The sequence below is a fragment of the Maylandia zebra genome, linkage group LG22, assembly GCF_041146795.1.
Source record: "Maylandia zebra isolate NMK-2024a linkage group LG22, Mzebra_GT3a, whole genome shotgun sequence".
Lineage (NCBI taxonomy): Eukaryota > Metazoa > Chordata > Actinopteri > Cichliformes > Cichlidae > Maylandia > Maylandia zebra.
Genome location: NC_135187.1, coordinates 7,522,289 through 7,657,055, shown reverse-complemented (window position 1 = coordinate 7,657,055; position 134,767 = coordinate 7,522,289). Strand labels below are relative to the sequence as shown.

The window sequence follows — 134,767 nt, the reverse complement described above, 5'->3', positions numbered from 1 at the left end:
AAAACAGTTAGTGTTCATTTTCACTCCTTTTATTCCCTCAGGCTCTGAATGAAGAGATCTTGAGCAGGAAGAAAACCGTGGACCAGGCCATCAAGAACGGACAAGCTCTACTCAAACAGACCACAGGTGATCGCTCACGTCTTTGTGAATCTTCTCAGGAGTTTCTTCCTTTTTCGGCTTGTACTTAAAAGTGTTGGTCTGGTGTCGGGTTGTGCATTAAATCTGCCAAAGGATAAAGAAACTCTTAAATCAGTGTTTTTTACGGATGCAGAAAGTCCAGGCTTGGGGAGAGACTCGCATCCAAACCACATATTTTTTGATCAGCAGTGAACCAGACTGTAACATCTGGTTTTTGTTTATCTTGGTATATCTTGATATTAGCCATGCTGACTGTTTCCCCTTTAGTGAGTTGATTGTTGGTCTACCCATGACTGCATTTTGTGTTTTTATTGTCATATTTAGGCCGTTAGACAAATGTTGTGGCCATAAAAGGAGCGCCAAGCTGTCAAACTGAGGATCCTGTGAGATTTTACAGAATATATCGATATTTTTTTTTTAGATTGAACAAGTTTGTGTGCCTCACTAAAGATTCTGCAGAGATAATATGCTCTGCTGGAATGAAGGAGATCATATTTTTATACACTCTGCACATGGTTTGTTGACGTATCCTGGTTGAACCCAGTTACCTGACCTCTGCGTCGTCCTGCAGGTGAGGAGGTCCTCCTGATCCAGGAGAAGCTCGACGGCATCAAGTCTCGCTACGCCGAGATGACGGCCGGCAGCAGTAAAGCCCTCCGTACCCTGGAGCAGGCCCTGCAGCTGTCCACGCGATTCGCCAGCGCCCACGACGACCTCAACCAGTGGCTGGACGGTGTGGAGACGGAGCTTAACACTGTTGAGCCCGACGCCTCACCCGCCTACCAGGAGAGACAAAAGGTGGGAGGAGTCGGGTGTAGTTACGATTCTTATTCTTTTAAAAACAGACTTTCAGATTTAAACGGCAGCATTTTTCTTTTTTGTTAATTGTGTTTTTGTGGATGTTGTAAACTGTTTCCATTTAGCCAAAATAACACAAAAATAATCGTGTGCAAACATGAAGACCGCAGAAGGAATTAAAGGCAGCTTAACTGGATTTCTTAAGTTAAATATTTAGACACGATGATCTAATGTTTGTGCTCCAGTTTTTCACACGAGAATCACAGGTTCCTCGTGTATTTGTTCCTCTGCCAATAAGCGAGTGGGTCAAAAATTTGTGTTTGGAGTATCGCTGTAACACTGCATGCATCAGTTGCAGGCATTCTTATGTGCACACTGATTTTCAGTTTCTCCAGAATCTCCTTTAAAACAGGCTACGATGAAGCATCGTCATCTTTTTTTACTACACGATCAGCTTTTGCGCTTTTTAGTAACCAGTGCACTGCTCAGTCAACCACATTTTACAGCTTTTAAAGATCATTTTTTAACATTTTCATAATAAAGAAATTGTACAAAATGTCTGAAAAGCTCATTTAACTCCCGTCTATAATGACATTTTCAGCCTTTCCAATCTCAACCTACCCACAGCTGAGTTACCATAGAAACATTGATTTCTGGGAGCTCCATAACAGTTTGTAAAAGCTATTGAAAGGATTATTGCCATTTAATTTGTTCCAGTTTTTTCACTCTTCGGTGACATTTTCGGTGTTCTCATTTTGACTCAAGCAGCAGAAAAAAAACAGATGATACACTCGATGCCATTTAGACAAGTTTATTTCAGCTTTACGTTGATGCATGTGGTCATATTAAAGAATTGATATAGGAAATATTTCTGCTTTTTCGCAGATTGTGCTCTATAAAACTAAAAGTTTCACTGTTGCAGGAGTTGAAGAAAGTGTCAGCAGAGAAGCGTCTGGTGTTGGATACAGTGAACGAGGTGGGCAGCGCTCTGCTGGATTTAGTGCCTTGGCGAGCCCGGGAAGGCCTGGACCGCCTCGTCGCAGACGCCAACCAGCGCTACCGACAGTCTGATGAAACCATCACTCAGCGGGTTCAACTGGTACAAGCTGCCATCCAGAGGTCGCAGCAGGTACTGCAAGTAGTTTAATAAGTCTAAATTTTCATTCTATTTTTTACTTTGATTGGTTAAAATGGCTGAACGCTAACTCCTCCCTTCAGTATGAAGAGGCTGTGGATGCAGAGCTGGCCTGGGTTGGGGAGACGGAGCGCAAACTGGCATCTCTGGGGCCGCTGAGTCTGGAGCCTGACGTGACCGTGGCCCAACTGCAAGTGCAGAGGGCGTTCAACATTGACATCATCCGACACAAAGACACAGTAGATCAGCTCCTCAGCACCAGAGACGACATCTTAGAAGCATGCAGTGATGCTCAGAAGGATGCACTCATGGTAAGATGCTCACAGACACAGTTCTGGGCGTATTGAGTGAACGGGAAGGAAAGTGAGAACCTTCAAGAAAGTGCAACAGAAATAATCTCTTATATCTGAATCGTCATCCTCTTCCTCAGCTCAAGACGGGCTCTTTGAGCGCTCGTTATGATGCAGTGAGTCAGAGCCACAGCGAGCGGTTCTCAGCTCTGGAGCAGGCCCAGGTTCTTGTGGCTCGGTTCTGGGAAACCTGCGAGGAACTGGAGCCGTGGCTGGGTGAAACTGAGACCCTCATCGCCCAGCTTCCACCACCAGCTATTGACACAGATGCTCTCCGGCTGCAGCAGGACCAGATGAGAGTAAGCGAAGACCTTGAATATCATAACCTGGTTGTGCTTTTCTGATTAAAATAAATGCTCACTATCCGTGTTTTTAATTTCCTCTCCAGCTGCTCAGGGAGTCCATAGCAGAACACAAGCCACACATCGACAAGCTGCTGAAAATCGGACCTCAGCTGGCCGAGCTCAGCCTGCAGGAGGGTGCGAGTGTGACGCAGCGCTACGCAGATGCCGAGAAACGGTACCAGGCCATCAAAGAGGAGGTCAAAGGTCGTGCTACAGCACTAGATGAGGCGGTGTCCCAGTCTGCACAGGTAGGGAGGATAAACTAAATGTTTGGACATTTTTGCCTCAGCTGCAGACCTGGGTCTAATAATTTTAGTAAACTGTGCCAAATTTGTGTAGCTACACCAGTGTGGCCGTCAGCACAGATAAAAGAAGTGCTTTTGAGCCCAGGTCTGTTTAGAGCTTTAATGCAGTGTCTGCAGCCCACAACTAAATGAGTACGTCTGACATGATAACAGCATGAGATGTATGCAAGTGTGTTTTTGTGTCTAATGCCTGCTCTACACTAGATGATACACGATTTGATGGAGATACATTTACATTTACTTACACGTGCAGTTAAAGCTACATTTTATTTTAGTCGTTTTCAGATTTTGAATTTTTTTTGTTGTTTAGCCAAAGTGGCCTCATGTAACTGTGTTTCATCATACGTTCATAGCAAAACATAATTTTTTGTGCCATATTTCATCTTCTTATCAAGTAATCTTCTTTACAGACGTTTAACTTTTTCTTTGCATTTCATTTCACGAGACATCACTGAATCACGGGTGTTGCTGCCCTCGATGTATCAGTTTGTACCGTTTGCATGACTCTGATTTAACTCATTGCATTGTTTCTCCACCCTCTTCAAACCAATCCACATGTGGCTCCCCTCTCTCCCTCCACCCGCACTGTCCACCACTTTCTTCTCATCCCTCACTCCAAACTACACCACCTCGTCTCTCCCTCTTTAATCCTTAACCTTATGTTCACCTCTCATCCTTGCAACCCCCATCCCTTCCTCCATCCCTTGTTCATTGTGGATGTGCTGTGCGTGTTGCCCCTCACCACCATTTTCTCCACGGTCACTGCTCACTGCAATCACCCAGCTGGTAGAGGTAAGACCCCTGACTGACATGAAACCGACACTCAGGGTGTGTTTGGGCCACATGATTGGATCAAATAACAAAAAATGAATCAATACTAAAGCAATAAAACTTTCACAAATCAAGTGCTAATCATTGGGCTTTCTTTTTATTTCACATTTGCAGGATGAAAGCTGTTATCGATTTTTTTTTAAATAAATGATTAAAGTTCAGTATTGAAAGTAATCGTTTATTCACTGGAAAATTAACTTGAATTGATTTGTGTCAGCTACAGTTTTATTGATTGAAACATTCATAAGAATCATGTTGTTTCTCACCCTGAGTGACCAAAACATTGAATCAGATCGGTCCCTTTGGTTTATGATTGCAAGCTTGAATAAAGCGTCTACACCAGGCTTGATTCAAGTCCTAGAGGTCCTTCTGTATCATGTAGCGCTCTCCTCGTGGTTAGATGAGATTTGTTTTGTCATAATCAAGCAGTTTGATTTCCCTCTAGAAAGATTATCCTCTTAGGAATTGAACCACGAGTTCTTTCTTCTGTAACACGTCTGCTACATTTATAGTTCCCTTTTGTGTGGTAGGTTTGAGTCCCGCGTTGTCATAGTTACATAACCTGGCTGGCTTGTTGAAAGTGAAGAAGTGATATTTTATTACATTTTCTCTTGAAATCTGAAATGAAATTATAATAAAAATTATAATTAAAAAAAAGTTTGAGCAGTCTGCCACAGATGGCTGCCCACCTACGCGATATCTCAGTATTTTCCCGCTTTCAACATGTCGCCCAGCTATCGAACTCTATCAAATTCTCTCCTCCGTCAAAACGTCCTCTTACACGTCTCCTTATGCCCTCAGTTTCACGACAAGATGGACCCACTGTTGGAGACTCTGGAGGGGGCGGTGCAGCGGCTTCGGCAGCCTCCCCCCGTGGCTGCAGAGGTGGAGAAGATCAGGGAGCAGCTGGCAGAGCACCGAGCCCAGGGACTAGAGCTGGACAAACTGCTGCCAAGCTTCTCCGCCCTCTGCGCCCGCGGCGAGGAGCTCATCGGCCGAGCGGCTCATGACGACCCTGCTGCTCAGGGTGAGTGACTCGAGGATGAAGCTGTCTGTCAGTGACAGCTTCACAATGTGTAGACATAAAAGAAGCAGGCAGGTCACAAAGTTGTATTTGTCGCATATTCTGCATCCAGCGATGAGGGGCTGGATTAACTGATCTCATGACATCTTGTTTATGGAGGACTAAAACTGCCAAAATCATAAATAAACGATCAATTCACACACAAAATTTTTTTTATAGATAGATAGATATAGATATATGATATGAATTGAATTGAATAAATAAAAAGTTTTTTATAGAGAGAGGGAGAGAGAGAGCGATCTATATATGATTTGAATTGAATAAATAAAAAGACTGAAATGTAATTTAATTAATTCAGAAAAAATGATCAGTTTGACATTTCAGAAATCAACAAATGCCTATATTTTAATTCAATTATAATTGCATTATTAAGGATTTAATGTCATATTAATGATTATACTGAATTAGTCATTTAGTTTTAATTTGGCAGTGTCAGTCCTCCGTATAACTGGCTTATAAACAAGCTACAAACTGAACAGTGCAGCTCTGACACCTTTTACTGGAAATGGAAAATTCAGGCTCTGACTGGAACAAAACATTTCCCTGTCTAAGAGTACAGGGCATCAAAATTCGGAGTGGTTCAGAATAAAGAGGCTTCTGTAACCTTTGTAAAAACCATTACGATCTTATTGTGGGCTCCAGTCCAGTAAGTTCACTAGCTGAAGAGAGTGGGTCTCTAATTGTCACCAGGTCAGTTCGCAAATCTTAAAAAGAAAAGGAAAAGAGGAGAACCAGCAGTGAAGTTCTGCTCAGCACATTGTGAGACAGAACACACACATCTTTGTTGTGTTGGCCTTTCTGCTTTGATGCCCTGCAGCCCTCCTCAACATGAAAGGCCTCACTGTGCACTGGTAGTGGGAGTGAATAGACCAAACATACCAGTGCAGTACATGAGATGTCAGGATCCAAACTAATATGACATATGAAACTGATACCAGACTGCATTGTGTGACCTAAGAAGTGTTTCCCAGTCTGACCAGCAGCGTTTCTATATGAACCTCTTTAAAATGTCACTTCCCTCTTTTCCTGTTTTCATGCAGCTGTCCGTTCCCGCCTCCTCCGCCTGCGCTCTCTATGGGATGAGATCCGGCAACGTGCTGAAGAGCGAGAGGGGAAACTCAATGATGTCTTGGACCTGGCTGGGAAATTCTGGGCCGACGTGGCGGCGCTACTGAGCACGCTCCGAGACTCCCAAGATATCGTGAAAGACCTGGAGGACCCCGGAGTGGACCCATCGCTCATCAAACAACAGATTGAGGCTGCTGAGGTATGGAGGAGGCAGAAACATGCTTCGTGAAGACGAAAGAGTTCATCAACAGCTGAAATGTTTGTTTTTGTCTTTGTCCTCCACATTTTTATGCTAAACGAGTCATTATGATGTCCCTCTGTGCATGTGCTAGGCCATCAAGGCGGAGACGGATGGCCTGAGGGAAGAGCTGGAGTTTGTCAGGACCCTCGGAGCTGACCTCATCTTCGCTTGTGGAGAAACTGAGAAGCCTGAAGTCAAGAAGACCATAGATGAGGTTAGAAATCACAATTTCCTCTGAGATTAATAAAGTATATCTGATTCTTAAACCAGGATCACGTTGTTGTGAAAAAGTGACCACTTCCTTCTGAAACGTTTTACTAAACGGTGACTCTTTTTATCGCTCTCTCAGATGAATGCTGCTTGGGAGGGACTGAACCGAACATGGAGAGAGAGGATGGAGAGACTGGAGGAAGCCATGACTGCCTCAGTTCAGTATCAGGATGCACTGCAGGTTTGTGCCCTTTCTTGATACAGCTGTATAGCAGTGCTACCATAAAAAGCTCAGTTGTTTTTGTACCAGTTTAACTGTGGCGATCAGGACGTTCCCGTGGATTACTGTTGGAATAATTTCTGTGTAATTTTTCCAGTCCATGTTTGACTATCTGGACAACGCAGTGATCAAGCTGTGTGAAATGTCAACTGTGGGAACTGACCTGGGAACTGTCAAACAACAGATTGAGGAGCTTAAGGTTGGAATGATAGTTGGATTTTTCACTAGTTGTGTATAAAATCTAGATATCTTACAAACACTTTTTAAAGTCAGATGTATATCAGTGCCTAACAACAAGCTGTTCTCTGTCTTATTTCGCACCTCGCTCTTCTACTTGCGCCTCCACTGACCTGAGCAGCAGTACAAGGTGGAGGTTTACCAGCAGCAGATTGACATGGAGAAGCTGAGCCACCAGGGGGAGCTGCTGTTAAAGAAAGTGTCAGACCAGACCGACAGAGACATGATCCAGGAGCCGCTGACCGAACTCCGACACCTGTGGGAAAACCTGGGGGATAAAATCACCCAACGACAGGTGATGAAAGCACATCTTAACATTTAAAATCTGAAATTTGTTCTTCGTCTCAGCTCTTCTGTTTCTCCCGAGGAAGCTGTTGATATTGTTCTTTTTGTTGGTATCCTGTAGAATTGCGTGTATTTGACTGTCTTTCTTCTACCACAGCACAAACTGGAGGCTGCCCTGCTGGCTCTGGGTCAGTTCCAGCATGCCTTGTCTGAGCTGCAGGCCTGGCTGACCCACACACACACCACTCTGGACACACAGCGACCCGTCAGCTCTGACCCCAAGGCCATCGAAATTGAGCTGGCTAAACACCATGTATGTCCTGTTATTACCTGCAGGAAGTGTATCTCTGTAATCAGTTTTAACTTTCTGAAGAGCACTTATGCGTATATTTTTCCATCCCAGCATTCAAATCTTTCTTCCTCTTTCCTTCCCAGGTTTTACGTAATGATGTGCTGTCCCATCATGCCACAGTGGACACTGTGAACAACGCTGCCGCTGAGCTGCTGGAGTCCTCTCCTGGCGATGAGGCGGGCAACCTGAGGGATCAGCTCGATCAGCTCAACCAGAGCTGGGGGAGTCTACTGCTCAAAACCCAGGAGCGACAAAAACTGCTGGAGGCCGCCCTGCAGCAGGTACTGCAAAGAAGCAGAAAATTAGATCTGTGCTTGCTTTAGTTAGATTTAACTTGACTGGTAATTAACAAAATATATATTTCATAGTGATTGTTTAGATTGTTTTTGAGCTAGATGTAGATCTTATATCATCTGAATGGTTGTGAAGTGTTGATTGTGATGCTCTGTCATTAATTTCATCATAATAGGTCTATTTGATTGTTTCATGACATGATTTTCAGTTTAGGTTCAACTTGTTCATGCTTGTTGGTGTCTCACTGGTGTCTTTGTAGGCTGAAGGTTTCCATGGGGAGTTGGAGGAGTTCCTCCAGTGGCTGAGGAGGACCGAGAGCCAGCTGTCTGCCGCCAAGCCAACAGGCGGTCTCCCTGAAACCGCCAGGGAGCAGTTACAGCAACACATGGTAACGTTACACCTTCATACTCACATCATCAGGGACAATACACAGGCACACGTCACAGCCCACAGTGGTTAGACACATTGGTGTTATAACTCTGAAAAAGGGAAAAAAAATACTTTATAGAATAAAAAATAAATAAACATTGAAGTACAGACTGGGATGTCTATGTGACGTGTTATCATGCTATCAGATATTGAGATTGGGCCATAACATCCACGTCACGGTAATAAAAACCAAAGTGAAACTAGCTGAATTCGATCTGCCGCGTGACTGAATTGTTAGAATTTATCAACGTTGCCAATTTACACCATTTAAAGTCTCTCTTGCATGTTTCTGAAGTGTTTTACGTCTCACATGTTGGAGTATTTTTGGTGCCTCTGTGAACAAAATAATTAACTGCTTAAAAACATTCATGTGTAGAGGAAGCATTTTAGGGTTTGTGTGACATTATGCACGTGTGCATTAGTTGTTGTTACTGCAGCTGAGGAATGCTTTCCTATCGCAGATCACAAACGAATGTTGCAAAAAAGTCTTCTGCACATATCTAATTCAGTGTTAGGACGGGATTCTGTAACAGTGCCGGAGTGCTTGGACTCCAAAATTTGTGCAGCTGCAGAGTATCGACTTACAAACGCACTCTTCATTTCACACAGAGAGACACTTGGCATATGGAGGCTATAAAAGTTTAATAGCTTGTATTGTTCTATAACGGCCTGTTAGACACGATGAAGCTCACCTTTTCATCATCTTCTGTTTGTGCTCTCGCTGTCTGCAGGAGCTCCAAGCCCAGGTGACTCTACGTGGAGAGCAGTACAATCGCCTGCTGGATCAGGGAGAGTCCATGCTGCTGGCTCGTGGAGGAGAAGAAGCAGGACCTGGTACCACCCAGACCCAGCAGAACCTGGCCATGCTGCAGAACAAGTGGGGCAGCCTCAACACCAAGATGGACGACCGCAGGGTAAATCTTTACGAATAAACCTCTCTTTGTTTTGCTCATGTGTTCTGCAGCTCTTTCGTTAACTCTGAACTCTCGAAACTTTCCAGGCAAAACTGGACGAGGCCGTTTCTTTGGCCACGGGTTTTCAGACTTCTCTGCAGGACACCATCAACTGGCTGACCCAGGCTGAGCAGACCCTGAACATGGCCCAGCCCCCCAGCCTCATACTAGACACCGTCCTCTTCCAGATTGATGAGCACAAGGTAGCAACATTAAAAATACTTATCTTAGATCGCTTACTTTTCAGATCCTGTTTGTTTCTCGATATTGTCATGAACATGCTGTTTGCGTTGCGTGTAACTCTTTCCACCCTTTGTGTCTGTCCAGGTCTTTGTCAATGAGGTGAACACCCACAGAGAGCAGGTCCTGGCTCTGGAGAAGGCCGGCTCTCAGCTTCGCTTTGCCAGCCTGAAGCAGGACGTGGTTCTGATCAAGAACCTGCTGCTCAGCGTCCAGGCCCGCTGGGACAAGCTGGTCCAGAGGTCACTGGACCGAGGCCGACACCTGGATGAGGCCCGCAAAAGAGCCAAACAGGTAGAAACAGGCTCTTTAAAGATGGTTTGTTGCGGCTACATGAAGACTATTTAAACTTTTGTGTCAGTCTGAGGATTGTTTCAGCGCTGTGGTTTTCTCTCTTATATTGACTTTGACTAAAACTTCAGAAAAAAGTGCATTAAAACAAGTTTTCATCAAATTGTTTTCTTTAGTTCCACGAGGCCTGGAGGAAGCTGACAGACTGGTTAGAAGAAGCCGAGAAAAGGCTGGACTCAGAGCTGGAGATCTCCAACGAGCCGGATAAGATCAAAGTACAGCTGACAAAGCACAAGGTACAAGAAGAAAAATGCATCATCAAATATTCAGTTTTCTTTACTGCTCCATTTCCTGCTACAGTCTTTTCTCTCCCATCATTTTTCCGCCTCTCCAGGAGTTTCAGAAAGCACTGGGATCAAAACAGCCCGTCTACGACACCACGGTGAGGTCGGGGAAGGCCATGAGGGACAAAGCTCAGCTGCCTGCAGACACGCAGAAACTGGATAACCTTTTGGGAGAAGTTCGTGACAAATGGGACACCGTCTGCGGCAAGAGCGTGGAGAGGTAACGAGAAGATGAACACTGAAACTGGTGTGCTCGGCTTCACCGGACAGGTTTGCATTACTGTGAAAAATAAAATCTGTTGAGTAATAGCTGTCATCTTCTTTTCTCCATCAAGACAACACAAGCTGGAGGAGGCTCTGCTGTTCTCTGGTCAGTTTGCTGAAGCTCTTCAGGCTTTGGTGGACTGGCTGTACCGAGTGGAGCCTCAGCTAGCAGAAGACCAGCCCGTCCACGGGGACCTGGATTTGGTGTCCAACCTCATGGACTCGCATAAGGTGTGTATATTAGAACAAACAGAACTATACTGTTATGTGAACATGTGTGCTATGTTCACTCATGACTGGTAACTTTCCCACTTACAGGCTTTCCAAAAAGAACTGGGGAAGAGAACCAGCAGCGTTCAGGCTCTGAAGCGTTCGGCCCGTGACCTGATGGAGACCGGCCGCGATGACACAGCGTGGGTCAAAGTTCAGCTTCAGGAGCTCAGCAACCGCTGGGACACAGTCTGTGCCCTATCAGTCACCAAGCAGACGCGCCTGCAGCAGGCGCTCAAACAGGTCAGAAAGGCGGCTGCACAGCTGCTTTCACTGTCAAACTTTTCGCCACATTTTTCCGTAATCAGACAATCGCAGATCCATAAAAAAATGCTCTGTGTGCCTGTCAGGCGGAGGACTTTCGCACAGCGGTGCAGCTGCTCCTGGAGTGGCTCTCAGAGGCGGAGCAGACGCTTCGTTTCCGCGGCGTCCTCCCCGAAGAGGCGGAGACTCTGCAGGCGCTGCTCCACACACACCGGGACTTCATGGGCACAGTGGAGGAGAAGAGGACTGACGTGAACAAGGCTGCTGGCATGGGAGAGGGCATCCTGACCGTGTGTCACCCCGACTCCATCACCACCATCAAACACTGGATCACTATCATCAGGGCACGCTTCGAGGAGGTGACGAAGAAATAAATCAATATTTGTCACAAGTATTGCTTTGTTGTTGAGATTTCTGACTAATTAATAACCGTTTTCAATCTGCAGGTGCTGACTTGGGCTAAACAGCACGAGCAGCGGCTGGAAACGGCTCTGACCGAAGTGCTCAACAATGCCAACCTGCTGGAGGAGCTCCTGTCATGGCTACAGTGGGCTGAGACCACACTGGTCCAAAGAGACACTGAACCACTGCCTCAGGACATCCCACAACTCAAAAACCTCATCACAGAGCATCAGGTGAGTCCTTCAGTAGCCTCAGTGACTCATCAGTTGTTTGTCTTTTTACTAAACTCGCAGACGTAGTATTTTAATGTATTACACTCTAAGACTGACTATGTTTGGACGCACATTTGAGTTACTGTCTGTTGCTGTTTGCTGTACTCAGATGTTTATGGAGGAGATGACGAGGAAGCAGCCGGATGTCGACAAAGTGACAAAAACCTACAAAAGAAAGCCAGCCGAGCCTCCCAGCAGCCTGGCGGAGAGGAGAGGCGCTCGTAAGTCTCCTGTGTTTACCTCTCAGCGAACAAATATTATCATCTCCCACGTCTGTTTCACACTGACGCTAGTGAATGTGGTCGAAAGGTGCAGGTGCCGTTTCGTTTAGCTTTACCTGTTCTCTGCAGGAAAACACCAGCAGCAGCAACAGCAGCAGGCGGCCATGCAGGTTTCTGGGGGAAACCCACGACTCAACCAGCTGTGTGCCAGGTGGCAGCAGGTGTGGCTGCTAGCTCTCGACCGGCAGCGCAAACTCAACGATGCTCTGGACAGGCTGGAGGAGGTACATTAAATTTGGTCAAGCAAAGCTACCCACACTCACTAAACATTAAACTTTATGTATTTTTTTTATTATTGTTGTTAATTAATTTTATTTGAAAAGGGACCATGCAGAGCATTAGGCAAGGCAAGGCAAGTTTATTTTTATAGCACAATTCAACAACAAGGTGATTCAAAGTGCTTTACAGAGACATTAGAAACAAGAACAAATAAAAAGCATGATTTAAAATTGAATAAAACAAGCAAATAAACTAACTAACTAATTAACAAACAAACAAACAACAGTATATAAAATCAAAACAGATAAAATCAGAACAGTAGATAAAATCAGTAGTTAAATGTAAGTTTTGAAATTTAAGCTTAAAGTGTGGATTTGGTGCTTTATTCAAATGCAGCTGAGAACAGGTGAGTCTTCAACCTGGATTTAAATAAACTGAGTGTTTCAGCTGATCTGAGGCTTTCTGGGAGTTTGTTCCAGATATAAGGAGCATAAAAGCTGAATGCAGCTTCTCCGTGTCTGGTTCTGACTCTGGGATTAACATAAATATTGCCATTAAATGCTTTGTAGCAGAGTTAGCTTAAGCTAATTTGCATCTGTTGTGTACTTTGAATCCTAATTAATGCCACTGTTGTCCATTTTCAGCTCAAGGAGTTTGCCAACTTTGACTTTGACGTGTGGAGGAAGAAGTACATGCGCTGGATGAACCACAAGAAGTCCCGCGTCATGGATTTCTTCAGACGCATCGACAAAGACCAGGATGGAAAGATCACACGGCAGGAGTTCATTGACGGCATCTTGGCCTCGAGTACGAAGCTGCAGTGGTTTTGTTTTGTGTTTATATTGTTGTTTTGTTTTATATTTCAAAGACGGTAAATATCATGTCTAATATCCTCAGAATTTCCAACCAGTAAGCTGGAGATGACGGCCGTGGCAGACATCTTTGACAGGGATGGAGACGGTTACATAGACTACTACGAGTTTGTTGCTGCTCTGCACCCCAACAAGGATGCCTACAGGCCGACCACTGACGCCGACAAGATCGAGGATGAGGTAAGAGGGAGCTTAGAAAAACGTCTCGCTATAAATTTAGCTCAAAACATGTCAGTTATTTACGTCTTGTCTGGTCTGTGGTTGTGCAGGTGACGCGGCAGGTAGCCCAGTGTAAATGTGCCAAGAGGTTCCAGGTGGAGCAGATAGGCGAGAACAAATACCGGGTAAGTTCAGCTTTATTTATCGATCTACTGTTAGAGATAAAATAAAGATTCAAATAATAACTTTTGGAAAAAAGATATTTTAACAGGAATTGTTTTAAAAAAACTGGGTCAAAGGGGATTTACTTTGATTGTGTAGCAGTATGCAACCTTTTGAGGTGCATATGAGGTCGAAGTAGTATAAACAAACACTCAGGTTCAAATTTACACCTAACACAAGAGTGGGTGTGACAGCACCCAAAATCAATGTTTAAACAAAGATTATTTTAATGTGTGAAGCGAACGAAGAGAAGGAAGTAGAAATCTAAGCATGACTGCTAAGATTTACCCGTGAATCCCATTTGACTCTGTTCTGATTGGTTCATTATTCATTACTGACTGTGACTGCACTTCATTAACTTCTCAACTTAACTTCACAGCATTTCACGCACGTGTGTCCATCTCACATCATGATAATCATGGTGTATTTAAGTGTTTACGCTGTCGCTGTCATAATATGTCATAACATCGATAGAACATGTTTATAACAACTGCGGGATGGCTGTCTTTTTCATCACAAAGCATTAATAATCCTGTAAATGCGACAGCACAGATACACACAGCAGGGTGGGAATTAGGAGCTGTAACTGAATTACTGTTGGACTGTAAAACCTGGTTCTCTGCAGGAAAAATGTGGAGTGAATCTTAAACTAGTTAACAGAGTTTTTGATGATGTCGTTCTAAATTTTATGTCACTGAAATACATTTTTGTTTAATTGTTGGGGATATTTAAATTCTGGGTTGTGAGGAGTAAAGTTTATTCAGTGTCTGAGAACCGCTGATATGGACCCGGAGCCAAAGTGTTTTCCTGTATTTGTTTTTATGAACGCCATAAAGATGAAAGACTTTAAAGACTGTGCTGTGGGAGATCATTGGCTGTATTGTAATCCTTTACCCTTTTGGAGGTAACAGCCAGTATTTTGGTACACCCAAGCATGCATGAATATTTTTTTATAAACCTTTACATTCATAGATCACCAGTAACCTGGTTAAAATCTGCCTTCTTATGTGGAAGATGTGTTTTCTTGGCATAAACACAGTAAAACCTTATTGAACCAAAAGCAAAAATACCTGTAAGAACTCAGTTTAAACAGTAATTTCTTCTAGTTTCAGAAACTATGCTTGCTTGGCTTGAAACTAAAATAAAATCTAAATAGAGGAGTAGATGTGAACCTAACTGTACGGGTCACCAAAAAACTGGACCAACATGAACAGATTAAGTGAAAAATGACTGAATATATTTAATTTTAATCCAAAATCTAACTACAGAGGAGGTGCCTTGTTACTGCACCTTTTAGGAAAATTCTCCGGATGTTGGTGTAGGGGTTAGCACTGGTTATTGATGAATTTAAATTGGCTGTAGTTATGAGGTAGATGAGGCGCTCTATGGTTAAATGTGTCTTGCAATATAAGCTGCTTGGTCAGTAAGACTAGAAAGTCATATAAATGTGAGTGCACTTGCATTATCTGTAGACTGAACTTCACACAACGTGGCAGACAGCAGCAGTCTGTGTGTGTCTGTGCAGCATTATACAGCAGACCTCAGCTCTGACCGTTTTCAGCAGCATTTCCTGGATCGGCCATCACTACCACTGCTACAGTTTGTGTCCACTCCATCATTACCCAGTGGGTAATGACATCCAGCGTCAGACTGCAGGACGCTGGGGATACTAATCGTCACAGTGTTTGTCTCTCTGCTCCTCTGTGTGTGTCTGGCTTCTCTTTTCTTCTCTGTCTTTGACTCCATCTCCTGTCTCGACTTCATCGTCACCCATTTTCACATCGCTGACGTAACTGCCGCACACGGCTTCTTTTTGCTTTCACCACTAATTGTGAGCCCAAGTTTGAGTTTTCCGAAAACACTGCACACAGATAAATGGTGTCCTTTCATACATCACAGATTCAAGTTGTCGGTATTTGTTGTTTCATTCTCTCTTTCTCTTCCCTTTGTCTTCCTCTGCTCCGTGTCTTCTGGATTTATTGTAGTTCTTCCTCGGAAACCAGGTAAAGTGACGTCCGCTGCTGCGAGTGGACGTGTGAAAGCTGCTTCCCCGTTCTCCACTGAAGGAGTGCACCGCTTCCTGTTTCCGTATACTTGAAGAAAATACCGTTATGATACAGTAAATCTGTATTTATTTAATTTTACGTTTTCAAGGAAGAAGCACTCCTTTGTGGCTTTGCAACGTGTAAGCGGGTTTCACCGTCCGCTCGTGTTTCTGCTGTGATTTGTTTGGTGTTGAGAGTGACAAATTGCACAATGCGAAGCTGGCGACAGTGACATGGCTGAAGGGGTAATTAGTGGTTCGGTGATATATAGTGTGCTTGGGACTGAAGCTGGGAAACAAATCAAGCTGCTTGGAGAGAGATCCAGAAAATTCCTTCTGTGCTGGTATCGCTTGGAGGTCTGCTTCGCTGGGCGGTTTGAAAAACAATAACACGTTAGAAAACTTCAAAGACTGAATATAAATACATGATTGATTTATATTGTGTGTGACGATGCGTGGATATGAGTGGCTGGGTGAACTGGGCTGAGATCTGTAACTTCTGTCAGTGCATGGTTTTTCTGTCAGTGCATGGAGTAGAAACGATGCTCAGATTTGGTACTTGGGCTTCTTGGTGTGATGGTTGTAAATCTTTAGAAACCAAATAGTTGTTTTTACTCATTAATTTTTTTCCCCCTGATTCCCTCTTCTGTTTCCACTCTTTTTGGCCCTTCTTCCCTCCGTTTTTATGTCACCTGCCCCAGTTTGGAGACTCTCAGCAGCTGCGTTTGGTGAGGATTTTGCGCAGCACGGTGATGGTGAGAGTCGGAGGAGGTTGGATGGCTCTAGACGAGTTTCTGGTCAAGAACGATCCATGCAGAGGTGAGCAAAGTGGGCACACAAACAGATCAGCCTCCTCTCATTTATACACACACACACGAGCCTGACCGATACTGGATTACAATGGGGCTTTTTTTTAGGCATATCAGCACAATTTCAATTTGACACATGCATTTTTGATTGGAAAAAAGTAAAAATAAATAATAAAAAGTAAATAATTAGCTGTGAAAAATAATTATATTGATTAGTGTATACACTGGAAATAATTCTGACATAATAATTCTACATTTTCACCTCAATTAAACTTAAATTAGATCTGCTTTGTTATTAGCATATATCTTATTCTTAGCTTTTATAATCAGAATTTGTTTGTTGGCAAACTTTTAAATTTATATGATTAACTTTCAGTTAGCACTCTACTAAACAACTTTTCATTATGTGTAGTGACGATTTTCAACATTTTATTTTTAGCTAAAACTTTTAATACACTATCTATACTTTAGCTTTGTGGCTAAGAATTTTAACTGCAAATCGTGCTTTTAGCTAATAACTTTTATAACTTTTTATTCCTGATTTTATTTAGAAACGTGTCAGTTATGATTAATACAATTTTTGATTCTTATATATTTTAAGCTAACTCAAACCATTAACTATAACTTTCAAGTTAGTAATTATGAACTTTTTAGCTTTAGCTAGCATTAGCATTAGTAAACTGTTAGCTCGTACGTTAAGCTGATATTTTCCAGCTTCTCATTCCTACTTAAATCTTTTTGTAACTGTTTATCTCTTAACAGTTAACTCCTAACCACATGTGTTAATTAGTTTTTTAATTTAATTCTTTTTCAAATGTTTATCTGTTATGTTTAAGCAACAGTTTAAACTTCCATTATGATTAGCTAACATTTTCCAACTTTATATTGATACTTTTATCTCTTTTAGTCATTTGTCTGTCAGGTTTAGTTGACAATTTATTTTATCTCATGATTCTAACTGCTTTTACATATATATTTTTTTTATTTTTAAAAAACTTTTTAAAATCTGATTAGATCATTTATGCAGTTTTATTATTACTAAGTATCAGTTCTTTTTAGTTTAGCTTTAGTTGTAGGCTTTAGGTCTGAAAAGGATCTTTAAAAAAGCCTCATCATTAAAACTTGAAGCCATTTATGGGGACTAAGATGCTTTTTTAAATGAATGGGGCACCATCTTGAGAAAAAATATCCAGTGGTATATATCGGTCAGGCACAAGCACTTAAGACACCATCACACCAAAGCAAACAAACCCTCAAAGATGTTTCTCAACATGTTTACAACGCCGAACACAAGTGGCTGAACGCAAACGGAGACAAAACACGAAATAAAGGACAAAACACACAAACCGACTCAAGTTTCTTTAGTTTTTCTGTCAGCAGGTGATGCAGTGAAGCGCACCGTCTCATTTTTCTATCCAGTGTTTTCTTCCAGTGACGTCGGTGTAATTGTTGTGCTCCTCGGAGTGGTGTTTCTCTCTCCCTGTCTCCATCTCTCTTCCCCAATCTGTCATTTCCCTCCGAGCCCATCCTCTGTCGATCCCAAAGGACTCAATCTTCATCATCATCTTATCTCGTCACGTTTTATTTCTGTATACACACACGTCCTCTCCTCGGCCTCTCTCTGTTCATTCTTTCTTAAATAAAAAACGTAGTATTGCATGGTGCATGATCCTCAGTTTCTCTTTATTCCCTTTCTTTTTTTTCCCTCTCTCCCTTTTTTCTCTCTTCTCAGTGCAACATCCAGGAATAAAGATTCTCCGCTCCGATTCGAGTAGCTCCATCTCATCTCGTATAGGTTGGATTTCTCCTCTCTCTCTCACGCTTTCTCTTAGCTGCCTGTGTTTCCTCCGTCTGGTTTGGTTTTGATTGTTTTTTTGTGTTCCCCTGGGCTTCCACCTTTCTTTTTTTCTCTTCTTCTTCATTCTTTTTTTGTTGCTCTTATCTTTATCGTTCTCCCCTTTCTCTTCTTCTTCCTTGGTTTGGTGGTTTGGCCTTATTGCTGTGCCTTGCTGACTGTGATCACCTGACTAACATTATGTCTCCCCACTGTTCCTCCCCTACTGTTGCTGCTGGCTCCAGCCCTGAAATCCTGATCTGTTCCCTTTTTCCAACACCTTTCAGGGGTCTCCGACACTCGTCCGGACCCCAAGAGTTCAGCTGTGTGTGTGTTTGTGTGTGTTTAGGGCTCGTGTGTATCTAAAGCTGTTTTTTAACAGATTGGTTAAACGGTCTTAGGATTGTGTGTGTGTGTGTGAGAGAGAGACTTTCTTCATTCCACTTCCAGCATGCAGTTATTTCACGTTGTCTCTTGTGTCTCTTAGTGACAGTCACTCCTGGCTATTTCTGCTGCCGAGGTATCTACACTTCCTCTCTGTCTCTCACTCACCATCCATCCATCCATCCATCCATTCATCTCCATCTTTAACCACAGCTGTCCTCTGTGTGTCTATATATGTGTGTGTACACGTGTGTGTGCTCTTTATAACCGTGGTCAGGTTTGTGCGTTGAAGGCATTCATGTCAGTCCCGTCTGTGTGGCACATGTTTGCGTCATGCTTTCCTCACTCACAGTAAAAAGCAGGATTTGGCCAACCCCCTGGTCTTTAGATGTAACTCGAGGTTTGCTGATTTTTACAAAGTAAATCCGTAAATAAGACATTATTGAGACAAGAAGAGAGCGTGTGTAAAACTAAATGAATAAACACAGAAAAAAAATACAGCGGTCACTATGAGTACTAAGTAAAGACAGAGCTGCTCTTTTGTCTGCTTCGTAGAGAAGAACGTAAAAACTCTTGATTTGTAGGAGAAAAATATTGGTGTCTTAGACCTGGGCGTGGCCAGCCTGGGTTTCTAATAACGCTGGCTTTCCAACGCGGCTCCTTTAAATGTGATGGCTGGTTGGTGGGAGACACAATTACAGGGTGCACCTGGCTGGCTGGCTTTGAGGGGGGACATAATTACAGGGTGCACCCGTTTAATTGACTGGCCTTGCTATTCAGTTGCTCGGGACGAGCTAGCTGCAGCCCTCCTCTCCTTCTTCTTCTTTTTAAGATTTTTTCCACTCTTTTCTTTCACTCCATTTCTCCTCCACTCTGAATCTGTGTCCTCTCTCCCTCTCTCTTTCTTTCTGTATTTATTTGTTCTCTCTTGAACCCTCCCGTTGTCCTCAGTCTCTCCACTCTCTCTTTTTGTGGCTGGCTTCTCCAGGCTTGCTGTTGTCTGCTGGGGCTGCTGCACCACTTTTTGTCCAAGAATGCCGCTGAGTGTTTTTTGAAGACGGGAGAAACCCTGAATCTCTGGGTTCTCTCCTGCTAAGCATAAACCAGGCATGACCCCCACATGTATTTATACACAATCTGTGTGTATACAGCAGAGCTGAGATGCTCCTTTGCAGCAAGAAGTGAAAAACTACTTGAGATCTTGTTGACAAACAGCATAAGAGCAGCTGCACTTTGCTTCCAGCGCGCTCAGACGATTTTAAGCAGATACGCAACGAAAGTGTGGCACTCAGTCACAATTTGCAGATTATGAGAGCAGAGACGCGTGCTGTTGCTTAAGGAGTTATTTAAGGAGGAGTCTTTCACTTTTATATGTGATCTATAGAATAGTCTATCAGTCTTATTTCTCTGTTTACAGCATCAGGAAGCAGCGAGTGGGCTGCTGTCAGTACCTGTAAAGTTTGCTCATACAGGTGTTACGAAGCATGCATGGTGGCCTGCTTCTTAGCCACACAATTAAACTACCTGTTTATTCAGTTTTATTTTTTTGGCATAAACATTACATTTCCAATAATATTGATAGTTTCCCTTTATTTCATAAATGATGTATCAAACTGATTTGCAATGTGGCCCCCTGCTGGGTGAGAACAGTACTGCAGGTGGGCCTCAAGAAGTTATTTACAATAAAGGAAAATAAGTTTGAAATAACCACCAAGTTTTATAGTCTTTCTCTGAAGCAATGGCATTGTGTCTCCGAACTCGTGTCCACCAGTGTCGATGACTAGCTGACTTTCGTTGCGTATCGCAGTAATTAATTTGCTCCCACCTTTGCACTCAAACAAAACACGCCCCTCGCTCGCCTCCCACCTTAAAAATGACTCAACCGAAGTGCACTTAACAGTCCCTCAGTCCCCGAAACCCCACCCGACCAAACACCTGCTCTGCTCACGCGCACTCTCAAAGAAACATGCACCGACTCTGACGTCTGCAGCCAAGGAAGCACTGACTTTCTCCCTCACTCTGCTCGCTCCCTCTGCCGCCCCCTGCTGGAGGAAACCTCCGAGCCGACTCGAACCCAGACTCATTGTTCCCTTCCCTGTCCGTCTCTTTATGTCCAGCTCGAGGTCGCACCAACCTGGAGCTAAGGGAGAAGTTCATCCTTCCTGAAGGAGCGTCTCAGGGTCTGGCCGCCTTCCGGTCCCGGGGCCGTCGCTCCAAGCCGGGCTCTCGGAACGCCTCGCCCACCCGCTCCTCTTCCTCGGCCTCCCACAGTGGAGCTTCCCTCCCCTCTGCTCCCTCTGCCCCAGCCACCCCGACGGCCTCTGCATCATCCAGGGTAAGGTTTTTCCCTCGAGTCATTACACAGCATTAATGACAGAGCAGGGATATAAGCACTGAGTAATAAACATTTACAGTAAATTTTGAACTAATAGTGGTTTAAAAGTTGGTTTTGTAACACTTTTAAGTAATATTCAAAATACTAGAAAATATGGTTAAACACACATCTGATACTATCATAGGAAATGAAACTTCTTATTACTTGATCAAGTTATCTACCCAAAACATTAAAAGCCTTGAATTCCACTGCACAGGCTGAAATGTGCTTGTTACTTAAAAGCAAACATTCTGCATGAAGTGTAGAAGTGCCCTCGACCTAAAGATATAAAAGATGGCCTTGGCAGTATGAAGTTAGTTTTCAGACGTAATAAACGTAGCGTTGATCTTACTGAGAAATCAGGGAACGCTGTCAGACACGCCTTAAAGCATGCCCTACTTTAACCACCTGTTTTATTCTGGTTAGGGAATGTCAAGAAAAACAAATGTAATTTTTGCTATATATTACTTAATAACTTTGGTGTAATATGAAAGGGGGAGCTCTTTGTCAGTAGGAAAGTCCAAAATTTATGCTTTTAAATTTTCCAGAGCTGGCTGATCGGCCTTTCCAAGGAGTCTCCCCCTAGAGCGAGGGTGGGGAACTCCAGGCCTCAAGGGCTGTGTCCTCCAGGTTTTAAATATCCGCCTGTGTCAACTCACCTGAATCAAATGATTAGCTCATTATCAGCTCTGGAGAACTTCAAGACATGTTGAGGAGGTATTTTAAATCAGCTGTGTTCAAGCTGTGATCAAGGATGCATCTAAAACCTGCAGGACACTGGGCCTTGAGGCCTGGAGTTCCCTGACCCTTCCCTAGGGTCCCTAGATTTTTGTAGCTCTCTCACACACACACACACACACACACACACACACACACACACACACACACACACACACACAGTCTTTCATGCTCATCTTCTGTTGTGTGTTGGAGTGTTTGTTAAATGGAAACATCGTCATTGTCAGGACAAACAGACCATTGTTATTTCTTAGTGTCGTCATCTGATGTCAGTGATGTTTCTGTTTGTCATGTGAACGCTGTGTGTGTGCGAGGTGGTGCACATTTGTAACTGTGTTTTTATGCATTGTAACATAGTTGATTTGTTGTCATCCTCCTGTTGTTTGTCAGAAATCACCGCATCCCTAACTGTGAAATTTTATGTTTTGTTCTTTTTTCTTTCATCTTTTTGCCTTTTCCCCACGTTCCTCTTATTCAACCCTGCTAACCTCGCTGCAAACGTGTCCTTCCTGCATTGATGCGGTCTCTCTTTATGGGAAAAAAAATGAATGATCCACTCTTACACATTAATCTGCTGCGCTGAACTGTCCATCCAATGCCCCCACACCTCCTCCCCACACCCCCTCCTTCATTTGCTTCTTCCCTACGCTGCTTTGCTCTCCTCCACCCTTCCTTCCTTCCTTGCTTCCCTTCCTCCCTTCAGTCGTCCCATACTCACTCGCGTGACTATGCCAAGCCCTGGCTGGCACACAGTAAAACTCCAACGCCAACCAAGTGCCACTGCTGCCCAGATCTCGGTCACAGCCACACCACTCCTGGGCACGAGGTAACACACCCACCCACCCAACCAACTCCCCTGCCCCACCCAACCCCACTCCACTGAACGCGCTAATGCACTAATGCACACTTGCAGGTGCTCTCACATGGGAAGCTTTACTTTGGCTGGGGTGATTTTGAGCTTTGCTTGAATTGTTTTGGTTTTTTTTGTGTCAAAATAGGAGAATAAGGATAAAACCTGCACAGTTTAGTGCATTTATTTATCATTTCTCAGCTGAGTCGCTTCATTTCTTTAACTGAAATGACAGTAAAATTATTATTTTGTGGCTTTTAACTCTTGATTAGATAAAAGCAAGTTGATGAGATATCCTCTGTATTAAAAAAAGAGCAAATAATAAAGAAAAAAAATTAAAGGACTAATCAGCAGATTTATTACATATAGTTTCATGTGGTCACATAGTTTTATAAACACATACCTTCACAATTAATAGTAGTGTTTAATATAGTGTTCATATGTTGTTGGTGTTTTTGTGTTTAACACGTTTCTTTGTGTTGTTTATTATTTATTTGTAGATCTGTTTTTGTTCATGTCCATGTGGATGTGATATGTTGTGTTAAATCCCCTGTGTGTGTGTGTGTCTGTGTGCGTGTCTAAAGTGATAACAATGAAATTATCCTCAGCTGACGTCTGCCATGTGCTCCTGCAGGGGGCGCCATCTGGGTCCAAGTTAAAGAGACCGACCTTCCACTCGAGCCGAGGCTCGCTAACCGGGGAGAACGGTGGAACGACGCACACCAGCAAACCATCGCGGACGGGTGAGACACCAGCCATGTGTCCTGGCTACTTATCTACTTCATTAAGGAAGACCTGCTAATTGCAAGCTCTATATTTTTATTCATTAACTCTACTAGATTAGCTTTGCAGGACTCACAGTTCAAAGTAAGCCCCTGTCCCTGCTAAGACCAGACTTACCAGGAGGTTTGATTGTAAAGTGGGTGGGGCTTCTCTCCTTGAATGCAGGGCAGGTTTTAAAATTCCTACTTCTGTGACCAACAGACGTCAGCGAATGTGTTAATTCACAGCCAATTCACAGCATTGTTGCTGCTGAGATATTTACTCTCAGATAACTGAATTCAGTTCTACTCATAAATTTGTGTCAACATCTGAGACTAAAACGTAAAAATGCCAAAAACTGCAGTTCCTCTAACGGCCACTTGGAGGCTGTCCCCTGAAGTGAGTTAGCCTCCATGCACTCCAGGGTTAAAATGTCCAGCGTTACAGCAGAAAGAAACATGAGTCATAGTTTTCCCCTTCATGGCAGCTGTTCACTGAGTGATTTCTGTTGTGAAGTCACCTGTTGATGTTGTAGTAGACTAATTATTTCGGTAACTTCTGCAGCATTTTAACGCGGTTATATGTCAAATAATAATAGCTTAATTGCACTAATAGGCCATGTCCAAAAGGTTTATGCACAGGTTGTTACTGAGAGTGAAATACTAGTATTTTATTTGCTTGTTAAGATTCATTATTGGGTGTCTGTGTCTAGTCCATAAATTAAGCTTACAAACCAGGCTAGCTACTGTTAGCCAACAGTCTGCAGCAGTCTGCCCTTTTCGTACAAATATGGCTACTCTGACCCCACAAAAAGCCAAGATGATGACAGCTGTGGTTGAAGATCAAAGAAAATTCACAAACCACTGGGTGACATCAAAGAGGCTGCGTCTATCTTGTATATGCAGTCTGTGGTCTCGGCCAACCCACAGACATGGCAGCCTCCACAGCCACAGTGCTGCAAACTAAATGTGAATCTGCACAAATGCATGCTCTGCTTTTGTCAGCACATTTTTACTGTCTTTTTTTTTCTCATTTCCCTCTTTTCTCCTGTTAGATCCCAAGCGAGGGGGGTCCACAGCCAGCGGTCCCACCAGCCGAGCCGGCAGCCGAGCCGGCAGCAGGGCCAGCAGTCGCCGTGGCAGCGACGCCTCAGACGCATCAGAGCTCCAGGACGCTCGGTCCGTCTGCTCCGACACTTCAGATACCCCACGACGACCGGGCGGTGGGGCCAAACCCTCCAAGATCCCCACCATCTCCAAGAAGACCCCCAGCCCAAAAACCCCGGGATCTGCGAAGAAATAAACCCACCCACAGAGAAACTGGAGGAACTTGCAGTGGGTGGGCCACTGTTATCTGCCATTTTGGGTGTACCAGCGTCACTCTGAGCATCCATCCATAGGGCTTGTCTAGAATGTGTGCACTATGACTGATACTTTCCAGGAGAAAGAAGGAGGTGGATGAGCTGAGTGAATCTCCGTCTCGTTCTTTCCCCAGCCGACTGAAAACCTGCACAAGAGGAGAAGATTCTGGTCTGGCGGTCTCAGGCCAGAGTCTGTGGGGTGAAAAAAAAAAGACTGTTCCCCTTTAAGAAGCGACCCCAGTTTGCCTTCCAGTCTCCTGCTTCGTCTTTCAGAAGTTCCCCACCAGCGAGGAACCAAACACAGACCGACCCGATGTGATGCTGCCTTACTTTGTGTTACAAACTCCTGTCCCGATCAGACACACAAACACACATTTTAACACAGAGCCGGTGCAGGGAGTGGGACACGCCGCCGCCGCCACAGCTACAAAAACAAAAAAAGCTCAAGTGGCATTCAGGAAAAAAAAAAAAAAGAAGGAATTTGTGGGTTATTATTTTGGCTTGTGGGCCAGATGCCTCAGCGATGAGTTAAAAAAGAAAATATGCAACGACTGCCATGTCGCTTCCCCTGCGTTGGTTGGCGAGAAAAAGAGTCACCTCAGCAGATCTACGGAGGCGGGAAACGCTGTCTGGCTCCCACAGCGGCCAACCTCAGACTCGGAGGATCGGCGGTGGCGCTGCTGCAGCTGAGGGCAAACTCTCACACACTCAAACGCCGCAGAGCCGACTCCTCCCGACCGCTGGAACGTTAAGACGGGCCTCGCGGGTGTGCGTCTCGGCGGTTTTGTCACATGTCTGCGTTACAATCCGACACACACAGAAATAAGAAATCACAAACTGGCAATAGAGAGGACTATTTTTATGGCGACACACTCAACTAACAGCACATTACTGACAATACACGACATGCGTAACCTGACGTAAACGAGCGCGTTCGGAGAGTCCGACAACCAGCATGCACTAATTGTCTCTTCCTCTGCAGCCCAGCAGCACATACGCGCACTCTCAAACTCAAAAGGTGTGTGCGCGCATGTGTGTGTCGCGTGTGTCTTTCTTATAGGAAAGAATAAAGGTCAATGACTTGAGTCACTGTATGCAAACGTTTAATTTGCGAATGTCTTTTTGTTTTTTTTCTTCTCGTTGTTTTCTGGTTAATTTATAATCCAGTTTTGTTTTCTAGCTTGAGAGAAAGATCTATTTATTTTTCACGTCATATCACCGTTGGCAGAGAGTGATTTAGTATTATGGTGAAAGTTTTTTTCTCTTTTTTTGTACCGAGAAGATGCCCACTCCGCTGTTTCGACGTGATCTGTGTGTAACGTGTGTTTCTACTCTGTTGTAACATGACATCATTCACTAGGTCGCTGATTCTAGTGGCAGCCTTTTTGTTACATTTTCTTTAAAGCTAATGACTACAGTTTTCCTGACCACGACCAAAGGGGGTTGCCCTTCATGTGTAGAGAGAACTACAAATATGAATGACAGGGGACCTGGGCTGAGCGGACCAATGAGAGCGGGCGTCCTCCCTCGTGTCCCTCCCCAGCGTCTCTTCTTCTAGGCTTTTCTTTTTTTTTTTTCCAAATGCTCCATCTTTGGCGGGGCTCGAGTTTGTCTCTGTGTTATCTCGGTGTAAGAGATGAAGTTTATGAAAACTAATGAATTTACAATAAGGAAGAAGAAGAAGACATCATAAGGTGATTTTTATTTATTTATTGTCTCTCTGAGGGGGGAGGGATCGGGAGACGAGTCCACCACCTTTTGATGCTGTGCTACTCTGTGTGATAAGAACATGGAGGGAGGGGAGGGGGTGTTACTATGAGTCACTTGTGTAAAATTAAAACAACAAAAAAAAAAAACTAAAATTATAAACAATTTTTTTTGTTCTGTTTTTGTATTAAAATTATGCTTGCGGTAAAACCTCTTGTCTTTTGCGTCTGTGTATGTAAGAGCAGCCGAGTTTGATGTGTGAATGTGACCCGAAGCACCCACAACTTATTAGTTATTATTAATATAAGCAAGAGGTCACCGGTCCCAACAACTCCAACCTGAACTGAAGCCCTGATTTATGCACCAGGTCAGGGGCATCAAACATGCATCAGCAGATGACTTTGCTGTAAATTTCAGACTTTGCAATCATAAATCATAGAAAATTCTCAGTGCTCTGCTGTTCTGTGTGTTCTAATGCATGAACTACACAAAACCCCTTTAAAGGTGTTTCCTGATCTCTACGAGGTATTTAATCTTATCCAAAGTCCTAGAAGCAACACTAATATGTGTGTGTTCACTTATTTAAAGCATTAAACATCTAAAGTAACTTTAATTTTAATGATCATCCGTACATAAAGGTTTCACGTTTATGATCACTGGACGAACCTGATTTAAAAGCTGCCCCAAGATAAGGTTTTAGTTGGAGGTTATTCTGCTAGCACCAAATCTGCCCCACTGCACAACTGAGCTGGGATGTTTGAGTGCCAGGACTCTCTCATAGCTCTGGTCATAAAGAAATAAGAGCCATACTGTTGTTAAGGGCAAGAGTACTCTGATCATTTGATCTGTAAACGGGCAGTTTATTAAATCTGCTCCCAAAATACCTCTTTACACTACAACAGGGGTCTTAAACTTGTGGCCCAGGGGCCACTTGCGGCCCACCTCACCCCTACTTGCGGCCCTTATATTGACCTGAAGAAATGTAATGCAATTTGGCCCCAGAAGTAACTTTTTTGTCAGGGAGGATTTGTGTATTGTTGAGTGCAATGTTAAAATAAAGTCTTTAAAAGTAAAAAATGATTTAATATGAAGGCAACATGAGCAGAGAGCACAAACGTGTTGAGGGATTGGCCGTGTTAGTTCAGTGAGAGAGTCCAAAACTAACGTGCACACTTATGTCTGCATTTTTGTTTTGTTAAATACAAACAAATTTATAGCAGAAGTGCTGCCACGTGTCTGGCCAGAAAGAGTAGCCATTGGTTTATTTAGTAGTTCAATGAAAAGCTTCTGTTCAGTAAGAGGTGAGAGAAAAAATGTGTTCACGTTTGCAGTTTTGTCTTGTTACACAATATTTGAAAAATTAACAAAACAAAACACTAGATTTTTGGAAATATTTGTGGGAGTTTTCTTGTTTGTTTGGGGTCTTTTTGTACTGCATGAACAATGAGGTGACCGTGCCAGCAGTGGCTCACAGCTCATTGAAGTTTGAGACCCCTGCACTGCAAGAATGGAAGCCGTGTGGCTTTTATGCATGGCTTTAACTAGCCCCGCCCACCTAAATTCAAACTCCCAAAGACCAGAGAGTCAGATACTCCTGCACTGAATGACTGACCATTTAAAAAAATAATAACTGCACTCGATAAATGGATAATATTTCTTCATTTACATGATATTAAAAATGAAAGTCTGCTGATTTTGTGAGATGGGTAGCATCACTTGGTCAGTTAGGGGTATTTTTGTGAGTACATTGACTTTTTTTTCAGGTCTTAAAGTGATATTTCCAGCTTGTTTTCCTTGTTTTTTGTTATCATTAGTTTTTATTTAAGGATTTCTAGTCTAATTAATGGAAAAGGCCTTTAAGTCTCCGATTTCTCTGGTTTGCATGTGCGTGCCCACACTCACTCACTCACTCATGCAGACAGCGGCCCACAGACACCGGACATTCTTAGGTAATTACGCTGTTACAGATAAGGGCACGCCCGACTGGATCGTCTCTCCTGTACACGATGAGTCGCTAACCCCAGGGGAGGAGGTGGTGGAGTAAGTAATCTCAATAATCTGAGCTCCCTCCTCTCGGTCCTGATGTGTTTCTTGTCGTGTTCAAGCTCCCCAGTTTGTGTCGGTGTGAGACGGCGATGGAGGATTTGAAAATAACTCCGTCCTGTTTATTTGGTGGTTCCACCGGAGATGATGAGGTCTGAGTCCACCCTCTGCAGCTGTGTGTACACTCACACTCGCACTCCTCTCATTTTCTGTCCACTCTCAATCCATCTACGCCCGTCCTGCCTGCAGTCCATCTGTCATCCCAGACTGCTCCCTCTGATGACAGTCCTCGCTCTGTTCCACCACTTCTGTCTCGCAGGAATGTCATTTTTCATTTATGCTGGGTTTGTATGGTTTTGAGGGCACTCGGGCACATTTTTTTCCTCTCTCTCCTCTTTAACTCCCTGTTTGTTCTTTCACCTCCGCCTCTTCATCTCCTCTCACTCCTCTCCCCCTCCCCTTTATCTCTCCAGACGAGGCTTCCATAAAGTTGCAGATGTGAAGAGCAAAAGAAAACAAAATGGGGCAGAGCGTTAATTCCTGGCATTTGGGACTCGCCCTTTCGGCCAGGACAGAATGAACCGTGGTCACTTTGGTTTGGTCAGTGTTATTCATGCCTTTCAAAGTGACCACAAGTACCAGGCCGCTTTGAAGCAAAGAGTACACAAACACGAGCTGGCACAGGCCTGAGCCTCACTACTATATTTGAGTCACTTCTTCCCTCCAAGTCTTTTTGATTTAGAGTCGCACACATGCACACAGTGTGTTTGCATTAGGCCTGCTGCACGACAGGCTCTGTGAACTAATGAATAGCTTAACGGGAAACCTGCAGCTTCAGAAAAAAAGCAGACTTATGTTAGACGTTAATTCTGAGCCAAGATAACACATCGATGTTGGAGATTTTAGAGCTTTGAAACTGGCAACAGAGGGAAACAAACATTCATCCAACTCACAGAAGTGAACTGAAAGGATTCAAGTTGAAATAAAATGCAGTGGAAACGGAGGGTATAACAGCAAGGTTTGCCTGTAAACGTGGATTACAGGTTCATACATCTATATTTGCTGAGATCTTTTTAGAGTTCATCCTTCATGCTTTCCAGATAAACCAAGTAAACCTTTCAGAGGCTTAATCTTTTTAATTTGTGACGATGTCTCAACTTGAAGCCTTTGTGAGACACTGCCCACCCGCCATCATGAGACTTACTAAGATCATGTGGGTGTAGATGTGAGTGGCGGCTGAATCGTCCAGAAAATGATCTCAAGACAGTATGGTGGGTGTCTGATAGTCGGTGTTGTCAACCACCACCTCACTCTGTCAAACTATCTGCCTTCTTGGTCCAAACTGTGAAGATTAGCATCCTCTAACGAGTGTCCTTTCTCCTTTAGGTGCCAGGTTGGCCTTGGGTCATGTGACTCCTAATGACTCAGAAGATTACAGGGTGGGCCAACGACTCTCAGGACCACCTCCCACGCCCTTACGATTCTCCATCAGGTTGTAAATCTCTTGGACGAGAGGTGAGACGTCTTCATGAACCACAAAGTTGTCCAGCTGCCATCATTTTAACCATTTAAGACAACCATAGCCTGGATGACTGAGAAGCTTTGATTTTATACAGTTTTTAGTTTGAGTTTGTAGAGCCGGCCTCACGTGGCCATGAGAGGAAATGCGGTTTTTGGCACTTTCATTTACAGTCATTATTCATCCGTTGTTTTTGTTGAAAAAGAGCCAAAAAAAACCCCAGAATCCATCAGTGAAAACTAAAATAGGGTATCATTTTATTCGCAGGTGTATTTAAAGTTAACTTGTTGCTAACTTCTAAAAAGGTTTATTTTTTTAAACGTTGCCTTTTTGTCTTGATATTATTATTTTACGACCTTTCCGTCAGTTTGGCATCTCTGTGCAGGGTTACATGTGTAAAGAAATGCTTCTCCCTGACTTCCTGACTTCTGACTCACCGAGCGAACAGAGATGTTTTAGCATTAAACAAGGCAGCTGGCAGCCAGACACTTAAAGCGGAGTAGCAATGAAAGGAAGCAGTCATAAGAGGATGAAAAGATAGATGGGTGGAGGTAAGGAGGAGAGAGATGAGGTCTCCCAAAGAGACCACTGGGAGGGGAGGTTGACGAGATGTAAGCAGGACAAGAGAGAAGTTTTAGGACTTGAAAGAGGAGGAGAGGCAGAGGCTGGGAGGGAAACTCCCTTCTGGTCTTGAACAACTGTTCAGGCTTCAAACACTCAGAGCGCTGCACAGCTCACGCTGAGCGAAGGACTGCAGGAGAAACCTCTCACCCCTCTCAAGGATTTACAGTCAGGAAACAATTTTTATAAAGTGGATTAAGAGAGACATCTGGCACCCCAGAGACGTGTGGGAGGCGAGCGGCCTTGAATGAATGAATAAGTGCTCACGGAAGACTGGATAAAAGTTTCCAGAAGTTATTTTTCGTCAGCAGATGGTCCTCGTGAGGTATCCCGGGTTAATCTTTGGCTCACTGCAGGTGCGAGCTTCATTTCCTTGTGCGGTGGAGAAAAAGTCGGAGCTAACCTGATGATACAGCTCTCCGGTTTCACTCCAATTTCTGCAGCACCTGCTCATCACTGAAATTGCTTTCCATCCTGCAAGTTTACAACTTCAAAGCCTCGAGCAATCTTCCATAGGGGCATTGTTTGTCTATATCCAAAACACATCTGAAAAGCTTGTAATTATGCTCTCACTCTCATTATCTCTGCTTCTCCTGCTCCACGGCTGAGAGGTGAGGGAGAAGTGGATGAGAGGAGATTAGAGAAGGTAGAAGAGGGAGGCAGGGAGGGATAAACAGGCAGTTTAAGGCTGTAAACACATCCTGTCCAGAGGCAGCTGTTTTCTAAACACATTGGGCATAAATCAAGGTTGTATTTGTCTGTGGTGACTCTGAAGCAGTCGGGGCACAAACAGCAGCGAGCAGAAGGCACTCTGTGGTGGTCAGGCTGGTCACACTGGTGGAGGTGAGAGAGGACGCGAGGAGGGAAGTGGATTATTTGTGAGGGGAAACTTTGAGAAGAATCGGGGGCAGACTACAGTCATGGCCTCGGCCGTCTCTTACAGCCTCTCCTGCCTTTTCACCAAGATGACACGGACGCACACGGGGAGCGCCAGATCCACATCCGCCATCCACCCCTGGACCCTGCTCCTCCTCTCCCTGCTGCTCCTGCTCTCCCTCTCGCTGTGGAGCCAGCAGGCCGAGGCCGTGGTCCCCTCCAGCTTCCGGAAGCTTAGTGGACGAGAGAAGAAGGAGATGCAGAAGGAGATCCTGACCATCCTGGGTCTCCCGGGGAGACCAAGACCCCATCCTCCGCTGCGACCGCCATCCTCTGCGCCGCTCTTCATGCTGGACCTGTACCACGCCATGTCGGTTGATGAGGATGAAGGCAATGAGATTATTGCAAGTACACCTTTCAAGGGGTCATCTAAAGGGACTCCTCAGGTCAACCGCGGGGCCCTGCCGACCCTCAGCACGCACACACCGCCGCTGGGGACGGTAGTCAGCGAGGCTGACACGGTGATGAGTTTCGTCAACCTGGGTGAGTCATAAAACTGTTAAAGGTACTTGTTTTCCTAAAACTAAGGCAATCAACACAATGACTTTATGTCCAAAACATCAGCGACTGGGTGAAGCGTTACCAGGTGTAGCTAAACTAGAGCCATGCTTTTCTTTTGTGTAATACCAATTTGTACCACAAGATGGTGCAGTGAATCAGCGTCACCTTTATATAACATGTAAGTCAATGAGAAATTGCACAATGGCAGCCTGGTGTGATGTAAAACCTGAGGGAAAATTGTGTAAAATGCTGCCCCCTGGTGGTAAACATTTTAGTTAAATTCTGCAGCGAGTACTTACAAAATGTACCTTTAATCATTTAATATAACCGTAGCTGATATATAAAATATGCACCTAACGTCCAGGTCTGGAAGTGTCTTTGACTGGCATTCTTTCATATGCCCAGCAGGGGGCGACTCCTCTGCTTACTGTAGAAGTCTATAGATAAACAGCCCTACTTTTCACCTGATTTCTGACTTCAAGAAACATTTTCCTGATGATTTAATGTTCTCAGTTTCTAATTTGAAGTCCTACTTAATACAACGCGATGTTCACTTTGTAAATTATGGTCCTCATTAGAATCAAAAAGGCCAGTAGAACTGGCTTTATGAAACGGTCAGGTAAATGTTTGTGAAAGCAAGACTTGCGAGACATTTAAAACCAGGAAATGTCATTCTCAGCAGGTACTGATGTTTCTTGACCCCGGTGAAAGCCACGAGTGTTTCTGGAGCTTCAGCCTCTTTAGATATTTACAGGAAAAATGTAACTGATAGATGTGCCAGAGTTTTCTGAAGTTGTCTTTCTGTTTTGTTTGTCTTCATATTTCTCCCATGTCAAAGAAACAAAGAAATTTCAAGAAAAATAACTGAATCATTTTAAAGTCTTCATCGCAGTAACTGTGATCGAATTACCAACAAAACCAATGGCAGTGTTTTGCTGATATGTTGGTGCATCTCTAGGTTTGAGTTTCGTTTTATTATAGCCATTAAACAAACAAGATCTAAAGTGTTAATTGGTAATAATTAGGGTCACAGTTGGCATCAAGTAGATTTTATTACCTTGAAACTGAACCAGCCCAGATGTTTCCCCCTCCAGTTTTCATTCTCTAACATCTGTAGGTAAAGCTGTGGCATCGGTCTTCTCATCTGGCATCACTAAACGGTCTAAGCTTTGGACTGCTCCTTATAGCTTAAAGAGAGGAACGCTGTTTATCATCAGGTTTGAATGACAGGACAGTTTTTGCCTTTTTGTGGTTTGGCTACAAAACGCAAACTCAGAGGAATGAAATTACACAGTGTGTGAGCTTGATGACTCTGACAGTGCCATAATTTTTAGTCTCATGTAGTTTCCTCTAACTCTCCCCCCAGCAGAGCGGATTAAACCCGCTGTCAGTACAACAGATTTTTATTGGTAGGTTTACGTTTCAGTTCATGGTTCCTAAAATCCACCAGCCTCAGTCCCCTGCTGCTCCCCTGATATTAGATGAAGGACTTTGATGTTTAAAGTAAGAGGTGAAAATCTGTCCAAATCAGGGGCATCAAACTAATTTTAGCTCTGAGGGCACAAATAGCCCAATTTAACATTAAGTAGGGTGAAAAAACTAAACCTGGTGCATGCAAAGTGTTTGTTGATTTAAACACACACAAACTATGCAGGTGAAACGTTTGGCATTGATGATGTGAAGGAATGGTCACAAACTTCAGCTGCTCTTCTGCCTGCTGATCATCTTTGGGCTTCAGCAGGAATTCATTCATAGATCCTCACATCTCTGTTTCAGCTCGTGTCTTAGCAGATTTATGTGGACTTTTGTAAACTGCAGCCAATCAAAATTTAGGGATTGTCTGAACATGTGGTCCAGACCACCAAAACACCGTAACAACCTAAAACATCTCCAGTCTGTTTCCCTTTGGTGTAAAGAAATACATCCTGAACCATCTGTTCAGAATGAAACAGCCTGAAATGTCTGTTTCTCCACACTCAGTCGAAATCACACAGAAACATTATTATGGAAGTCAAACACCTCACCACAGTTCCTTTGCAGATCTGTCAGCTATAAAGGCCTGCCATACTTTGAGTATTTATCTGTAAGACAGCTTTGACATGACAGAAACGGACTATGAGCCACTAAGAAGTATATTTTAAGTAAACCTCTCTTCATATAAAACTTTTCAACCACCCAGTGGGCTGAATTAAACCCTTTATTGGCTGCTTCTTATCCACACTCAGCTTTCATTAATAATGGCTGCATGGATTAACTGGGCATAATCTTCAATACGTTCAAGCAGGAAGTTAGTAATTATCATTAAAATATAGTGTTAACTGTAGTTGCATATGAAATTAAGTTTATTGTTATTTTTAGTTTAGTTCAGACATTTTGCTGGGTTGAGCCTTAATTCAGTTCAATTCAGTTTTATTTATGCAGCACCAAATCACAACAACAGTCATCTCAAGGCGCTTTATATTGTAAGGTAGACCCTACAATAATACATACAGAGAGAAACCCAACAATCATTTGAGCCCCTATCAGCAAGCACTTTGGCGACAGTGGGGAGAAAAAACTCCCGGTTAACAGGAAGAAACTTGGGGTGAGAGAAGGAAGACAGGATAAAAGACATGCTGTGGAAGAGAGCATGTCTTAAACCTGCATTTTTTTCTAATGAACAGCAGGGGGCGACTCCCCTTGTTGCTGAAGACTGGGTTGTAAAACCACCGTGCTTCTGGCTTTATTTATGACCCCAGTAAACACTTTCCTGATACGTTTATGGTCAAGATCATTAAATTAAAGTCTCATCGAATATTACATGATGTCAATTTGGTAAATTATGTCCCCTTTACAATAAAAAAGGTCAATAAAGCAGGTTTGCAGCTGTTTACAGTGTGATTGAAAAGTCACTGCACTCTCTCTCTCTCTCATGATGTCGTTTTTAAAAACAGAGATGCTCACACTGATTATGCCCATCTTTTAATTATGGTGAGAAATGTTGGTTAGCGTGAACTCGATGGAGGTCAATTAATAGGGGACAAAAACAGAGCATCACCAAGAAAGTGTTCATGTAAACTACATGAGTTCATGTAGTTTACCATCACCAACAAAGGTTCTAAGCAACTATATTATTTAAGAAGCAAGCAAACAAAAACATTTTTATAGATTTTATGGGAATAAATGATACTATGTGGTTAAAAAAATACTAATGCAGTTTGGTTAAATGTTGCAACACGACCAGCATGAGGAAGATTGTGTTTATATTGTACTATATGTTAACTGACATGGCCCTGACAGTGACCACCCAGCATGTACACACTAAACTGACCCTAAACATGTTTATACAGTTCAGAGAAAGGAAAGTGAAGCTGAACAGAAATGAAAAACTGATTTGGAATTTTCAGTGTTTTCTAACATTTTGCAGCCCAAACAAAAAACTAATCCATTAAGAAAATTCATAACATTTAATACCGAAAACAATATACTGCTGAAAGTTGCCTCTTGGCCTCCGTGTGTGGATGTTTATGCGTCCACCAACACGACAGCGCAGCCCCGCTGATGCCTATCTGTCCGAGCCTGAACATTAAACATCCTCTTCCCGATGGTTTCCTTCCTCCTGCTCGATGGTGATCTGCACCCAGTTCACCGTGGGAAACGTCACCCCCTCTCTGCTCAGGGTCTCTAATGAACTGCCTCAAATGAGAGGTTTGCTTTTTCAGAAACAAAACATAAATCTGCTCTGCTACGGAAAAGAAAAAGCACCCTGAAATTTATCAGTCGGCGCTGCAGAAGCATAGCGTGTCATCTCCCAAAGCAGCACGATTTCGTAAACAGAGGTGACTCATATCTTTAATAATCACCTACAGCTCAGGACAGAGTTTCCTTTGGAGAAAACCTTTAAAACTTCACTGAACGTACTTAAAAGGGCGGCTAAAACACATCAGGCGAACAGAGAACATTCGAGATATCGTGCAGGAAATAAAGACCTCAGGCTGAGTGTGTGAACTTTCACACAACAAAAAGACGAAGCATCCAACCACACACCAAATATATTTAGCAGCTCCTCGAATAACTAATCGAATCAGTGCGTGTGGTTCGTGTAAGCTGAATGAAACAGGCGAGCGTGTGTGTCTGTGCATATGTAATGGGAAGACACAGCTGGTTAGAATTAAAGGCCCACTGACACACAAAAAAAGCCAACGGTCTGAATTGAGATGAAAATACTGCTGTGGAGGGAGCGACACTAAAAATACCAGGCAGGGCTGCAATTAGTGGTGTGTGTGCGGAGCAGCTGCTGCGGTTCAGAGCACTAAGTGTCTCTAATTACTGCTGCAGTGTGTGTGTGTGTGTGTGTGTGTGTGTGTGTGTGCTGATATGCGCACGCCCAACCCATGAGGGGTGTCCTCTGCTGAGTATCTCTATTTAACATGCTCTGTGTGCGTGTGTGTGTGTGTGTAGACCAAACCCCAAACACACACACACACACACTCGCTGTGCTGATGTATGAGGGCGTGTGTTCACTTGCTCACCTCTGCGTTTACAGATTCAGGCCTCAGTTGCATTTTCCACCTCGTGTCATGTTTCGGGTTTCCTCCTGTGAGTCACGATCAAACCCTGAAGGACTTTTCATGCTCGCATGTTCTCAGCAGCTCCTGATGTGCCCTTCAGCAGGGCACCTCAGCTGAACCCTCAAGTCACCAAGTGTGGTCATTTATAGCTACCATTATAGTTTATACAGTAAATCTCGTAATGGCTCCGTTTGTGTTTGTAAAGCCAAACAGTCAAATGTTACCAGTAGATCTTCTGATCAGGGTTTACTGTCCATCCCCAAATCTAAACTAAAAGTGAGTCTTTGCAACTTAATCTGTGAGTTTTAAAAACTGGCATTTTCCCCCAATATATGTAAAAATGTAATTTATTGGAATCTGATCAAATGAATTGTACTTGATTGGTAAATTTTCATTTTATACAAGTTTGAATAAATAAACATTTCATTTTATAAATCAGTTGCATTTTACTCAATCGTTGCTTTGTGATTATTGATCATTTTATGAGTGAACTAAACTGATAAATTCAAGAAACATTTTTATGATTTAAAAAATATGACAAAAATCATAACAACGGTCATAAATGTCGGCACTAGGCGATCCCGGGATCTTAGATCACTCTCAGGGTGGCTGCAGACTCTCGGGGCCTGCTTCTAGAAAGACTTTGTCCAATTAAAGAACTCAACAAAGGCTTTTTGAGTATCCACAAGATACATCAGACCGAGTTTTAATTACTGTCCTAGCTCACAAACGAAAGTGCTCAAAAGATATGATGACCTCAGATTAATGTTGAGGATGACCGGTGTTTACTGTATTCAAACTACAGTAAACAACATTATCCTGTAATTATTTGTCTTTTTTCTGTATTTTCCAGTGTTTATATGATTTTGAAGCGCTTGTTCCTCGCTAGAAGAATAAATGACAGAACCGAACAGCTTATTTATTTAATACTATGAAGGAAAAAATAGTTGAAACCTTTAAGAAGAATGTGTTTACGACGTGCAGCCTGTAGTGCAGGCCACAAAAGGTGGGAGCAGTCACCTGATTTGTAATTGACAGTCCCTGGATGACCCTCCTTTATCACGGAATCACCATTGGCAACTGAGCCGATGAGTCATCGGGTCACGGCGAGACGGAGCTGCAGGCAGCGCTGTCGCCCCCTGGTGGGCAATAAAAGAATGCAATTTTAAAACTGCGACCTTACGAACAGAAACACGTCGGTCTTTTATACATTTGGGGGAAATGTTTGCTTGAGTTCTGCTTCTCGGGTGCAGTTAGTTGGTATGATTTTTCTGTGTGAAGGATATAATAGTTATTTGTTTTATTTTTTTGCACTTTACAGTAGTTTAAATTGTCTTTTACATTTTGCAGCTACAGCAGTAAATTATCATTAATAAAAATAATGAGGAATAAATTGTAATGATCACCTTTCTGTCTGATCTTTTACTTGTGTTACAAAGATGTGAATAGTTCTTTCATCACTGTTTCCCTCTGTCCTTTTCTCTGACTCATTTCCTGATGAGCTCACTGCTGCTCCTCTTCTTCACTTTTGTTGCTCCTTTATGCTCCACAGTTACACACATTTTCTCCTCTTTCATCTGCTGTTAACTAAAACTCCTCAGACAAACCGTTCAGATCTGGTTGGATGAAACCATTTTCCCCCAGTTCTTTGCACAACAGGAACAGTTTGTAATCTGATGTTGGCACCGACAGCGACTGGTGTTGGTCCAAAAACCTTCACCTGGTAGCTTTTTTTCCCCTTGTTTGAGGTTTTTTTTTTGTTTTTGTTTATCGCATTATTTAGTTTATCCTTTTTTTCTTTGATTGTTTGCTTTATTCTGGTGTTCTGAAAGAAATGCCCTCATTTACAAACTTGTATGAATGTGCAGGACCAGCATGCACTGACCAGGAATGATGCTTGAGCATCTGTGCCTCCATCTTCCAGAATGTATGCTTGAAATACTTCAGCATTACTGTCAAATCATCTAAATGTTTACAATCTAACTCTATTTAAAGTTCTCAAACAAATCTGTTCCTTCTGAAAAGCCATGCTGATGAATCTCCCCTATTCTTTCTTTCCGTGTGCAGTGGAGCAGGAGCGTGACCTCCTGCAGCCTCGTCCCTACTGGAAGGAGTTTCGTTTTGACCTCACCCCTCTCCCCAAGGGTGAGACGGTGACTGCGGCAGAGTTTCGTATCTATAAGACGCTGACGGTGGGTCAGAGGGCAAACCGAACGCTGCACATCTCCGTCTACGAGATCAAACGAGAGAATAGACAGAGGTTTCCTCTCACTTTTATGTCTTTCTTCCTTTACGGTAGTTCTCCTTCTCAGTCTTGGTCTCAGTTACTTGATTTTAGTCCCACACGGCCAGCTTTAGGCCTTCTGACGCTTTAGCCTGTCTTTAGCGTCTTTATGTTGTTTTAAATTTATGGGTATAAGCCTATAAACACCCCCCCCCCCCCCCCCCCCCCCGTGCCTCAGCCCTACTTTGTTTTTACACTAACTGGTTCAAACACAAAGCTAGACCGATAACCTTATATGAAATCAGCAGGTCAAATCAGATCAAAGCAACACTGAAAACACAGATTCAGAGATCGTGAGCCTGGCTGCAGTCTGTGAAAATAAGACCATCTGAAGTCTTGTTTATAACAGCCGTAAAGGACGTCATCTGTCAAACTGATAAATACAGGCTGACTCGAGTGTTTATGATTGTCTAGACTGATAAAGTTTACTTGCGTGTGCTGGAGAAAAACACCAGAGCTGGAAGAAGCATTCAGATCCTAACCTTGCAGAGATTTTTACGTAAAGTGTAAAACAACTAAAAGATCAAAAGACCTTTGACCATATAGTTAATTTTGGTGATTGTATGCTCAATCAAAATATGTGAAACCACCAAGCTGTTCTTTTAAATTCTAAATTCCTATACGTCCTCTTCCTGCAGAGAGCCAGAGCTGGTGCTGTTGGACATGCAGTCGGTACCTGCAGGGCAGGAGGGCTGGCTGGCTTTTGACGTCACCTCAGCCTCCAACCACTGGCTCGTCCACCCCCGCAGCAACATGGGCATACGTCTCTACGTAGAGACAGAAGAAGGTGGGTCCGCCTCTGGGCCCAACACCGATGCTCATTTCTATCAGTGCCATTAGATCCATTAATTCGCCTTATATGGTTGTAACCTCCAACTATCTCCTGCTTTCCTGCCCTGTGGTTTTAATCAGTGGAAAATACTTAAACAGGTCATGTTACTTTCATTTCCAGCTCCATATCTTCACCCTTGGACTCCTCAAGTGTAGCTTTGCATGAGTCAGTTCAAAATAATCCGTATTTATCTTATACTGGGCTTGGTGAGTAGGGAGTATTTTGACCATATCACAGTTTTTATGTATATTTTCCAACTCCAAGCTGTAAAAACTTAAACGCTTATTGGACTTAAGCAGATCAGGTGATGTGTATTTATGTAATGAGGGAGGGTGTGGCCTCAGGAGGTCAACACCCTGTATCAAGGTCTCCATAATTATTAGCCAGCTTCTTTACCTTTATATGTTTTATATAACGAGACACTTTTCTTTCAGACCGCTCCTTGGCTGGAGGGTGGATTGGGTTGGTGGGTCGGAGGGGCCCTCGCTCCAAGCAGCCTTTCATGGTCACCTTCTTCAGGGAGAACCAGGTCCCGTGTCGGCCGCCGCGAGCCGTTAAACCTCATCCCCGCAGGAAGAAACCCAAATACGACCTCCCAGTCCCCAACTTCAAAGGTCAGGCTCCGGCCAATCACACTCTGGGATTACAGGCCTTACTGATGACCGTGTTGAAACCTTTAACTCGTTGTTTTATCGTGCAAATAATTTTCACCTTTTTTTCTGTTGTTCCTTCAGAACGTAATTCTGAAAACAGAGGTCAGCCCTGTAAAAAGCACGAACTCTACGTCAGCTTCAGCGATCTGGGCTGGAAGGTCAGTCCTGTTACTCGTGGTGTTAATCATCTGTTTACTAGTGACCTATAAAAGTTAAATCATCTTTGATATAACGTCTCATGTGTCGCTCTCATACGTGACATTTCTTTATAGATTAGATAAAACTTGTAGCTTCTGTATCATAAACTATAATTGTGTCTTTGTGCTCAGGACTGGGTTTTGGCTCCTACTGGATACTCGGCGTACTACTGTGATGGAGAGTGCTTTTATCCTCTGGGCGCCTGCATGAACGCCACCAACCACGCCCTCATCCAGCAAGTGGTCAGTACACACGAGTCAATCACATCCTGACCTCGGCCATGTCAGAATACAGATACAGATAAAATAAACACCGTGAAGCTTGTTACCTTTCCCCGCGGGCCCCTCGTGTAGTAATCTCAGTCAATTTGTTGCTCCTGTTGGCTTGATGTGTGTCATGGTGATGTGTGTACGCACTACTCGACCAACAAAAACAACATTGTGCATTTTTAACACCACATTTCCAAAAAATGAGGTCAGCTGACCACCTGAGTATCATGAGCAACCATGTTTATTCCATCAGTGGATTTTTGCTTCCCTGACGGAATCATTGAGGAACATTTCAAACACATATTGGCCATCACAGAGCCAGACCTTAACCCCACTGAGGCGACTGATGGTTCAGTCCCAGCTCCTGCATCCGAATGTGCCACTGGGTAAACTCCTGAACACTACTGAGTACCGCTGATGCATACATCTGGGTTTGCGCAGGTGTGGATTTGTGGCCTCTACTTTTGTGCCTATGATATATTATCATTGCGCCTCTGCAGTCTCTTACTGCATTCTTTTAGAGCTGAACTACTTTTTCAAGTCATTCTTTTTTATGTGGGATTTCAGATCTGAAGTGTTTTTATTTTAACAAACATTGCAGAAACTTTACAGAAAGATCTGCACTTGTAGCCGATGGTTTGTGAATTTACACACTGTAATAAATGTGGTGAAGGAGGCATGTGGCTGTTTTTCTTTAGTTGTGGGCAATTGTTGCGCTGCAGGAAGGAAAATCACAAATGTTCTGGTCATTAATTACATCCAAATTGTTTTTTATATGATCACTCAGTGTTTGGACAAATTTGGAGTGTATGAAATGGATCTTTTCAGTTAGGAGCATTTCCTTTTATTTTATTAATTTAACTGAAATAACAAAAGAAACACGAACTGATTCAGTAAGAGGACCAGATGTTACAATCTCTGATAATTCATTGCTTCAAATGGAGAAAGGCTCGAGGGATGGGTACCATGAAGAAAGGGTAATATTGTGAGTCTGTATGGCTGCCACACTGACCAGCTTCTCTTGCAGAACAGATCTGGGTCTCAGTTGGACAGCTTGGTAAAATAAAAGTCCTTAAAACTTGCCAACAGACTCTAACTCCTGTAAACACCTGATTACAACATACCTAAATATTATAATAGACTTTACTTTTGTCCCTTCTCTGTTACATATCTAAAACATACTTTAGTATAACAGCATTAACTGTATTTCACTCTGCTCTGGCAGGTTCACATCCTGAAGCCTGACGAGGTCCCCAAAGCGTGCTGCGCCCCCACGAAGCTCAGCCCAATCTCAGTCCTGTTCTACGACGACAACAACAACGTCATCCTCAAAAAGCATCGCAACATGGTGGTCAAGACCTGCGGCTGTCTATGAGTGGCCGAGGCTCCGCTTAGAAGAAAATGTATAAAGGGTGATTTATTTTTCCAGACGCTGCAGAAACATGAACAGTTTGGATGATGATGGACCAACAAATCTCATCCAGCAGGTCTGAATGGTCCCGTTTTTCAGAGTTAAAGTTCGCAGATTTCTCCTTTGTCAGTGTTTCAGCATTTTCCGAGACTCTTTGGCTTCACAAAAACAATCGATTCGCGGCGCACGATTACATTGCAGAAATGGCATAAATGTACACATTGAACATCGCTTAGCTTCTTCAGGGAAGTTACGAGCAAATGTTTGGGCATTTCTCTTATTTTGATACATTTTCAAATTGAAAAAAGCTAATCTATCAGCATCAAACCACAGACTTTAGTTTACTACAGAAAGGTTTAAATTCTCATGAAGGCAGATGATTTTAGATGGTAGGAAATCCATCAGTGATGCCTGATAATTTTTTTTGGTTTTGTTAACTGACAGCACTACTGTTGTTATAAGAAAAATCTATATGAAGAGATTATTAAACTGTATTCAGTTAATATAAAATAAACAGTACATTTATTATCAGTTTGAGATTGAGGCGTGTAAATAATCTAATTTTATTTTTGCAAGTTTTAAGCAAATCCTAGTTATTCCACTAAAGTGAAATGCAAACATGTTGTAACCTGAGTCCAATCTGAAGCCAGCTGCTGTGAAACCAGAGTCTCAACAGGTGTGAAAGTAAACGTGATGATGGGCTTTTTACCAGCGTCTCTATCATCCTGCCTAAAACCTGGAAATCAGCCTGACGCCTGGATGTCTCAAGTCCTTAAATGCATCTGGAGGACAGAAGAGACGAGCTTTCCACGGAGGAAGTGCCTTCACATTTATGTATAAGCAGTCCTGCACACAGCTGCAATATTCCACCCGGTGTGGAAACAGTAGGGTGTACTGGAGTATTTGCAGTAGCCACTCCCAAAGCCGAGAACATCAGTGCTCCAAACGCTGGGATCATAAATTATTTTATGGTGAAAATGTGAGGACCGGGTTCTAGACTGAACCCTGGTAAATCTGTGGAGGAACAGTGAGTGCTGCTTTTAGCAAGGCTAAATCACAACTGTGACTTACGCTGAACATGTAGCTGGTCTGGAGCACGTTATGTTTGCTCGAAAATCAAATTGGAGCTCTGCGGTTTCTCCGATTCTTTAACAATAACACAGATTTTATCCTGAAGGCATGTTTTATATAAGTAAACTGTTGAGCTGTATCTCACCAACAACCATGAGAATTTACCTGTATTTAGTTAGTGCTGCAAATGCGTAAATATATTAAGCTTAAAAAGCTGTTAAGTCTTGCTAGAGTTACAGAGTCACACCTGTTATTGTCACCAGTGTCTCTCCGATCACATGACTGTCCAATTAACATTATTCAGACTAATAATTCAAACCAGAACATGTCTATTACCAGAACTCTTCTATTGTCTATAAATATCTGCATACTCATGTTAAATTAAATAGACTGCATTTATTTCAGCAGGAGCAGACCAAGACTGCTCCACACCTCGCTTTGAGTCCGGATCCAGATTAGTTGATATTTTCTAAATGGTCTTGAAATCATCGCCTCTAAAACAAAATTTCATGCAAATCCATCCCAAACTTTTAACTTAACCTCTTTATATGTTAGCTTGAAGTAGCAAGTCTGAGTTAAAGACAGTTAATAGTCACAGTCTGAGTAATACACACACAAACTAACTGTATTGATTTAAAAACAAAAACGATTCTCATGCAGAATAAAAGGCATCTGAGCAGACCAATCACATTAAATACATTTTTCAATTTATTGAAAAGGGTAAAAAAAAAGTTACAGTGAAAACAAATTATTTTTGCTTGCTAGTGATTTAAAGAAGACCCAAAAAGAAAATCCTTAACTCTTATCTTTTGCAGTTTCGGAACTAAATGATTTCTCTCTCAGTCCTTTGGGGCTACGTACAGCTTCTTCAAACTACAGCTGAAAGCATCGCTGAGCACAGAGCTGCGTGTTTGGTTTACAGAACAACTCCTGCTTTAACTGAGGCGGGACAAAGATGGGGGGTGTTATTGCCAAGAAGGATGACACTGAGAAGTCCAAGTGGAAGAGATTTGAAAAAGAGTGCGTTATAGACTTGCTGTGTGGTTAACGTGAGGTACTGTTGTAAGGTGTTACCGAGTGTGGACACCTGTGGAGCAGCAGCAGCATAGAGGAGGCAAAGCTGTGGAGTCCGACCATACAGACAGGAAGTTAAAGGAAACGTTTAGTCGCCTTAAGGAGCCGATTTTGGGATTTTTTTTGGGGAGAGAAAGAAAAATCAGAGCTGAAGAGTTGACCCGACAGCAGAGCCACGTCCATGTGGGAGTGAAGTGAATGTGCCGTCGCCTCATTGGACGACACCGTTTCAATAGAACCGGCTGTCAGGTAGACACACATTCAGAAATTTTATTTTACATCCTATTGAAGCTTTTCCAGATCCCCGTCATTAGTCACAATTTTGATTCAGTGTAAGCAGACAGATAATCTTGCTGGTTCTGCTTCCCCCCCCTCCCCAACTTGGGATAACAAGGTAGTTGTACACAATAAATATAAAATTGGGCTGCTGGTGTACGCCTGCCCCATCATTACTGTTTTCTCTTACACAAACATGTACGTACACAGCACATACACACATCCGCCCCGTCCCGCCTTCCCAACCCGATGTCCGTGAATTCTGAGAGGTCCCAGCGTTCGTCGCCAACGTCCTTCAGGTGCCGCGAGTCGATGTTTAATCCGTAGTCATTGTGTATCTGTAAGCAACAGTTTGTGGGGTCATGTTTACAGTTTAAACACAGTTTCCTCATGTTTGCTGTGTAGTTTCACTCCAATATTAATTTAAACAGAATCAAGAAAGTTCTCAATCTGCTTTCGGTTCCAACTGGAGTGTCCCGTCAACTCACAGCCGGTCTCCAAAGCAGAAACGAGGACTACCGACGCCAGCTGCAGTCCGAGGAGGACTTGTAGTGCATCCAACATCATACAACACAAATCTGACCAGTAAGCAACCTGGCAGAGCAAATTCTGGTCTAAATTTGAAACCTGGAGAGTGGGAAACACTGTTTTTTTTTTTAAAACACTACAGGTACTACTCACCCAGATTCAGGTCCAGTCAGCAGTCCTTTATGCCTGAACATCCGCAAGCTCGGGGGGCATGGGGGACTTGGGATGTTTGCTCTCAAAGTGCTGCTTGAAGGTTTTGGGGTCGGGCATCTGTGTCTGAAAGGAGGAGGACAGTAAAAGCATGAGAAACAAAACACCAAAAAGGTCTCATTCCAACCATTAACAGGGCTTCACTTCCCCTGGCACAGCAGGTTAAGTAAGGCAACAGCAGCCTTACTTAACCCAAGTATGTTAAGCTTACTGTACTTGGATTCTGATCCAGGAAAATCTTTATCAGATAAACTATTTTCTTACGTGTTTCAGACCACTTTGTGTTTGCTGACTGGGGGCAAAGCCCTTAAAGAATACTTAACCGAAAATGCACCAACCAGCACTGTGAGTTTAACAATGTTTGAAACTATCAGCTATCATCTGACTGAGCCTCTGGGGGAAATTCAAAGTTTTGGGGTTTCCGGTGCTGATGGCAGAAAGATAGTCAAGCCTGGTTTCCTGTCTTGTGTTTCAGTGTTTACAGTTCAAACTAGGATGCAGATTTTAAAAAGCTAAGCTGACAAATTTCTACAGTTAATTTCAGCCACTGTGTTTCTCTTGCTTTCCACATAGACCATTTACCTGCAGGTAAAGCCTTCCCATGATTGGTTAACATTAGACAACAAACAGAAGCCAAAAAGCTTCCAGTACAAAAAAAAAAATCTTGTCTAAAATTCATGTAAAATCAATCCTGCTAACAAGTTATTAACATCTGAGACTGTCGCAGCTTGTAGCTACAGCCTAACAGTGGAAGATGTCAAATGACACCCTTTAAACAAAAAAAAAAAAAAGGTGTAACATCTGGACTGATCCACCTGCTCTTTAATAATTCACATGTGCACATGAACCTGAGGAGGTAAGAAAGTTCAAACGTACCTAATCTGTGGCCATCAGCTGAATAATTACCAAAGTGGATGCAAACTACTTTCCACTTTCAATCACTTCAGACTCTGTAAGCAGAACAGCTACATTTTAAAAACCCAGCTAAATGACCTCTGACCTTTTCCATCTCTGGCCCTGGTTGCACTTAACCGAGATATTTATGTGACCATTACGATAAACTCCATGCAATTAACTTGAACCTATGACAATTACTGAAATTAGTGCATACAGACAAACCTGTCTTACATCTCTACAGTGCTGGTGAGAATCACTGCTCTAAAGAGTTTCCCTCGTCTCTCACATGCACAAACCCAGCCACATGACGTATGCAGCTGCTGACTGGTTGTTTTAACATCTTAAAATATGAAGCATCAACATTTTAAAAACAAAGGTGAAAGGCCTCTGCGAGCTTCGGCAGAAGCTGTGGCTGTTTCTTACCCGGCAGACAGGGCAGGTGTGGACCAGGGCGGCCTTGGCTGCAGTCTTCTGGTCAGCGCCCTGAGATTTCTTCTTCTCTGCTGCCTTCTTGGCGTTCTTCTGCTGGGACTGAATCTTCTGCTGCCCACGAGCCATGGCCCTCAGCTTCAACCTGCAGGAACGACCGGCAACAAGTTATAACGGCGCAAGAACCTACCTTATAGTCGTGCAATTCTTTTGCATTAAACGAAGTATCTTCAGGGATCTGAAAACCACATGTTAAGAGTTTATTTCTTCAGACAATAAAGGCTTAAAATCAAACTGATTTGGATTATTGGCACACTGAATTACTCTCTGGTGAAGGGAGCTTGACTGAAATGTTTGTGGCATAGCTGTAATACATTTGTAAAAATTTACTTTGTCAACTTTTTCCATAAAGTTCTGTATAAGTGCCAGATTTTACCTTTCAGAAATAAACATTTGTATTATATGATTACGGACTTCTTTAATTGTCAAAGTGATCCAGCAGCCACAATCTCTTCTTGAGCGGACCTTTATTATTGTGGGGTCACCAGGTGTGTTTGATCTAGCAGAGTCAGATGGTCTTCACGCCTTTGGAGCGGGAGTTGCACGTTTGATTCCCACCTAGGTTAGACCCCCCTATGCTCTCACAGCTAGAGATTGACAAGGTACAACACACGTGCTACGGCAAGGGAGAGATATCATCACCCCAAATGCGATAGAAGAAGGATCACTGAATGCGAGAGGAACTGACCGAAGCTTGAAACCGGACTATGTGACCTCACGTACCCTCAGAAGATCAACTAGATGATGTGACTGCAGTACTACGGTGTCAGTAGTAAGAAGAGTTACTGATATAATCATCGAAAATGTAGGCAGGTTAGTCGTTATAACATAAATATATTATATATCTACTCAAAAATAATCTCTCAGGTGACTTGCTGTAGCAGTGTCTGGATGCGACTGCAGATACAACTTTTCACACATTTTAAACGATTTGAATTATACAGCGATTCCAAACGCATCAACACAGATTTTATGGTCCCGGGGACCAACAACCAAACTTGATTTACTTATCACTTCAAACATAACTGCCTGGGGGGCGTTACTAAGATGGTAAAGTAAAGTAAAGGCGTCAAATCATCACAACTTTCAGTCCTTTAAAGATCGTTAACAGCAGCTACCCTCGACGACCGAGGAGAGAGCCTCTAACAGGTTACTAATAACTAACTGATGCCACTGACTTTGTATTGTTTTCCTGACAAAATGTTAAATAAACAGCTGAAAACCGTCATCACCGCCAGCGGGCCTCTCCTCAGCCGGGGCCGCCTTGCTAACCCTGTTAGCTGAGCTAGCTAGGGAAGCTGATATTACACGTGATCGCGAGTTACAGAGCTGTGCGGTGTTTTTATACTAAAGACGAAGCAGTGTTGAGTACAAATCCGGATTAAAATACGCCAGAATAAATAACAGGTCCCTAACAGGAAGATTTTTTTTCTGCGGTTTTACCTTCGAGATGCGGCTCTGCCTTCGCTCCTTTGTCGTTATCTCTTTTTTTTAATGTGCTAAAGGAAGCTGCGGAGGCTTTTATCTAAGCTTTGAAATGCGACGAGACCAGCAGCGCCCCCTGCTGGACCGGGGCGGAGCTTCACGTTCATCCAGAGATAATATAACTATCTAGCCCCGAACGAGTGACGTTGTGATACACCTGAGTTATTATAGTTGTGATTTTTTATTTCATTTTATGCTTGGTTTCAATCTGTAAAACAAAAGCCCACCCAATTAATGGAAGTCTTTTTCTCTTTCCTTAATGTCCTGCCTCCGATACAACTTACTCTAATTTTCACATAATTTCCTTAGGGATTATAAAGGTATTCTGATTTTTAAGCCTTTGTTTTTCCTCCTCTCTCTTTGTTGTACATGGCGCCTCTCAGTACTCCTGTCAACTTTATGCATCTTCCTGACTATCCTACTTTTTCTTTGCTGTTTTCCTTTGAAAACTTTCCTGCACTTCCTCATTACATCACCAAGTCTCCTTATTTTCTTTCCTCTGTCCAGAGGATGTTTCAAACACCTCAGAGAGTGGTTTAGAAGAGTTCTCAACATTCTCCTTTCTTGTACTTCCACCATTTAATCCTTGACTCTGTCTTCACCCACTTCTTCTTTTGGATTTCTAAAGTTGTCCGACAGACTATCATCTGATGCTGCCTAGCTACATTTTACAATCTCTATCACTTCATCCAACTTACTCCAGAATTTTTCTTTCTCTTAATTGATATCCAATCTGTGGGGCATATACACTGACATCAGCCCTTCAATTTTTTAGTTTCAAACTCCTGTCTGACTCTCTCTGTACCTCCAGAACATTACTAACATGCTCTTCCTTCAAGATTAACTCTACCCCATTTTCTTCCTATCTACAGCATGATAGAACACCTTAAATCTACTTCTAACGCTCCCAGCCTTGTTTCTCTTCCTCTTGGTCTTTTTTCACACATCTACCTTCCTTCTCCATGTCATATCATCCTGCTCTCTCTCTTAACCAGTCATAGTCTCTACATTTAAGTGTCAACAATATCACCGTTTCCACTGGCATACTATTAGCCAATAGCACAGGAGGCAGTTGTTGTTAATCAGGGCTCCATCTGGTCTGGTAGAGAAATACTTTGATTTTGGATGTTTGATTTGGGAAAGATTGTATACTGGATGCCCTTCCTGATGCAGCCTTCACCATTTAACCAGGCTTGGCACTGGGTCTAGGAGTACATTAACCATGAGGGAAGCCACAAGGCAAAGTGTTATTGGGTGTGTTGTTTAGATCATATCATGTCCTTCTGTTTATCCTGATGTAAAGACCCTGCTGTATGCTGATGACACTGATCTATACCGGGGGTACCATGAGAGAAGACCTCATCAAACAGTCGACATTTTATGAAAATAAAAAGCAGTCCCGATTCATATATGAGACTGTATCAACCCTCCTTTGTACCATGACATTCATATACATATTATGCTGATGTACCCCGGGGCAATGCACGAAGAGAAATAAATAAATAAAACAGAACTGAGCTATGATTGAAGAGAAACCACTTTTATTTTGCAAATAAGGAAAGGAATTTTAGATTTTGGTTTCATGTGATTGATTGCAGGTAAGTGCTTAACACAGCCCTGGTCTAAATGCACAAATGAAAGGAAGACTCTCTCCACAAGGATGACGTTTCGGTGTGGGGTAATCTGATAAGAAAACAAGAGGAGTGACCATTCTGCTTTATATTTCAAAATGCATTTCTGCAGTCACTTGATTTAGTCACGTTACAATATACCTATTGCAAGGCAACGTCCCCATTTATTCCAGCTCTTTAGCAAGTCAGGGGCCATGAGTAAATCAGTTACTGAACCATCACTCCATAGCCAATCTCCAAACTGTAAAAAACAAAAAAGACAAGCAGCGTCAAGCAATGTAAGAAGAATTCAGCTGTAAAAATAAAATCACAACAACAGTCAAGGCACGTATTTACAACAAGCAGGGAGACATTCATTCTTTAGCATAAATGTTCTGCTATAATAACAATTAATTGCATTTTACATTACCCTGACAGCATCAAAGGCGCCAATCCAGGCCGGACCATTGTATCCCATTTCATTCATGAGATTTATTACGAAATCATACTCATCCCATTCATGGATGGAGGCAAGGTTTGCACCAAATGACCGACAATATTCCTGTAAAAGCAGACACATCACAGGCAAACACAGTGCCTCAGACTTCAATGGTAACTGCACGCTTAAGTTACTTTTTAACTATGAAAAATATAATGGATTTCTGAGTAATTTCTGAAGGTCTTCAGTAGAATTATGATGTAACACGGTTACCTCGGCATCTATCCAAGGCCGGGGGATATTAAAGAATCCGAAGCATCGCTCCCAGTGCTCATGAAACTCAGGGGGACAGTTCCCTGGGAAAAGTGCTGGTATTCCATAGACAATAGACTTAATTCAGAGAGTTTCTTTACATTTTATAATTTATATAAGTTATAATTTCTTTTTTATATATAATGAAAAAAATTACACAATTGCCATGGAGGCGAGTCTTTATCCTTCACGCTCACGTCCTCTACCAGAGGCCTAGGAGCTTGAGGGTCCTGCGCAGTATTTTTGCTGTTCCTAGTGCCGCACTGTTTGCTGTTCCTGTTACAGAGATCTTGGATGACATTCCTGTGATCTGCCGGAGTCGCTCGCTCAGTTTGGGGGTCACTGACCGAGGGCTTGGATTACCACGGTGACCACTGTTGCCTTCACCCTTCACATCTTCTCCAGCTACTTTCTCAGCTCTTGGTATTTCTCAAGGTTCTCGTGCTCCTTCTTCTTGATATTGCTAGCACTTTGTATAGCTACATCTAACACCACAGCCATCTTCCTCTGGTTGTTCACCACTACTGAGCCCAGTTGGTTAGCCATCATCAGAGTTTGTCTGCCTGTATCTGGAAGACCCGTGTAATCTTGCTAGCTTCTTGCACCCTGCTGTTATGTGCTGGGTTGCTCAGGGGCTTCTTTACACAGCTGGAGCTTGTGCTCAGAGCTTGTTCCTGTGCTATCAAACCTTTCAGTCCAGCTTGCTGTAGGTTAAGCCCCCCAAAGCCTACCTCGGTACATGAGTGGGAGATATATAACTGAAGTTGCCTGGACTAGCAAGACTCACGTCAGGTGTTGAGGCTACTGGTACAAGGCTATGGCATAAGTGCACAGGGGATGAGAATAGGGAAAAGTTGGAGTCCTACTACATAACAATATACAGGAACATCTGTGCTGAGTATGGCCTAAATGTCCCAAAGAGATACACCCCCTAAGGTGGTTGAGAATGATCCTGTGAGACAAACTGGTTATGGCTAATTAAATGGACATTGTAGTGGTGGACAAGCAGAGCAAGAAGGCCGTAGTGATAGCAACATTAGGAAGAAGGAACATGAGAAGCTTGAGAAATACCTGAGAGAGCTGGTGCAGAAGATCTGCTCCTCGTAGTAATCAGAGCATTTGGTGCAGTGACCCCCAAACTCAGAATGATATCTGAGATTTCTGTATAGAAGAGGAAAGTCTTAGGAGCAGCATGGATACTGTACAGTACCCTGAAGTTCCCAGGCCTCCGGTAGAGGACCCGTGATTGAAGGACAGACAAGTTAAGAAATATTCTCCCTTACCATCAGTCCTGTTTTGCTGAGCAGGGATCAGCTCCAGTGGTGACTCTAGTACAGAACATAACAAGAATGGATCAAATGTAGGTTTTAATGTACATTGTCAGCTTTGCATGTGCAGCAGGACAGTAGAAGTGGCACTGACCTGCAGGGAACACAGTTACTTACACATTTGTACCATTTTCTTCCAGTTGTTATTGCACGAACAAAGCCACAAAACATAGAAAATACTTATCTGGAGAAAAAGTTACCTCTATGTAGCCTCTGTGCTGGCAGTAACTAACTTTGACCTACTTAATGTTAAAGATGCATCACAAGGACTTTTACCTTGCTTCATGTCAGGCACTGGATTTGCTGTGAAAGAGTATTTAGACTGAAGTTAAGCATTTGTCAACAACAAAGTAGTTTATGAAAAGACGTGCATCATATATGTCGCTATGATTTTTTTTCTGTTCAATGGTTTTCTTTGTTGTGATAAGTCTCACCTGTTGTGATGCACAAAGCAACGCTGGCAAAAAGAAGGAAAAATACCCTCATAGCTTGTTTTGGGTGATGGACTGCTGCAAAGAAAATTAATAAATACAAATTCAAACAAACCCAAAGGAAAGAACAGAAAGTTCAGGCACCTGCTTCAGTGAAGTTTAACCTCTCGGCTGAATTCTGGAGTCCTGTGAAATAACAAACTCTTATATACAAGAAGAAACAAGGAAACAATTTTTTACTTATGGTTACTGATTGAATTAGGCACGGTTAAAAAATGACTTAAAATAAATAAATAAATCAATAACTGTTCTGAAGACTCCAAAACAGGTGTTTTGTTCCAAAAAGTGCACACCTGCACCGATGACCAAGCAAATTCATGAAAGTTCTGTAGCGTCTGCAAAGTCTTCACTTCTTGACCACTTCAATAGGTACGCCACTGTCCAACAAATTATGGCCCTAAACACAGAAGTCTTGTAGTTTTGCCTGCGTACATCACTACAGGGGATTTTAAACCCAACAATGCAGATTTGATTGAACAAACCAGCATAATTCAGTATTTCTATGATTGTTTTTAATACTTGGATTAAAGTTTGCAGTCAATGACTGCCTGAAGCCTAGAACTCAGGGACATCACCAAACTCAGTTTCCTCCCTTGAGATGCTGTGTAGAAAGGAATACTTTGAAAACAACTCAACAGGAAGACTCCTGGATATCTATACTTCTAGATAGATGTGTTAGCAACAAAAGGATGCAACATCATGTGATACAAATGAAAATTATCAAAGGGAAAAAGGGGTTTTGTGTTCATTCTGTCTCTACTTGTAAAACCAGATACTGGTCACACTGATAAGGACCTAACACGCTGTGGAGTAACTGTCCGTCTCCTGGACTCTCCTCTATGTGCTGTGCTGGGTGACATAGCAAACCTAGCAATGGGACGTACTTCTGTGAATCCAGAAATTGGACTACTTGCACAACCTCTGTAGGGTACAGCTACCAGTAGTGACAGTAGACTATGCAAAACATGAAAACAACCCCCCAGAGTAGATGAGGAGGGGAAAAAATGTCAGTGGATTCCACCTGTGAAACCATTCCTTTTGGGGGTTGTCTGATTGTTGAACCTCTAGTGGACCAGTTAATTTAATTGACAGCAAAGAAGCTTAAAGTGATTAAAACCCTCTCTGCTACTTAACTGACAAGATCAATATTCGTGAAGCTTAACAGACTTGATGCTGAACTGTGTCCCTTTCATTTTCCCTCTTGGGTGGGGCCCCCAACTTGTGTTTGTGGCCCTTCAAGCCACAGTAGGTCTTTAAGCAAGGAACTGGGGGGGGAAGATACCAAGACACTGAAATTTACTCGCAGACAGAGTCCAATATAATTGTTCACCCTTTAATCAGGGATGTGATTTAAAGTGATGTATTAGGTGACGGTCTACCAAAGTAAGCAGAAGTGAGACATCTCAGTCTGAGGACAAGCTTGTTTCTGCAGGTTTGGCCCACAAAGAGCTCGAGCTGTGGATAAATGTTTTTTAACTTTTAATCCAAGTCACAAACAAGACAACCCACGCTGTGACACAGTTTCATCACTTTATTACAGTAAATGAGTCCATATCGTACGCACACAGAACAGAGACAGACTTGTTTGTTTCTCTCTCCCTCTCCCTCCAGCACTCAGGCTCAGTGGTCTACGGGCCAGAGTGACACTAAAGTAAACAGATTAAATAAAAAATTAACAGATGTGATTTTTGTTTTTTTAAAGGAGGTAATATTAACATCTGAGTTTTCAGAGAATTTAAGAACAATTTCTGAGATTCAGACTTCATGAAACTGTCAGTAATGTACATCCACACACACCTGATAGGTCTGTCGTAACACAGGCGCCCATGTCCACCCTGTTGTGATCGTTAGCAGCGATTCTGAATGCCACACAGCGCATAAACACAAAAATGCCCACATGTTGAGTACTAGCTGGACTCTAACCCAACTAAACACCTGTGAGATCGCTCGACACTTTTCCTCTCGATACTGCACAGTAATCATATTTTGCAAACTGTCACAAGCAAAAAGAGTTCTGTTCCAAAATGAGAATTAATGAGACGCTCGCTCTGATCCCGAGGCGTCAGTTAAGACTGCATTGTCAAACCTGCTGGCATCTGTGTTGTGATGCTCTGGGTAAAAAGCACGAAAATTTTCCGAAACCATAACCAAGCAGTTTATAAACGCATAGATTGAGGCAAGTGAAAGTCAAAAGTGAAAACCTGTTAATCCTGGAAAGTCACCAACACTCCTCCAAGCTCCTTATGACGATGACAACTGGAGCTGTGGTTAAGCCTCAGAGCGCCAACACTGAAGGACACATTTCGTATAATGGGGGAGACACAGAGGCACCTAATAAAGCACCATCATATAACTCAGTAGGACATGTAAATCTCAGGTGCTTTTTAAACCTGCTCCACTTACAAGGCAAGAAATACAGGAAGTACAACCACACATAAAAATAAACAAAAAACACTAAAGAGCTTTATGAACTCTGATAAAAGTTCTTAACTGGAGCTGGAGAAGCTAAGAGTTAACTTTCAACTTTATGCCACAGACTGTAAATAAATGATGGACATAACTCCTGTCAGGTCACCCGTTGGTTAGTGAGGTCATGTTATAAAGCCCCTGAGCAGATATTTTCACTGTCGCCATCTTAGCTTTCTGTAACGAGACATCATAGTGAGGGGGTAGACCCGACTGTGAAATGAAAGAAAAGCAAGATCGCAACTTGTTAACCAATAAGCACCATGTTCAGAGACTTGCAGTAACAACAGACAAGTGGGCGTGTCCAAAAACAAACTACACTTCAAGACGAGTGATTGAAGAGACTGAAACGAAGGATACCAATGACTGACGTGTGAAGAGGTGATAAATACACTGATGGGTCATCTAAGCAACCAGAACCTTGGCTTCGCTTTTCAGAATCAGCGGCTACGTCCATCTTTTATATACAGTCTGTGCTTAACAAACCAAACTCTATGACTGAAATGAGTGAGAGTGGTGCGTTTGAGTTTGAGGAATAAAATAACTACACTGTGCACTGACCTTCACTGAATTGTTATGGGCTGCTTGTACTTTGTACTCTACCCCCTGTGAAGCAGTAACAGGAGCAATTACTTAGCCTAATAATGAAAATGAGTGCATTACTTTATCTGTGCTATAAGGATTAGGCTTGCTGGTGTTCGCCATCTACAGTCAAAAGGTAATGACTACTGTAAATATGACCTGCACAACCTGCAAAGAGATTTTCTTTTGCTTTTTTATGTTTTTCCTCTTTCTGGGAAAAGCTGCAGGAAAAGGACCTGTTGGAGGATTGAATTAGTGCAGGTGGGAGTAAGTGGAACATCCTGTACATAAACAGCTCTTTTAGATATAATCACACTTAAATCAAAAATAAACCCCTTAAGTCTCACTTTAATGGTTTAATGTTCTGGACATTTCACATTTATTGACGTCACTGGCTGGCTTCTCGGGATAGACTCAAACCCAGGATGCTGCTTTTAAATGGCTCAGTCCTTTACAGGCGTCAGATTAGCTGATTATATTCACACTCGGTGAGCTGAGAGAGAGCATTATGGAACAGAACCCTTATAAGAGGCTCATTCAGCAGTCAGTCAGTCCACAGAGGACTAAAGGAGAAACAGGACGAGCTACTAAACAGTTTCACTGGTACACAAGAAAGAGAAGGAGAGAGAAAGATCGTCAACAAACATGAGGAGTGGCTGTTTTGTTTTTTCCTTTTCACTTTTGCAGTATTTACATTTTGGATAGTGAAAAAAATTATTTACAAAAATGCAGGAACTAAGACAGCTTAATGAGGGGAAATAAGATATAAACAACTCTGTAATAAAAGTAAAAAGAGGAACAAATAAAAATCAGTGATATTTACACGTGCGATAAGAGGAGGAGGGGAGTTAGGAAGTAAAATGGCTTCTGAAACCAGCCACATTTGAGTCCTCTCCTCAGGCTTGGTCACAGCTTTTCATTGCGTCAGAAAAGACTGACAGCTCTGCGTGTGAACGCTGTCGACCCGCAGAGTCGATCAAACGTGCTGGTTGGGCTCTTACAGCAGAGAAAGGGGGATGCAGCCGGCTTTAACGCGCCACAAACAAATGAAGCGGCTGGCGGGGAAGAGTGATTCTCCTTGTGTAAAATTAATGTGAACGTGTGGAGCAATTTTAAAAAAAAAAAAAAAAAAAAAAAAAAAAGGTGGGGTGGAGGAAAAGAGCAGGTGGAGGCAATGGTACAATAGTATCAAATATACTATACTACAAACTTTCAAGTGGTCTGTACTGCGTACTAAAAATCAGTATTGTTGGCTGCTCTATTCCTAAAACACTGGCTGTTCAGACTGTAGGTGGGAGTATTCTCAGACACACACACACAGACACACACACACATACACACTCACTCTCTGGGCTCCAACTACTTAAAGAAAAAAAACAAAACAATGCAGTGAGGACAGGAAGAACATCCTCACCATCACGGGGGTTAAATCAGAGTTGGTCCTCAAGAACACAGGAGTACCACACACACACACACACAGACACACACACACACACTCAGCTTAAAGGGATTTCCCTGCTTGCCTACAGATATGCTTCCTCTTACGTCAGCACTGATGAGCTGATAGCCCAGCTCCATTTATCCTCGCACCATCACCACGACTTTAGAGTAACTCCAATCTCATCCAAAGACAACCTTATAAATAAACACGAACTCGCCAGAGCTTTCATTTGTTTCTCTGCTGCCTTTAATCAACAGTGAGACAAATACTCAAGCGCCACATTTCCAAACCAAGGAGGATTTAAAAAAACAAAAAAAACAACCCCAAAAAAGACAAAAACAGCTTTCTGATATCTGGACATGATTTGCATCTAAATCAATTTTTCTGCTAAGTTTTAACTGAAGTTTCGAGGCTTTCATATCCACACAACTACAAAAACCGGATGAGGGACCAATCAGATAATTCTCTGCTTCTTGTTTTTAAGCCATTAAAAGTCTGAATAATTTCAGACTGTAACACCAATTTATATGTTCATATCACTGACTTCATATCACAGAATTGAATCTTAAAAAGGAAGCAAATATGGAAATATAGTAAAGAAATAACTACGTTTTTGGTTTAGTTAAAACAGCAGAACACAGAGCCGTTTCCAGAGAAGGCTGAAATTCAAACATGTCTTTGGGGAAGGTTGAAAGTTTTCCTTTTCTGCTTGCTTAAAGAAAAGACTTTTTTTTTTTTTTTTAAATATAAAGTCTCCACCTCCACTTGCACATTATGGGGAACTTTTGCAATCTTCTTTCACAACACTGATCTAAGACTAAAAGTACTGTCTGAACCTTTTCCTGACATTTCATGATCAGGCGAACGCAGCCAAATTACCTGTGAAGAAGGAGAACGAGCAGCCACGCTTCTGTCCAGCCATCTAGAAACATTTCTGAGGAGGCCATTTCTTTTCCCCCAACCCTAATAGGTCTAAAACTATTTTCCTGAAAAGTGATGCCTTCTTTTCGAGTTGCACTTAAGTGCCCTTTCCTACAAATATGCCTCTGTGGCCGACAATGTGGGACCTAATTTTAAAAGTAAAAACATGGTTAAAAACTGAGAAAGGGTCTCAAGCCTCAAAAAAATTAAGACTCCTTCCTTGTTGGGTATATATAGTTTAGTCAGAGAAGCGTTTAGTTCCTTTAGCAGACACACCTGTAAGGATGCTCGTTTCCAACACGAGGCAAACTGACATTTATCTGGCACTGGCCTGTTTTTTTCTTCCATCTGCAGCTAAAACAACAACAGCTGAAGGTTTGATTTGTAACTTAGGTAGAGGACTGGACTAAAATAATGTCAATGTCCCTGCAACTGTTCTCCCATCCTGAGTTAAATTAAAGTCCTACTGTGATGACCTGTGATGAGGGGCCCAGTTCTAGTCTTGTTCAGGCAGCGTGCACTCATTTAAAAACACTGAATAAAAAAATAATCTTAAAAGTGAGGGGGGAAAAACAGGTATATAATGATTTTACCTAGCCAAATAAATAAAAACAAAGAAAACAAAAATGAAAAAAAAATGGTTAACAAAAGCTTATAATACAGAGGACCAGCCCCGACTATTGAACCTTCTAAAACCACCCGAGCAGCAGCGGGACGATTCGGTGTGTGTAACAATCTCCTGTCGTAGTTTCGACCCTGACACCTAAACAACGAAGGGTTTGCTCAGTGGATTTACTGTACAGAAACAGACCATGGAAGAAGATAGCAAAGCAGCATGGTGGACAGCTGTGGACACAGAGTGTGTGTGTGTCTGAGAAAACGTGGTGATGCTTTGCAGGCAGATGGGTGAGAAGCTGCTTCAGATGCTGTTGAGAGATCCTGGTACTGAACTGTGTTGAGATGAATCTGAACCGGTACCATCTGAAGGGGAGAGGAAGAAGAGGCAAAAGGTACAGTGAGCTTTAAATTGAAGCTTTACAGCTTTACAGAGCAGTAAACATCAGACAGTGTAATAGAAAATAATCAGTCTGAAATTTTATGCGTAGTGCTGCCATCTTGTGTCAGGAGAGAAAAAACAAAATAAAAACACCCGCTCCCCCAAACTTTCTATTTCAAACTATTTATGTCAGATTTATGTTTGTTTTTTTTAAATACACAAGGTGACTCTTAAGATCTTCAGAAACTTCTTAAGGCCTTAAAATCAACTTTGCATCTATTTTAAATCTGTACAAAACAGTAGCTTAAGTTTCAATTTGAAAGTCCTAGGCGACTTCCTTCTCGAGTAATTGGATTTACAAACTTTGGTGTCCATGCTGACCGCCCACCCACCCAGCAGGGTGACAACAAAACCATAAGATTTTTACTGCTGAGACGTACAAACAGCATAATATTTTTGAAAGACTTTTGAAGAACTAATTTAAGGCATTTAAACTTAGAGAATTTTGTGCAGCCTGTCTCAATTTTACCAAATGGCCATCATAAACTTTTCAGGTGAATGAGTTTAATTCCCTACAAGGCATTTTAAGGATTTGTATGAACTAAAAATAACAGAGGTGTTCAAATTTATACAAATATACGATGTTGATGGGGACATCAAGGATGGGACTTAAATAAGGTGTGCTTATTAAAATGTTTCCATGAGATATAAAGATGGTTTTCAAAAATATAAAGACAATTTTAAGAGTTTTAATTCTTCAGTGTCTGGATTTAAAAAAATAAAATCAAAAAGGTAAAACATAAAAATATATTTCAGTTTTTTTCCCTCTCAGCTGCTATTGACAGTGTCAGTAAAATTACAATAAGTGTTTCCCACCGTGTGCAGAAGCAGCTGTGTGAGAGCGAGCGTGAGGAGGAATGAGGATTGAGTTCAGCTGAGGCTGGATCGACAGCTCTGCAGAGAATAAAAGGAGAGTTTTTATTTAGCGCTGAGTCATAAGGAGAGCGCAGTGTCATTCAACAGAACAAAAGAGGCATACTGAATTAACCGGAACACCTCAGCAGTCGCAGAACAAACTGACTTTAAAGTCGTGTTACAGACATAGAATCATCATGCAGAGCAGCTACAACTTAGCTGAACAATTAGCAAAGAAAAAAGGGAAGGAAACGAGACTTTAACTCTGCTACCTGTGGTGCTAAAGTTGAAGAGCATCGGCAGTTCTCGTCCACTGGGCAGCCTCGTGTTTGGCTGGCGCAGTTCGTCGAAGAAGGCATGTGCACAGGCCTCTAGCGGGGAGAGGCGTGAGGCTGGCGTGTACTCCAGCAGCCGAGAGCAAAGCGCAATGGCCTCTGGAGGGGTGCGAGGTTTAAACACCTGAGGAAATACGAGAGCTTTTCTTCAAAAGTTCCGACATCAAGCAACATGTTTTGATACTGGCAAGACATTGGTTAAACATACTGGCAAGCTCCATATGCCAGTATGTTTAACCAGTGTCATGCAATGCAGGGTTTCTTCCATTCTGGAAGTTAACCCAAAGTTAACCCAAAATGACAGACAGTCATTTCTATGCAGGAGTTCTGCATCTACAAAGGCAACAGCAGGCAGCTTTTGAAGTAGAGCCAGCTGCTTTGCAGTAAATTTACAAGGGATTCTTCTCTTGGCTGCATGCTGAGTATATACTTTTTGTATATCTCAGTTAATCAAACATTAAAAACACCTCAAGTCCATGTGGCCTCATCCTCACAACCACAGGATTTCTCTTTTTTACTCTAATAAACTTGTGCACCTAAAAGAGGTTTTCTACTCTCCTCCTCCTTAGGTCCTTTTTTTAAGGGAAAAGATAAATTATAGGGCTTTAAAATTCAATAAACCTACCAATAAAGATGAGCCTAATGATTGCTTCTGAGTGGCAGCACTTTATGGTTGCACTGGAAGCAGCAGTCGGTACATCAACAAAAATGATGTCCTAGCTGTAGGTGCCCCGTGCTTTGGTATCTCAGTTTTTCTAACCTGGTGCCATGTCTACGAGTGTGTTACAGCTCTACAGCAACATATAGCAATGCACACAGAGAGAAGCTGCAACAGCTGGAAAATATGAGACATGCTGGAGAAAACCTCTGTGACTGCTTCATTTCCTGTTTTGACTTCTTCTGCACCAGCGCTGGTGAAAAGGTTGCAACACCTACTGTTTTGGAGAAAACTAGCAAGTCCAGAGTGCCACAAACACCAATGTAAATATTCCCAGGGCTGTGACGATGTCATGCATACCATTGCAGTAACCATAAAGGAGGCTTACAGAGGACGTTGGGCACCAAACTGAACGAGACTTCACTTGAAAATACACTTAATGACACCAAAGACCAAATGACTCCTATCCCTGCTACACTACAGTAGCTACCAGTTAAGATACAGAAATGACTTTAAACTTTTAAATGTAAAGCATTTCATGGGCTCGCCGACTATATTACACATCAACTCCCCTTCAAAAACTGAGTCACTGCCCAAGTTCCTCGGGTCAGACTAAAGGAAATTTAGACACCTTGCAGTTGAGGAACTGTTTTGCAAAAGAACCGAGGTTAGCAAATTCTGCATCTACTTTTAAATCATTTCCTAAAACTTACTTTTGCAGAAATGATTCATTTTGTCTGAAAAAGTATAAAAGCTGTAACTGCTGGTTTTGCCATTTTCTTTTTAACATTATGAACAACAATACTTCATTTTTTGGGACTGTTACTTGACATCTAAGTCAGTGCCATCAATATAATTAACAAGAAACTACCAACATAACATTTTTCATTTACTTGATGAAACTGTGATAACTTTTATTTCTCACTTCAGACAAAAGATCGGTCTTATTCACAGTGCACCTGCTTCCAGAGAGCATAGACCTGGAGAAAACTGACTGTGCTGCTGTTATTCGTCCTCAGGTGTTATTTACCTTGGTCCAAGGATGCGCTTTGATCTGAGGGAACTTGAATTCTGTGTAGTTTGGATTCATCTCTCGAATTTGTTCCCTTGTTGGTGTTCCTAACACCTGAGAACAGAAGAGGAGGATAAGACATTTACTTCAAACAGAGTGTTTGCAAGACTACATTTTAATAGTATAAATGGTGCAGAAAGACTTAAATGAAAAAACAAAACAACAAACAAACAAACAAACAACTCACTTTGATAATCTCCACTAGCTGATCCACTCCACTGTCGCCGGGGAATATGGGCTGTCCGAGCAGCAGCTCTGCCAGTACGCAGCCAGCTGACCAGATGTCGATGTTTGCTGTGTAGTCTGTGGCGCCAAAAATCAGCTCTGGGGCGCGGTAGTACCGTGAGCAGATATACGACACATTTGGTTCACCCCGGATAAGCTGCTTTGCGCTGAAGGAAGCACAAGAATCACGTTAAATGGTAACAAAGACGGCAGGAAAAAAAGAAAGATAGGAGATCAATATATACCAAACGACTCCCTACTGAGCACTCAGTTGTCTGGAAAATAGTGACACTATTCCTGGAAGATGCCTCTGTGTGCAGATAGTAAGAGGGTCGGAAGTTTTTATATTTCCCTGAGCATCAAAGAGAAATATAGACTCTGAGGACTAACTTCTTTCCTTTACCTTCCCCTTCTGTCAGCAAGCAAAATTTGAAAACAATTTTTATGATATACAAACATTCATAAAGCAATATAATCTTAAAAGAGTACTTGATGACTTTTATAAAATTTGCAATCAGGCATTTGCTGTTTTGAATTATAGTTTATTTCTATCAGACAGATTAACACAACTGGGCAGAGCAAGATTAACACTTTATTACACACAATATGAGTCCTTTCATTTAACAACGTCTTAATTTAACTAATTAAACATTGTAATTAAAGTCTGATCTTCAACCAAATGCCTGATCATCATCTGCAGATACTGAAGAAGAGATCAGTAATGCAGCTTGAGTGCAGGAGAAAGGCTATTGGGAGAGACGTGTGTGCTTGTGAAACAGAAAAATAAGCATTTGAATAAAAAAAAAAAAAAAATACTACCAAAAATAAAAACAGAGCCGTGTTCCTGACGCTAAACTTGAGTTTTTGCCAGCTGTCATTTCTGGATCTAATATAAGACGCATGAAACCATACATCACTGTTTAATACTTCACACTCTGTACAGGGCTTTTCTCAGCACACGTTTACAGCAGCTGTGTTACTTTCTGCTTGTTTTATGGTTAACTTTTTTGTATTTTTACAACATTACTCTTTGCTTTTCCTTTGTGAAGTATAATGCTCTAATAGCCATTGACGTGTCCTCGTTTCCAATTAATCACATGCAGCAAACTCCAAGTCTTTCACATGAATGTGCTCATAGCTAGATTAGATGAGTTGAATTGAGGTGACAACCACCTTCATTACCCTGTTCAGACTGTTTGCAGTCCTATGCATGTTGAACTTGATTCACAGAACAGAATCTAAGTGTTAAGCATTAGAAATGCTGTTATTCTTCCCATATTAGATTTCAGAAAAAATATATATACTTAAAAGGCAGATAAACGTAATCCTGCTACTACTGTTAAATTAAGTTCTGATTTGTGTGGAAATTTTTTTGGTTTAGCTTACCTGCCAAAGTCACACAGCTTTAGGACGGCAGTTTCTGGGTCGACGAGCAGGTTTTGGGGCTTGATGTCTCTGTGACACACACCTTGGGAATGGATATAAGCCAGACTGCGAAACAACTGGTACATGTACACCTGTTGGAGGTCAACACAAAATACAAAAATCAGACAACATAGAAATAATTTATTAAGAGGCATAAATAGCATAAAGCTTGGTATTTGTACTGGAGACCTGAGGAGATTCTTGAAAACAAGAAGGAAATTCTGAACTTTACAATGTTTGAAGTTTTTGGAGAATAAAAACTTCAACAGAAAAATACTGTGACTTGGACAACATGGAAATGTTTTGGAAGGAAATTAGGGGCAGAATTACCTTCACATATATGATAGGAATAATGCTCTTGGCCTTGTTAAAATGCCTGGCAACCCTGTAGACCGTCTCGGGGACAAAGTCCAGCACGAGGTTGAGGTACACTTCATCCTTCTGCAAAGGATGGAGGGATTGACACAAAGGTAACTGTAGTTAAAGCATTTATGGTTTAAGACAGCTAAGCAAACAGACAGACAAGCCTGGCATGACCTCGCACGCTGATACAAAACATTTCCAGTAAGTTACTTCTGCAACATTAAATCAGATTCTATATTTATCAGTAAAAGAAACTAATTTCTTCCCCTTTTTAGGGTTGGGTTATTTTTTTAATGCTATATCTGAGCATCTGTATATGTATTATGGACATGCACCATTTCCTTTTATTTATAGTTTCGACATACTGAAACTACTGGGAGTTTAGAGAGGTTTAATTATTTTATGTCTATTTTTTTTTATAAACCATAGCTTAACTTATGTTAGTTTTGTTTCACCATCTCTTCTTTCAGCTCTCTTTAGAGTAGTCTGTACCATGACCCTTTTGTTTTTTTTACCTTCTCGCCACTAGAGTAGAAGAAATAACGTAATCGGACAATGTTGCAGTGGTCCAACTTCCTCATGATCTGTAGTTCCCGATTCTGTACAAACAGACACATGAGTCAATGAGGGAAACCAAGTAAACAAAGTGATCACGAAAACTATTAACAAGGAGGGTGAGGGGGGTGCCATTGATAAGATTATTACAGAAACTAAATTACACGCCTACCTTGAACCTCTTATCCTGCAGAACCTTTTTGATGGCCACCATCTCCTGTGTGTCGATGAGGCGAGCTTGGTACACCACACCAAACGACCCATTCCCAATGACCTGCAAGGTTTTAACAGAACAGGAGAGTCAGACTGAAGGACAGCCCATCAGGTGATCAACCACAAACATTTATTTAATTTCCTGAAAGCTGCAGCTGCTGGTGTTTCCATTCTTTTAACAGTAATAAATTGGCTCTATCCATCTTTGACTGATAGTCTGTTTTTTTCTGAAAGTCTTTTTCAAGCCTACAGCGCATATGATGACTCTTCAGTGGAGATCTGTCACTCTAACAACCACAAAATTTAAATTATAAAATAGCAACTTATGTATTTAAATCCAAACAATCTTCCTTTTTTGTTAATCCTACCTCAGCCTATTCTTATAAAACTAATGAAGTAGTTTCTCATGCCTAAACCTAACGATTTATGGTGTCCAACCAAATTCCATTAGTAATCTAACAGAAGTGTTAAGGGTCTCATGCGGGACTTCTGTGAAATGATAACTATGTGGACATATGTAGAAAATTTGTTTATAAAAATAAATAAGAGGGGAAATTAATGATCAAGAAAATGTTTTAATAGATTAAATCTTGTGACTGTTTCACAAAAGATAGATGGATAGTCAGACATGAGCACAGAAACAGTACATGAATAAATCAAAATTCTTTGGCAATTTTCCCATTTAAATCCTTTGGTATTAAAATTACAGGTATTAAAAATGGCGATTAAGCACATTGAGATGTTTGTAGTCAGATTTTATTTCTGCTTAAGACTCTTGCCAAATTATACAAATATAATGATAACGTTCCACTGCTGCAGGCATCAGACAAGTTAAGTATTTCTGATAAGCCTAAACGACGATTTTATTGGCTTTGTGATAAAAGTGTGATAAATCTGAATTTACACACACCTACAGAGCCATTAAGTAATCTTAAAAGTGATAACAGCCTGGCTCTGTGCAACACTCTTCTTTATGTAGTTTCAGGCTACAGTTGACACAGTTATGTCATTTTTTCCAAAGACACAAGCAAAAGAATGTGCGCCTTTAAAATCATGCATTTTTATGGCTTGGCAGAATAATTATGGAAATATCAGCATTGACCAATACCCTTATTAATTCCACATGCAGTGATTAAAGTTTCAAATAACGTTTGACTTATCCCTGTGAGCCAAAAGCTCAGGATTCAGATTGTTCCACTGGTAGCTCTATAGGATGGGTGTCAAACTCCAGTCCTTGAGGGCCAGTGTTCTGAAACTTCATGCTGAGGTGGTGATGTTACAGTAGCTCATGAGTGAATGAACATGGTGCAATTAAAGTACTTTTAGGAGTACATTTTTCCAAACACATGTATTTTAATTTACTTGAGTTAGGTTAGGGGTTGCCACCTCAGCATGCAGTTCTATAGTCTTGCTAATGACCTACTTATTTTATTCCGTTGTGTTGCAGCTGGACACGTTTAAAAGTTTCAGGACACTGGCCCTCAAGGACTAAAACCTGTGACGTTTAAAAACTCATGAAAACTAACTCATCAAAAACTAATCACGAGAATCCAATAAAAATATAAAGTTGGAAATAAGAATGACAGATCCCATTTAACGTCTTTAACGCCCTTGTCATACCAAACGAGGGCAGTTTTTGCTGAGATTACATACAAAGTTTATGCACGATTTGGTTTGCCAAAAATTTCTGTTAGACAATAAGAAAAGTGGCAATAATGCGTCTGTGTGGGTTGAAAATATTTCAGCTTCAGTGAAAAATCTGCTTGATGCTGTATCATGATGACCCATCAGCTGAAACTCTCCTACAGACTGGATGTTTTGGTGGCGTCACCAACAATGACAAATGGAGGACAAGCGCACTGTACTCGCCAACTGTTTGATTCAACTTCAGTTTCTCATTGTTACAAACTACATAAACTATAAATTCATTTTGCTCTTGGAGAAAAGGGGGGGGAAAAACCTGGATGCTACTAAGAACCAATCAGAAGTCCTTAAAAGTGGTTTGATTTTGATACATTTTCTTTTAGTTTCAAGAAAACTGAAATTGTGTTGTTCTGATTTTTAAAAATCCAAAAGAAACCAAAGAAGACGTATAAGCATTTGGTTCTGCACAAGTGTGTTTGGTCTCTACTTGCTACATAGACTGGGGGCTTTACATGTGCTGTTCACAACTGTGCGTTTAATATGCAGCAACTAAGTAAAACCATCCTCAACAGACAAAACAAAAATGAGGAGAAGACTTGGAAAAAGAAAGTTGTAATTTCATAGAGCTTCAGTTTTTCTTTCTTTCTCACCTTGATGTCAGTGTAGGAGACTTCCTGTGGGCGGTCTGGTCCCTGACCCGGTGTGGCCACGACTGTTGTCACCTTCCCGCTGTCTCCTAGGAAACAAGCAGGAAGAGGCATGTTAAAAATTGTAGGTATAGTGCGGTTAACTGTGCTGCAGACCACAGAACAGTTATAAGGAGGTTTTAAATGTCCTGTCATCCCTCTGGCTCATTTCTATGAGACTTAAAGAAATGAAAGACCTTTAGGATACAAACTAAACAGCACTCCTGACATTCAACTGACTGCCAACAGCCTTTACATCTGGGCTGTCTCTCCACTGGCCGGGTGATTATTTAGGTTAATGACAGCCTGTGAATGATTGTCAACTTTACAAAACCCTCCAAGGAAGAAGGAGCGAAAGACAGAGTTCATATTCAAGACGCTGTGACTAATTAAAGTGGGAATGGACCCAAAAATAGGCCAGCCACTTTCTTTGTCTTCATAAATTTTTTTTAAGTCATAACAGCCTAACATAAAAGGATTATTTTTGTAGCATCATCAGCCATATATTAGCCTCCAGTATAATGGGAAGACTGTGGCATTTCACTCAATTATTGTTTAACTGAAATGGAGGAAATATACTTTTCTGCCATTAACATTTTCACACGTGAGCCTCAGATTGAGGTTCAATTACCCAGACATCTAACCTACCCGAATAGTTCAATCATTAAGGTGGTGACTTTGGTTTGCACACATGATTTCATGTTTTTCCCATCACCTCGTTTCCTGTCAGCTAGATGTTCGCTCACTAAAGCCCGTTTTTTTCACTAGCACTTACTTCACTCGACTGTTTTTAGGTTTTTCCATTAGGTGGTAGTACAACCTGGTACCAGGTACTTTTTTAGTACCTACTCGAACGGATTTCCAAGTGAGCCGAGTCGAGCCGAAAATGTGCCATCAACAGACTGCACGCCACTGATTGGCCAGGGAGTGACGTCAGTCAATGAGTCATGAGGGCAACTTTCAGGAATAAAACCAGTCATTTGTGGAAACCTGGAAATGATGAAAATGGCTACGCACAAGTGCCCTCCATTTTTGTGTTTGTTTTGCATAAAAATGTCACAGGACCTTGCTATAATACCACCACCCACATTGAGGTAGTAATCAATTATAATGGAAAACAATCGAAACTCAGTAGAGTCACGTTGAGTAGGTGCTGGTGGAAAAGAGGCTATTTTTTGCATGTAAAAATAATCCTGAGAACAGAAATCCTGCATACGTGGCTGAAACCGTGACTCTCTCTCAGGTCAAAGCTGGTCGAGGTGTGAAAGCAAAAACTGAATCACAGACCGAAGGACGGTGACATTCTTCCGATGAGCCCCAGTCTCTTACAAAGAAAGAAATATCAGAATACTGCAAAAAGAAATTAAATGCATGGGTTGTTCTCTATCAGATAAGGCATGCCTTGGAGTTGAGAAAAGTGTAAAGCATCTCCAACATCGGCCCAATTTCCTTTCACATCTATTTTTTACCAACAAGGTTTCTAAGTGTCAAAATGTTTGATAAATTAGCATGTACACTTCAATCAATCATCATCAACACCACCACCACAAACAAACAGATAAAAGTAAAAAAAAAAAAAAAAAAAGGGGGGGGGGATACAAACACACAAAACGTTTCCTCAACAGTCCAAGTAGAATCATAGTTTAGAAGTACTAATTCTCATAGGAAGATATGCCTCGTGCAGAAAAGTCACTGTCTTGTATATGAAAATTTGGGAATCATCTGTTGTTCCTGTCAACTAGTTCTGAAATTTCCAGTACAGACCAAAGTAGTTTTGGGTTTCCACCAAATGAAAATCACCAATACTGTGTTTTCAGTGGGGTTTACTAAACTCAAGATTAAAAATGTCATTTTTGTTTGGCAAATTGACGGGTCTTAGTTTTGAGTATATGTGGATCAATCATGCCTTTATGCAATACCCTTAAAGACTCATTTGAGCCTGGAAAAACCTCGAATAAACTGCATCAGCAGGTTTCCCAGACATGGATTAGCCCTAGGCCCAGTCTAAACGAAAAACTCAATGAAAACCTGTGTTGACGGTCTGCGATTAGGCTTAATCTATGTCTGAACCTTGATCCGATTCCCATTTCTCTGTGTGGCCATTGGTTAAACTTAATATGACAACCCTGCTTTAACTTTAAATTTAATTTTCCTGTGTTATCTGTGCAGTCTAAATAATGGGGCAACACTGTCATGTAGCTATGATGGTTCTGTGTCACTACCACTCTATGTCCACACACTTAATGCTCTGTTTACCAAACAAGACAATGCACTTATTGATATTGTTCTCGTTCACACAGAACTGCATACCCTAGTGTTCCTGCATGTCTGTGTCCACACAGCAAACTGTCCTGGTTATCCAAATGACACGATGGCAGTATCTGTTACAGCTGAAACCGTGAGGCCTGCAGCGTGACCGTGTCAGTGGGTTCCCTACCTCATTGACTGGGTTCAAGCTCTGAACCCTGATGAACACACTCACTTGTCCAGGTTAAAAGTAGGGCAACTGTCTTAGATGCTGCTCCCCCCTTCTGCTGCTGTTTATTTTTTATAGCATGAAAAATAATTTCCACGGGCTTGTAACTTGCTCGAGGCTGTTAATCTATCACGATAAAGATGAAGCCTTTTCTCAGTCTTCGTCAGAGTTCCTGATTTATCACCGCTTCACGGTTCAGTGTTTTCCTACCAGCGCTGCATTGTGTGTCACCGCTTGGCTTCCTGTCTTTCACCTGACATTCACAGACGGGAAACACGCGTCTCCAGGAGGAAATAATCCCTGCATGCATGCCATTATTCAAACTCTGTCACACCAACACCAATTCAGCTGCAGTTTTTTTTTTTTTTTTTTAAAAGGCTGATACATTGTAGCCAGATCAAAAAATGCGTGTTGCATCTACTCCTCCTAACCTCCAAGTCAAATTAATAATGACCTCAGCTGAACATTTATCTCCCACTGGGATATTTCTAATCAAAAAATGTTTCTTAACAGGAATTTGGTTGTATATTTATACGTTGTATTTTACTGCAAGTGGCTCATTGTTGTGGCAAGGAAAATGAACACTTGCATGCAAGTCCCGACAATAAACACTCTGATTTTATTGTAATTTCCCACCCATAATCGCTATATATGATAATAGACCTAGAACAAGATTTACTGCTGCAGAACTCTTGATTTTGAATGTTTCTCTGCAAATATTTTAAATACGACACATCTAAAAACCATGTGTTTGTTTAGACTTGCTCTGAAACAGAAGCACAACAGAGGATAAAAGGCTGGTGTTAAAATAATAAGGGCACACTGTACCCACCTTAAGTGTTCCTTTTCTAGTATTACTGACGCAAATAGATTTAGTAATGTAGTTGGTAATGGTGCATCACAACAAGTTTCCCCTCATGTTACTTGCGGAAATAGAGTTGTGCTAGAAACCTACAAATATCTGCAGCCAGTGGAAAAGTAAGCTGGAATCAAAACATATTGTCAGCATTAACCACCGAGTGTTAAGCTTCTATTCAGTTCTCTCCTTTTTTTCCTGTCTGTCTGAAAACCCAACGTGAACCATTCATCTCCAGCTGCTTTTAAATGCCATCAATAAGCTTGCCCCTCGTTCCTTTTTGAAAATTTTTACACCACAGTTGAAACAGAACTTGAGTAAACAAGGATTCATATGCACACAGAAAACCATTCACTCACTGTGCATCGCTTTGAAACTGATGATGATCACTTGTGGAAATCACAAGGTCCATCTTGTCTAGTAAGCCTCTACCTTATTTACCACTAGGTCTTATGACAAATATGACATTTGACACTTTCACTGGTAGCCCCTTCAGTCATTTGCTGCAAGTTGAGAAAAGTTTATCTCAGGTCCCGCCCACTTTTGCGTTGCCAAATATGTACATTCTGTGATCTCTGGTCACTACAGTGCAGCAAATCACTTCTGGTGTGGACACAGTTTAATTGAATGGAAGATAATTTCACACCTTTTAAACTTTGAAAACAAAATGTAAATACATTGAAGTCCCATACAGAATAAAATGGGCACCATAAATAAGCGTACTTGGTCATTTATAAGCCAAATAATTTAGTCAGCTGAGGGTTACACTATGCAAGAAGTAGTCTGAATTGCCACACTTAAGCAGCAGGTTTCTGTGTTAATATCTTTACACACAAGAAACAAACTGCACTTAGATGAACTCCACACTTTAAAGCAAAGTAGTTCAAGAGAATTAAGTTTACCTTATTAATATGCAGTTTAATGCAGCAGCATCTTCCAAAAAATCTAACCAGGGCATCTGCTCTGTGGGGAGAACTGCTGGTGGAAGAAAGAGGCTTCTATTGTTTTAGAGTATAGCACTCATGTTATGTTTAACATGTCCATAAAAAAACAAACAAACCAAAAAACAAACATGTCCACTTCCCGGTACACTGAGGTTACATCTGTGAGTAAACTGTAAGCTGATTTACATCAACTTTACATAAAATCAATGTAGCTGTTACCAACCTTGTGATACCCTCAAGCCTGAGGTGATCACATGATTGTATCAGAAACGCCTCTGCAGTGTTTCACAGAAGAGATAGTGACTCAACACACATTTCCTACTTTATCAAACTGACAGTCTGACACTGAGCTGTCCGTTTTCTAAAGCTTGTCCAGGTCACAGGTAGAGTGACCTAATCCTAACAAAATAAATATTTGTGTGGATCAGATTAAAAAAAAATGTTTTAAATGTTTGTTACTGGGAATTATGCACTCGTTTATTAACAACATTAGTATTTAACAATGTTTCAAAGGGTAGAAACACGCATGAATGCTGTTGAATAAGTTAACAGACTTATTCAACAGCAAGGCCTATTCTAAGCCAGGAAACACCTGCTACAGTTAAAAGACAGCCTGAAATACTGACATTGTTAACCTACACAAAAGCTTCACAGTTACAGGTGTGGCATCATTCGTGTGAAGGACAAACATCCAGGATTTAATTTAATTGCATTTTTCCCCAACTTGCTTGCTAAGAATAAGCAGTAAGCATAAATGAAAATAGATAACTCTTTCTCAGTTTTACCGATGGATAAACACATTTCAAAAATCACAACTTTTACTTGGAAGGCGAACGGTCTCTTGCCCCTGACTTGTGTCCTACATGTTCAACCTCCACTGTACAGGTATGATGCTCTGAATTTTATATATTGCATTGCAAAAGTCAAGCCCTCATATCATTCATCCAGCATTGACATCGGATTTCCATGAGCACGAAACTAGAAGTTAGATCCTCAACTGTATTTTGCATTATAAAACTTCAAACACTGCAAAGGAATTACACTTTATGCATGAAGCAGACCTGAGATAAATCCTGGTGCTGCTCACAGACCATACAAAAAAAACAAAACAAAACAGGAAAAGAGAACATCTTCCTGGATGCAGCGGTGACAGCAGCCGACAAGGTAATTATACAACGATGTGAAGAAATGTTCTGCTTCATGGAAGCAGGACCTGTTTCCTCTTTTGAATAGAAAAACTCTACAATACACATACACACACAAAAAAATTTAATTCACTGTCAAGCATCCCATAATATTAGCATCAATTCTGATGCTGGTACTCTAATTTCCAAGAGAGAAATATTTTAGTGATTATATAAGTATTAATAACAGCGTATTTCAGCAAAAATGTAATCATAGAGGATTACTGTACACAGCATGTCTTTAGTCCTCCTCCTTCACTTCAAAGACATGTCAGGGCTTGTCAGCTCAGGAGGTACATTCACACAGGGCCTTAATGCAGAAAACTAAGGTTTTCAGGACATCTCCACACCAATTAAAACTATTTTGGCAGGTAACCAGGTGGGTAAGCAACCTGTTATTTAATCTAAGCTATAAGGAGGTGCATTTTTCTTCATTGTTTAATACACAGTGAGGTAAAAATGTCATCTTTAAGAGTTACCAACAACAAGTACCATATTCAGAGCAAAGGACTGAAATTAGACCAATACCGGTATTTTATAACATCAAGGAAATGCCTCAACATTACATGTTTTCCAGTCTTTATACAGACAGATCCATTGAAAAACAAGCCAACGCGTTAGAGATTTAGTTGTGGACTTTGACTCAGGCTACACACTAGCCCGGATAGATTTGAAAACAGCGTTTTCGTCTGAAAAACGCTCGGAGTCCACAGTAGCGTTTTCAGTCATTTTCACAGAGTTGTGCGTCCACATTGAAACGGCAGAAAACGCCTACGTTCCAGTACCGCGCATGCGTGAAGCGCAAGAAGATTCGGCCTGCCTCATTTCTGTCAGCCGTTTATTTACTTTCCGGCTCGTTGAAATGTCGCGGCAAAATGTCGAGGAAAAGCACCGAGTTTTTCAAATGGACTAACAATGAGGTGGAGATGTTGCTGCAAGTAACACAAAAGTACAAAGTTGCAAAAGCGAGTGAGAATTAAAGAATTTGAAGAAAAGCTATCTGGAGCATGTACAAACTGATATTAATGTTTAAAAGGGCTGTCAAAATTGAGAGCAAATAAAACAACTGCTGTATAATGCCCTCCGCTATCTTTGTTTAATTAGTCACATGAGTGCATCACATGACTAAAATGCGTCATCGTTTTCGAAAGTCTGCGTTTTCACTGTCCACACTGCGACGCAAACGCACCGTCTTCAAATGTATTCGTTTTCCAGAGCGTTTTCAAAACGCTGCGTTTTTCCTTGGGGAAAGCGCCATCCGGTGTGGATGGGAGGCCAAAATGGAGAGAAAACGATGTGTTTTCAAAACGCATTAGTGTGGACGGAGCCTCAGAGCTGAACTTTTCTCATGTGAGATTTATCTCCAGATCTGCCATTTATCTCCTTAAAAATGCCACAAAAGTGAAACCATTTCTTTATCTCTCCAAGTGACCAAGCTTTTAAAGCAGGCTTGAAAAATGCTCAGCTATCTAGTCTTTGAAAAAACAGCAGCCTGAGTGCTTATCTGGACAAGATGGATGGTACGCATTAAGGCCCTACACGGTCCTTTGCTGCACAAATCCAGGAGTTTTCCAGCAAAAAACAAAAAAAGTGTTGGCTTTCTACCTAAAGAAAGATCAGCAGGATTATGATTTCAAAGTTGTTGTTTTTTTTTTTTTTTTTTTTTTAAATTCTTGTTAGTGGTGTTTAATGTTTAATGTAGACTTTAGTAAGGCAACACAGATTCTGTGCCTTACATATACTGGAAGAAATTGTGATTATATTTGCAGTCATCACTGCCCCAAAGGTCCATTTTTAGCCAGAAAAAAGCCCTAATGCGTCTTATATGCTCTCAGAGTATACGCCATTATACCAGGTGGGGCAGCTTTTTACTTTTTATGCTTCAAATCACAGGAACAATCACTGAAATAGAAAATCTAAAACCGGCCTCTTCAGCCTGGCTTGTGATTAAGTATGATTTATAGACATAGCTTACCACTTTTTAAATTGGCTTTGCTGTATCTAGTTTTCAAAATGTAATTAATGTTAAATCCCTTTCAAATATTTATCGGGCGTTACCTTCCTGTGTTCCCTTCTCCTTTTGAAAAGGCATGTATAGTTTAAAATAAATAAAATAAGTTATTGTATTTTATTCTGTTTGGTTTTATAATTTACTCTCTACTTTTTTTATTTCATTTGTTTTATTATTTTTTTTATAGGCTTGTCAGTCATCTGTGAAGCACTACAATTCAACTTTGCATTGACTAAGCTCCATGTCCAAGTTTAATTTTAATCCCCCAAATCACTTCATTCCCTCACGTGTCAACGTTGCTCCGGGTTCACTGTGGTCTGCTGGGAGTGAGGCTGGCTATACAATTAAGCATATCAGAGGTTTAGGTGTTTTTTTTAAATTTTTTATTATTATTTCTGATGAACAAAAATGGATTAAAGTATTTTTACCCAACTTACAAAAAGAACTTGTTTAAAAAAATAAAAATAAATAAATATCACAGTCCTGGTGATATATTCAGGAAAATCCTACTGACAGAAATTCTGCCTCCAGGTATAGCTTGCAGGTTGCTCAAACATGACAAAAAAAACACCTGATCAACCATTCAAAAGAGTATCTTTAAATTGCCAAAGGCAACATTTGATAGGACATCAGTCTGTGTTGTTCTGCTGCAGAGAAACTAGGGGTCACATGGCTTTGAACTGGAGATGACCTCCCTTTTGGGCTCTAATATCAAGAGACGCGGCAGTGGCTGCAAATGGATGATAAGGTTTGGATTAACACACACACATAGATCTCTGCTTACACCCGCTACTACAGTGATAAAAGGGCATACTATTATTTCTCCTCAGACTGAGGAAACCCACTCCTTGGGCTCTGCTGTTGGACGTGGATCACTTGCATCCTCCAGGCGTCGGCCACCTGCTGCTAAGCTTCTTTTTTTAACACTACCCCGCAGGTGACCTTGGTGAATATGCAACTTTTCCGCCCTGACCCTCCACCAGTGGATTCAGACTGTTAGCTAATGGCACTCTCAGCTACACCTACAAAAGACCCTTCAATTGAGCACTCAACTTGGGGTATTACAGTCTAGCTTGGTCACAAAGAACAACGGAGCTGATTTAACAGCTCAGCAGCCACAATGACCACAATAAAAAAATCCAACCCACTTGCAGCTTTTAAACACATATTAGTTAGTTACTTCAAATCTTTAATGTGCTTTAGTTTTGCTCGATTAAAATGATGGCATGTGAAACAGTCTTGACACCAGACGGGGTGAAAAGAGCCATCGGCCGGACAGGGAACTAGTAATGTACAAAACAAGTGGCTAACGTTAGCAGGCTAGTAACCTTGCTAGCCAGTTCGCGGAGAAATAACGACTTTCCTCTGCGCTGTGACACATAACGACGGTGTGTAGTTTTTAGTTTGTAACTTGTAATATGACATATTGATTCAGCACATTCTGATAAGGAGTTAGTAGATAATTACAACTTACTGGCAAGCTTAAGGTTGGAGCATCCTGACGAGCTGCTACCGGAGGCCTGCGAGACCCCGGTCTTTCCTGTGCTGCTCCCCACGGCAGCGGCTGATCCGGCGGACGCAGCAGCGGCTCCTGGAACACCTGGCGGCTCAGCAAACGAGCTGGTCCTGGGCCGCCCGCTGCCGCTCATATCTCTGTGCAGGGGTCAGGGTTGTTGTTTCACCGTTTTTTCAGCTAAACCACTATTACTTATGAACAACCGGCAACGAACAATCACACCAAAGACACACCAAGAAACACCGCTCCCGTTGCCGCCGGCTGTCTGGGCTTATAGCTGTTGCTAGACACCTAGAAACAGACCGCACGCAATGACACCTGGGAGATGGAGTTAGAGCCAACCGCTACTTAGGTTTGCCGCTCTGAATTTTACAAATCAAAACAACTACAAATTTCAACTGGATTAACAGGAGGGATGTAGGCCAGAAAGAGCCGCAGCTACAGTTAAATTTAAATGTAAAACTATAACATTTGTAGAAAAGCAACAAAAAATTCAAGATACATCACAGAATTTAGCTTTTTTTCTCGGAAATAACTCACACCCTTTTACTTTAGTTCATATTACAGCCTGGACTCTTATATTAATTTTTCTCTTTGTAAAAATGTAATAAAAGTTACATAAATATTGGAAATACAAATAAAACTCAATGACCGATCACTGTGAGGTTCAACACTGCTGTGCCGTTTAAATCTTTAACAGCATATCCTTTAAATTAAATGTATTTTTTCCATTTTATTTCATGCCTTTGGTGTTATGTCTTGCTTGGGTAAACAAAACAAAAAAAGAACTAATGAAGGCCAATGGATTTATTTAGGGTTCAGAAGTGGGCAGCCAGGTGTTATCTCCAGCTTCCCACAGAGCATCTGTTTTACTGTACTGAAAGCTCTTTGACCAGGTCTCCTTAACTTAACCCAGCTTCTCGCCCAATATGACCTGAATCTCAAAGGCTGCTCTAATCCAATAAGCACTTTCAACACTGATATGCTCGATAAAGGCCAGCTGGAGAAGCACACACTGTATGTTCCAGGGATTTTGGGATTTTGCTGCCATTATGATTTTTGCAGAGATTCATCTCCCACCGACACAGATTCACAAATAAGACACACGACATTATAAAAGACTCAAATAATGCAGGGACATGAAATAAATGCAAGCACATAAGAGGTTGTGTTAGAACTTTAATATTTTCAATATTTAGTCTTTTTTTGTTGTTTAGAAATATTGCACATGGTCAACATGCCTGCTTATGAGATAACACTCACATCGCTCATCCTAAAATTTCCTTCTCCAAAGTAAGGACAGTTTATTTTTAAGCACAATCATACAGTGTACACGCATACGTGTGTGTATGCACATATGTCTGTGTGGGTGTGTGCACGCGTGCATGTGATTGCACATGCATGCAGACAGACACTTTACAGCCCTAACCCCGAAGTAATGTGAATTGATAGTCTTCTTCTTACCTGTGTGTATTTATATATATATATATATATAGATATATCTACATATCTATATATATAGATATATATATATATTTCACATATATCCTGAATCAACTGGGTTTGATAACAGTCAAGATGGCAGACAAAATAGTCATGGTGACTATAAAAATACTGTCTCTAGAGTAGAATATAGAATGTAGATACAATGAAAAATATACTATTGATAATGTTGCTGTGTGGTGAAAGAACGAGAGGTTGGTCGTGATAACACGCTACCTGCATGTGCCAAAACATACACACAACACCCAAACACAGACCTAAATGCACATATATGGAAATACCGGTATATATATTTGTTTTTCACACATCCAACTGTATACAGAGAAATTATAGAGATACCCATAATAATAATAACTACCCCCACTCTTCACTCGAGAAGCAAAGAGCCAAAAAGTGCTATTTAAAAATTGTCTTTGACTTTTAGTAAGTTATACTTTCTATCGCTTCAACAAGAACAATAATTGCGTGATTCTTTTTTGTTTTCTTTTATACCATATTTATAGACAACAGCTCATCCCTCTCACTGTCTGACTGGGTTTAATATCTATGGCACAGAGCCTTGCCCCGAAAAAAAAAAAAAATAACCCACCCATTTAAAAAAAAAAAAGTCCTATTGCACCATTTGATGGGAAAGGATAAAGTGTCGAGAAGAGAGGGACAAGGGGAGGGCTCCGGAGACTGCCCTCCAGTGCTGGTCTAGGATCCGCTTTCCCTGAACTAACCCTAACCAGAACCATCCTGAGCTACATAGCGCTTGACCCGGGACCAGTGCTTAAGGGCACTTTCAGACAACACTTGAGGGTCGGAGGGAGGAGAGCAGTAAAGGGGGGAGAAGGAGAGAGAGAGGGCTGAGGAGGAAAGCAGGGAAGGAGGAAAAGGGTGATTGATAACATAAGGAACAAGTTATTATTTTTTAACTACTAAAACAATCTCTAAAAACAATACTTTCCTGATTTAACTTGTGGCGGCCCCCAGACGGAGAGGGCCGCACAAATTGTGCAAACACCTGATTTCAACGTTTTACAAAACGACAAACGCCCCTGCTCCCCCGCTTCTGTGTCTGGTGAGAAATCGTAGAGGGAGGGGAGGGAGGGGAGAGACGGGGCACACGCTGATTTTTGTCCCCTTATTTGTCCAGAGTTTTGTTGTTGTTGTTGTTATTATTTTTTTATGCTGGAGAAGAAACACAATAGAGCCACGAGAGAGAAAAACAGGCCACGTTAAAACTGGTTATTTCCACGATAATGAGAGAAAGCAACATCATATCCATGGGGGGAGGGAGGGGGGGGGGATTCAGAGAAGTTTGGTTCTCGTCATGTTGTCCGTATTCACCGCTATCACGTCTTCCCATCGTTGGAATATGAATCTTGCATCCAGTTTTTCCTTCTCCCGCCCTTTTTCTCCGTGCTCTGTTGGGAGCTGGTCGGTGTCGAGTTTAACGTTGATTCTTCAAAGCCTCACAACCTAAAAGTCTCTTTACATAATCTCTTTATGGTGCCTGTTCGCACAGGTTTTGGGGGTCATGACCCCCGGCAGACATACAGACATATAGATCATCAGCTCCCGCCAGTAAGGACTCGAGTCTTTCATAATGGCAATAAACTGAAGGTGCAAAGATTGGTCACACTACATCACGACTCCTGCCTTCTTGTTTTTATTTGTTTGTTTTGTTTTTCTTTTCAGGAGCGAATAAAATTTCATGCTTTCAGTTTCTCTTCTCACTACAATCACTAAAAACTGTGCAGGCCGATGGCTTGGTCAGACCAAGGGGCGGGGTTGGTGGTGGTGTTTGACTGTGTTTGTGTACTCACGCTGTACGGACGCGTGTTTGTGTGTGTGTACTGTGTATGTGTGTGTGCTGTCTGTCTTGCAGCATCGAGGGGCTGTGAAATATCAGTGGAGGTCGTTGGGGTTGTGTTTTTATGTCCTGACCACTGTGCTGAGGAGTGGGAGGACGAGAAAGAGGTCAAGTCAATGGCATCTGAGGGCTGGCTGGCTGGCAACAGCAAACTGCATCTGCACAATAAGTGACAAAGTGCCTTTGTGTGTCGTGGTCCTTGGTAGCAACTCCTGGGGGCTGCCAACCAAGAGTAACAGTCTGATTGTTAAGCGTGTATGCGTGTTTCTGTGGGATCATGTGCATGCTGGAGATTACATATGCACCAGGGCTGGTGTGTGTGTCTGTACGCATGTGTGTGTTTGCCAGAGAGATAGAGTTTGTGTGTCAAACTACAAACTACTGTACAAATGTGCTGAGAGCAGACCCGGGCAAAAGGGTTAACTAAAGACATTCTGGATACTTGGAAAATAAACAGCGAAAACAATACAAGAAGCACTTGACTCATCGTGACTTGCATGTGATTTGACCATATTTGAGGCTTTTTGATTTTTTTTTTAAAGGTCTGATTAGATGATCCAAGCGCGCCTTGAGTAGTTTGAATTATTTGTGACCACATTCCACATTTCTGCCCAGGTCTGATGGAGATTAGCGCCAGTAGATAGGACCTCACTGGTTAACGCACTCCTCTCTCTCCCTCTTTGTCTTTCCTCCATTCTTCTGCTCCGTCGCCCTCTCCAGCTTACGATCCTTCGCTTTTCGGCTCCTCGGGGCTCCGCCCTTTGTCTCCCTGCTGCTCCATCCCTGCATCCTCCCGGGTTGATTGATTAAAAGAGGAGCTGTGGGAAGAGGCGGGGCTGGCTTCGGCCAACGCTCCGGGCTCGAGGGCTCCTGGCGTGGCCGTCTGCATGATCTTTTGACGGACTTCGCGGATTTTCAGCTGCAGGCACACCTTGTTGGGAAACGTGTCTGAGTAGCGCGCCTGGAAGGCAGCTGTGGCCTGAGCTGGAGAGAGGAGAGTGAGAAGGAAATTATGTTTATGTCATTTGTGCACTTTGAAAGCCCCTCGATTCTCTTCGTCACAGACTGCTGCTTTTCTCACTCATCATTGTATCTTTTATAAAAAAGTGGGAAGGTCTACCTCCGCACCCTTGTTGTGACGTTTAAATAGCATACCAAAGTCCATTCACAGGACATTTTAACATTAGGTAGACCTCTGATAGACACATTAAAATGCTCTGCTGCCTGCGAATGGGACGAGCTAAGAAATAAGAAAATGTATGAAGCTACATTTTCTTATTTCATTACAGCGTTTTAAAGGATTATATTTATTTGGACTGTAATTTATCTGATTATTCTGAAGTCTGGTGTATTTCTTTGTATTAAGTGTCTGTACTGTGTTGTCTGTGTTTTTGTAAACATCTTTCTTGAAAAAATAGCGATGGAAACTCCCACTTAAATAAATAATTAAATAATAATTTGAAAAATGCAAATTCTTCTTTCCTTGCTTCAGTCTGACAGTGATTTTGCTTTTTAAGTTGTTGGTGGAAGCACACAGCTGTGACATATTTTCATCATTACTGCTTTTGTTATTAACAGGTTTGCACTACATAATGATTCTAGCTTTAGTTTGTTGCTTCTCCTGTGACGTCATGTCTTATCTACTGTTAGCTTACCTGAGGGGAAGAAGCCATGGTCATGAAACAGCTGCATGACGAGGGCCCGACGCTGATCCAGTGTTCTGCGCAGAGACGAGTACGAAACCCTGTCCAATTCTCCCGGGGGAACCTCGCCTTCTGGACCTGGTTTCACAGAAAGGTCCATCAGACCAGCGTCAGGCCATCTCGGCATCTCTCGATAGGTTGTAGGTGCCGTACACGTCATACCTGCTCTGTCGAAGGTAAATATGTCTCCCTCACACTTGGCGGCGCTCTTGGGGGTGTTGGGCTCTGAGCTGCAGCTGGACAGGCGACGAGTCTTTCTCCTCGGGGAGCTCGGGTCTTCCCCAGTCAGCTCAAGGTCTGGAGGGAGACGGACGCGTGAGGAATAATGAAAGGCAAGCAAAGGAAAAGAGGAAGAACAGAGACTTTGAATGTGGAGATTTTGTTCCACAGGATATCAGTTGTTCAGATCTAAAGTTTGGAGTCATCTCTGAATTTCTGACTCGTACCCGTGGAGTTGCGTCTCTTCTTGCGGTAGCTGGTCAGGATTGCTCTCGGTGAGGTGGCCAGACTCTGCAGAGTGGGCGAGGGAAGGACCTCCTCTGGGTTAAACTCTGGCAGCTCAGCAAAGCGTTCCTCAAAGTACGTCTCCGAGAGGAGCCTGCACACACAAACACAGTCCAGTTGTGCGGTGGTTCAAGTATCAAGGGACGACTTCTGAATGTATTCGCATTCCTTAAGGCTGAGTTCTGCCGTGACTCTCTCGCCTCTGCGGCTTCCATGCTACTTTCCTACCATCTAAATAAAGAACATCAAGAGTAAGCACTCTGCCCACTCACATTCAGTAAACAGAGTTTCCACCATAATCTTAGAAAGTTGGAGGTTTGGCCGTGCACTAAAAACAGACCTGGATGCCACTACGCTTTAAAACAAGTGCTCATTAATAAAGTCAACAAATGGAGTCCTGTCCAGGGTGCTGCTAGTTTCCCTTCAAGCTGCCAAAATTACATAAGATTCATTCCTGTTGTATGCGCTCTCTCAGCTTGAAAATATGTAAACTGTTAAAATGAAAGGAAGTCTTTTTATTTTTTTTATTTTTACCAAGACCAGAAAGCCAGAAAGAGCTGGCAGACTTGGCTTATTTTTCTCTGATTTGGCAACGATTCTATGAAACTTCAGTCTGACCACGGCGAGACCAGATCTGGACTTTAATAAAAGCTTTTCTTGCAGCCAGAGATGGAATCTGGCTTCATTAAAATGCATACTTACCTGTTTCACATCAGTTTATACAGTCCGAATCTGAGGTTGCTTAAACCAACAAACCCACACAGTTGTAGAAAATATAAGAAGCAACGTTAGAATCTCAGGAGTCCTCTGACATAAAGGTTTATCAGCCCACTTACTTGTCATGAGAGTCAGGCGTCTTTTTGAGTGGCGGGGGCCGAAACTTGGTCTTCTTTGAGGAAGAGGGAGGATCTCTTTCTACAGGTGGAGGAGGAGGGGGGTCCAAACCTGAGGGTAGTGGTGGAGGTGGGGAACGAGGTCCAGCCTGGGAACAGAGTGAGAGGTTTTCATCTGTTAAAGGTTGCACTGTTTGTGTGGTTGTTTCTGAGGACATGAGGAGCTTTTTAAACTCTCCTGTGAACGCAGAATGATTTTGGCCAATAATTGTAATAATTGTAATAACTTAAGGTTTAAAGTTCAAAGAACTTTAAACGTAACTCGAATAAAAAAATAAAAAGGTTTGATGTGTGGATGCCTTGTGTGGGCAAGCAGAGGTCTCTGTTGGCTCACACCTCCACTGCAGGATGTCTGTGGTGGAGGACGGGGGGCAGGATGACAGAGGAGAGCTGCTGGAATTAGACTGCATGACGGACACTTGATGCAATTCAGAGACAAAAGCAGCTGCAACAGTTTTGATTCTCTCTCAGGCTCAAATGTCGAAACATTTTACTTCCTCTAAGTGAATGACTTACAGACACTCCCAATGCACACTGAAGGGCGAGCCAAAATCTCAAGGCGCATCTGTCTATATGTTGTTTGAAATATCACCAGTCCTCCTTTTAATTTTATAGTGGTAGATGAAGGCAGCATCTGGAGCTGGCATGACCTTTTAGGACGGGAAACTCGGTTCGTGGGAGAAAAGTGAAATGTAAAAAATGATCACTTTATCTCGACTACCATGATTTGATCTGTGGTTGTTCAAAAATCTCTTAATTGTATTTCAAAATTGTGATTTGTTGTGAAAACCTCCAAAATCACTTCACACAAGTTCTGAAAAAGAATCTGTATCGTTCACAGATATTTTTTGATTTGATTCTGATTCACTCGGAGAAACATATGGTAAACAGATAAAAACTTCAGATATAAAAAGTATTATTATAGTATGAGTGAAGGCCCCATGCGGCTTTGTTCACCTCTTTGCTGCTGTTGCCCGTGCTGAGCTCCTCTCTCTCCGTCTCTCTGCCTCGCTTCTTTTCACAGCTCTCTCGCTCGTCGTCCATCTCACTTTGTCTCTCTCTCTCATATCCATCCCTCAAATTTTCTTCTTTGATGCGCAAAGTGGTGTCCTCCTCTTTTTTCACTAAAACACAAAATAGATCATTTTTACCAAATTACTTATCCAGTTAAAAAACTTGCACATTGCTGTAATTTTCCTTTAGAAGTGGACGTCTGATGAAGCCCACGCTACACTATAAGATAAGTACAAATAAATCCACCAGTGTTCTAAATCAGTGGACCGTTACCTGCGATGATGCTGCTTGTACAGGTGCCCATCGAGGAGCTGGTGACACAGCTCGACAACCCCTGAGCGTCACTCTGAGCATCCAGCTGGCTCTCGTGCTTCACCTCCACCTCTGTTCCCATGCCAGGGTGAGGGGTCGCCACCGCTGAACCCTGCAGCCCTACAGCGAGCGGAGAGGGAGGGTTCGCCACGTCCTGAGCTGGAGCCGCCCCTGCAGGCGGCACAGGCGTCACTGAGACCACACCAGTGGGCAGAGCAACGGGTGGTGCAGGGTAGATGGCAGTTAGTACCTGAAGAAGGAAACAGGAAACCAGGCATGTCAGCGGGTGAAATAGACTGAAGTGAACAACAACAGTGTTTGAAAAGACACTCCACCCGATGCTGCCAAAAACAGGTCTGACCCCTCCCTGCACCGGGTCCTTGCTGGCGTCCCGTGAACTCCTGGACAATGGCAACGATACTTTTGGGATCTGTATGTCCAGCTTGTTTTGATGCTTGATCGGGAAGATTTTGTGGACTGTGCCAGAACACGAGGTTTCCCAGAAGACCATCACATTGTAACCAGATGATCTAATTCACTTCACCTGTCAGTGGGCTTAGTGTTGAGGCTGATTACTGTGTGTTTGTTTTGTTTTGTGCTCGGATGACGTTTAACTATTTCATATTCCACTGGCGAGTGAGGAAAACTAGTCTGTAGTGTGTGTTTTAAAAAGAAAAACCAAAAGATAGCAGTGACTTTGACGGCAACACAAAGTGGTATAAGTAAGCTACAGCCTCGAGTTACAGAAGTACTTTTTTTTATTAGCATTTTAATAAAATAAATTAGTAATTACTTAAGTTGGGTTAATATAGTTATTTTTACTTTATTTCTGTGTTGCTTGACAGATGGCAGCAGGTTGGACAGTTTCTTTTTTTGGTTCACTGATCCCAGTGATGTTGTGATGTTTTGGGCGGGTTTATTCACCCGCTGAGCCTTTTGATCTTTGGAAATCCACATCTCATACTGGTTTGTGATGTTTCCAGTTAGAATAAGGCCTCTCTTTCTCTAAAATTAACAGCCACGTCCAAATATGGGATTAATGATTGTGGTGACTTAGACTTTGCCGAGAGAGATGGTGGGAATTCATCCAAAACAGGGGCTACAAAGCCTACAGTGTGCACCTTGTTCTCTGTGCACCACACTGAGTAATTATTGATTTTCCTCTCTAATATGAATTCTAATGCATTCAATGATGGCGACATGTTTGAGAATGCAGTCATGGATGTAGAGTACAAACAGGAGGGCGTTACCACCCTGAACTCCTTCAGCAGGTGAGACAGTCACTTTGAACTGTCTGGGGTCTGTTTTAGAAGAAGTCTGGTACTTAAACATGTACATGAAGACTGATTTTGTAATTGTTTTCACATCTTTATCATTACTTTCTCTCTCACACCTCTACACTGTAGTGATATTTGATACTGTGCAAATCTCTTTTTACCTGACGACCGGTGGTGCCCGCTGTCTGTCCCGGAGAGCTCTGTGATTGACAGCTTAGAGGCTGAGCTGGGGCGAGTAGCGGAGGCTGACCAACGACTGGCTGAACCAGGGTTTGTGGAGCTGGGGCGATGGCGGTGAAGCCCAGGGTTGCCAGAGAAGACTGGAGATATGCAGGACCAGGGGGTTGTGGACCCTGCTGGTGCGTTGCCGTGGTGACACCTGGACCTGACTGAACATACGTGATCCTGGACGAGAAAAAAGCCATATCAGTAGTGACCAGAAAAAATATATAAAATAATAATAAAATGATTAGTGTACGTAAAAGACGGTCGTAGCCACCGCCATCATGGTCCTAATTTGTCGGTTTTGTGTTTTCTAGTTCCTTCTGCGTTATCTGACTTTGACTTCATGTTTGCCAGTGAGTAATCGGCCTATTTTACTCTGAAAGTTAGGTTAGTCGTGTGTTTTAATGCAATCTAGTCATGTGTTTTAATGCAATCTAACTTCCTGCCTTTGTTACTTTTCCCTCCTTTCCTGATTGTCTGACTTGCCTTTCTTAACTGCTTTCACCTTTGCTTTGCTACCCAGTCAGCCCTCTGTGTATATTTAACGTGTCTGTTTTTTGTCAGACTGTGTTCATGCCCTCTTATCCTGCCTTTCCCATGCTGTTTTCTAGCCCTGTTATTGTTTTACAAGACAAGCGAGTGGAGAGCTAAGTAACTGAATAGACAGTTGCATCCATGAACTGTATGGTTGCAATGCACAGACACATATCTGCTAACAGACTAACAGCATACTAGAATTTAACTCACCAAAGCTAACTCACACAGTCTGTTAGTATAATTAATTGCACAGCAAACCATGTGATGTGTTGCATAAATGCACTAAAATTCTCCAGAAGGCTCTAAAATTGGATCAGTTAGCTGCTTGCTGTCTCATTAGTTGTATCGTTAGTTGTGTAGTTACATAACTTAAGACGCTAACAGTACTTAAAACGTAAGTCAAAATTCATCCCCTGTACAGTCTGTATGAAGAAAATATTTATTTGCAGCTGGATCAGATAACTATTGGGTTTGTTTTAATAAATATGGTTTAAATGTTGGGTGTAAATTTGTTTACTGTCTATAAAATACTCAGTCATGATTCCAGCTTTAAAGAAACTTTCAGAAACTTCTCCGTATGTAGCAGTTCTCTTTTGCAAAGTGTAAGGCTTTTTATAGTTGGTGTCATAGTTCACATGGCTGTAAGGGATAATGGAGAATTAAATCGTGCTCAAAGTGTTGACTTTCTTTATCTGCATTTGCAGCACATTAAGCGATGGCATGACCCAGCCAAAATCAATATCTGACAGCATCTTTTAAAGTTGTTGAACTCCAGTGTCTCTGAGTCCTTTCTGACCAGCTCACTCATTAGTCCAGTAAAGTTTAGTCAGGGCACGTTTTGCTTGTCTTTCAGGTGTTAGGCCTGTGTTACTGACCTGGTGGGTGGAGAGGTCAGGAGAACGGTCTGTGGGGGCGCAGCACCGGGAGTCATCACCGTTGCCATGGAAACAGGATAGGGGCTCCCAGGATGTACTGTTGCTGCACCGCTAGGGTGGACGTTGGTCTGCACAACAGGCATGGAAGCGATCTGGATGATCTGGAGTGGGGGAATCAGAAAAACACCATTAATTCCTCACCAGGTTTCAGTTTTTTAGAGAACAGGTTTCATATTTTATCATCTCTCTGTCATGTATCCAGTATTTAAAAGCTATAAACATACAATGTATTTTCATGGTTGTGAGAAATCAAAAGAATTAAAGCCGGGTTTCTGAGCCTATAACAACATCTCAAGCAGACCTTTGAGCTCGAAAAACAAAGAAAGCAATGGCGTACATGTAATTCGCCCTCAGTTCAGGTCACGGTGTGAAAGCAAATTACTAAACTTTTCTGTTCTTGTGAGAAAGTTTAATTCCTTCCTAAGAATTAGAAACAAAGCCACAAATGCGACAGCCCCTCTCACTAATGTTAACGACCATCATCTAATTAAAAAGCTTATAGAGATCTGTCAAAAGACTTGATATCTTTATATGGTCATCACAGAGATAAAATAGCTTCTTTCAGACGGTGCATGAACTGACTCAGTATAAGATAAGAGTTGTCTTGTAAATAAAGTCCAAGAAAGAAACATGGAGATGGAAATCAGCATAATAGGTCCCCTGATTAACGATACAAATCGGGTGTCCTTGAGCACTGAAAGAGATATTATAAAAAGGAGACATGGCATTCAAATTATTCTGATTTGAAAAATACCCTAAGTCTGCAACACAAAGAGGGCTGAAGTAAGAGGTAGAAGTTTCACTTTCAGAGGAAAGAAAGCTTTTTAAAACCTCATTTTGTAGCAAATTTAGCACTCTGACATCAGATTTGACTGATGATTCTACACGTGGAGTTTTTATGATCTTTTAATTTAAATAACGCTCAACACAACTTCACAAATAAGAGTAAAAGGCTGCTTGTAATGTGTGAATCTAATTTTCTTACTCAAAAAGAAAATTTTGCTCCAAATCAGATGAGTAAAACACGCGTGGACGTCCTCGTGTCATCTGCTTTGTTGTCGCCTCACTCGGGTTTTAACGTCGCTGCTGCTCCGAGCCACCGGGCTGGCAGGTATTTATCTCTGACACCGTGTTCTTACCTTGTTTCCTGTCGCAGGGCCGTTCTGCACGGGAAGAGGCGGAGCCACCAGGGAAGGATGAGGAGGAGTAGACCCGGTTCTCACTGTTGCCATGGGAACCAACATCTTGCTCTGCAAGACTGGCGACTGGGTTTGGACTGATTAGTGAGAAGCAGGGAGAGAGAGAGAGAGAATTAAATCACTCAGCGTGAGGAACAGATGAATCGAGTCAAAAGAGGGGAGGTGAAGACATCAGAGGAGCGGCGGTGGGTGGAGACACGCTGAGACGGAGGGAACATTTCAGCTACAGATGCTAGTGAAATTCCTTGCTGATAACAAGGTGGAATGACGTCCTGTTGCTTCTTATGAACAGAGAGTGATTAGGACGTGGGCGGGCGGCGGGCACTCATAACTCATGTCAATCATGTATCTCCCGTTTATGTAAGCCAATCAAATCTACTGTAGTGAAGGGAAGAGCAGCAGAAAGAAAAATCAAAGAAAGACATTTTTACTTTTTTTTGCCATTTTTTTTCTCTCTCAGCCAATCGTTGCTCTCTGTCTCACCTCTAGTCCCGGGGCTGACTCTGATTCCCGCCCCCGAGTGCACGCCATTGGCCAGGGCGGCATTTGCGGGCAGGGAGAGGATTTGCTGGTGAGTGAGTTGAGGGGAGGAGGGGCTCTCGGTGGGCAGGATGTACTGCGCCTGTCCCGGGGTCGTGGGGCAGGCGGGAGGTGTGAGAGAAGAGGTGGTGGCAGCAGTGGGGTGGAGCTGGAGGACAGGTAGGGGGCTTTGGATGTGTAGGGAGAGGAGCTCCACTGCTTGAGCGGGTCCCAGACCTAGGCTAGTGAGCAGGCTGCTGCCTCCTACAGGGGTTACACTGACTGGACCAGGGGAGGAGGACGACAGGTACCCACCCCCTGCTGTGATCGGCAGCTGCTGAGCACCTCCACCCCCAATCAGGAGAGTGGCCTTCTTGTCCTGTGGCAGGGTGCTGAGGGTGATGGCTCCTTCCACCGGCTTGCTGGCGATGGGGATGGGCGTGCTGGCGATGGGGCGCACAACGTTAGTCACCATCGTGGGGGCCATGCGGACGCCGACCGGGGTCAAACTCTGCTGGGCCAGCGGTGGAGGAGGCTGGGCGATGAAGAGAGAGGAGACACCCTGCCCACCTCCTCCATTTCCTTCTCCTCCACCCGCTGCCGCTTGCTCTGTCTTTAGGGCTCCCTCGCTCTCATCCTCTCCTCCATCTGCACCTCTCTTTCTCTTCTTCTCTGACCCGTCTTCAGGACCTCCTCCGTTACCGCCACCGTTCCCTTTAGCCGAGGAGGAGTCGGAGTGAATGATGGAGGGAGAGGAGGAGGGGAGAGAGGAGCGAGCCACAGGCTGGAAGCCATGCTGGAGGGAAGAGAGAAGCACAGAGATCAAAGGGGGAAAGTTAATATGTGAAGTTCTTCTCAACTTACAGTAACAGTCTGTGGGTTTTTAATGCTCGATGGGAATAAAGAAATGCAGAAAAAGCCTTAAAATAAAGCACCAACAATATGATGCTAATTTAACGCTGATGACTCAGAATCACTTTCGATCAAACAGAAAGAGCTTTGTGCTAAATTTCAAACTTTACAGACTCCAAGAACAAGTCAAATAAGACAAACACATGTTGAATGAACATCTCTTTAAACCCTGCACGTACCTGTCCATCTGGTTCATCCTCATCGCTGTCTGTCACCCTCTCTTTACACTTGAGGTCGATGGAGCCTTCAGGACATGAATCTTCTGAGGGTGAAATATCACACAACCCCTTTTATTATTAGAATAATTATTCTTTATTCACCTAAAAAACATTTTAGCCTTATCAATTTCATTGATCTCTTTCTTATTTACTCTCTTCAAAAAATATCGGCACAAGTGCACAAAACGCACACAGCACACTTCAAACCTTTCATGGGTTTAGATTTTGTTTGGATGTTTGCGAGTGGTGGACACATTGAGAAGTCTCATGTGTGAGAGCATCCAGCGCTTTAAGGCTTTTTCATGAATTTTTGGCTGAAATGTCTTTATTACAGTTCATAACAGTTAAAAATAGAACAGAGGCTCTGAGGATTTCTGATTTCTTTATTCCTGTTTTATTTCACATACACCTGCTGAATCCACACACGCAGGCACGATTCACTACTCTGCCCTCCTTTGGGTCTTTTGTTAATTGTGCTTATGTCCCGTATTCACCTCAGTGATGAATGAATTCTTTCTATTCTAAGTCAGGTCTTTTTTCCTTTTCCTTTCCTTTATGTTCCCTGTTTCGATTTAACTGATACTCTTTCTTCTATTTCAAAGTGTGTCATATTTCCTTGTCTTTGTCTCCTGTTTTGTCCATGTGTCAATCTCCTTCTTTCTTCTTATTTCCTGTTTTATTTTGGTGATGACGTTCTCTTTGCCTATTGTTCCTTTGTGATTGCTGCCCCGCCCTCATTAGTTTCATCTGTATTCAGTTGTGTCCACTCAGTCCTGTGTATATACCCACTGTATTCTTGTCTCTCCACTCTCAGCTTTCAGTTTTTCTCAGTATTATCCACACACTGTAAAAAAGATGGCGGTAACGTCACTTCAGAAGTGAAGCTTCAACCCTGCATTCTTTCTAATGACCAGCAGGGGGTGATGCCTCTGGTTCCAGTTATATAGACGTCCATGTGAAAACGGCCTTTGCTGTAAACCCTTTCATTCCCACACTCGTCACACCAAAACGGTGGGATTTCACCAACCAGTGGGTGACATCATGGTGGCTACATCCATTTTTTAATGCTATTTATGGTTTTTCCTTCTATGTGTCTGCTTTAGATTTCTGCTTTTATTGTGAAATACTGGACCTAACTGGACTCTTCTAAGTATTTATCAGCCATTTAAACCTTGCCTTTTGTTTATTAATCTTGCCTCAGTTTCCTGCATTTGCATGCTCTCTCCTGCAGATCCTTAATACCATGTGTTTGTGTGCGTGACAGGGATATTTACTTGTGTCACAAAAGATCTAGTAGCTGTGTGAGCTCACAGAGGAAGATTAATGATGAAGAAAGAGACCTGCCCTGTCAGAGGCATTGTTATACTTATGAGTCACGTCATTATTATTATTTTTTTAACAACAAAAGTCTTCAGCTTCCTACTGGGCGTAGTGAAACACACATGTTTATAATAGTGAAAAGGAAGTATCCTGTAGGTTGACTGGAAAATCTACACCTATGACTATGAATTGATTTCTTCTGTAGAGCAAATGAGACAAAGGTTGTTAAGGCTGCCTGCAGACTTTCACAGCTACACTGGGAATTATGTGCTGTTGTGGTCGTGATATTTTAAGACTAGCAATTAGCAGCTGAAGTGTTATGGCTGCATGACAGAGACACTTTTTTTTTTCAAGCATTAGGTATTTGCTGACAGAGTCACACTGAGTAAGAAAACAGAAGTTTACTGGCCATCATGGGAACTGAAACTATTACTCTCTGGTTATGAAACTGTAACCTCACTAAAATCACTCTGCAGATAATCTCACTCACCCATGACATCATCGTCTCCCTCTTCCTCACAGATGACCATGCGTTCCTCATCGCTAGTCACGTCCTCGCTGGCCCCACCCTGGTACAGCGACTGAGGCGGTGGACGGCCGCGAAACAAACTTGTGCCGTCCTCCTGAAAGTGGAGAAAGAAAGACGGCACATGAAGTGATTTCTCTAAAATATATCACCGACACTGAATGACACCAGCCAACATTTATGTCCAAAATATGGGAGATTTATTTTTTTTAGGACGACAAGAGTATTTTATAGTGATTGTGACACAGAGTGCCACTAAAGTTACTGAATGTTTAAATAAAGTTTGCCCTGAAAAATGTAAAAGAAATCATTTTTAAGCTACGTCCTGCAGTATAACCAGTGATCTGGAACTACTCTGTGTTTTTGGTCCCTGCACATTCTTCTCATGACACAGAGATATCACTATTTGTCCTAATTTGGTTGCAACTAGTTGTGTAATTTAATATGAGTGGGGAGGGGTATCTTTGGTGGTTTTACAATATTTCATGTATGAGTAATTGATTTGTAAACCTCAAGTTGTGGCTGTTCAATTCAGTTTTATTTCTATAGCATTAATTCACAATAGCTGCCTTAAGGTGCTTTATACTGTAAGATAAATAAGCGGCACTCGATGACAGTAGGATGGAAGAAGTCCCTTCTGACAGGAAGAGACCTGCAACATAATCAGGGTCAGGGAAGGGCAGCCATCTCCTGGGATGGTCGGGGGAGAGAAAAGTAAAAAAGGGAAAGCATAGAAGACAAATAAATACCACAGACTATGGGAGAGAGAAGACAAACATTACTGAGATGCAGTGAAAAGTGTGTAAAAAGGTCAGGGGGGAACAAAATGCTCAGTGCATCACGGGAAGTCCCCCAGCAGCTTGAGGCTATAGCAGCGTACCTAAGGGATGGTTCAGGAATGTGTGATCCAGCCCTAACTATATGCTTTATCAAAAAGGAAAGTTTGAAGCTGAATCTTAAAAGTAGAGCCGGTGTCTCTCTCCTGAATCCAAACTGCGAGCTGAGAGGCCTGATAGCTGAAGGCTCTGCCTACCATTCTACTTTTAGAAACTCGAGGAACCGTAATTAAGCCAGCAGTCTGAGAACAAAGTGCTCGGTTGGGATAATATCATACTATGAGGCTTCTCAATCTACAGCAAGACCTGATCATTTAGGACTTTGTATGTGAGAAAAAGGATTTTAAGTCAGTTCTGGATTCAACAGGGAGCTAAAGAAGAGAAGTCAGTACGGGAGAAATATGATCTCTCTTTCCAGTACTCTCGCTGCGGCAACTGAGCCTCGCTCAAGCTTTTCAAGGAGCTTTTAGAACAACCTAATGATAGTAAGAAATTACAACAGTCCAGTCTCAAAGTAACAAATGCAAGAGCTCATTTTTCACATCCGTCTGAGATAGGATGTTTCTAATTTTAGAGATTTTGCACAGATGAAAGAAAGCAGACCTAGACATTAGTTTAATGTGTGCACATATCCTGGTCTAGGTTCGTCTTTCCAACTTCACTGAAGTCAGCAACTCGCACACATTGCTCGAGGCATTATTATTTATTTTGCTGTGTTTTAAAGTCACCTTTCTGATGCATGTTGCTGTGAAACAGACACCTCTTAATGCATGTTGTGGGTTACAGATGGATTAAAATCTCATTAAAATTACATGTGGTGTGTGAATTCTGTATGTAGACAGCATTTCACAAACAATCTGGCAGACGAGGTAACCTTGGTAACAGATGCATGTGTTCCAGTTATTTACAATAAAGTCTGAGACTCACACAAATTCCCAGGAGTTTCCCCGAGAGATGGAGGAAAACAGGATTGTCTTAAAATATGGGAGAAACCCGTGAAAAAAGTGTTAGTGTTGGAAGATGTGCTGTTTATAAACTCTAAAGAAATCAGACAGAAGTAATGCAGCTATTATTAAAGCATGCATACATTCTTTACGCCCGTGGCATCAGATGAACGCCTTCAGACAAAAGCGCTCGCATGTAGGCCTACTCCTCTGTGATTAGGAGCGAAGCAGCAAACACCAGTCTCATACCTTCAAAGGCACACAAAAAGTAGAAGGCGAAACCTTTGAAGTTGGAGGCTGCTCTCCCCCAGAGCTTCCACTGGGTTTTCAGCAGCAACAACTCGAGCCCTCACACAAAGCATCGAGCGAGTCCATTTGAACTGCTTTTGAACAGCATTCGGCCAAAACGCTCTGCGGTCTGAGGGACACACGTCTGCGGTGTGCGTGCAGAGGCACACACAAACACTGCAACCGCTGAGTTCATGTGGGTTTCTTTAAGTTACTTCACTCTGTTGCTTCTTCATTTCACTCTGGGATGCATTTTTCTCTAAGAAACTTGTTAAATACACTCAACTTGACACATTAAATAGATTTACGTGGGTGTTTTTCTGAGAAATTACACTGTTTGGTAAGTAACCAGTTGGTGGTATCCAGTGATCTGAAACAGCTTTCTTCACAGTCTTAAATCTCCTGAGTCTGTTTGCTGCCTGGCAGCTACAGATTAACAACCTCGCACCTTCTCCAGGTCTCTCTCCCACTCCCTCTGCTCCAGGGTGTGCACTGCACTCTGGGAAAAGGCTCGGGGACGGTGAGACGGCCCCCCAAACATCCCTCCTCGACGCTCCGATGCCCCCGGCCATCCCGAGCCTCCCCCCTTCCCTTCCAGCACCTGGGACTCTGAGTGGGCATCTGGGGAAGAGAGAAGAGCAGACTCAGAACAAAGATCAAATATCACATTGAATCATCAAGGAGCGGATCAATACAGCTTCAAATCAATACGTTTATACTCAGAAACGCTCCTTTATATTCTGACAGTCGAGGGGTTTAGTTATTGTTGTCCATACTGAACAAAAGCCTGACACTTGATACAAATGTGTGTAACGCTTTGTGCATTTTATAATAAAATACAAGCAAATCCCTTTATTACTGAAGACGAGGCTCCTCCATTATAGCAAATAATCTTAATCACAATGACTTTGTGATAATTTAATACTGATATTCAGCCTTCCCCTGGCTCATCTAGAGAAACATTGTGAGTTTTATTTCCTCTAGATGGAGCTTTTTAAACAACAGCTCTCTTTGACTCGTCTTTCCTGAAAACAGAGTGAGTTTGAGCTTTTAGGGAGGGGTAAAAGAGCACAGGTGTAACCTAAAGTGGTGTGTTTATGTCACACCAAGACAAAAAAGGTGAGAGTAAGAGTGCTGATGGCCCCTGATCTGAACTTGCCAGCTGACTGGGGTCATTCTATAATCTGCTCATGCTGCTTTGCATTTTGATGTGGTGATTTTTTTTTGTGGGTATGAAAATGTAAAATCACCTGAGTAAGAAATGGATTTGTACAGTTCACCAGTATTTTTTTGACTTGCTTGGAAAAATTGTTAAATTTCGTAATATTACTATATTACAACTAGCAAACTTGATACATTTTATACATATAAATTATGTGAAGATCTAAAAAAAACAATGCTTCATAGCAACAGTTGGTATTAAAATTCACTGCAGAACTTATGAAGGTTCGAAGCGATTCACAGATGGTTTTTTTCCCTTTAGCTTAAAAATGCAGATTAGAGGTGATCATCACACACCTATGCTCTCTGACATGCTCCTCTCCCGTGGCTCCTTTGGGGTACCCCGGCCCTCTGACAAAGACTTTCTGCGGTCCTTGTTACACCACTTCCAGTCTGGGTGGGCTCTGAAGTGGGCCTCTTTCACCTGAATGAGGAGAAAGATGAGGAGGAGGAGGAGGAGGAGGAGGAGGAGAAAAGGTCTTCAACTTTCTGTTGATGCAGTTTCAGTTTCTGAATACCAGCTGTGCAGATTTCACAGCTCGGGAAATTTCCCCCAGTTTTTTTTAATCTGATAATTACAGAGAAGCCACTTGAAACTGGATGTTTACAGCGGCTAATGTGTTAGACTTGTTAGCAGTAAACTCAATTCAAAACATTTAACCAATTCATTACAAGAAAAAGCACAGAAGTAATAAAATAGGAGGAAAGAAGAAGAATTTGAGGGTGTTTGTTTACCTGAAAGGCCAGATCATGGTACTGCTGCTTTTCATTGGGCCCTAAAGCGTACCACCACTCGCCCAGGATCTTGCTGACTGTGCGGTTGTCCTGGTTGGGATGTCGCTGGTGCACCAGGGCCCGGTGGCGTTTACTGAAGATCATGAAGGCATTCATGGGACGGCGGATGTGGTCCTTTTCCCTCTGGTTAAAGTTTGGCAGAGGACACGAGTGTTTATTGTAGTGACATTTAACAAGCAATCACCATCTGGTGTTCCACTTCTATTTTTTACATCTTGTCTGCTGGTTGACTGGGTGCACTCCGGACTGACCTTTCTGTCTCCGTCCTTAGGCAGTGCACTGAGGGACTGTGTGCGTCTCTTAATGGTTCCAGTGGAAGGCGATGGATCGTTGGCCAAACCCGGGGAAAACCTGCATCCACACAAAAAGAAAAGTGAAACTGAGACTCTGACTGAGACGGGAATTCAAGGGAGATTCCTCAGTCTGAGGCTTTATCCTCTGTCCAGACGTTTTACCACAGTTTCCCAAAAAATAATATCCATCCACGAATGACTGCATTGACAGGAAGCAGAGTGACACAGAAAATATTACAGGAGAAGAACTCAAAAGAAAGACCAGAGATTCCTTTGTGAGGACCACCTTCGACATTCCCATTTTTCCCTACAATAACTTTAGATAGAAGATGATCCTGGTATCATAAATGTAAAAGGGAGACCTTTCATGAACAGCCCCCTACCCCACAGGAACATTTAAAATGCAGTTCAGTTTTGCTATTTAAATTTCAACATAGCTTATGATACTGATCCTCAAAGTTGGCAAAAGTCATTCTAACAAAATGTGATTTTGGCTAGAAATTGTGACACTTGAAATATATTCGTCATTACAAAGCGAATATAGCAACACATTAGAGTCCTACTGGGATGAGTATCCATCATCAAGTGATGACACAAAAATGTAAAATGAATACAGACGTGAGAAGACTTACATCGCCAGGCATATGTGAGCCTGGCTTTAATGTTTATTTTCTGAGAGCGATAAGCCCCAGTCAGGGAGCGAATCTGTCTCCAGTCTAACTATAAAACAATCCCAGAGTATGGAAACTAAAACTAGGTCAGCACTGATATCACAAGTCTGTGTTTTAGGGTTTTCTGGAGTAACATTTACACCTTTTAAATATAAAAGCATACTAGTGTGGCTACATACTCCAAGTCAGGAAAGCAATGCAGCAGAAGGGTCTCTGATGCAGTAGTGCCTGCTTATTCAGATATCTCACTCCTCCACCTCATATGTTTTAAATTTGTTTCACAAATTTGCTGCAGGAAGGGAAGGTTCAGCTCACTGTGGCGTTTCATATGAAGTAACCACTTAACCAGTATGAAATGTCGTGCTGCAGAAACCACAAAAAATGTTTCCTTTTTAGTGGTTACCTGCAGTTTTCTATGCAATCATGAAATAATGGAGCAGTTCTTTCCATCTGTGTTGCTTTTTCCACTTCGTGTATCTTTCATCTGCTGTAAATTTAGTTGGCACGACGTTTCTCACCTCTTCGAGACTCGGTGGTAATTTCTAATTATCAAAACAAGGCTGGGTTTTTAAAAAAATCCCCTTTGCTACTCACAAAAAAACCAAACAAAAGATATAAATTAATGAATAAATAATTAAGTCATAGAAATAAAGGTTTGTGGTGGAATGTGGTGGATGAGTCGTCTCAGACTGATGAAACAAACGGCTTCAAAGTCTTGTGGTTCAGCAGCAAACACTTTTGTATCCCTTGCCACAGGGCAGCAGGGTGATCAGACTGTGGCTGATATTGTCTTTTAGTAGCGTTTCAGCTCTGTGCAGACACCTCAAAGCGACCGTCGCTATCATTAAGCCTGCTAACTACTGAGAATGTATTCAGTGAGTTCCACTGAAACGGCTTTTTCTGCTACGAAACTGCATTTCCCCCCCGAGACACTGAACTGGTTCTGGGAAAAGGGAACCAAACATACATAAACATACATTAGTTTGACCTGCTGCTGTAAACAGCAGTTAAAATAAATGGTAAATGCAGTGATGTGCTTTACTTTTTTTAATATTATTTCAACATTACTGTTGTTTATATTAGGCTGCTTTGAGTCTCTAACATGCTGGGCTAAAACATGATTTTGGCTTTAGATTTGGTTACAGTTTTTAACAGTCACACATGGCAGATATGGGACCAAATCACTACCCACCTCTATGTACTCTGAGGGCCTGAAACTCAGAACATTTTCATAATATGAAGTTCAAATTTTGTAATTATTATATAACTCACATTAACTAAAATTATAAATAAATTAGCTGATTATGAGGGTATCAGGTGGGATCAGGTTTGTTTAACCTTACATGGAATAATCATCCATGAGTATAAGGTGATCGTGATTGCAGAAAACAGAGATTGTTGTTGTGAATACAATACTGGAAGTATTAACTATCACCAAAGGAAGAAACATCCAAAAATAAACTCTTTCACAAGCTAAAAAAATGGTTTGAATGCATTTTTTTTAAATTCCAAGTATTGCTGAATCAAAGTGTTTGCTTGCTGTTTTGAGCAGTGGTGTCAGAGGAAAACAAGCATCAGATAATAAAAAGAAAAAAGAAATCTGACAGAATGCACAAAAGCTTAACTAATCTGTGAATTTAGATAGTGGTTAGACTGAGTGTTGATTCTATCTAGTTTTTGTTTCTTTGTATTAGTATTTTAGTTGCTCACGAAAGTGAAAAAGACTGTATTGGATCAGCAGAAACTGCATGGGTATCGGTACAGGGATGAGAAAGTGTTAATAAGCCATATGCATTCATTGCTTGACACGATTTTTTATAGACCACCAAGAAAACAGAAATATTTTTAAAAATCTGTCAAAGCTTTGTGTAAAACTAAAAATTATATCGGTATTGATTAGGGGGAAAAAACAGAAAAAACTAACTGAGTTTCAGAAAAAAGTCAGACATTAATCAAGTGTGACATTTAACTTCTAAAACAAATTTTTCTTCTCATAAATGCGTGTAAATAACTGTAATTCGGCATGTGAATCAAAAAATAATCATGGACATTACTATATTTTGAGTTTTTCGTCAAGCAGTACATTTGAAAATGTACATTTTAGTATTAAAAATACAATTCTGATTAAAGAGATTGCACATACTGGTGGAACAACCACTACAGAAACATAAAAAATGATTTTGGTCATTACTAATACTGTTAATTTAGTGTAGAAATAAACCTTTCATTGTGCGGTGGTCTAATGAATTTATTAAGAACTGTACAGGTGTTGATAAGAGTTCACTGTACTCAAGTACAGAAACCTAACTAAACTGTACAATATTAGATTATTTTTATCAACACAACAATAGAAAAACATGATTTTACAGCTGTTGCTGCAGCTGATGACAGTTTTTTGTTACGTATGAATGAGCAGTTTCATAATGACAAGTAAACGAAACGCTAACCTTATCTTCAAAAGACATGACTGGTCATTTTATGAGAAAAAACAAAAGACGGATTTAGTGTCGATTAATTGGAAAATTTAACTTTTAATTATGATATTAAACTTGACGTAGGGGAAAGTAATGAAACTTACAGGAATGTAGAAATACTAAGAATTAAAATGTGAACATACCAGTTATCAGTATTAGAAAAGATTATCTGAGGGCGTCTGCAGAAGAATAATAGTTTAGTGTTGACTCTCAGACTTTTTCCTGAGAGCAACAGGAAACACAGGAAATCTTGTTGCTACACTTGGTGTCAGATAAAAGGAAATAATAATAAAAAACTCTGTTTAGAAGAAAAGCTTTTGTGAGCAGGCAGACAGAAAGTCTGTTAGACAGTGAACTCGGTGTCAAGCTGTGACTACATGAATATGGTGTTTTTTTTCTTCTCCTTTTCTTTTCTACTCAACATTTTTGGCAAATATGGCAAACACAAGAAAAAGAAAGAATAAATAAACAAAAGCAGATGAAGGCACAAGAGTAATATTTACAGTGTCCATGGAGATAATGATTAAGCTATGGGAAACAAGGAAATATAAAAAAAAACAACACAATAATGAGTCAGAGAGTTAGGATGGGGTAAAAAGATATTATCGGAATAACAAGCTTAAGAAATGTCTGCCAAGATATTACACAGAAAACCCCTCAAAACAGTCATTAACAAAGCCAAGTTTATAGCACATTTTAAACAACACAGCACCATCGTATGGAAAATAATAATTAAGACTTTTACTTTATTAACGGATTAGAATATCAGGGTTGAGCCTTTGGGGAAGGTTACATACATAAGCATGATTGATCCAAACAAAGAGACTTGTGTTCCTGTTACTTTTGAAGATCTGATGAAGAAAAACACATTTTAAGCTCTGATAACACAGTCATTTTGTGAAAAGTTGAAAACCTCTTTGATGGTGTTGCTGAATTATATTAAATGCCAAAGCCACCCAAAACAGGAATGTTATATATAACTGACACCATGGCATTATGAAATCTAAATGTAACTTATTTGGTTTAGTACTGTCTCTGTTTCTGATGCTGAAGAACATAAAGTTAGTTTTGACTCAGAGACATGGTACTCTGAGACTCTCAATCAGGCAGTTTGGAACAGTGGTTGTCCTCATAGAGCCGATCGATGGCTGATTCAGGAAACACGTGGGCTACTCATATTCATGACAGTAACTCGATATTATAGTGCAGGTCTAGGTATCTTCGCTGTATCTTCAGTGTTTGTGGCCCATAACGTGGATTAGTGCAGAATTATTCAGGTTTTCTGCTGAGACTTGGACTGAGCTGGTAATGAAGGAGTAACTATATGGACAACAAGTAATGTAAAAACATCTCTTAATGTTTGAATTCAGGTGTTTTCGTTGCCGCAGGTGTATAAAATCACAAACACAGAGCCATGAGGTCTGCCTTTACGAACATCTGTGAAAGTATGGGTTACACTGCAGAGTTTGAGCGTGGTGCTGTAATAAGATGCGTTGTGAGATTTCCTCTCTCCACTCTCAAATGAAGGTAGTATTACTGCAGGAACCACAGCAACTGAGCCACAAAGTGACAAACCACGCAGAGCTACAGAGCGCCGAGTGTTGAGGCGCAAAGGGTGTTAAAATTACCGCCGTTCTGCTGACTCAACAGTCTGCAGAGTTTCAAAACTCCTCTGGTATTAACATCAGCATGAAAACTGTGCACTGGGAGCTTCACAGCATGAAACCCATGTTGTGAAGGCTGAGCAGCTCCTATAGGTGACATGTATAAGTGTCCCGGTACTTTTGTCCATACAGTGTACAAAGTCTTCAAAATTAGATACTCGCTCTTAGCCCTCAAGTAGCCAAATATACAATTCATGACCCCAGACCAGTGTTGGGAAGGTTACTTTTAAAATGTATTCAACTACAGATTACAGATTACATGCCCCAAATGTATTTTGTAACGTATTCCGTTACATTACTCAATGAGAGTAATGTAATATATTATCATGTTTTTTACAGCTACATAAATGTACTATTGCTGTGTGAATTATTACTATTACTGAAGGTTACTAGCCCATGAGGCTATGCCTGTAACACAAAAATAATTATTTGAACAATAATTTTTAAAAATATTTCGTCACGTCATTATGCAGGCCGCAAGTAGAGGTGACATAGGCCGTGAGATTGAGACACAGGCATTAGAGCCTCTTAATGCGTGTTTTGTTTGGGGTTTCCACCGGCGTGGAATTACCAAAAATATAGAGGGCATAGCATAACATATGTACTCCGTTACTCCCCAACACTGCCCCAGACACATATGTAAATATGCTGATGTGGTAGTTTTGACTGTAAAAAAGTTTCCCGACATAAATTTATGTGAGGAAATATTTTCACCTCTACTCCAACTGTTCATTGTTTTTAATGACAATTGGTCCATTGGTGTGGGAAGGCCAACGGTAATATATATGTGCTTTTTGACATCACAGCTACTGATTTGATTGGAATTTCCCACGTCTGTGTGTTGAAGCAAACCTACGCTAACAGATTTAGCGTAGCAACATTTGCTGTTGCAGAAGATGTTTCTGCACACGTACAAACAAAAATCTTAAATATAAGCCTGCAACTAACGGTAAGGTAAGGAGGTCACAGTTACTAAAACTAAAATAGCTCGGCGACTTGAGGGTTAAATAATTTAAATAGTGTTTTTCTCATGGCATGGTCATGTTTAAACCACACGTTAAACATGGCACACAAGCTTCCGTCTGGGAGTTTGGCAGATTTCACGGAAACAACGTCGGGAGTTTTTTGACTTTTAAGCCAGTTTTTAATCAGATTTAATTACCGATTCTTTACATGCAGCAAATGTTATGGTTCTCTCCCCACTCGCTCAGACAGGGCCTTAGTGTTTGCTAACAGGAACAACTGCCAAGTGGAGACACTTTCTTCTAGAAGGACTTTGGGTAAAGTCATTACTGTTTATAGGCGTATGTGTGAATGTGCTTGTGTAGGGGGATGTTTCACTTTTGTGTGGCAGTGAACAAAAGCAGAAAAAGAAAGCAAGAGACTGGGAATGGACCGATAACAAGAGGCTGATAACGAATAACATAAAAACAGGGTAGTGGAGCTAATATACCGGCTCTTTTTAAATGTGCAGACTTTTTGTTTTTATTAATGCCGCTGTCCTCTCCATTGAGATGTAGGCAGATAACAGGTGTAAGCAGTGTAACGTTAAGATATTGCTGATCTATTTCTTTTGGCGACAGCAGCCTTTGTGAGCCTAGTGACCCTGAAACATTCATAACCACACTACCAGCCAGACAGCCGCGCAGCTCGTCTGAGTCACTCTGAAAGAGCAATAACCCCGCCAGATGTAAAGACACAGCCTGAGACTGAGAGGAATGAACAAGCACAGACTATACAACTCCTGCCAGACACACACACACACACACTTAAACACACACACACCGATGCAGCTGATAGAAAAGTTGTTTGTTTCTTTTGAATTCTGCTGGCAAAGGTGGATTTCAATACACCTGTTCCAAGTGTAGAGTCCTTGAGAGTTTTAAAGCTGGAGATTCAAACTATACCGACAAACTGCATCTAATATAATCCACAGTTACTACCCGCTTTCATGAGTCATACCGAGAGTCGCAGAAAGGAAACAAACACTATGTATGAAGTGTTTGCTCAAAATGAGTTGACACCATTTAAATGGAGCACGAAGGGACAGAAGGTCCCTGTTTAACAACACTCTGTTGTTTCAGCGAGACTCTGAAAAAAAACACACAAAAACTTTAGAATAAAATATCCTCAGCAGCAAGTGAGGGGACCAGCAAGCAGCTACTGATAAACAGATTTCCAGACTGTTTGCTATTTCGCTCTAAGAAGTGACTGAGTTCATATGTGAGTAGCAGACAGATATAAAGACTGCACTTGCATGTAAATAAGACCTAAACCGCTTCGGCAGTCGACTGGCTTCTGATTGGTCAGGGGACCACGCTACCCTCTACACTTGAATTTAAATTCAATCTATTGTTTTTTGTGATTATTCCACTTCTTCTCCAACAGCACTCATAAATGTTGGCCTCTGTACTCAAAAAAAGTAATATCTTACATATAATCTGCTATTTTTTTTAAAACTCTAACTGTATATTTTGGAGAAAAGCAAAAAGCAACTTGTTTTTTAAGCGTATCAGTTAGAATGACTTTTTCCCCCCTCCTCATTGCCAACACTTGGAAGAACGGCTTAACAAAAGCAATATTTACATACTCTGATAGCACAGAATATGGGCTGGGGTCATCATCGATAAGAGCTTAGACTTTAAAGACACAACGTTATCCTTGTGGTTCCTTATTTTGTGTGCACGGCCTGAGACGACTTATTGCATCATTACCAGTGAACCACATGAATCCTAGGCTACAGTCCCACACACAGGCTCAAGCCTCTATCCTAATGAGGTTACACACAAGAGCTTTTTTTAGTGTTTAAGTATCAACACAGGGCAAACAGAACAAAGTGCACTTCGCAGGAAAATGTTGAGGCCATGCAGATTGTGCTGTAATGGAGGCTACAAGCCTCAGCTCTACTTTTGTTACGTGTTAAAAATCAGGCTTTGGCTGCTTGTTTGAGGTCAGCAGGCACATCATTATTAGTGTTTTTGTTCGCATGCCTTCTTTGCAGTTGTTTGCAAAGAGTCGGGCCATTTTTATTTGTATAGCTCAGTGGTTTTCTAGCTTTTCTTCAAAGAGAAATCAAGCTTTCATCTGCAGAGAAAAAGCCCTTTATGCTATCCAGAATGACATGAATGACAATTTTGATTTTATTGTCAGATGAAGACGCTTTTGCAATAAGCCCCACTAAAACTAAAACCCCACTCCTCATCATCTGACAGTTCCACACAATCCAGCACACGTTCTTGCCGTCTCTAGTTAACATCCTGTGCTCTTTTACAGTAGCCAAACTTTCTCTGAAAGGGGACCCTTGGTCTTCAAGTGCCTTTCTAACTCATTTGGCACAATGGCATTAGTGGTTACCTCCTCAAAAACAAATGACACACTCATGCTGAAAGCCGTTGACACCCCCAGTCCAGCTGAAGTCATAAACAGGAAACTTTTGGAGTAATTTCTCCTGATAGCTTTTGTTTCATCTTTAGGGGTTTTTATTTGTTTTCTCCACACAAGAAATCTTCCCCCTCACAAATGTTGTCCTCTCTACCAATCAGGACCTTTGATGTGTCATTCAGGGCACTGAATGTATGTAAATTCCATTTGTGCAGTTAAAATAATAAAGCTTGGTTGACTTAAAATCCCATGGCACTCCTGGACTCATGTACACTCACAACCACTTCTATAGTCTTGAATCATATATAAAGGTTCAAAGTGCTTCACAGGAATAAAAACTCTTTAAAACAATAAGAAAGAAAAAACAATTAAGAAATTCCAGGTCACTTTAACAGCAGTGGGTACTTCCTGGTCTTAATGCACTTTCAAATCATGCGCTTGTCCTTTGATGCCCACAGGAACTGAAGTCAGCTGACTGTAGTGCGTTTTATGGCTTTAATCCTCAATATCCAAGCAAATAAAACATATGAAAAGACCCTGTACGCGTCGAAACATCACTCGCCAGAAAGAAACTCTGCATAAAATGAAAAAACAAACAAACATTTTGTACTTACGGGTCATCTGTGTCACTCTCCATCTCGCTGTCCACCCCACCCCTGTCTGTAGGAGGATTGTCATTCGTTGGGGGTGGACATGATGGCGATCCTCTCTCCAGGTCTGGAGGACCTGACCGCCCGTCACTCACCAGAGCTACAGCACAGCGAGGCTCTGAAAATATTATCCAAAAAAAGCGATTTATGTGCCAGTTAGTGGAGAAGCTTTATGAAAGTAACAGTGGCGTATGTGTAAACACGGGGCTACTCTGCATGCAGCTTGCTGATGGCAGGTATTCTGGCCAACTGTCTGTGGGAGGTGTGACAAGCTCTGACTCAATCTATGTTATAATCTATTGCTGTAGTAACAAAAATACTTGTGTAAGATGGAGGCAAACATAAAGAAACTGTTCTCTGAAAAGTTAAAATCTAAATCTGTACATCAAATAAGTGCGTCCATTAAATCCACAGACTGAAAGATTTAGCCGAGTATTCCTTGTATTTATTCTGTTTTCAAGGTTTGACGGGTTTACAGAGACTGGCTTCAACTTCTGAATTCACCATTACTTATTTAGCTAACACTCTCTGCAGCATTTAGTCAGTCAGGCTGTGTGGTGAACAAATCTAACAAAATAAAATAAGACATAGCTTTTGGGTCTAAAAAGTGGATCCAGGAGTGGCAAAAACAGAAGTCTTATGATGCAGACGTTTATGAGAAAATTACATGATTTAAGGCCTCAGCAAATAATGTCCTCATGAGTTTATAGTCTCCAAAGCTAATTTTATTTTTTATTTAATACAGCATGATGTTCATTTTGTAACTTGGTGCAGTCTGATCATGGTGATCTGGGTCCAACGAAGTTATCTATTCCACTTTCACAGATACGAAACAGAGTGGGGTTTTCTTTCTCTGCTCACTCTCTTAATATTACTTTTGTTTTCTCGATGTTATTTCTCTAATTTTCTAGCAAAAGTATTTCTCAGTATCATCAAAAGAGTTGGCTGTTCACTTTCTTCAGCAAGGAAAATTTTGTTTTTAACCCTGCTGACTTCTAAGATAATAAAGCCACTTACTGTAAATAACCACCGACTGTCACCAAATGGGCAGTTCAGTGCCACTGGTATCACCAGTGTGTGAATGTGTGTGTGAACGGGTGAATGACTGAATGTAGTGTAAAGCGCTTTGGGGTCCTTAGGGACTAAGTAAAGCGCTATACAAATGCAGGCCATTTACCGTTTACCATTACTGTGAAGCCTCAAGCTCAGTATTTCTGCATCGTCATCTTGATGTTTTGAAACCACACATGATAAGTGATGGTGGATTTCACAGAGAAACTAAGAGGCGTTGCATGCTTACACAGCAACTCTTAGTAGGCCCACCCTAAAGCACACCATGCTTCATACTGCTTTCAAACTCTAATTTGCACAATAAACGTTGTGCTGCATTTCAGTAGAAGTAGAAACTAGTGATCAAAACTGCACTGTCTTCACTTATACAGTCTGTGTATATAACAGATACACTTTGCTAACCAAATTAGCTAGGCATTAGCTGATTAGCTCTATTCTCTCATCTAAATATAGTCATTTTCGGTTTCACAGAGCCGAGATGGCACTGGGCCAAACGTCAAACTCTAACCTTCAAACTGGTAATCCAAAAACTAATGAGTGATGTCTAGGTGGCTAAGTATTTATAAAAACACTAACATTGGCTGAAAATGCTGGTGTGTGCAGCAAATGCTGCTAAACACTCATGAGCAGGTCAGCTCATTGGGAAATTATCACCAGCTACTCTGATTTTCTGAGCAGATAAAACAAGCAATTTTAAGTTGTGACCTTCGAAGCAGGTCTTAAAGTGGACCCTTATTTTCTCTCATATGTGGTATGCACTGTTAAAGTGGTAGAGATCATATTAAACATGGATGAAGTCTCAAATAATGAGGTTAACATGTAAAATCCCTGTGGCTGAAAGGCTCAGGCTTCAGACAGCTCAAAATGCTGGGTGTGAGACAGTTTTTAGTACTTTTGGTTTCCTCCTGCTGTTCAAACCTCTATTTGTAAGGAGCAGCCAATCAGATGAAAGCTGGCTTGAAGAGGGAGGAGCTAAAGCTACTTGTTTATTTTGAACTGTGAATCATGCAAAGCTACTCCAGTAGCAGATATAAATAGAGAGGTGGTAAGCAGAACCTCTTTAAACAGCCTACAGCTCTTAAAAATATGACTTAAAGGGCCTAAAATAAAATCCCATTAAGATGTGTACAAAAGAGATTTCTGTTTCCAAATTAGCTTGTAGCTTACTGACAATCCCCACCTGCTCAAATCAGTCTTTGAATAGATTTCAGTACTTGACTCAATAAATAGTGTTATCAACAATGTTATGAGAATAATAATGGTGTGAACACCAACTGTGGTGATTTGCAATCCTGTCGCAACTGTTTTGGGAAACACTGACTTGGCTGTTGATTTGTACTTGATTGTTTTGGCAGGCGTTATTTGAGAACATATCCCTGCATGCCGTTTCCTGTTATGAATATTTTATTGTGGGAAAACTGTTTATAAAACTGTTTTTAGGGCACGAATCCATCTTCGGCACACCTCTCCTGGGTAAAACCTTACGAGGTCGTGTGTACAGAAAAGGAATATGGTCATTTGGTACCTTTGCTCTGATTGACAAGCTGTTGGCCATCAACGGGCTGGGCAGCTGCTCCCGATTGGCTGGGCTCCAGGAAAGGGACCAGCGAATGCCAAGGGAACACTGGCACCGACCGAGGCTCCACGTTGGTCCAAACTGTGGGAAGAGAAGGGAAAGAGGGAGAGAGAAAAAGTGAAATGTCATCATGTTTATCTGCCTCAGTATCACTGCCTGTAAACAGAAAGTATCACTCTGCCCGCTGGCAGCATGTGAAGTCTTGTGTGACCATCACTGCTGTTGAAGCGATACTAAAAACCACACTTTGACAAAATGTGTCTGGAGACCATGAATGGAGTTGTGTACTCAGTCACCTAGTCAGCACCTGTCTCCAGCACACACACATGCAGATGAGCCCTCAGGATAATGAGAGTTGAGGGGTCATGTGGTGTGCGATGTGACGAGGGAACCTGTTATTTTATCCACACAGATTCCAGACTCCAGTCTACTCGCTGTCTAGACCCCTGCCGAACTTCAGACTCTCAGCTGAACTCTCTCTGTAGTGGGATCTATTTCAAGCTGACACAAACGACACCGTAAAACAAAATGCAATAAATTCAAAGAGTTTAGAGCAACTTCTCCTGCTGCCATCTTACAGAGTCACAATGCATCATGGGTCCAAAATAAGGACCCAGCAGTATTTTTCCCCTAAATCATACTGTAAAATCACAGAGAAGTTGTTGTTTGACCATACGTGATATATATTCCTGCTGATATCAGGTTGAAAGAGGAGCTTGGCACGAGAGGCAGTTTGATGACTTTTCAAAACTAAAACTCGTTGCTCAGTCTTTCTTTTAACAGTAATTTTACAACACCTGTTTGCAAGGTTGCTTCAGTAACTTAAGTAAAATAAAAGGAGATGTTGAAAAGAAGTTACAATTAATATTTAAAAAAAGAAACAGAATGCCATAACGTTCATACGTACATACATTTACTGTAAATTTTATAGTCAAGCCTTCACTGGGTACATATTTTTCCTGGAGTAATTTCCTTTACTAGAGATTTTTTTCCCTAATACAAATATTTCACAATATGTTTGAACATACAAATAAAATAATTTAAAGAACTGCCCTAGTCCAATGAATTGCCCTAATAATTATGTATTTCCAATATTTCCCTGGAATGGCAACGACTGTGTTGAACCAGGATATTGTTAAAGACTAAAACATCTCAACAACATTGGACTAACATTCATTTTTTACTCAGTGTTCATAGCTCACAGAGGATGAGTCTGGATGCTGGTAAACACTGGTTTGCCACCACTCATTCTGAGATGGCTGAAATGGGTCTATGGGGATCCCAGTAGGCATGTTTAATTCACATAAAGTAAGTGATTCTTTGGCCTTACATGACATAAATTAATGCTTTCTTATGCTCCTTCTGAACATTTTATAGACCAAATTCTACAGTGTTTTACTGCTGAGCGAATGAAAAGCTCAAGCATAATTTGATTTCAGTATATTTATTACAATATCCTTCTGGGTTAAAGCATTTTTGGGGTGCACAAAAGATTCCTGCATGGAGAAAAACCCTGCACGGTTGTCTGTTAATGACTGATCCTGTAAAAGCAAAAACATTCCCATTCACCACAGCTGTTTTTTTGTGTTTCAGGCTACTTAGTGAACGTGAACATGCTGATATCCTTAACCAAGGTGGTAAACTCAGCAGAAACGAAACCTGCTAAACATAAACTTGATAAACACAAAGCTAGCATGTAAAAGAAGAGACTCACAAGGTTAATGGAAACTAAGCTACATAAACTTGTTAAACTGTTGAATTATACACCACTAACCTTTCTAGTTATATTAATTACAGAGGCATGGTATTTTAGACATCTTTACTGAGTTTATTTGATAAAGCGTTCAGCTTCAGTTCCTCCCAGCTCCCTGTTCCTCCCCTGCCTCCATTAGTCCAGATTCAAGTCCAGCCTGGTGGAAACGAACTGGTGGTGAACTCTTCGCTGCAGCACTGACATGTCCAGTTTCCATTTCCATTTATAATTATATAATTAAGTATTAAAATGGTCTAAATATAGCTAACCATTTGCCAGCTATTGCTCTTCTAAATGAAGATCTAGATACTGCTGAGCTAGACAAGTAAGAAAAAGAAGTGCATCTTGGATGTACTGTAGCTGCTGTTAGTTTCACTGTGTTTAAGAAATCCTTTAGATGCAGATTCTCGGATCACATGACTAGCATCACAGCACTGAGACTTCTGGACTCCGTACTTCTTTCTCCAAGTTTATACTACTGTTTGTAAAGGGAACTTCAGTTGAGGAAGTGAGGCTTATTCAAATTCTTTATACACCACAAGACGCTTTGCTAAGATGCCCGGGAAAGTCCTTAAATGCAAAACAATTCACACACGTTATTGTTGTTTTCCTCATTAGTCGGTTGAAGGTAAAATCCAGCTGCACTGCTCTTAAACCCACGAGATTGAAGGTCTCAATCGAGGACAAATCAGCTGATGCAGACATTTTAAGGAAGAGCAGAGACAACATTTGATAGCAACCATAGCAACCGTTCATTATATAAACACAAGACATAAACAAACAATCCCAAACAAAATTACACTGGATTTCTGTGTGTGGCAAATTACAGGCAGGTCTATGGCTATTTATGTGTACTGCTTGACTGAAACACATGACACACTTCATTTGTGATAAACCGATTCATACAGACTTCTGTCACAGCTATATGACACGTCACATGACTTCTGGGCAACTGGTTACACCTCATCCACAAGTTAAAAGAAGTCACACTGTTTTACATCACTGTTTTAAAATGTGTTAATATACACGCCCACCCCAGAAGGAATAGCTGTGCTTTGTGTTACAGCTAATGGGGATCCTAATAATCAAATAAGTCCTGATGCAGACATTTGTTACTGTAGAATATTCAGTGAAGACATTTCTTGAATTGGCTATAAGACCAAATTAAGAGAATTAAGACCCTTTCAAATAAAGTGTAACTAATGACAGTCTGCTAGTTTAAAAGAGCAGCTCAATAGGATACAGTTATAATGTCACGAATTATTGTAACAATAGAAAGAAGCGTGAATTTCAAACTGTCGACATGCAACACATTTTGCTGTTTCCAGCCACAGATGTGGTCAATTACAATAATTACTACTACGACCTGCTCATCTGTGTAGTACATGTGTGTAAAGGCTAAAATCTCTCAATTTAAACATATCGTACACACAAGGCACTTTACATTGCAAACATGGTATTGTAACAGACACACAAGCAACTATTTGGCAAAAGCGGGGAGAAGGACATTGTTTTAACAGGAAGAGACCTCCAACACAACCATGCTCAGGGAGTGGCAGTAACCTGCTGTGATCAGTTTGGGGTTGAAGGGAGAGAAAAAAGAGAGACACAAAGACAGACATGCAGCTGTGGTATATAAAACATGGTTAGTAAAAAGAGGGGAAGTCCCCAGCAGCATGAGCCTATAGCGGGATAACTAAGGCGAAGGCATACTTGGAGGTCTTAACCATTAGCTTTGTCAAAAAAGCAAAGTTTGAAGCTCACTGGTGAGAGCAGGGAGGGGGTTTCTTGTCTCTTGTGAATTACAAGCCATTAGCGAGATCTAACCCTCACTCATCACATCCAGTTTCAAAACACTAAGATGGCGACAGTGAAAATGCTCGGCGCAAGGCTTCATAACTGCCTTCACAAACCAGTGGGTGATGTCATGGTGATTATGTCCACGTTTTATACTCTCTGTGGTTGTGACATACCAGAATATGGCCAAATGCAACGGTGGGTAGTTTTATTTTTCGGTTTAGGTTATTTTAGCTATGAAAAACCTGGCTAGAGATACTTTGAACATTTTAAGGAAATGCTAACACCCGGAAGAGGTGAAGTGCACTGATCAACTACTGACAGTAGTGAGTTGTGAAACTATCACAGAGAAGCACTGCTCGGATATCTACATCAGATGTTTTTATTGGTTTACTTGGTTTAGTGACAAGCAAAAGGCTGAACTGATAAAGACTTGCACACGATTTAAAGTGGGGAAAACTATGCATCTGACCCATGACTGCACGTTACTACCACTAGACCTTTCCTAATAATCACTCCCGTGGGTGGAAAGTATAGCAATAAAACAGCTCCTGAGCTACTTCTGAGCTCTTATTCCTCCTTCTTCTCCGTCACTGAAGACTGCAGATGCACTCAAAGAGAGCAGTAATGAAACTTGTGATGCTAATGCAGCTGCACTTGAGCTGGGCTATATTTAGGAGAGATCTCAGCCGTGGGGCCTGCTCTGCCTTCTTCTGTGTTTGTTTCTGGGCCCGCGATGGCTCTAGGTGTTTTAAAAAATGTATGGCGGAGGAAACGTTACGCTACAGAGGCAGGTGGCTGTTAGCAGCAGTGCGAGGGATGTGATAGGGAGAGAGAGGGAGAGAGAAGGAGAGAGGGGGGAGAGAAAAGTGCACACCAGTAATCAGCTCAGGCCTGAACGCTTTACTGCACTAATTCTACCGGTGGAAACAGTGTATCCATGACAACACGCCAGCAATACGATTGCTCCTTTTTCTGCTGAGAGCAATGAAACACATTCATATCACGCTGGACCTGCCCTTAATGCCCTGTCTGAGGTTGTTGATTGTCTGGAACGAGTGTGCGTGCTTGCATGTTTGTTTGTGTGTGTGTGTCTGTGTGTGTATTGTGTGTAGGAGGTGTGAATGTCCTTGTTGCTCTCTGCACTCCCGCTCTCAGTCTTGCATGTCTAGACATGTCGATATTCTCGCCCTTTTTAAGTTTAAAGTGAAACACCCCTTATCACTCCCTTACACACACGCGTGCTCACACACATGCGTACACATATAAAAAGGGTGACACCCGCTGCACACTCGATAACTGTGACACTACACACACTGAGTCACAGATTACACACAGCGAGCAGCGGGTCTGAGTGGTTGCCAGAGCGACTGATGTATCAAAGCTTTCGATATTCATTCCTCAGAAGAAACTGTTTCACTTTAAAGTCATTTTTAACATTTGACTCAAGACAAGATATTATCATTTAATCACAAAGGAGGATATGAAATCCTAACATAAGGAACTCAAAGATCCTCGAGAAGCAAAGCTGATAGTTTTGCCACTTGTGTTCATGGCTTTAAAGTGTAGACTGAACATAAAACATGGATAAAGACACAGTTGTACCCATCCATCATTTTCTTGACTCCACCTTTTGAATCCTGCATTTTTGCATCTGGGAAAATGGCATCTTGGTTCAGGAAGTTACCATATTTGGATGAGGGGAAACTCTGTTGAGCTGCATCCATAAACTATTACCTAGTAATAGTAATATACTAATTAAGCTGCACAATTTCACTCATCCAGACTGGAGCACAAACTAGACAAATAACTACACAGCAAAACCATATTATTTGTCAGACAACTGCATTAAAAATGCTATAAAGGCACCAATGCCCCAATCACAGCGGATCGGACCAGTTTTCAATGCGTCCAGTTAATGAGGAGAGCTGTCAATGTAAGCAGCCAAGCCTCTAAGCATACACGTAGTTAGGGTTGGATCAGGTGACCCTGAATCCTCCCTTAGTTATGCTGCATTAGATGTAGGCTGCTGGGGGATTCCCATGATGCATTGAGTATTTCTTCTTCAGTCACCTTTCTTACTCACGATGTGTTAACAGACCTCTCTGCACTGAATCACTTGTTATTAATATCTGGCTCTCTTCCACAGCATTTCTTTTGTCCTGTCATAGCAGATGGCCCCGCCCCTCCCTGAGCCTGGGTCAGCTGGAGGTTTCTTCCTGTTAAAAGGGAGTTTTTCCTTCCCACTGTTGCCAAAGTGCTTGCTCATAGGGGATCATATGATTGCTGGGTTTTTCTCGGCATATATTATTGTAGGGTCTACCTTATAATACTAAGCATCTTGAGGCGACTGTTGTTGTGATTTGGCGCTGTCTAAATAAAATTGAACTGAATTGAAATTGAACCTAACTTTCAGCCTCACCAGCATCCAAGAGAATGAGTTAAAAAACAATCACCCCCATACAGTTTATATATATGTGGTAACTATCAATAAAGACCAAAATAGTTTGCGGTGCCAGGGTGTAAACATGTTTATTTCTGATGTAGAGTTCAACATTTTAACATTTTATCTGTGGGGACTAACTTGCTTCTGTAGCCACTTTCAAGTGCCCACTAGAAGAACAAATTTTTTTTGGTGGCCCTCAGTAATATTTTACTGACCTGTGGGTGCACCAAATTCAAGGTTCATTTTATTTGCACACACGATAAAACCAGTACAATTAATGCAAAGGCTACAGATATCAAAAAGCCAAAAACACATAGCCTGATGGGGATGACATCACACGTGGATCAAATGCTAATTAATTGTTTAAAGAGGAAAGGAAATGTAAGCAAAGTTCACGATGAAGAGAAAGAACCACAGACAGTGGCTCTACTGCGCAATTTTTGCTGTTAATACACTTTTACTTTATGACAAAGACGTTCTTTATACATATATCAGAACTGCTGTTTACTTAGGAACAAAGACATGAATAAAAGCACCCAACATTACCAGCTAATGCACATATTTTTGACACTGCCCCTTGAACAAAGCTCTACGTAGCACTGACGGACTCCGAGTGTCGACACTCTGCACTTAAACAAGCATACAAAGAGAGTGGCCTCTCTGTTTGACATATAAATAAAACAAAACCTTCTCCACCATCAACAAGTCCAAGCTAAGATCGCATGCAATCCACCCTTGACATGTCAGAGACAGAGATGGAGACGGGCTTTAAGAAAACTCTGGCCAGGAGGAAATGGCCACAGGTAAGAGACGCTATGTTGATGTGCTGAACTTCTCCAATCATTTAAGCATATTAATACTAATCCCAATAAAACTAATGATTAAAAATAACGTGTTCATGTGGTATACAGGCAATCTCTTACTCTCTCTGTCAGCAGGTTCTCATGAAGCTTTCTGTTATCTTCATGTTTAATAAATAAATGTCAGCTTTTAGCGTTATTTTGTCTGATGTGTGCATTTATCCTCTGTAGCCTTCATTCGTATCATGGCTCCCTTCATTCAGTCGTTAAAACTTAAAGAACCCCTGCCTTAAACTAATCTGCAGCTATGTCTATGTTTATCCTCGTCTACGTGACTGCCTGTGCAAAATATTCTGCTTCTACATCATCTCACTATCAACCGTGAAACCAACCAACCTATAAATTGCCAATATCCTCCACTTTCAGTTTTCAGATTTACAAAGTGCTGCATCAAAATGACACAAAATGAGAAATCAGGCATTTTAAATGGAAACAATCTTCGTCATTCATATATTCAAAGTAACATTTCTGAGCTTGCCCAGGCTGTAATATCACAAAGTTGGCATGGAAACAAGCACAAAGTAGATGATGAACCCAAGCACCTACATTTCTCGCTAGCCAATTTTCTTACATCCCACCACCTGACTGGGTGAGAAGATTCATTTAAACTGGTCTCAGCTTCTGGTAGAAGAGTCACAGTCGAGTGAAATTAGAAAATGATATTAATTTTACTTTCTGTCTCATGTGTTATAAACAATTTCTGTTGGATCAGTGCTGGTGCTCTGGTTTCTTCCTAGCTGCCTAGTAGGTGTGTTGCAAAAACTACAACTTAGTTCAAACCAAGGTTATAATAGTGAACTAAACACAGTAATCTAAAAGTTGCTGTGAAAAAAAACCCTTTTACTTAACTGAAATAAAGATAGGAATTAGATTTTGAAAAAAAAAGAAAGAAAAGAAAGAAAACAAAACTACTGAAAATAAAATAAAATTCTCTGCAAATTTTCCCCAGTTTTATCGTTTTAGTCTTTGTCAGCACGGTTACATTTGCCAACACAACTAGAGTCCTCTCAGACCGGGATCACTGCATGACTGTAACCTATCACCCAGCTATTCTGGACTCTTTAAATCTGCCCCTAATTATAATAATCACCAAAACTGAAACTAGCAAAAATTAAATAAAACTAAATAGAAACAAAACATTTTTAAACAATGTAACTAATAAAAATATACAAAACTGTAAGCAACTCTGGTTATTACACAAGCAACAACAAAAAATAGAGAATCATTTTTTACCACAGTCCACATCACTTGATCATAATTAGCTCTTAAACAAAGAATAAACTCAGTCATTCTGATGTGTTTATATTTCCCTCACTGCATGAACATTACAGCTTTCGTCAGGCAACCAGCTCTGCTTTGGGTCAGGGAACAATGGATAATGCAAAATATTTTACTGAGGTTTTGGTCTTAGCTTCAGAATTGTTACGTCCCCATCTTTAGTGCACATGGATAACAACAGTTAGAATATTGCAATACTAATTTGTAGTAGTAGTGCAGTACTGTTTGCATTTATATTTGGTGCACCCTGGTGTGTCTGCATTGCTCTGCCATCAGGAGTGAAAGCGAGCCGTTCATGATGGGCTTGGAGCTAATAAATCTTTAACAACAGTTACTATTACTGAATCACAGGAAGGAGAAAAGGATTCAGAACAAACAGAGTCTACACATATTCTGTGTATATGTCTACACTGGCAAAAAACTAACATCTACAGCCTACTGAGCAAGATAGCTAAAACTAAAACCCTAAGAAAATAAAATGCATTCGCGCTGCATATTATTACTGAACAGACCTGTCACAGTTTGTGAGATCCATGTCGCTGTAACCTGTAGTTACATTTCTGTGGAGATCAAGCTACACTGTAGGCTGTAGCATAGATTTTAAACCACAGATTTAACATAGTACTATAAATCCAGCTTACAGAGTGCACATTAGTGTGCAGCTAAAATCACAAATAAGGTCCAGAGGAAGGGGAAAGTTGAGGCGGGCGATTTATGAACACAGGAAGAGCTGATTCATTTCAGTAATCACCAGCATAATCCACCAAGAGCACGCTTGATGAAGGTTCGAGTAATCTGCTAACAACTCAAGTGAAGCTTTCTACTTGGTACTTTCAACTGCGCCCTTACTTTAAAGACTAAATTTACTGCCAGTGGATAGCCAAGGCACACACTCAGACTTGATCAGCGATTACGCACTTATTCCAAATAAATTAGCTGTTTTCACACATGCAGTGCAGCCCTGAATTCTTCACATCACCCAACAGAAATCCACGTGAGAATGCAAAAGTCTGACACATGCAGATCGGGCATTTGCCAGTCTTCAACCTGCCAGCTCCCCAATGCAACATCTGTGCGATGTCAGATTGTGCTGATGTGAGAATAGAGCAGATAATTGTCCAGTGCATTCATTACTAAAGAGTGGGTGTCATGTGCACTCCCTCCTGCGTGCTCTCTGCAGGCAGCTCCTTCACCTAAACCACAAGGCGTAGTTCCAGTAATGCAAATGTGTTTGAAACAGACTATTCACTCCATGTGAGGAAGGACAAGGATGGAAAATATCCCTGATTCTCCTGAAATTTCAAAAACACTCATAGTGGCAACTACTGCAACCATTTCGAGCACTGAACACCTCATTGAGTATAAAATTACCCCTCCAAATATTGCTAACTTTTCACTGCACCTCTTTTGTAAATCCCAACAGTCATTGGGGGTTTTGCACTTTCTCTGTCATTAGCAAATCTGCCCTATAATGGATAATCTGTGAGGTACTGTTGACTCTTAAATGGAATATAATTAGTGACACAATCTGTCTCAATTGAGAACCGGAGTTATCCACGTCTTATTAGACTTTAGTAAGAGTGATTTATAACAGGCCTACAACCTTTAGAGAACCATGGAGTTCACTACTTCTGAACCCTGCTTGATATAGAAGCCTCATTAGAAAGCAGTTTTCTAAGCTATTCTTCTTTCTTATAAGTATCAGCTTACAGACCTCATTATGTTTACCAATTATGGACAAGCACTCAATCTCTCTTTCCTTTCTCCCTCATGCAAAACGGCATCTTCACACAACTACAGCACAGCTGGTATTTTAAAGGCTCTCCCGATGGTACAATTTAAGACAACATTGATAACCAAAAGGAAAATAAATATATCACCGCTGGAATGTCAGGGTGGGATTGTGGGTGTTGCATATGATTTAAACAATTCCTGCACATATAAAGTGGGACATTCTAACACACAGTTGCAGAGATATAATAATGTTGAGCAGAACCAGTAATGAATGCATGGCCATTAAGAGCGAGCTAAGCCATAAAACTACCAGCGCAGCCATGGAGGCAAGAGGAAAAGAAAGCCATAAAACACACGGACAGTAGAAATGATGAATGGCAATGATTTACTCTGTGAAGAACGACAACACAGACTGAGGTAAGAACAGAACAATGTAGTATCCTGTCCCCAAAGTGTATAAATTCCCCCTGTGGGAAGTAATTAAAGGAGGCATTCTTTTTTAAAATTCAAATTTAAAGCCCTGTACTGTACGATATCCTTAGTCTACAACAAAAACTGCATGTGTGACCCAAAATTAACTAAAGTTTGGGTCGAAAATGCTTCTGAATAAACACAAACAACCACTTCATCTGTATTTTATTCATCTGTGACTCTTCCACTTCTTTGCTAAGAGTATATTTCACATTAATGGAATTGCTTTTCCGTGTTGTAGCCTGCATTTTAAAAGTGAAATTCTAGCATTTCTAAGAAGATACCAGTCCTCTGCGAAGCCCAAAGCAGTGGAAAAATTCTTATAAACTTTCTGAAAACAGAAACAAAGAGAAAAAAACAAACAAACAAAAAGCCATCTGAAAGCAAGGGAACAATAGTAAAGTGTACATGAGTCATAGCCAAAGCATTGATGACACAGCTGTAATCCTAGAGAGATACTGAAAGTGAGAGGTACTGGGCCAGAGTGCATAAGACACAAGCTGCACATCTCTTCACACTTTAGGCTGTGTGGCTCAGCTGACTCTAAATCTGACAGAACAGAGGTTCAGACCACAAAGAAATGATCTCCCATTCCCCCTCCCCCTCGTTTCTTACCGGTCCCTGGGCGTCCCATGATGATTTGCTTGCGTGGAGCAGGGTGAGGCGACTCTGCTGGTAGTATGAGGGGCAGCAGGGCTGTTGGTGTGGGATGACAGGCTACCGGCTGTGGCAGCGCCCCACCACTGGCGTCTTGATGCCCTTCGGGTTTCCTCTCCCTCTCCCTGCCTCCGGAACCAGACGAGGAGAACACAGAGCTTGATGAAGAAGACATGGACCCAGGAGTGGAGGGGCTGGAGAGGGAAGCGTGGCCCCCTGTGGCTGGAGTCAAGGACTGGGGAAGAGACATCAAAAAAAATATTTATAGTATTTTAAGGAAACTCGGATTATTCAAAACATCCTGCAGCTGGTAACGCCATTTCCAGGTGCGAAATGGTTTCAAAACTGTTTAATCTCATTTTAATGGATTCCTTACCCCAACTCTGGGTGTCACAGCTCAAAATACAAAATGTACAAGGTTTAGGTGATAATGATGTGCAGTCCCATGCACAATTGTAGGCTATTTTAGAGGGTGAGATTCTTATTCATCACGAATATCATCAGAGGCACCTGATTGGTCCCAAATTTATTCTTTAGTTAGAACAACCTTTGGAACAAGCAGGCCCCAACAGAGACTTGACGTCAACGTCATGAAGTCAGTCTGGGAATGCACGCAAACCAGTCTACCAGTCATATCTTTAAAACAAACATCGACCTGCATAAATTGTTGCTGTTTTAAAGAGACAGTTCACCTCGAAATTACTTATTTTGTCTTTGGCCTATAGTTTCACTTGTCCATCTAGATCGCTTTGGTATGAGTTGTCAAGAAGTCACACGCCTTTTATTCAATATAATGACATTAAACGTTTGTGGTAACAAAGTAAATGGTAAATGGCCTGTATTTTTATAGCGCTTTTTACTAGTCCCTAAGGACCCCAAAGCGCTTTACACAACCAGTCATCCACCCATTCACACACACATTCACACACTGGTGATGGCAGCTACATTGTAGCCACAGCCACCCTCTCACTGACAGAGGCAAAATGGCAAAAATACATGTGAAAATCTCTTTCTGGAAATCATAAGCCATTAGGGATCCTCACTTACCAAAAAACTAACTAAAAACTAAATAAATAATAAATACATATGAACTAAACCTCCTGCAGTCTATTGGAGAGTGACTCTGGACTGTCACGGACAGGAAAAAGTAAAGGAAAACGATGGGCTGGAGAACATTGCAGCAAAATAGATTGTGGGACAATAAGTGTTTTGTCTCGATTGTCTTGTTTTTATTACTGCGAGAAACCAAAATTTTACTCTAAATTAAAATTCAATTAAGTCTACAGCCCTGTGACGCAGTTACTCAAAAAAAAAATCACAAACATTGATGTTTTCTTCCAACTGAAGCACACCGGCCAGTCAGAAGAAGTGCTCAGATGGCAAACGTGTGGTCACCATTAATGCTTACGGTTGGATGTTTGCTTCCTTCTACACAGTGATGTGGTTCAAAATTTGGCAGAAAGTAAATGACAAGTCGCTACATTAAAGTGTTCAAGGTTTCAGGATTTTCTTGAGTAACTGTCATGGAAAGAGGTATTGTTGCTCACTTTTAAATGTATTTTGTTTGATCTTTTGTTTTCAGCAATTTGAAAACCACAAGGCAAGTAACATTTTATTAATTCAAGAGAAGGAAGGACTAGACTAAGCCCCACTGGGGCCAAACTGGTGTAAGAAATATGGAGTGAAAACAAGCTGAATGAATCATTATAAGTAAAACACTCAAACAAAGGTTTCTTATATTTATTTTACTAAAATACAGCTCGGATCCTTTTCATTGTAAACTGATAAAAACTGTGGGGTTTGGGATGTGAGTCAATGGTGGTCACACCAGTTGTATGTTATTTAAGAAAGCTTTCTCACTTTATTTCTGTTGCCCTAACACCTATAAATGTTCTATAATATGAGCTAATAAAGACATAATTAAAATATTAGAGATATAAAATACAAACCTATGACCCTATGCAGTACATAGTCATATATTACAAAAAAAGAATGACGTCCTTACCGAGCTGGATGTGACCAGGACGAGCGTGGATGTGGAATTGCGGAGGAGAACTGCCCCGTTGGTGGCTGCCCCGTTGATGGGGACGGGGGCCTGCAGGCCTGGGGGAGCTGTGTGCTGGCTGTGCTCCCTCGACCTGCTTCTCTCTCTCTTTCCCGACGGGCCATCGGAGAATTTGGCCAAGGGGACATCTGGGTTGCGTACAATGACTGGGGAGTCCCGGAGGGGCACGATGCGGCGTGGGGACGGCTCCTGGGGAAGTGGTGAAGGAGGAGTTGGAGAGACTAACATGGGTGGAGGCGTGGAGGCGGCAGAGGATGGTGGCCTGCTGGTGGCGCTACGAGGACGAGAGAAGGAAAGTGAGGAAGGTGTTGTGGGCTGACTCTGGGGGGAGAGCACTCTGAAGGCAGCAGGGCTATGGCCCATGGGTGGGTCTCCCACCACCCCAACACCCACCAGCTGCTGTTGTTCAGGTTTGGTCTGGTAGTCCTGGACAGCAGGTAGCGGTGGGGGTGGGTGGGAGTCGAACTTCCTCTTGCTGGGGCTCATCGGGACTGTAAAAGTCAGGTTGGTCTGAAAAGTGGGCACAATCCCTGACAGATGGCGCTCTCTCTCTGCGCCTGGCGTACCCATCTTAGTGCCGCTTAGCTGTCGGGGGCGGCGTGGGGTAAGTGAGGCAGTAGCATTGATGGGGCTGAAATTGGCAGGGCGGAAACCGAAGAGCGGAGAGGGTGATGGGGATGGCGTGGGTGAGAAGGGTGACTGGTTGGAGATGGGGGAGAATGAAGGCGTGCCAGAACGAGAGCCCCCGAGAGAGACGAGCATAGTTGCCGCCTCACATTCATCGAAGTCGAAGCGAGAAAGGTCCTGGGGGAGCAGCGAGGGAAGGACGAGGCGGGGGCGAGAGTCTCCTCCACGGCTGCTGGCCTCACTGCTCTCCCGTGATGTCTCATCCCAGTCAAACTCTGAACTGGCTCTCCCACCGCTGAGTCGGAGGTCAGATGGTGTTAGGGTCCCTGTGCTGCTGGCGCCGCCCCGATCCCGGCCCCCTCCACTGGCTTCCATCTCCTTGGTCCTCATGGAGAGGTGTCTGGAGCAGTACCCTCGCCGCTGGGACTCTTTGGAGCAGCCCTCCCGAGAGCACAGTCTCCTCCACTGCTTCCCGTTGAACTTCTTTCGGATACCTGTCGGCGTGCACACCACGTCTCCCTTCTTGTATTTTTGCTGGGCAGCTGTCAGCGGAGTCCGGGAACGTGACGAGGAGGAGGATGTCGAACCTGATCCGGATCCACCACCTGCTCCACTGCTGGCAGAACCTCCCCCTGATGTCTTATCCACTCTGGAGGAGGATGTAGTGGAAGAGGTGATGGGAGGGAGAGGATGGAGCTGAGGGGTGGTAATGACAGCTCCAGCTGCTGCGGCTGCTGCAGCTGCTGGGTCAAGGCCTAACAGGACAGGTGAAGGAGAGGGGTGGGGATTCAAGGTCATGTGAGCAGGGGGAATCCCGATGCCTCGCACCACAGACAAGTGGGGATGGGGGTTGAGGTAGCCAGACGGGGTCTTAGAAACAATGTGACGATGTTGGGGAACTGCCATAGGCTTGCCCCCAGATATAATCTGCCCCACTTGGACCATGTTGATGCCGGACACTTCCATGTCTTCTTCAGGGGTGAGGGGCATATATGGGTGATGCTGCTGCTGCTGCTTGACACTGTTTTCCCTTTCTCGCTCTCTTTCCCTCTCTCTTCCATGGTTTCTCTGTGACTCCCACTCCAAGTCCTTCTCGATTTCCCTCTCTCGCCCAGGAGCCAGGCTGAGGACTGAAGTCGGAGTAACGGGCGAGGTGATGCTGTGGCCCGATGTGGAGGAAACGGGAACCATTCCTGGGTAGGGCATTCCTCTCCCTAACATTGATCCCATGCTCGGGGTCATTTGTCGACTCAAACGTCTCACCTCCACATCCATCTCTTCCCTTTCCTCCCGATCTCTCTCCTTGTCTCTTACCCCCTCTTCTACTTCATGTCCACCAGCAGAAGGCAAATCCAAGTCCCAGGGTGGCACCAGAAGCCGGAGTGTTTGTCTGGAGACCCATACTGCCTGGGTAGCACCCCTGTTGTTTTCTTCATCATCTAGAGAGTGAGGCCTTTCTTCAGACAGCAGGACACGGTAGCGGTTAGCCACCGCAGGGTGTGGGTCTACCTGTGTCACCACACCTTCTCGGTACCATTGCCATTGGCTCTCGTTGCCCTCGTCGTTCCCAAATGGTACACAGACACGGGTGCCTATAGGTACTGGATGCACACCAGGAGGTGGGGCATCTAGGATAATGTCCACCACCCCTGGGGGGCTCTCATGTCGGTAAGGATAGCGGCATAACGTCTTCTCCCCGTTCAGCTGAACCTCCAGGCTTCCATATTCACCACTGACGTTACGGACCACGCCAGCCCGGAATACCAAGTCGTGCCTCCTGTCACTTCCTCCCTCCTCATCACTTCTTCTCCTGAGCTGGCGGGCGAGGATCCGCTGATTCTTCAGGCCTTTGGCCAGAGCATCGGACAGTGCGTCAGGGAGACTAGACGTTCTGTGTGTCGACATCTGAGGGGGTGTGTCACCAACTACCTCCAGGTCAGCCGAGTGCTCGCTGGCTGTGTCTGTTGAGGAGCAGCGGGGCAGCGGGCTTGGGGACACCTGCTCTGCATCTGTCACTCCTTCACCTCCTCTGGGTTTTTCCCCTCCAAGCGACAGGGTTGGCGGTCCCGGGGAGTCCTGAGACCCCTCCCTGCTGGTGGTACGACTGTGGAAGTCATCCATCAAGCTCCTACTCTGACTGTTTCCGTCAGAATGCGAGACGCTGATGTCGATTCCTGGACCCGCTGACTCCTGGCTCAGAGAAAAAGGAGGGGGCGTGCTGGATGCAGGGTTGCTATAGTTACCAGCAGTATTAGATGAGCAGTGTTCGGAGGTGTACTTCTTTTTGGGGACGCGGGCCTTGAAGGTGGCTGTTTTCCGGCTGGAGGCGGGGTTTGGACTGTTGTTGGCGCTTGGTGTGCTACTGTTACTACAACTGCTGCCGCTGCTGTCACAGTGGCTGCTGCCACCACCGCTGCTGGCAGCAGACCTCCCCTCCCCATCTGAAGAGTCCCGCGCTCTGGATGCGTCCGCCTGTGGAGACTCTGAATGTGAGTTAGAAGATAACGAGGAGGAGGGAGTTCGGTTTTGCGGAGATCTGCTTCTGTCTCTGTTCTCATCTGAGTCTCTCTTCTCTCCTCCTTCCAAGGTATCCCCCGCTCCTCGCCGCTTTCCTCCTTTAGCCCGGGTGGAGGGAGGGGAGCGCTTTTTTATTGGCTTCATCTTTTCATCTAGTTCCTTTTTCTCAAAACAACTCTTTTATTTATTTATCCCAGAGATTCTCCTTGACGTTCCTCTCTTGCGCTGCAGCGTTATTTCCTCCTCCTTTCCTTTCACTCTATTTTCTTTCTCTGCCAGGCCCTCTCACTCTCATCCTGTCTCGTGTTCGTTGCGCGACTTCGGCACTTGCCCACCTTATTCCAGAGACTCTGAAAAGAGGAGAAGAACAGGTGAGTGTGGGTTTCCTGTGCAGCAAAGACACTCAGACAGAAACACAACTCAAAGTAATTTCTGAAAACATTCTAAAAACGGCAAATAGTCAAAAACAAAAACACAGCAACGATATTAAAAAAAATTTGTAACAAACAGTTAAATTATAATTCAAAGAAATGTATTCCCCGCTAAATGATGCACCATCGTATTAGAGTAGTAATGAACATGACTCATCTACAAATTCATTACACATTAATTCATTACATAACAGTTTCTACTCACATTACACAAGACCTACAGCCATACCAGGTACATATTGAAAACAGGAGGCCATATTGTAGGATAAACACAATGTAGGCTTACAGCGCAGCATGGAAATAGTGAGGAGCATTCTGCAATTTGCCCAGACAAGCCTTTCTGCATGCAATCCTCTCTCACACACTCACGCACACACTACTTCTTGGCCCGGGCAGTAGAGGCGGGGGAATTCCTTCTTTGCTCACATACTGAAACCCTCCCTTTCTCTCTCTCTCTCTCTCTCTCTCTCTCTCTCTCTCGCTCTCTCTCTCTTTCTCAGTGGCGACCTTTATCTATGTATTTCAAAGCAGAGCAATCCGCCCCTACAACTAACTCCATTTCCTGTGGAAGACCATTACCTAACTTCCCGTTACTTTATTCCTCCCTCTCTCTTTGCTATGCTTTCTTTCTTATCCTCCTTGCCTGCATTCGCTCTTTCCACAATATCGATTTTTGTTTGTTTGGTTTTTTTTTACCTCTCATCTCCCCCGTTTTCCTTCCTCTCCTTCCACTTAGTCTCTATACTCGTTTTTGTGCCGCAGTCATCCAGAAACACAGAGTTGTTCACAATAATTGCTATTCCACACCAGAGTCATTCAGCAGCGCTCTTAGCCGTGCCAGAGTCATTCAGATTATCTCTTATTCTGCACCAGCCTCATCCACAGCTCAGACTCACGTTTAGAAAGTAAAACAGATTGATTTAGCTGTGATCACTTAGCTGGTTTGTTTGCTGTGTGGCTGGTGTGCGCTGGACTAGCCTCAGGCTGTAGCTGCTGTGGTCTCTAGCTTATCTCTTTGGGAAGTGAAGTCTTCATAGATACAGAAACATGTATATAAGAGGGAGTGTCAACACAGCCCTTATATACTCTGTCATGTAATTCCTCACTCCAGCTGTGATGGTCACTGTCAAAATGTTCTGTTATGATGTCTATCAACCAACCACTAGGCATGTCTACTTGTCAGTGACAGTTTGGCTGTTAACTTACATGTCTGCCTGCCTGTCCCTGTTTCTACATTCGTCCTCCCACTAGTCTCGGTCTCTCTGTCTGCTCGTCTCTGTTCCCTTTTGCTGCCTTCCTGTTTGTCTGTGAAGGCTTGCATTCATTCAGGTCCTTTTAATATCTGACACATCATATCGGCTGGAGAGAAATCCATTTTCAGAGATGAGTGCCGCCTGTCTCAAGGCCACACGCACATATACACACACATCACACAAAGCAAACATCTATGTGCTGATAGCTGATAGTGCACACGGAGAGGTTGAGAGCTCATAGCCATCACTGGCCTCTATGTAAATCCCTATTTAGGACAGACAACTGTACAGCAGACACCATAAAATAATTTGGCAGCTGGCCTTACTTGGTCACGATAGAGGTATGCTACATGTGTTTACTCAGTAGTGCACTGTGTACAACAGCTGGTGTCAGAGTCATGGGCCGTACGATAAGAGCTTAAAGGCAAACTGACACAACACACAGTAACCTCAGTGAAATATGGTGCAAGGGAGTCCATATGGGAGGTAAAGTAGGTCTGTGGCTTTAATGTTTCACATTCATGTAATCATCAGACGCACATAAAGAGCGGGGTAACAAGTTCAGTCGTAATTTACTTGCAGAATAGCATTTGAGCTGTTGTGAATACCCACTGTAGGCCCCATGGAGCTGATATAAGTCATACGAGAGAAAGAGAAAAACATGACTGACGGATCATTTAGTCTGAATAGGCGTCTGTTCAAGTGTAAGCCACTTTTCTACCATAACTGTGCCAAAATCATTATGAAATCACGCATGAACTGAATCATAGGGTGATTTTTACTTTACTTTAATCGATATAAAACATTCCCAGTCTTATCAGAAATGACCCCAAACAAGGTTGTCCTAGCTTGGAAAGAGTCTTGAGGAGGGGTGTATGCATGCCAGTTCATGTAAAAGCACCATGGGTCCAAGTATAGGAAAGGAAATTAGTCTGTGTTACACTGAACCATTTTTCATTTTTTTTTCTAGGCATTTTATACACTGAAATAGATATCCTGCAAGTAGTTAAAATATATTTTAATGAAACTAGAAGTGCATGGAGGTTATGAGAGAGTTTGAAAATGCAGGTGTTTACAATACAATCATGGTTATCATGACTTGTCTAGTACATATATTCCTTGTGCACACAAAACGTTATGTCCTCAATAACATTTATGCCAACACTGCCATAAACCTCACTACAATATGTGGCAAGGATCTCTAATGTCAAGCTGTGACCTTTTAGAGATGTCTTCAATGTGTAATATCCTTTAGTTTTCTTATATGCAGAGCCTATGATTAAAGTTCATATCAGGATCACTACAAAACTACAATAACAACAGGGCAGGTCATATGTATAAGCATAATATGATAGAAGACACCTGCAGCTTTGGATTATACTGGTTAAAAAAGAACTACACATTATTGATATTTAATTTTCAAAATCATGGTTTTTGTGACCCTTCTAGGACATATATTCCCCATACATACAAAACTGTATGCCCTACAGGATGTTTATGGTCACACTTAGTGTTTACTATTAGAAGCTGCGAGAGATTATAGTGTCAAGAGGTGAACTCTTACAGATATTTTGGCTCTCGTAACCAGATTTAATTAACCCGCATTGTAATAAATGATATCCGATAGTGTTCTTACATTGCACAGCACGTCTACAAAGTTATTTGGGCAGGGTAGGCCAATACTAAAATAAGAAGCAATGCTATCAGACAAATGCATCTATAATTTTGTTTACTATACATTGACTTTTCTCGCAAATTAATGAAAACCAAAATACCTATGAATGGAGATGGGCATGAGAGTCTGTAATACTAAAAATAATATAAAATAGAATAATTCACCTATTATTTACCATATTACAATGCATGCATTACTGACATGTTCATTTTCTTAAATACTGAGGTTATTGTGGCACCTCAAGTACACTCCTAGTAAGTGTGCATACAAAAATGTAATATCTATGACAATATAGACAGAGTGAACTTTCAGTCTCTTCTAAGTGCGTTTCTAATCCACATTTAGTGGACAGATATCTAAAAGTTTTTTTCAAGTTCATAACAGGCTTACTACAGAGCTGTAATGACGATAGGGCAGGTCAATATATGCATAATCATAAACCCGAGCAGATAACAGCTGTTAACTTTACCAAGACAAGGCCCCAGAGCACAAAATGCAAACAACAAGCGGTGATGTCACCTCTGCTTTAGCTGGATAGTGCCGTGTCAAGCCCTCGTAGTACCGCGATTACTACCAGTTTTACTCCAAACACTGCAGGCCGTGGCGTGCACCGACCAGGCCTCAACTAAACACACAAGGCCTCTTGGAAATCCTCTACTCACCGTAACCGGGAAATAACCGGTTTAACGGGCATACTGACCCTTAATGCCACCATATATGGCCCATATCTGCCAGCTTACACGACCTTAAAGCGACAAACAGCTACACAAAGTCGCTTGTTTGGCCCATCCGAAAGTGACAACCATGTGAAAATATAGCTGAAGCTGCCAGGATAATTTAGTATTCACCCTCGTCGTTATTAGCATAATTGCAGCCGTGTTACATGGGGTGGTTTGAGGGGGGTTAGTGTCAGTGTGTTGCCACAAACTAGCCCAAGGGGAGAAAAAAAAGGCCTCTACAAGCGCTTTAAAACCACATATCAATCCAAATGGCCACGCTGATTTAATAAAAAACAGGAAGAAAGCATGACAAGCGAGGAGTTTTCGAGGTTTTTCGTAAATAAGCGCTGTTTCTGGAAAGTCCAACGGCTGTTATGGCGTTCTATTTTCTCGTGGAAAAGTTTCAGGCTCACTATGCCTAAGCCGCACCGCTCCCTGTTTTTTTTCTCGCAGAAGACACCCATTCCGGTCTCTTCGCAGGCCACCCAGATATCGCAAACTGTGCTGATCAGCTCCTCTGCTAATACTGTTTGTGGTAAACATGAACAACGTTAGCAAACGCACAACAAGCCCCACTGCAGTGCTGCAGGAGAAGATTTGTAGGCAGCCTGTACTCACCAGAGCTCATGTATAGTACCCCGGTGTGTTTCTCTGATGAGTTTGCTGGGTAAAATAGGGCAGGGTGTCCAGTCGTCCGCAGCTGCCAGTTAGCGGCCGTTCATGTTTCTCCGGCAAAGCAACTTAAAAGGAGGAAAAACTACTGCCCTGTACATTCTACACTACAGTCGCAAAATGGTGAATGAAGCCCCAAAGCCTTGACAACCAGCCCGTCCGACCAATCGCGGAACACGAACGCGTACAGTAGCCAATAGGATGCCGCGTAAGGCGAGTAGGGGCGAGGCCGCACGTCAAAGTAAATTTGATTGACGGCGCATCGTGGCCAATCACAGTGTGGGAAAACACAGAACAGCTGTTCGGAGAGCAAGGCTGCTGCGTCCAATAGAGCTGCTATGTGGGTATGTCTGCGACTCTATACAGGCACGCAGGACGGGACTGAAACCTTTCTCTCCTCCTGCCTTTATTTATTTATTTATTTATCGTTTACATTTGGCTATAAACATTAATGCAGAAAAATGGGCTGTGGCTTGTCAAACTAAAGGTTAGACTTTCTTTTAGTGGACAGTGAAGAAAAAAAATCACTGCCATGGCATTATCAGATTTAATAAAGATCAAAATGTCAGGTCACCAGCTTCAGCTCATAGTTTCTAAAGCAGATTTAGTACGCTTCGTTAGCTGCATGTGTGCTATTTATGTATATGCATGTGTTCCCATGTGTTGCACAGCTGCACTGTGATCCATGTAAGCCACAGGTTGAGTGTAGTTTCAACAGGAGCCACACAGAAAAAAACACCAACTCCCAAATTCTCATGCTTTCTCTCCCTTCCCTTCTTCCATTCTTCTTTCACCCTCTAAGCAAATCAGAGGCGCTCTAAAAAGCACAGTGCCCCTTTGTCCCGCCTCCTCAGCCAATCAGGACAGCCACTGGAGGCTATACGTCACCAGAGCCATCTGTTATTGGCTGAGAGGCCCGAGGTCTGCAGGCCAATGACCGAGTGGTGTGGTGAGGTCATTATGCTTGTTGCCATCAGCTTGGCCAAACAGAAGGAGTGAAACCCCAGTGAGTAAGTTGGTCCAAACATGGGATTATGGCTCCTGAGAGAGTGACCCATATACACTGTGGGCCTCCCTGCACAAACACACACATACACTGTGGGAGATGTTTGCAGGAGCATATACCCTGAGGAATACAGCACAACACGGAACGTGATGGAAGCACAGAGGCATAGTTTCCTAAGACACTAATGGCGTTGCTGTGTAGCAGTGCGGCACGCCGTTTCTATAGCTTACAGGCACAGATGGCGAGCATGGTCAGTGATGATACAGAGCTGGCTGGCTGGCTGGTTGCGGCATTGCAGTCTGTCTGGCGCACTCACACGCACATGTACACACAGGCGAGCGGGCACGCTTCCATAGCTACACACAACTGGGCACACACATAAACACAGGCACCTACACACACAGCAGGCGCAGTGAAGTTATAACATGCCTGGGCGTTACATAAGCTGTGCGTGATTGTAGCACACACACATATATACGCACCGACTTTTGTGTGTGTACAGCCTCTTCGAGCATGCAAACAGGCACTGTTGCACATACAACAAACAGAACACAGGTTTATTCTAAGTGTTAGGTTGCACACGCATGCTCGGGCTTAGCTTTCATGTATTAACTGTACACATATGAAGAACCTGTGACTCGCAAATCAGATACACACACACACACACACACTTAAGAGTGAGTGGGATCTCCAGACATCAACACCCTGTATAGTGAAGCACTGCAGTCTCTTCCTCTGCTCATTCACTGTAGACAAGTGTGTATTCAAGAAATGTAGGGCGAGTAGCAACTTTGAGGGGTGGCTGGTTTCGTAAGGCGCCGTCGAGAGACATTAGAGTGAGATGGAAACCCGAGATTTAAGTCTCTGCAATGCTTAGAGTGAGGTTGGAAATCAAAATGTGAAGGAAAGGTGGAAGTGAGACAGGTGGAGTGAATAAAGAAGGACAGGAGACTGCAAAGAGAGGGGGAAGGGAGACAAAGAGACAGGTATAAATCATGTAAGAAAAAAAAAGAAATTGTTGGACAGCTTCTCAGACTGAGAACGGCTGTTTGTCGCAGAAGTCGAGCTGCTTGTGAATGAGCGGCATAAATCTGGACGGTATTAGCACCTCTGAGCACTTTCTAAGAATGAGACGGAGAGCTGTGGCTAAGCCCCCCCAATCCCAGTCACTTTACACTAAATGCATTATGGCCACTTAGCTGCTAAACAGCTCCAGGGACCCTGCACTGTGCCTGACCCAACACTCTAAAATGCTCTAATTCAAGTGTGTGTGTGTTTTAAAAAAAGAAACAATTCGCCAGTGAGATGAGTCCAGCACTTCTCTTCTCCAACCCTGCCCAGCATTTTGAAGTTGAATAGGTGTACAGTAGATTTAACAGCCTGCACTTGGGGTGTGAGTAATACAATCTGACACGAGTGTGGAGTCACTCATAGATAATGCATGTATAATTATCTACAAAAGCCTGCAAAACTTGAAATAACTCTCCAGTCTAAGATGAATAAGGTTGTCCCCAAATATGTGGAAATACTCCACATCACACAGTACAATAACCTTTTAAATAAACAAAAAGACATTTCAGCTATGCGCCGAGTGATATTACCTCAGCCTGCAGCTTATCAACTACCATTTCATTTGAATTTCATGGGTTAACATGACGCTAACCCTCCTTTTTGTAAACTGCCTAACTTGGATAACCCTAAACCTGACTTTAAGGCTTGGTTGAACATAAGTAGAAAATATCATAGTAGTTAATAATGTATTACTTCTGTATACCGAGTACTGCAATACTCAGTGCCCTGCAGGATAATCATCTCAGGCAGACTTAAAAGGAGATTAATGTCTTTCAGCAGAAAAGTTATCATTGAATTAAAAGCAGTGTTGGGGCTATTATTTAAAAAAAAAAGAAAAAGCAATGTATCACACATTACTTAATTACTCCCTGAAGAAAGTAATTTGTTACACAGCTCACTGCATTATTTTCTGGTACATTGTGACATGTCCTAAAATTTATTGTCACATATTTAACAGTTGCCAGTATAAACCTCAGACTAGCGTCCCACACACTGACGCAAATGAATATGCTGATGACACACCTCTGACCTTTCTTTTAGCGTTTGAACTTAGAGCTGACAACACAAAGTAATGTTGCAAACCAGCTCAAAGAGACTTCAAAGTGTTCATGCAATGTGTTTCTTGAGTAGAAACATGCACAGGTAGAAATGGAGGTTACAGTGCTGTAAACCTGTCTTTGTTATCTGCTGAAGATCAGGATCTGGCTGCAGGCCTAGGGTCAGCATACACTCGCTCCTGGTTCTCTGCTAGCTCTGCATTAGCACGCTTCATGTGCAGATGTTTGCAAACAGCTGTATTAGCAGTATATTGAATATATTTTTGTCCGCAATTCAGCCTCCTTGTGCCTTTTTTAGTTTGTTTTTGTAATAAAAATAAATTTAATGACCACATTTGCACTCCACAACAGGTGTGGACTACAACACCATTTTTTCTTGCCTGCACACAAGCTAAAATAAGCTGACTGTACCGTCACCTTTGATGGTTTTTGTTTGTCCTTTTTAGAACAGTTTAAAGCAAATACATAAATGACTTAAATATGATTAATTGACCAAAAATAAAAAATTAAAAAATAAAAAGTTGAAATAAATCATTAAAATGATGACCAACAACTGAAATCAATAGCTAATACTAATGATTACAGAAAGTCAGAAAGTCTCTGTAGTATGCATAAGCAGCTGAATCTGTTAGCTTACAGTATGGATAAAAAAGTAAAATAGCTTGATAAAATTAACAAAAAACAACTGAAGTTATACCTCGAGTATAGCTGACCGCTGACGGTGTTAGCCTACAGTATGTATACACAATAAATTGTTAGTTAAACATACTGATTGAACTGAACAAAGAAAGTTGATCATTTTTAAGTAAAACTATGGTTAGCAGTTGACATCAAATAGGCAAAACAGTTAGCCAAACAAGAAAAAAGTCATAAATTAGTGCAGCATTAGCTGAATAGCTTGCAGTTACAATATCTAACAAAAGGGTAGCTGTTAATAGCTAAAATATTATGCTATACAGTTATTGGGGTGAGCAGTTGTAACAACTACAATTATAGATTAAACCTTTGCTGTAATCATTAGCTAAAATCAGGTTAAACAGATAACCTGTTTAGCTAACAGATAATACTGTTAGCTAAACAGACCTGACAGCTTGCAGAAAAGTAGCTACATAGCTGGCTGAAAAATCCAAAATCATTAACTAATGTTGAAGCTAACACTTACAGTTCTTAGTATGGATAAAGAAAGTAAACTGCAGGCTAAATATAACAGATAAACTAGAACTATTGACATTTTTTTCAAAATAAGCACTGCCTGTCTGGTGAAATCTAAAAATAGATATTAAAGAATTTTTTCCAAGGTCAAATCAGTCTTTCTGCTTTCATTTCAAACTGTGTTGTTATAAAACATTCTGTCATTTTGCATCCATCCTTAAAATTACTGCCATCTTGTGGCAGCAGTTGGCTATTGTTTCTGGAAGCAGGCTTAACTCTGCTTTATGGGGCCACTGGAATCTTTAGCTTCCTTTGATTTCATGGACATGTGTGTGTCCTGTAAACAACAGCTGGACCCTGTCAAGCTAAGAACCCAGCAGGTTTGATGTGAAACCAATGGGGGACCAATGTGCTAGACAAACTACTGCTCTGGTTTCACTGCTCTGAGATCAGTTTCCATCAGTGGCCGTGTGGGAACAGAAGTAAATGACTGTGACTTATCAACTTCACAGATAAGTTTCCTCATATGAACCACCTTGACCAACGTGTGATTTAGAAAAGTCAGAGATGTAGGCTCCGCACTTTCAGGTTAGTATTTATGAGAAATCATTTGATTGACAGACAGTTTAACCAGCTGTTTTGTCAACACAGCACCTTCATTTTTAATTAAGATTTTAATCCTCCTGTACGTATTGACAGTCAGTGTTAGATAGTGGACAAACTTTTTAATTCATCAGTAATTCTTTTGTCATTAAACAAGGTGTAGGTATATTTTTCTGAGCTCATTAAAACCTGTTTTTAAAGATAAGTGGTCTTCACAAAGCAGCCCGGGCAAATATATGATTTTATAGAATATAATGCATTATTAAACAGTATATGAAGCATTTAAATTCAGCTCAACCTTTAACACCTACAGCAGTAATCCATATAACACTGATGGGGAACAATGTTCTGCAGAATACTCTTGATACTTTAAGTGCAATTTGCACATAATGCAGATTTATGTGTAGTAAGGTGGTTTCATTGCTACTTTTATTAAAGGAGTGCTTCTAAAAATTCCTCCATCACTCTTCATTGTCACCTAATAACAAATATTTAGATGACATCTATATAAGTAATAGTATTTCTCAACTCTATAAGATGTTCTCTTTTTGGAGGGGGTTGAGGTCGTCTCTGTTTGCGTTTCTGTAAAAGTCACAGCATGCCACCTTGAGCAAGAATATGTATTCTTAACATAAACATATACAAGCATGTATCTAAATGAAGCTTATGCGTAAGTTCAATAAGGAAGAGCTGTAATCAGTCATCCGCCTGCTTTCCTGGGTGTTCGAGCTGCTTGTCTTCATCACTTCCACTTTCCCACGCTTGCAAACTCAATCATTACTCTACTCCAGTCTTTTTCTTGCCCACCGTCTGTGAGCCAATCAGCCGCTATTCTGTCTACTGTAAATCTCACTGCTTTTCTATCATTCCCCCCTTCATCTTCATTACCACCATTTAGACTCTGAGGTTCCTAATTCCTATCATTGTTGGTCTCCAGCCTGCTATGATGGGTCAACTGACTTTAATCATCAAACAGCATAATAATAGACAAATTGTTTATCTCAATACATCGTGTTCATTACTTCCATAAGGAAAATCGTGAAAAGCTGTTTTCTTATCTGCTGTTTCTGAGTTCAGGTACTAAGTTTAACTCTCGTGCACACCCTGTGTGATAAATGTTTTTACTGAGCAGGCTTAGTTTGTTTCTGAATTTGCTGTCACAGTTGAGCTGTTTTCATTTCCACTGACACATCATGAATATGAGGGTTTTGTTCCTCCCTGTCTGTTAATGTTGCTTCAGGGCTGACTCATACTCTCTAACAGGCAGAGACGCCGGATGACTCCAGGCCTGCTATTTACAAAAAATGTAAAACTTCATTTAAAAGGCCTCACATGTTGTATGCTTGCCTCACTTCTGTCATACAATTGATACCACACGCTTTTTGTGCCAGCAGCCGAAACATTAAACTTCACTGCGACTTGGCTTGTATAATACAACGACTCCCACTTCACTTCATTTTGCATATTTCTCTTATGTAAGTGCATTACAAGTATTGGTTTGCATATTTAAATAACACAAACTATCAAACCCACCACAGTGACCACACAATGACCACAGTCTCTTACTCTCGATGTTGCAATAATCATCAGAAATGAAGCAAAAGAAAACTATTTTTAACTATAAAGGCTGTGAATCAGTGTTGCCCACACACAGCTACGCTGACAGATTAGTTGGACGTGATTGGACATAAAACAATGAATGGAAATCTCACAGATAAAGCTGGTGGACACACACAGTATCTGCAGCAGCCGTCTCTGCTCAGTAGATGGTGCCATCTCTCCTGTGAATAAACCC

General features: G+C 42.0%; 6 protein-coding genes across 30 annotated transcripts in view; 2 read left to right on the top strand and 4 right to left on the bottom strand.

Annotated features, from left to right (window-relative positions):
- The window catches only part of macf1a (microtubule actin crosslinking factor 1a), a 237,642-nt gene extending 211,136 nt beyond the window's left edge, over nucleotides 1–26,506 (top strand). For 8 of the 21 annotated variants that reach the window (XM_076879032.1, XM_076879030.1, XM_076879033.1 and 5 more), the window contains 37 exons: nucleotides 42–126; nucleotides 710–936; nucleotides 1,859–2,065; nucleotides 2,155–2,382; nucleotides 2,502–2,720; nucleotides 2,810–3,013; nucleotides 4,703–4,928; nucleotides 6,026–6,252; nucleotides 6,386–6,508; nucleotides 6,644–6,745; nucleotides 6,882–6,983; nucleotides 7,143–7,316; nucleotides 7,464–7,619; nucleotides 7,742–7,939; nucleotides 8,212–8,340; nucleotides 9,113–9,295; nucleotides 9,382–9,537; nucleotides 9,662–9,868; nucleotides 10,042–10,161; nucleotides 10,260–10,429; nucleotides 10,545–10,704; nucleotides 10,792–10,986; nucleotides 11,094–11,366; nucleotides 11,454–11,642; nucleotides 11,791–11,902; nucleotides 12,032–12,186; nucleotides 12,826–12,988; nucleotides 13,079–13,233; nucleotides 13,323–13,397; nucleotides 15,420–15,437; nucleotides 16,180–16,297; nucleotides 18,020–18,082; nucleotides 18,609–18,641; nucleotides 20,623–20,840; nucleotides 22,321–22,443; nucleotides 23,102–23,210; nucleotides 24,284–26,506. In XM_076879032.1, coding sequence (XP_076735147.1) covers nucleotides 42–126; nucleotides 710–936; nucleotides 1,859–2,065; nucleotides 2,155–2,382; nucleotides 2,502–2,720; nucleotides 2,810–3,013; nucleotides 4,703–4,928; nucleotides 6,026–6,252; nucleotides 6,386–6,508; nucleotides 6,644–6,745; nucleotides 6,882–6,983; nucleotides 7,143–7,316; nucleotides 7,464–7,619; nucleotides 7,742–7,939; nucleotides 8,212–8,340; nucleotides 9,113–9,295; nucleotides 9,382–9,537; nucleotides 9,662–9,868; nucleotides 10,042–10,161; nucleotides 10,260–10,429; nucleotides 10,545–10,704; nucleotides 10,792–10,986; nucleotides 11,094–11,366; nucleotides 11,454–11,642; nucleotides 11,791–11,902; nucleotides 12,032–12,186; nucleotides 12,826–12,988; nucleotides 13,079–13,233; nucleotides 13,323–13,397; nucleotides 15,420–15,437; nucleotides 16,180–16,297; nucleotides 18,020–18,082; nucleotides 18,609–18,641; nucleotides 20,623–20,840; nucleotides 22,321–22,443; nucleotides 23,102–23,210; nucleotides 24,284–24,531 — 5,850 coding nt within the window. In that variant the 3' untranslated portion in view covers nucleotides 24,532–26,506. The remainder of the gene's footprint in view (nucleotides 1–41; nucleotides 127–709; nucleotides 937–1,858; nucleotides 2,066–2,154; nucleotides 2,383–2,501; nucleotides 2,721–2,809; nucleotides 3,014–4,702; nucleotides 4,929–6,025; nucleotides 6,253–6,385; nucleotides 6,509–6,643; nucleotides 6,746–6,881; nucleotides 6,984–7,142; nucleotides 7,317–7,463; nucleotides 7,620–7,741; nucleotides 7,940–8,211; nucleotides 8,341–9,112; nucleotides 9,296–9,381; nucleotides 9,538–9,661; nucleotides 9,869–10,041; nucleotides 10,162–10,259; nucleotides 10,430–10,544; nucleotides 10,705–10,791; nucleotides 10,987–11,093; nucleotides 11,367–11,453; nucleotides 11,643–11,790; nucleotides 11,903–12,031; nucleotides 12,187–12,825; nucleotides 12,989–13,078; nucleotides 13,234–13,322; nucleotides 13,398–15,419; nucleotides 15,438–16,179; nucleotides 16,298–18,019; nucleotides 18,083–18,608; nucleotides 18,642–20,622; nucleotides 20,841–22,320; nucleotides 22,444–23,101; nucleotides 23,211–24,283) is intronic. The other 13 variants (XM_076879039.1, XM_076879036.1, XM_076879023.1 and 10 more) reach the window with 7 other exon arrangements.
- Nucleotides 26,507–30,524: 4,018 nt separating this feature from the next.
- Nucleotides 30,525–42,644, top strand: bmp8a (bone morphogenetic protein 8a). Its single transcript, XM_004572683.4, has 7 exons — nucleotides 30,525–31,898; nucleotides 38,534–38,726; nucleotides 39,389–39,537; nucleotides 40,017–40,196; nucleotides 40,317–40,393; nucleotides 40,565–40,675; nucleotides 41,928–42,644. The coding sequence occupies exons 1-7, from the start codon at nucleotides 31,400–31,402 to the stop codon at nucleotides 42,075–42,077; spliced, it is 1,359 nt and encodes a 452-aa protein (XP_004572740.3). The 5' UTR covers nucleotides 30,525–31,399; the 3' UTR covers nucleotides 42,078–42,644.
- A 1,225-nt stretch (nucleotides 42,645–43,869) lies between these two features.
- zgc:91910 (Zinc finger protein 706-like) lies at nucleotides 43,870–48,243 on the bottom strand. Of its 2 annotated transcripts, none has more exons than XM_004572682.3 (4): nucleotides 48,102–48,243; nucleotides 46,593–46,743; nucleotides 45,216–45,338; nucleotides 43,870–44,872 (listed from the first exon to the last, which is right to left on the bottom strand). In XM_004572682.3, exons 2-3 carry the CDS (start codon nucleotides 46,725–46,727, stop codon nucleotides 45,243–45,245), a joined length of 231 nt encoding a protein of 76 aa, XP_004572739.1. In that variant the 5' UTR covers nucleotides 46,728–46,743; nucleotides 48,102–48,243; the 3' UTR covers nucleotides 43,870–44,872; nucleotides 45,216–45,242. The 2 variants fall into 2 exon arrangements, with proteins under 2 accessions (XP_004572739.1, XP_076735105.1); XM_076878990.1 differs by having other exon boundaries at nucleotides 46,593–46,836; nucleotides 48,102–48,149.
- A 1,419-nt stretch (nucleotides 48,244–49,662) lies between these two features.
- LOC101472719 (snaclec macrovipecetin subunit beta) lies at nucleotides 49,663–54,561 on the bottom strand. The gene is made up of 9 exons (XM_076879075.1): nucleotides 54,525–54,561; nucleotides 52,408–52,449; nucleotides 52,267–52,338; nucleotides 52,109–52,135; nucleotides 51,788–51,832; nucleotides 50,466–50,560; nucleotides 50,184–50,315; nucleotides 49,916–50,015; nucleotides 49,663–49,826 (listed from the first exon to the last, which is right to left on the bottom strand). Exons 3-9 carry the CDS (start codon nucleotides 52,316–52,318, stop codon nucleotides 49,750–49,752), a joined length of 528 nt encoding a protein of 175 aa, XP_076735190.1. The 5' UTR covers nucleotides 52,319–52,338; nucleotides 52,408–52,449; nucleotides 54,525–54,561; the 3' UTR covers nucleotides 49,663–49,749.
- gsk3aa (glycogen synthase kinase 3 alpha a) lies at nucleotides 53,840–76,123 on the bottom strand. Its single transcript, XM_012925149.5, has 11 exons — nucleotides 75,767–76,123; nucleotides 66,786–66,871; nucleotides 64,451–64,552; nucleotides 64,239–64,322; nucleotides 63,691–63,801; nucleotides 63,322–63,452; nucleotides 61,898–62,102; nucleotides 61,669–61,764; nucleotides 59,918–60,104; nucleotides 59,607–59,684; nucleotides 53,840–58,714 (listed from the first exon to the last, which is right to left on the bottom strand). Exons 1-11 carry the CDS (start codon nucleotides 75,939–75,941, stop codon nucleotides 58,653–58,655), a joined length of 1,317 nt encoding a protein of 438 aa, XP_012780603.1. The 5' UTR covers nucleotides 75,942–76,123; the 3' UTR covers nucleotides 53,840–58,652.
- Nucleotides 76,124–76,974: 851 nt separating this feature from the next.
- cica (capicua transcriptional repressor a) lies at nucleotides 76,975–128,209 on the bottom strand. Of its 4 annotated transcripts, none has more exons than XM_004572675.4 (22): nucleotides 128,029–128,209; nucleotides 120,129–123,682; nucleotides 118,082–118,358; nucleotides 107,077–107,208; nucleotides 104,445–104,598; nucleotides 95,599–95,698; nucleotides 95,288–95,470; nucleotides 94,850–94,976; nucleotides 93,780–93,952; nucleotides 91,228–91,360; nucleotides 89,379–89,461; nucleotides 88,252–89,083; nucleotides 87,709–87,845; nucleotides 86,510–86,670; nucleotides 85,034–85,277; nucleotides 83,557–83,845; nucleotides 83,227–83,393; nucleotides 82,213–82,358; nucleotides 81,319–81,470; nucleotides 81,035–81,169; nucleotides 80,825–80,950; nucleotides 76,975–80,153 (listed from the first exon to the last, which is right to left on the bottom strand). In XM_004572675.4, exons 2-22 carry the CDS (start codon nucleotides 123,474–123,476, stop codon nucleotides 79,891–79,893), a joined length of 7,362 nt encoding a protein of 2,453 aa, XP_004572732.3. In that variant the 5' UTR covers nucleotides 123,477–123,682; nucleotides 128,029–128,209; the 3' UTR covers nucleotides 76,975–79,890. The 4 variants fall into 4 exon arrangements, with proteins under 4 accessions (XP_004572732.3, XP_004572735.3, XP_076735189.1 ...); XM_004572678.4 differs by having other exon boundaries at nucleotides 88,603–89,083; XM_076879074.1 differs by having other exon boundaries at nucleotides 89,379–89,458.
- Between the last annotated feature and the right edge of the window lie 6,558 nt (nucleotides 128,210–134,767).

Bases quoted from the DNA above. Each gene is read 5' to 3' on its own strand.
- bmp8a (XM_004572683.4), top strand. From the start codon at position 31,400: ATGGCCTCGGCCGTCTCTTACAGCCTCTCCTGCCTTTTCACCAAGATG. The intron at 31,899-38,533 runs GTGAGTCATAAA...TTCCGTGTGCAG, and splicing joins GATGAGTTTCGTCAACCTGG to TGGAGCAGGAGCGTGACCTC. The intron at 40,197-40,316 runs GTCAGGCTCCGG...TTGTTCCTTCAG, and splicing joins CCCAGTCCCCAACTTCAAAG to AACGTAATTCTGAAAACAGA.
- zgc:91910 (XM_004572682.3), bottom strand. From the start codon at position 46,727: ATGGCTCGTGGGCAGCAGAAGATTCAGTCCCAGCAGAAGAACGCCAAG. The intron at 45,339-46,592 runs GTAAGAAACAGC...TCCTCCTTTCAG, and splicing joins ACACCTGCCCTGTCTGCCGG to ACACAGATGCCCGACCCCAA.
- LOC101472719 (XM_076879075.1), bottom strand. From the start codon at position 52,318: ATGAGGGTATTTTTCCTTCTTTTTGCCAGCGTTGCTTTGTGCATCACA. The intron at 52,136-52,266 runs GTGAGACTTATC...ACTCTTTCACAG, and splicing joins TGCTTTGTGCATCACAACAG to CAAATCCAGTGCCTGACATG. The intron at 50,316-50,465 runs GTAACCGTGTTA...CTGCTTTTACAG, and splicing joins GGCCTTGGATAGATGCCGAG to GAATATTGTCGGTCATTTGG.
- gsk3aa (XM_012925149.5), bottom strand. From the start codon at position 75,941: ATGAGCGGCAGCGGGCGGCCCAGGACCAGCTCGTTTGCTGAGCCGCCA. The intron at 64,323-64,450 runs GTAGGCGTGTAA...CTGTTTGTACAG, and splicing joins TGCAGGATAAGAGGTTCAAG to AATCGGGAACTACAGATCAT. The intron at 62,103-63,321 runs GTAAGCTAAACC...TGCTTCCTTCAG, and splicing joins AAGCTGTGTGACTTTGGCAG to CGCAAAGCAGCTTATCCGGG.
- cica (XM_004572675.4), bottom strand. From the start codon at position 123,476: ATGAAGCCAATAAAAAAGCGCTCCCCTCCCTCCACCCGGGCTAAAGGA. The intron at 94,977-95,287 runs GTAAACAAACAC...CTCCTCATTCAG, and splicing joins ACCATGATCTGGCCTTTCAG to GTGAAAGAGGCCCACTTCAG. The intron at 83,394-83,556 runs GTAACGGTCCAC...TTTGTGTTTTAG, and splicing joins TACAAGCAGCATCATCGCAG to TGAAAAAAGAGGAGGACACC.